Here is a 119,604-nt window from a genome sequence, read left to right as displayed (position 1 = left end):
CAGTCAGGCCATGAAACATTAGGGGCCCACTGGCTCAGAGGGTAAAGCGTCTGCCTGCAATGCTGGAGACCCAGGCTCGATCCCTGGGTTGGGAAGATGCCCTGGAGAAGGAAATGGCAACCCCCTCCTGTACTCTTGCCAGGAAAATCCCGTGGACGGAGAAGCCTGGTAGGCTACAGTCCATGGGGTCGCAAAGAGTCGGACACGACTGAGCAACTTGACTTTCACTTTCTGTTCAACTATTCCCCTGGGCAGCTCTGAGGTTGGCAGGAAAATAGGCCCTTACTGGGAACAGGAAAGACTTAAGAAAGTTGTTTCCCTTGGGGCCTTTAAGGATCTGCTTTGTGGTGATAAAAGGCATTCTTGGGCTTGAGCTGACTTGACCTGCGTGTGTGCTCAATTGTATACGACTCTGCGACCCCCATGGACTGTGGCCCCCCCGGCTCTCTCCATGGAATTTTCCAGGCAAGAATCCTGGAGTGCGTTGCCATTTCCTTCTCCAGGGGAACTTCCCAACCCAGGGATTGAACCCACATCTCTTGCACTGCAGGTAGATTCTTTGCTGCGGCACCACCTGGGAACCTCTGGCCTGATCTGCCAGGTCCCTAAATAACCCAGATCTCATCCTTACAATGCCACCGCTCTTGCTTTTGGCAGCTGGAAGACCCCACCTCATGACAGGCCAGAGAGGGAAGATGGCTTCCTACAAGGGAACCCGAGCTGGTGGCTTTTCTAGTTTGAACTGAGTTTCCTCCAAATGAGGGGACCCTTTGTGGGGTGTTGGGTCCACAAGCCCCACTTGCTTCCTGTGCTTACTGGAAGCAGAGGCAGGGCTGTGTTGGCAGTTGCTTCCTGCACCCAGCGCCCGCCCGCCCGCCCGCCCTGGGGAGGGGCCAAGCCCGCCCTGCTGGTGATAAGCCAGGGAGGGTTGCCCTCTGAAGGAAACTCCAAAGAGAAAGCGGAGGGGGAGGAAGCACGCAGCGGTCTGCAGGTGTGTGGGCCGTGGCCAGGAGTGGCTGACGCGCCGACCCCCCCAACACACCTGCAGCCCCAGCCCCTCGCAGGCAAGGTAAGCCGGTGGGCAGCTGGAGGCCCAAGGACCCTCCTCGCCCTCGCCCTCTGGCAGCCCTCTCTGCCCAGAACGCCTCTCTCCGTGCGGCAACCTAGACTTTCCACGGCCCTTGAGAGGCGTCAGCAGCTTTGGGGTGGTGGTTCTGAGCTTTGGGCCTGATGGGGACTGTTTTCTGACCTGGGTTCACCATTTCTAGGGTGGGCAGCTGCCAGGGCAGGCTTGGGCTGGGCTGTCGGCTGGGCAAGCAGGTGGACGTTGGGCCCAGCTCTGGCACTGAGCTGGGGGGTGTAGGGGGAGCCCCTTCCTACTCTTAGGGGCCTCGTCTTCCCGTCTGCACAAAGGGAGAGGGCTGGGCAATGTGGTCTCGAGGGGCCCTTGCGAAGCTCAACCATTGTGATGGAGAGAGGGGTCCGAGTTTCTCACCTGGGACAACCCACCTCCCCGGGTCTTGCTGCTGCCGCGGCACTCTGGCCTGCGGGCTTGCCCTCTGGCCCCTTGCCTGTCCCGGGCACCACAGGCCACCTCCCAGCTGCCCACTCTCCTCCTTCCCACCCTCTCCTCAGCGCCGCCACAGCCATGGCGGGCATGAAGACAGCCACTGGGGACTACATCGACTCGTCCTGGGAGCTGCGGGTGTTTATAGGAGAGGAGGACCCGGAGGCCGAGTCGCTCACCCTCCGCGTCACGGGGGAGTCACACATCGGTGGGGTGCTCCTGAAGATTGTGGAGGAGATCAGTGAGTGCCCACGACCCCCGCCGCCCACCGGGTCCCCCAGGGCTTCCGGGCCGGCCCTGCTGCACGGCCCTCGATAATGGAGTCACAGTGACTCAGGCACCAGCTTAATCATTTTGTTCCAAAAAAGACATTTCCCCAACTCAACTTCCCCTCCCTCCCACTGTCGTCCGCCCTTCCTCCATGCTAGCTGGTTCTGCTAAGACCCCCAAGGACCAGACCCGGCCACGGGCCTCTGCGTCAGGAGAGGCCTTGCCTGGGCTGAGGTTGAGGTCCCATTCTGGGGGTCAAGGGGAGGCCAGAGGGGGCTCCTGGTGACTTGGGGACCTGGTCCAACGCCCTGTCCCTGGGCGGAAGCCCTCAGCATGCTGGTGACAGGCCCCAGCCTGGGTGGGACGGCCCTGCCCCCACAGGAAGTTACAGCAGAGCCTCCTGTGGTGTCAACCCTGGAGGGGAGCAGGGCCAGCGACAGGGGGCTTCTCATCGCCTCTCCCCGCTGGGGTGGGGGCTGCCCCTTCCTGGGAGGGTGGCGGGCTGGCTCTGATAGCCAGAGCCGGAAGGCAGGCCCACGATAGGCCCATCCAGCCCACAATCTGGGCCCCTGCGGGTGTGGGGCGGGGGCGGGCTGTCTCAGGCCCATCCAGCCCCCGCCCTGCCACGTGCGGCCCAGAAGGAGGTCAGTGGCTTGTGGAGAGCGTGGGGCCCCCCCAGACAGCCCGGCCACAAGGCTGAGGTAGTGAGGGGAGCCTCCAGAAGGCAGGGCCCCAGGAGGTTGTGAAAGCAGAAGTGGGGAGCAGAGGGTCCCTCAGGAGACTGGGTGACAAGACTCAGGCAGGCCTGGCCAAGCAAGGCAGAGAGGGTGAAGACCAGGTGCCCCAAGAGAAGGCCCAGCTGGCCCCGGGGGACGGTCCACAGCAAAGCAAGAGGCCTCAACAAGGAGCCTGCGTGCTCCTTGTTGGGTCCAGAGTCAGGTCTGCGTGCGTGCTAAGTCGTGTCCAATTATTTGCAACCCCATGGACTGTAGCCTGCCAGGTTCCTCTGTCCAAGGGATTCTCCGGGCAAGAATACTGGAGTGGTTGCCACTCCTCCCCAGGCTGCTGGGCCCCCAGGGTCAAGTCCCTCCAGCTTCTCCTGTCCCCCACCCAGCAAATACTGTCCCCACTCCACCAACTCCCACTCTTTCCTTAGGGCATCAGAGTCACTGATGCCCAGCCAATCCAGCAGTGCCAACCTGGGGCCTGGAGCACAGCTGGGCAGGTGAGACCCAACATTTAGGGGCCGGCTCAGGGCCAGGGTGGGCTGCTACACAGGGGAAGCCAGCATGGAGGTCGCACCCAGCCCAGGACAATATGAATCCCGAGTGAAGTGAAGTGAAAGTCTCTTAGTTGTGTCCGACTCTGCGACCCCATGGACTATACAGTCCATGGAATTCTCCAGGCCAGAATACTGGAGTGGGAAGCCTTTCCTTTCTCCAGGGGATCTTCCCAACCCAGGGATCAAACCCAGGTCTCCCACATTGCAGGCGGATTCTTACCAGCTGAGCCACAAGGGAAGCCCATGAATCCCGAGAGGGGGGCCGCAAACAGGGAGGAGCTAGGCGAGACACTGGGGCACGGGGCGAGTTCTGAACAGGGTGAAGTCTGGGGGCTCTAGGCCAGGGAGGACTCCGGAGTGTGACAAGGAACAAGGCTGGGGGCCTGCTCTTCTGTCCGGTGTTTGGGACTCCATCGTGGAGGTGGAGAGCCACAGGAAGGGTTCCCAGCGGAGGCTATCGGGCTAAGGCAGGCCCCTCCCAACAGGGCGGGCTGCAGGCAGTAAGGACGGACGGGAGGTGGAGCGTGGAGGCGGGACTGCCTGGATGAAATGCGGCTGAAGGCAAAGGGAAGCAGCCTAGCCGTTGTCACCCCGTCCCCAGGATCTGCGGGGAGCTGATGAGGGGAGGGGGGGCCTCTGTCCACTAAGTCGTGTCCAACTCTTTGCAACCCCATGGACTGTAGCCTGCCAGGTTCCATTGTCCAAGGGATTCTCCAGGCAAGAATACTGGAGTGGTTGCCGTTTCCTCTTCCAGGGGCAGACCCAGGGATTGAACCTGTGTCTCTTTATGTCTCCTGAACTACAGGTGGATTCTTTACCACTAGCGCCACCTGGGAAGCCCCCACAGAGTCAGGCAGAGCAAGGTTAAGAGGAGCCCCTGGGGGGCTGGGACTCAGGATTGTTGCATTCATAGTCCCAGAGCCGGGCACATAGGCAGGCGAACAAAGGTTTCTGGAATGATCGAAGCCAATGGATGTGCCCCTTAGCCAGTTGGTTTCTGGCCTGGGGCTCACAGCAGAAAGGTGAAGACATAGACTAGATGAGACTGGCTCCCCCTCACCCTGGGAAAAGGCATGACCAAGGAGGGAGAAGAGGGTCCTCTTCCTGAACCAATGGGGATAGGCAGGGGCTGGCCTGGAGAGGGGCCAGTGAGAGAGAACAAGGGCAGAGGGCCACGAGGAGACGGGAGTGTGTGCCACAAAACCAAGAACCGTGAAGGCACAGCGGGGGGGCTTCTGGGCAGGAGAAGGCTCGAAGGAGGTGGAATTGGGGCAGGGGACAGGACCACTCCCCAGGAAGGGCTCTGACACTAGGGGACACAGCGCTTCCTCTGTCTCACCTGGCACCGGTTCAGGCTCCTGGGGGGAGGATTAAGAGGGGCGTGCACGTCTTCTGACACTGGCCACGTGAGACCTCGAGGCGCTCCCATCTCTATCCGAAAGCCCACGCTCTATACTGGCGCAGCGACGTGCCTGTGTCACAGACACATTCCACTCGCCGCAGGGCAGCAGGCCCTGCTCGGTGTCCATGGCTGCTCACATCTCAGGAACTAGAAAACTGAGGCCCAGGGAGGCTCAGGTCTTGGCCAAGGTCACAGAACTAGAAACCACTAGCTCTTTACGGGGCGCCTGCTGCTGTGTGCTCGGCATAATCCCCAGGCCCTGCTGTCGCCTCTGCCTCCCGAGCTCCCAGAAAGGCCGGAGAGAAGCCATGAAGTTGGGACTTGCAAGAGGACACAGGAGGTGCTGCATGGGGAAGCCCAGTGCCCTGGAGTGTGAGAGGCGGGGGCACTGGGTTCTGGGTTGGGGGCTCCCCCGGGAAGTGACTCCGCTCCGTGGCAGCTGAGCCCAGGGGACAAGCAGGTTAGCCAGCAAACAGCCGTCATGCCACGACCTCAGTCCTGGGCCCCCAGCCTGGCCCTGCTCCTGGCCTGGGCCGGGGATTGGGTGTTCAGCACCTCTGGATCCCAGGCTCGTGCTCAGCACTCAGGGCAGGGCCCACCTAGGCTGACATGGTCGCCCTTGCCTGTGGCCCCGCAGAACGCAAGCAGGACTGGTCAGACCACGCCATTTGGTGGGAACAGAAAAGGCAGTGGCTGCTGCAGACCCACTGGACGCTGGACAAATACGGGATCCTGGCCGACGCCCGCCTCTTCTTCGGGCCCCAGCACCGGCCCGTCATCCTGCGGCTGCCCAACCGCCGTGCCCTGCGCCTCCGCGCCAGCTTCTCCCAGCCCCTCTTCCAGGCCATGGTGGCCATCTGCCGGCTCCTCAGTGAGTCCCCGGGTGGCCCCCATGCTGCCCCTGCCAGGGTCCAGCCAGGGGGAAGGTCCTCTCCCTTGCCAGGCCCAGCCACTGTCACCTCGTCCTTGCCGAGCTGTTGTTCCCCCTCCAGCTTGGGGGGCTGGGACCTGCCCCAAACTGCCCATGGGTGGGGCAGGAGGTCACAGGGCAGGACCCTGGCCTCCCCTTGAGGCCTCGGCTCCCCTCAGGTATCCGGCACCCTGAGGAGATGTCTCTGCTCCGGGCTCCTGAGAAGGAGAAGAAGAAGAAGAAAGAAAAGGAGCCGGAGGAGGAGGTGTATGACCTGACCAAGGTCGTCCTGGTCGGGGGTGAGTGCAGGCTGCGGCAGCCCAGAGATGCCGCCGGGGGGCGCCTGGGAGAGGCCTGGGTGGGTGAGGGGTACCGGGCCTGGCTGACCCCCACCCGCACTCCAGGCGTGGCCCCCGCGTCGTTCCGGGGGATGCCAGCCCACTTCTCAGACAGTGCCCAGACGGAGGCCTGCTACCACATGCTGAGCCGGCCGCAGCCCCCGCCGGACCCCCTCCTGCTGCAGCGCCTGCCTCGGCCCAGCTCCCTCTTGGACAAGACCCAGCTCCACAGCAGGTGCGCAGCCCGTCGGGTCTGCAGGCGCCCTGGCGCCCCATGCCATGTGCCCTGCTCCCAGAGCCCACCCCCTCCCCCGTGGCCTGCTCGGTCTCGTCCCCAGGCCCCCTTTCCTGTATGTGTGTGCTTGCCCCCGAGCCAGCCCGGCCCCCTCCACCGCCCCGCTGCCCCTGGCTCGGCCCTGACCCCCAGCCTGTGCTCTGCTCCAGGTGGCTGGATTCATCGCGGTGCCTCATGCAGCAGGGCATCAAGGCTGGGGACACGCTCTGGCTGCGCTTCAAGTACTACAGCTTCTTCGACCTGGATCCCAAGGTGGGCAGGGTCAGGGAGAAGGGAGGCTGGGTTGTGGGACACGGGGGATCTCGTGTCGAAGGTCTGGGCTCCGCGAAGGTTAGACACTTGTGGGAGTCTGCCCAGCTGTCCGTTTGTGGGTCCACACCCCCGTTGGGTAGCTCCACCAACATGGTGCTGGGCCCCCGTGGATGCCAAGGCCTGTTCCTCAAGGGTTGTCAGGGAGAGGCAGCTCAGTGTAGACCGTGGTAGGTGCTGGGAAGCCTGCTCAGGTGAAAGACGCCTGGGACACCTGGGCTCAGGGAAGGCTTTCTGGAGGCAGCGGCACTGGGACCGGCAGGAACCAGGGCAGGTGAGGGGTGAAGCTTTGCAGGCGGACGCCTGTGTGTACAGCTCCCTCCCTGCCTGCCGTCCGCATGGCAACAAACAGGCTCCATGCATCCGGGCTCAAAAGCCCCGCTTCTCTGTCCCCACTTCCTTGCCAAGCTTGTAAGCATCGTTGTCCACAGAACCCGGGTGCAGTGTCTTTGCTCCCCAGAAGCCTTTCCAGTGGGTACTCCTTGATGCCCTCTCTCTCCTCAGCCAACTCCATCCTGGAGTCTTCCTTCCCCATCCTGTTGAGGTGACCAAGCCCTCCATGCTGTTTTGTTTTGGGCTGTACCGCGCGGAGGGCATGAGGGATCTTAGTTCCCCGATGGAGCTTGTGGCCCCTGCAGTGGAAGCATGGCGTCTTAACCACTGGACCGCCAGGGAAGTGCCCCAGTCCACTTCTTACTTGACTGCTTAGGATCCCCACACACTGCTCGGGGGTCTGCAGCTGCCCTGCCCCTCTCTGCCCTTCCTTCTGTCTCTACAGCCTCTGGGAATTGCGAGCTCCAGGGCTCCCTCTCCAGCCTCCTCTCTCCACCCTCTCTCCCAGGAAGCTCCAGCCTCCTGGGTTTAAGGATCATCTCTGTGCTCTTGAAGCTCTCAGTTTTACCACCTCCAGCCCAGACCTTCCTCCTTGAGCTCTAGACTCTCATGTCCAAGCCCTAGACTCTCATGTCCAACTGGCCATCTCTGCTCTGGCACCTAACAGGCATCTCAACTTCTGTTTGAAACAAAACTCTTGATTCCCTGTCTGCCCAGCGCTTCCTCCTACCACGGACTCCTGGCAAAGACCCTGCACTTACACTCCTCTTGCGGCTCCCAGGCTCAGTAGTTGCGGTGCTCAAGCTTAGTTGCACCATGTAGAATCTTTCTGGACCAGGGAGCAAACCCGTGTCTCTAGCATCAACAAGCAGATTCTTATCCACTGTGCCACGAGGGAAGTCCCATTGTAATTATTTAAACTTTAATAACCAGTCCATTATTTTTTATTAAACTTTTGGTTTTGAGGTAACTGTAGACTCACGGACAATTATAAGAACTAATACATGATGGAGAAGGAAACGGCAACCCACTCCAGTTATCTTGCCTGGGAAATCCCATGGACAGAGGAACCTGGTGGGCAAAGAGTCAGACACTGAGGGAGAGGCAGGCGCTTGCTAGAGGCCCCAGAGCTTTTGATGGCAGAGCTAGCACTGTGGCTGAGGACTCCCGGCTCCCAGGCCTCTCTCACCAGATAGGAGCGTGGAAAACTAGTCTAAAATACGCCTGAGGGCTTTCCTGGTGGCTCAGTGGTAAAGAATCGCCCCCCTGCCAAAGCAGGGGACGCGAGTTCCACCCCTGGTCTGGGAAGACCACACGTGGCAGAGCAGCTGAACCCATGCATCACAGCCACTGGGCCGGGGCTCTCGAGCCCGGGATCCGCAGAAATGAGGTCTGTGGGTACCAGAGCCCATGCTCTGCAACAAGAGGAGCCACAGCTAGAGAAAAGCCCACGCAGCATGAAGACTGTGCACAACCATAAATAAAATCATTAAAAAACAAAAAAACAAACAAAAAAAAGAACTAATACATGAGATCCCAGGCCCCTGGAACTGGGTACCCCAACCACCATCACGATCAGGACCTTGACCTGATACAGTCAAGACACAAGGCAGCAATCAGTTGTCCAGCAGATCCATTTTTAAATATAAAAAGCAGTCTTTTCTCTCTGCCTGCACACACACCATTTCCTACGCTCTTTATCCCAGTGTGTAGATTCGGATTTCCAGCTGGTATCATTTTCTGTCTACCTGAAGGACTTCCTTTCACATTTCTTTTCAAGCTGATCTACTGGTGATGGATTCTTTCAGTTTTTGTTCGTCTCTGTAAGTCATTATTTTGCCTTTGATTTTGAAAAATACTATTCTTTGATGTAGCGTTCTCGGTCAATGTGTTTTTTTCCCTTAAAAATACTGCCCCACAGTCTTGTGGCTTGCTCCTTTGTAGGTAATGTGTCTTTTTCTGACTGCTTTTATGGTTTTCTCTTTACCACTGGCTTTAAACAATTTGACGATCATGCGCCTTGGTTTGCTTCAGGTTTCTCATGCTTGGGGTCCACTGAGCCTCTGGAATCCGAGTTCATAGGTTTCATCAAATTTGGAAAATCTTTGACCTTTGTTTCTTCATGTATCTTTTCTGCTCCTCCATTTTATGGGAGTCTGATGACGTGACTATTAGACACAGAAAATCGTCCCACAGTTCACAGATGCTCTGTTCAGTTTTTTATTTCCCCCAGTCTTATTTTCCTATGTTTCATTTTGGATAGTTCTATTGCTCTATCTTCAAGTTTACGAATCTTTTCTTCTCCCTTGTCTAATCTGTCATTAATACCCTGCCTAGAAGTTCAGTTTTGACCTTTTTAACATTTTCCATCTCTCCTTAACATGCTCATGCTTTCCTCTATCTTCTTGAATATACAAGATATATTTAAAATAACATTTTAGGAACTTCCCTAGCAGTCCAGTGGTTAAGACTAAACCATCCCTGGGTGGGGAAGTAAGATTGTGCATGCAGCAAGGCCAAAAAAATTAAAACTTTTTAGTGTTTTTGTCTACTAATTCTATTATCTATGTCATTTCTGGATCTACTTCTATTGACTATCTCCTAATTATGAGTTGTGTTTTTCTGCTTTTCATGCCTGATAATTTTTAATTTGATACCAGACACTACAAATCTTATACTCTTACATGCTGGATTTTTAAAATACTTTAAAATCTTATTTGGGGATAAAGTTAAGACACTTGGAAACAGTTTGATCCTTCTAAGGTTTGCTTTGAACATTAATAATTGTAATTTGTGATAATTAATTGGGACTTCCCAGGTGGCCAATTGGTAAAGAATCTGCCTCCCAATGTAGGAGACGCGAGAGATGTAGGTTCCAACCCTGGGTCAGGAAGATCCCCTGGAGTAGGAAATGGCAACCCACTCTAGTATTCTTGCCTGGAAAATTCCATGGACAGGGGAACCTGGTGGACTGTAGTCCATGGGGTCACAAAGAGTCGGACACAACTGCGCATGCACAAAGGCAAAGGCAGTTATTAATTAGACCGGACAAAAGTTTACCCTATTACTGAGGCAAGAGCCTCCTGAGTCTTCTGATGTTATATACATATGATGAGGTTTCTCTAATCTCTGTTGGGAATACGAACTCTTCCCACCCTGGTGTGAGCTCTGGCAAATGTCCACGTGTGTCTTTCAGTGTTTTCTTCCATCAGCCTTGGCTTGTTTCCTTACACACACATGCACACTCATTAATCAGCTAAAGACTCGAAAGGGGCCCTCTGCTGATTCCATGTAGAACTTTCTCTCTGTGCAGTTCTCTGCTCTGCAGCACTCTGCCCTGTGAACTCTAGCTGCCTTGGACTCGCCAAATTCTCAGCTGCACCTGCTCACCTCTCACCTTGGGGAATATGCTGGGCTCCATCTGGGGTCCTCCTCTTGCCTGCAGCATTCACACTTGCTCCAGGCAGCAAGCTGGGGAAATCTCACCATTCATTCACTTGTTTCATAGCGATTAGTGGTTGCTGTTCAAGGTCATGTTATCCACTATCTAAAATTCATTTGGTTTTCCTGTTTTCTTTGTTTTGTAAATTAAGTGTTTGTTTTTGCCGCACCTGTGGTATGGGGGCTCTTCGTTCCCTGAGCAGGGATCAAATCCGTGCCCCATGCAATACTGCACCACCAGGAAAATCCCTGAAATTTTATTTTTAATCAAAGTAACAGCTTAAGGAGTTGAATAGTCCCAATAGTAATAACAACAACAGAAAAACACTTCCTTTCTACCTCTCCTTATCCCAGATTTCTGATCCCTAGAGACTGTAGGTTTTAAGTCTTTGGCTTTTTATTCTAGTGTTTACCTCTATATGACAAGCTTAGATATGTCTATTCCCTTGATTTTTTCTTCACTCCATGCATTATCTATTCACTTCGTATGAAAGATGAAAATTTAGCTGTCTTATTTCCTCCCTCCTTCCCCTACAACATACACCTCTTTTGCATCTTCCCAACTGAGCTGTGTTGTAGTTTTTGGTTAAAACAACATGCGCGCGGTTGTAAATGGTAACACATATAAATAGTGTTCTGAGCTAAGCCACAGAGTGACTATACTTCCTTTCTTGGTTTATTTATTTTCTGTTAATTGTCTGTGCTGTGCTTAGTTGCTCAGTCGTGTCCGACTTTTTGCAGCCCCATAGACTGTCACCAGGATCCTCTGTGTGTGGAGGTTCTCCAGGCAAGAATGCTGGAGTGGGTTTCCATGCCCTCCTCCAGGGGATCTTCCCAACCCAGGTTTCCCGCGTTGCAGGCAGATTCTTTACCATCTGTTAATTGCCTATCTGTGCACAATTAGAAGTGAGACGCCAAAAGGCTCTCTGGACACTCTCCGTGAATCTGTGGCCTGCCGTGGGAGCTCTTCAGAGTGATGAGGTGGGATGTTGCATAACCCAGTCCCCCCAACACTGCAGCTGGAGCACAACGCCCCTTTCAAAATGATTGGTTACTTTAGGATATCAATCAGTGTTATATCTTGGTGAGAACCGTGGAATGGTGGCAATCTAGACCCACTGGTTGACTGTTGTCCTGGAACTTCCCTTCAGTATTTCCTGGTAATTCCTATAGTTGACTTCTTGATTCCTGACTCCCTCATTTCAATGGAGCATATATTTCAATGACTTCCCCTAAAATGGCAACATGGTAATAGCTTTCCCTAAGTGGTTTGAAATCCTGTGTGTTTGAAAAGGTCACTGGTCTGCCCTCACATGAAAGTTTGCATAATTCTTGGTTTGAAACATTTTCCTGCCAAATTTTGAAGCAACCTCCCATTGTCCTCGAGTTTCTAGTGTTTCTGTTGAAGAATCTAACTCCATTTCATTTTCAACCCTTCCATATGTGACCCTTGCAATTTTTCCTGGAGGAGTAGGAGAGGCCCCAGAAACTTAAGAATATTCTTGGGAGTTGCCTGGTGGTCTAGTGGTTGGGATTCAGCAATTTCACTGCCATAACCTGGGTTCAATTCCACATCAGGAAACTGAGATCTTGCAAGCCACACAGCGCAGCCAAAACAAGACACAAAAGAATCTTTTCCTTATTTCTTGATGTTTAAAAAAATCTCTCAATAGTATGTCCTCATATGAATCTTTCTTCTTTGATTGTCCCACATACTTGCTGAGCCCTTTCAGACCAGAAGCCTGGGTCCTTGAGTTCTGGAAATATGGTCTATACAATCTCTTTAATAATTCACTGCCTTCCACTTTTCTGTTTTTTTTTTTCCTCCTGGAACTTGGTAGATATTACACCTCCTGGATTTATTTTTACAAGAAAAAATTGGGTATTTATCTTTTTTTTTCCTTTTTCATGTTTTTTGTCTTTTTGTTCTACTTTCTGGAAAGTTCCTTGACTGATCTTCCAAATAATCTATTGACTTTATAATTTCTGCAACTGTCTTTTTAAATTGTAAGAGCTCTTATTTTCTGACTGTCCCTTTTTAGTGTTTTTTTATTTTATTTTTTAGTGTAATATACATTTAGAAATACTCACAAATGTCACCAACACATCAAGCAATAGAACTCTACCAGCATTCAGAAGCCAAGCAGTATCTCCCGCAGGGGGAACCATTACTGTTACTGCTAACACCATAGATTAGTTTTGCCCATATTTGAAATTTACATAAAGGAAGTCACACATTCTATATACTCTTTTTGTGTATTTTTTTTCACTCAGCATTATGCTTGTATGATTCATCCATGTTGCATATAGGGTAGCATATTTCTTCTTGGTGTGTACTATTTCAGGCTGTCAGTATACCACAATTGATTTTAATTCTCCATTCTATTGTTTTGTTATTACTAATTTTTGGCTGCACCAGCTCTTCACGGCTGTGTGCAGGCTTGCGGGCTCTAGAGCGTGGGCTCGGTAGTTGCGGTGCATGAGTTTAGTTGCTCCATGACATATGAAATCTTCCCAGACCGGGGATTGAATTCGTGTCCCCTGCATTGGCAGGAGGTCTCTTATCCAGTACACCAGGCAAGTCCTCCATTCTACTGTTGATGGGCATTGTACAATGTTTAGATTGGGCTATTATGAATAGAAACACTATGAACATTCCAGCATATGTCTTTTGGTGAACATATACCATATTATCTGTAAGGTATACACCAAGAGGTGGAATTGCTGGGTTGTAGGGCACGCACTAGTTTGAAAAATGAAAGTGTGTCCTATTCTTTGTGAAGCCATGAAGTGTAGCCCACCAGGCTCCTATGTCCATGGGATTCTCCAGGCAAGAATACTGGAGAGGGTAGCCATTTCCTTCTCCAGGGGATCTTCCCAACCCAGGGAGTGAACCTGGGTCCCTTGCATTGCAGGCCGATTCTTTACCATCTGAGCCACAGGGGTTATGGGGCAGACACTGGTTTAGCTGTAGTAGATAACTACACCCCCGTACACCCCTACCAGCAGTGATGAGAGTTTCAACTGTTTCACACATTCACCAGTACCTGATATTTCCTGCCTTTCCCATCTTAGCTATTCAGGTGGGTGTGTAATAGTATCTCATATGGTATTTTGTTTGTTTATTCAAGCAGTTTTACTGAGATATAACTTCTATACCACACAAACCACCCACTGTAAGCAGTTTATTTTTAGTAAGATACAGCTATGCCACCATCACCACGATCCAATTTTAGAACATTTCCATCACCCCAGAAAGCTCTCTAGTGCCCATTTGCAGTCATTCCTTCTTCCACACCCAGGCAACCACTGATTTGCGTTTCTGTGTGGCTTTAATGTACGTTTCCCTGATGACTAGTCAAGTTGAGAACTTTTTCACATGACTGTTAGCCCTTTGGATATCCTCTTTTGTGAAGTTTCTGTCCAATGTTTTACCAGTTTCTACACTGAGGTACTTATCTTTTTCGTACAGCTTTGTAGGAGTTCTTCATATATTCTGTGCAGAGTACTTTGACAGATAAATATATTGTGAATATATTTTCACAAAGCACAGAATACTTTGCCTTTTCATTCTCTTAGTAGTTTATTTTGAGGAACACGAGCTCCTAATTTTAATATAATCTGAGTCATAGTTTTGTTTTATGATTAATATATTTTACATCCTGTTTAAGAAATCTTTTATTCTAAAATTGCACAGATGTAGTCCTATTTTTCTCTAAAGGTTTTACTGTTTTCACTTTGATATTCAGATCTGCAACTCAACTGGAACTGATATTTGTATGTGGTAAGAGGCAGAGATACAAATACTTTACTTTTTTTTTCATTAAAAAATTTTTTTTTTTTTTACCATATGGGTATCCAATTGACCCAGGTCCATTTATTGAAAAGAACATCCTTTCCCCAGTGATGGCAAGATTTCCCTTGTCCCAAGGTGAACATACATGAGTCTCTCTCTGACTCTCTTTTTAAATATTTTTTAAAAATTATTTGGGAGTGCCGGGTCTTAGTTTGCAGCATGCAGGACCTTTGATCTTCACTGCATCATGCGAGATCTTTATTTGCAGCATGTTAACTCTTAGTTGCAGCATGTGGGATCTAGCTCCCGACCAGGGATGGAACCTGGGCCCCCGGCACTGGGAGCACAGGGTTTCAGCCACTGGACCACCAGCAAAGTCCCTCTCTCTAACTCTCTTTGATTCCATTGATCAATTTGTCTCTGTCAATACCATGTTGTCTTAATTACTATAACTTTGTGATTACATTCCTTTTCAAAATGGCTTCCTGTTCTTGTTTTAGGAGTGCAGAATTTTGTCTCTGTAAGGATTTCAACTAGTGTTTGAAGTGTTTTTCTGCTGTCTACATTGTCTTTATTTCCTCCGAGTTCTTTTTCCCCCTGACTGTACTTCATGCCAGCAGTTTTTGTTAAATGTGGATAATCCCTGCCTGCCCTTTCATACTTAGTAAGGCTCTAAGAAGCCAATTAGAAACCCGAGTGGATGAACAGGGCTTGGCATTTGGGAGGGTCTCCTGGCGAAAATGGGGCAGGAATGCCCCCTCATTGTGGGGGGTTTCTCTTTGGCTTCCCAGCAGTGAAAGCTCTGATCTCTTGACTGGGGAATAGAAGGCTCATTGCCAATGTCTTTGATGGCAAATGGAGAAGGGCTGAGGGTGTCTCATCTTTCAAAATGCCAACTTTCTCTTCATTCAGCTGTTTTCAGTACAACGTACTCCCACCCAGCTGTGCCATGAGTGCCAGATGCACTGGCTCAGCATCTTGAGAGAGTAAATCTCTGGTTTCTACCAGGTGCCAGCTGGGAGCAGGGAGTCACTCGGCTGCAGGGAGTAGGGAGGAACTGTTCCATTTACAGGCTTTCTATGGTCCTCATTTGAGCCCACCCTCGCCTCGCAGAAAGGCTTCCCTGGTGGCTCAGACAGTAAAGAATCCACCTGCAATGTAGGAGACGAGGGTTCAATCCTTGGGTTGGGAAGATCCCCTGGAGAAGAGCGTGGCAACCCACTCCAGTATGCTTGCCTGGAGAATTCCATGGACAGAGGCGTCTGGCGGGCTATAGTCCATGGGGTTGCAAAGAATAGGACACTGAGTGACTAACACCTTCACCTCCCAGACCTGAGCCTGTCTACGACATGAACTGGGATGCCTTTGTTCAGATCTTAGTTCTTTTTGCTGTTTGCTTTCTGATTTTTCCAAGCTCATTAGTGCCTTTGCCTTAGAACAAGAGAGGGAAAAGAGTGTGAGAACCCAGCTCTCCTTCTCTGCAACTCAGTCCTTGTCCACGTTTCTGCTTTTCATCTTCCAAAATTTTGTTAGTATCTCTCAACCTGCTTTAGTCCCCTCTCTCTTCTTAGTTCTTTTGGCTTTATCCCTGTTATGGCTTTGCTATTGATGCTGGTGGGTTTCAGAGGAAGTGTGGGCTTAGTCTTACTTCTATGGGTAACTGGAGTTGCCCCTTTGAGCTCCCTGCTCCTTCTCTCTGGAATGTTCTTCCTACCACTCTTCTCGTCAGTGGTTCCTTGTCATTCCCAGGTGTCAGCACAGCAAGCCCCCTCCCCAGGGAAGCCTTCCCGGAATGCTTCCCTCTGGGGAGTAGCAGCCCTCCCCACCCCCACACCCTAGTTCCATTCTTTCTCATCACCATCAAACTCGTGGGATTCTTGCCTGAGTCCACGAGTGAGCCCCTGTTTTGGAAGTTACTTCCTTTATCGCTTTGAATCACTTATTTTTTGAGAGATTTACTCAGCCCCTGCCTTGTCCCTTCATGCAGGGCACACAGTAGACAAATAGTCGATATCTGCACAGAAAGGTTTAGAGGGAAGAAACCACCGCCTGCCTGGGCAGATGGGGTTGGCAGGCTGCGGTTGGGGTCTGCTGCCCATGTGGAACCACTCCATGAGCTTGCACAGCACAGGTCGGGCTGAGGCCGGAGGCTTGCGGGGAGCTGGGTGCATGGGGTGCTCAGGACAGATGTCACCCAACCAACCCAGCCTCCCCCTCCCTCCAGACAGACCCAGTGCGGCTGACCCAGTTGTATGAGCAGGCTCGGTGGGACCTGCTGCTGGAAGAGATTGACTGCACCGAGGAGGAGATGATGGTGTTTGCAGCCCTACAGGTGCTGGGCAGGCCGGGGGCCCCCAGGGGCTGGGTGCAGGCCAGGCCTAGGGCAGGGTCTTCCAGGGGGAACCCTGTATCCGGGGAAGCCCTTTTGGGCAAATGGGCTGCCGGCTTAGCCATCCCTGGCCATGTGCCCCCTCCAGTACCACATCAACAAGCTGTCCCAGAGCGGGGAGGTGGACGAACCAGCGGGCACAGACTCAGGGCTGGACGACCTGGATTTAGCCCTGAGCAACCTGGAGGTGAAGCTGGAGGGGTCGGCGCCCACGGACATGCTGGTGAGGAGCGGCTCCAGTCAGGGGCTGGGGTCAGGGTTGAGCGCAGGGGCTGGGCGCCCCCTGACTCCTCTTCTCCCCAGGACAGCCTCACCACCATCCCAGAACTCAAGGACCATCTCCGGATCTTCCGGTGGGTCTGGATCCAGCCTTGGCAGCCCTGCTGGAGGGGGGCCCAGTGCGGAGAGAGGATGGGGGGGAGGGAGGTGGCCTGTCCTGAACCTCCTGCCACACCCTCAGGCCCCGGAAACTGACTCTGAAGGGGTACCGCCAGCACTGGGTGGTGTTCAAGGAGACCACCCTGTCCTACTACAAGAGCCAGGACGAGGCCCCCGGGGAACCCATCCAGCAGCTCAACCTCAAGGGTGAGTGATGGCGGTCTGCAGGACAAGGGCAGGGCCGGGCCAGGGGCGTGCAGGGGCCTCACCTGACCCACCTGGGACTGGCCAGGTGAATGCTCTCACCTGTCTCCAACTAAGGGCCGGAAGATGCCCTCTGACCCGAGGCTGCTGTGCAGGGCTGGCTTTCACCCAGGGCCCTCGCACCAGGGCTCCTCTCCCCAGCCCCCTAGCCCATCCCTTCTTCCTCCAGGCTGTGAAGTGGTCCCTGATGTCAACGTCTCAGGCCAGAAGTTCTGCATCAAACTCCTGGTGCCCTCCCCTGAGGGCATGAGTGAGATCTACCTGCGGTGCCAGGATGTGCGTGAAGGGCCGGGTCCAGGACCCCTGGAGGCTGGAGCTAAATGGGTGCTGGGCGGGGCCAGGCCAGGGGCACGGGGCGGGGCCAGGCCAGGGGCAAGGGGCGGGGCCAGACCAGGGCCCTCACCTCTCTCCCCGCCCCTCCCACCCCAGGAGCAGCAGTATGCCCGCTGGATGGCTGGCTGCCGACTGGCCTCCAAGGGCCGCACCATGGCGGACAGCAGCTACTCCAGCGAGGTCCAGGCCATCCTGGCCTTCCTCAGCCTACAGCGGACAGGCGGCGGCGGCGGGGGCTCCGGCAACCATCCCCAGGGTCCCGATGCCTCCGCCGAGGGCCTCAACCCTTATGGCCTTGTGGCCCCACGCTTCCAGAGAAAGTTCAAGGCCAAGCAGGTGCCAGGGAGAGTGGGTGGTGGGACTGACCAGAGGGTTTACCTGGCCAACCTCGGCCCCTGGATCTCCACAGAGCCTTCCCCTGGAAATGCACGCGCTCACTCGCTCATTCTCCCTCCCGGGTCCTGGGACTGGGTGTAACCCTCTGGGAGGGGTCACAGTCCAGCCGCCCCGTCCTCCACAGGGCCTGGCTCAGCTCACGCGGCTGAATGCAGACAGGGTGCACTCCAGTGGCCCCACGCTGGGCACTGTCCCCACCGCAGGCTCCACATCCTGTCTCCTTGATGGGGACAGGCTGGGGGTCTCAGGGACCTTGGCAGCCCCTCACCAGCTTGGTCCTGCAGCTCACTCCACGGATCCTGGAAGCCCACCAGAATGTGGCCCAACTCTCGCTGTCTGAGGCCCAGCTGCGTTTCATCCAGGCCTGGCAGTCCCTCCCCGACTTCGGCATCTCTTATGTTGTGGTCAGGTAGGAGCCCCACCCCAGCCTGCTCAATTAGGCACAGCCCTCCCCTGCTGCCTGGGGGCAGCGTGTGAAGCCTTCCTTCCTGTCCTCGGAGGGGAGACCTTACTGAGGGCAGCCCGTGTGCACTCCCTCCATCCTGCACCTGTGCAGCACACACTAGAGAGCAATCAGGCCGAGAGAGCCGGTGGCCCCCTGCACCCATCCCAGCCCTGCCACACACCGTTCTCCCTGGGCCTTGGGCAGCTGGTCTATAGGACAAGGTTGGGTGGCTGCTGTGAAGGGAGCACCCCCTTTGACTGCCCACTTTCCAAGCCTGTAGATAGGAACAAGCTGAGGATGATGCTAAAAAAAAAAAATGTTCCTATTGAAAGGCATGGACTATTTGGCTGACGCTGCTAAATGCTATCATAGGGATTACATCAGTGAAGCCCCATTTTCCACATGAGGAATTTGAGACCCAGAGAAACTAAGGGACTAACTTGCCAGCTTGCTCCTGAGTGCCACACCAAGCTCTCTGGGTGGGCTCCGGGGCCATGCAGAGTGGGGGTGGAGGTCCCCCCCTCACACTTTCCACTTGGGCACCAGGTTCAAGGGCAGCAGGAAAGACGAGATCCTGGGCATCGCCAACAACCGACTGATCCGCATCGACTTGTCTGTGGGTGACGTGGTTAAGACCTGGCGCTTCAGCAACATGCGCCAGTGGAACGTCAACTGGGACATCCGGCAGGTGGGCCTGGAGTGAAGGTGGGGGAGGGACCTGGGACTGGGCCGGACCCAGCCAGGGGCAAGGCACCAGCCCTCTGACCGCCCGCCCCACAGGTGGCCATCGAGTTTGACGAGCACATCAACGTGGCTTTTAGCTGCGTGTCCGCCAGCTGCCGCATTGTGCATGAGTACATCGGGGGCTACATCTTCCTGTCCACTCGGGAGAGGGCCCGGGGGGAGGAGCTGGACGAGGACCTCTTCCTGCAGCTCACCGGAGGCCACGAGGCCTTCTGAAGCCTGTCTCACTGCCCCCGCCCGCTCACCACCTGCCATGACCACTCCTAAGTCCACACCCGCTGGGACTCACCGTCCACACACTGTCCAGACATGCAACGACCGAGCTGGACCCATTCACTCACTGTCACTGGCTCTGTGTAGACCAGGGTCCTGGCTGGGTCAGACCCTGCCATCCTCCGGGAGGGTAGGCCCTCATTTGCACAGCACCCGCCCTTCCCTTGTCTGAGTGGCCAGGACCAACACCTCTGACCCAGCTGAAGTCCCTGAGCACACGAGGAAGACTGGCTGCAGCCACGGGATGATGACTCGTAGTTTCAAATCAGTTTCTTTTTTATCTTTTTACATTTTTTAAAAAATAAATATTTTATTGTTGGGTCATCCCTCTTCCTCTGGAGCTATGCTTGGAGTCTCTCTGATGCTCTTTCTCTTCATTGCCAGCCAAAGAGAGGGGCTTTCCTGAGATAGAGAGGAGAGTTTGTTAGAGAAAGGAGAACTAAGTCAGTCTGAGGTTGCAAGCTGGGAAAGAGGTGAGGGCAGAGGGCACAGGCTTCGGGCACAAAGAACAGGGCTGGCTGGGGTAGTGGTTCTTACGGGTAGGGCGCAGCTGCAGGGCCTCCTTGAAATACTTGGGAGGCAGGACGCCATCAGCATTCCCTGGAGTCAGGATCACCCCATTGGTAGAGCGAAAGAAGGGGATTCCATCTGCCGACAGAGCCAGACCTGTGATTCAAGCCCTCTCAGAAGGCCTGGGGTGGTCCCTCCTGTGTGCAGACTCACCTGCCAGGGCCAGGGGCCCATTGATGAACACAGCCACTTCACAATTTGGCCGCATGCCTGAGTGGACAATTGGAGCTGGGGCCTGGGGCGTCTGGACTGTAGTTATCAAACCTGGGCGGGCTGGGATCCTGGGCTCATTTCAAGGGGTGAGGAGGGGATTTGTTCCTGCATGCAAGTATGGGCTGGCCCTGAACAAGAGGCTATGACCCTCAGAGGGGGACCTGGAAGGACAGACTGCGTAGGAGTAGCTTGGGAGAGGGGCACTGACCACTGATGACACCAGGGTCCCCAGGCAGTCCTGGGGCCAGGTGGATGTGTGTCCTTCCTCGGCAGGATAGGCCCTTGAGCAGGATGGACGGCCAGTGCTGCCGGAACGTGCCATGGACGAGCATCAGGGGCAGGGCCTGCGGGGTCTCCAGGGGCTCCAGCTCCAACTCAGGCACCTGGGATGGATGCGGGGGGAAGGGCGGCAGTGACCCTCCCTGCACAGGCAGGGCTCTCACGTGGCTCTGCCACTTGTCCCCTTATGACCCACCTGCAGGGAGTGACCCTGATTGGCCCGGATGAGGGGGCCGGTGCTGGGGTCCCCTGGCTGCAGGGCAAAGCGCTGCTTCACATTGGTGTCCACCACGCGTTGAACATCTTCAGCTGAGAAGCTGCGGAACTGGGGCAGCTGCAGGAGGGCGTCCAGGGGCACGAAACCATCTGTGGGGAGGCAGGGTGGTAAGGAAATGACCTTGCTCTGGCCCGCGCCAGAGTTCACAGGGGGAGCCTCAGACCGCAAGACCAGAGCCTATGTGACCTTTAGACAGTCCCCCCTTTCTGGGCCTCAGTCCCTCACCTTACATGAAATAGGCTCTGTCTCATGAAGAGACAGGACCCCCAGTCTCATAGAGGGTCACTAAGATCAAGGGACCCTTTTGAGGACAGAACCCAGCCCAGAGTGGACACTTAATAAACATCAGTTGCCCCAACACCCCTAGTGCCCAATCTTGGCGTAAGTGTTTATTGGGCCACTGGGCTGGAGGTATCACCAGGCCTGGCCAGACACAGGCTCCTCTCCCAGTCCGCCCTGGACATGATCCTGGGCTCTGGGCCTCAGCCTTCCCTTACATGGCAGGGATGTACCTTCTGTGCTGTCCCCACAGGACTGTGGTAGGAGCCATGGGGGAAGGCGATTACCGACTGGCTCACTCTACTCCCTGGGCTCCAAGCACTCCTGGGCCCAGCCCCTAAGATGCTCACTTACCGGCCCCCATGGGAAGGCCCAGCTTCAGGGCCCCGTGGCGCAGGGCGTAGGACAGAGCCTTGGACAGCTGGACATCTTGGTCCTGAAAGAGCCCAGAGCTGACCCTTAGTCCCAGTGGTAACCCTGCCTGCCCAGCTGCTCACCCTGAAATCTGAGTGACCTGCCGCAGAAGGAGACCAGAGGGACAGCAGTCCCTGTGCTCCTGGGAACAGTATGACCCAGCAGCTCCTGCTCCCATGCCATCAGCATTTCCCAGGGAGCAGGGCTCAGAGCTGCCCTCCCCGCCCTCCCACATTGGGAGCAGGGGTGAGGGTGGAGAGGGGAGCACCTGGTCCCGGGGGGGTCTGTGAGCCCTTCTACCCTTGGGCCCAGCTGTTTCCCGCCTCCTTCCTCCAGAGGAGTTCATGGCCAAGACCTGTGGGGAGCAGTGACATGGGAGACTGTTAAGGACCCTCCCATCTCCCCATGCTGCCCGGTGTCACAGAGCCTCAGGATTTGAGAGCTGGGAGGGGGATATTCAGATCACTAAATTCACTTCCCACCCCCAACTCCCTGGAGCCGATAGGGAAACTGAGGCACAGCAGGCAAGACTTGCCCAAGGTCACACTATGTCAGCCACGGGTCCCAGGGAAGCTGAACCCCCCTGACCCAGGCTCGTTGGTCTGCTCCGCAAGGCGCGCCTCGGGAGGCGCGGCCGCCATCCAGGCTAAAGTGCGGAATTGTTTGGACCGGCCAGACAGACGGAACAGGGACAGACAGGAAGACTCACCGACTCCGGGTGCCGGGCAGCTGATCCGGCGGGGCCCTGAGCGCAGGGACCGGCCAATGAGAAGCCGAGAAAGAAGGGGGCAGGCATTTCCGCTCCGAGGAAAGGGGCGGAGCCTGCGGGAGAGTGGGCCTGTGAGTGCCTGCTGGAGGCCGGAGCTTCCGGATGGTGGGAGGGGTCCCGGCATGTCTAGGGTTGGAGCCAGGACCTTTGGTTTGCGGAGACAGGGGCACTCGGGGAGGCAAGACCTCTGGTTTGGGGAGACAGGGGCACTGGGGAGAGACAGGACCCAGGACCTCTGGGTTGTAGGGATGCCGGGGAGTCTAAGGGATATCTGGTAGCAGGAGCCTAGGAGCTCTTGCTGGGATGATAAGACATTTTACTGCCTAGGGAGTGGTCAGGGGGATGTAGAAGGGCTGCGGGGGGGTGGGTACCCTCAGGAAGTCTGTGACAGAGGGGGCCAGCTGCCGCGCCCAAGGGAGGCTGTGGGTCCCCCGAGGTGACAGGCTTGGCTGTGTCCTCCCCAGAACTGCCCTCTCCAGACCATGGACCCTGAGGTGTCCCTGCTGCTGCAGTGCCCCCCCGGGGGGCTGCCTGAGAAGCAGGTTCGGGCAGAGCTGAGCCCAGCCTATGATCGTCGCCCACTGCCAGGAGGAGACAAGGCCATCATCGCCATCTGGGAGGGCCGGCTTCAGGCCCAGCCCTGGCTCTTTAATGCCCCCAAGTTCCGCCTGCACTCTGCCACACTGGCACCCACTGGCTTGCCAGGGCCACAGCTGCTCCTGCGCCTGGGCCTTACTTCCTATCAAGACTTCCTGGGGACCAACTGGGCCAGCTCAGCTGCCTGGCTGCGACAGCAGGGGGCCACCGACTGGGGTGACAAGCAAGCCTATCTGGCGGACCCCCTGGGCGTGGGCGCTGCACTGGCCACTGCTGACGACTTCCTTGTCTTCCTGCGCCGCTCTGGCCAGGTGGCTGAGGCACCTGGGCTGGTGGACGTGCCCGGTGGGCATCCTGAGCCTCAGGTGAGATGCCAGGCTGGGCGCAGAGGCACAAAGACCCACAAAGCTCAGCTTTGTCTTCCTCATCTCTTAAAAGGGGAGTTGGCCTGGTGCTTCTCCAAAGTCTCTTCTTAGGGGTAGCCTCTCAGCCTCTCCGCTGAATCCTGTCCCAGACCCATGGGAAGCTAGGGAACTGGGGGTGGGGGTGGGGATGGAGAACCTAGCTGAACCAGTAGTTGCCCATCTGGAAAAAGAGGGCTGGGGTCAGAGGAAGTGGCCCTCAGGGCCAGTGCGTGTGGGGGGGAAGTAGGGCGGAAAGAGGGGAGCAGAGACTGAGCTTGACCTCTCACAGGCCCTGTGCCCAGGTGACAGCCCCCTGCACAAGGACCTCCCTGGGGAGCTGGTGGTACACGAGCTCTTCTCCAGTGTCCTCCAGGAGATCTGTGATGAGGTGAGTGAGGGGCAGGCAGAACAGAGTAGTGGGCAAGGAGGGAGGAGGTAGAACAAGCCAGAATTCCATAGGTCCAGACTGGCACACGGCTTGTGGGATCTTAGTTTCCTGACCAGGGATTGAACCCAGGGCTTTGACAGTGAGAGTACGGGACTCCTCCTAACTGCTGGACTGTCAGGGAAGTCCTAGGCATCCATCATTGAGCAAAGAGCTTGGCTTTGCAGCTAGGCACACTTGAAATGGAATTCTAACCCTTGCCTCTGTGTGCCTCAGGGTTTTCCTCCCTACAGTGGGGATAATGATAAATGTCTTGCCTACTTCCCCACCAGGTTTGTTGAAAAGAGGGGTAAATAGGAGTCCCAGTTACTAAATCAACTTCCCTTGGGTGACTCAGGGCAAACTGTTCCATCTCTCCAGTTCTAGTTTTCCCACATGAAATGAACGTGCCCAAGATCTGACTTTCTGTGACTCTCGGCACTTGAACTACAAACTGTAAAACGCTGTACTAGGGTAACATGCTATTCTTCATTGAGGGGGCGGGGACGTGGGAATTGGGCACTGACAGGTGGTATCCCTGGCCCCAGGTGAATGTGCCGCCACTCACCCTGAGTCAGCCGCTGCTGTTGGGCATCGCCTGCAATGAGACCAGTGCCGGCCGTGCCAGTGCTGAGTTCTACGTCCAGTGAGTGATCTCTGGGGGACAGAATCCTGGGTCCTGGAGTAGGTGGGTGGTTGAGGGGCATGGCTGAGGGAGATGGTGCTCTACAGGGCCCCTCCAGGGGCTAAGCACTCACCAGGCCACTCTCACATCCTGTCCAGGTGCAGCCTGACTTCTGAGCAAGTGAGGAGACACTACATGAGTGGGGGACCTGAGGCCCACGAATCCACAGGAATCATCTTTGTGGAGAAACAGGTTCGAGGTGGCAAAGTGTGTCATTTGGATAAGCATCTGGGTTGGGGCTTGCAGAGGCCTGGTCATGCACGTCTGTCTCCCAGGCCTGGGTCGGACGGGGCTCCCAGATCTCAGAGCTTCTCTCCAGAGCCACAAGTCCTCACGGGGTTGCCTTCAGCCCAGGGAGAGTGCCAGGGACCTGCTCAGCCCCCTTAACATGAGGTTCTGAGGCTCAGAACTGTGGGCACAGCTCCCACAGGAAACCTGACGCTGAGATGTCTGGGTCTCACTGTCTCTCCCCACAGAGTATGCAGAGGTTGCAGGAGACTGAGATGTGGGCTGAGCTCTGCCCCTCAGCCAAAGGCGCCATCTTCCTCTACAACCGGGTCCAGGGAAGTTCCACCTGAGTCTCCTGGAGTCCCCAGCCCTATCACCACAGCTCGGAAGACAATAAAGGACTTTATTCTTGGATTCCTTTGGCATCTGCTGTTTGCATGAGACAGAGGGGGCCACTGGGAGAGCCCAGGGAGGGTGAGAGAGACAGGACAAGTGACTTGGGTTAAAAAAAGGCCCAGGCTCAGTCTTGCCCTCTGCAAGCTGAGGGCCGTGCCCCTTTGCCAGGTTCCAGTGAGGCTCCAGGCTGACTATGGGGTGGAAGGGTTTCCCGAATCTGCCTGCAATGCAGGAGACCCGGGTTTGATCCCTGGGTCGGGAAGATCCCCTGGAGAAGGAAATGGCTACTGACTCCATTATTCTTGCCTGGAAAATCCTATGGACAGAGGAGCCTGCAGCGGGGCTATGCGCAGGGTCGCAAAGAGACACGATCGAGCGACTAATTTTCACACTTCACTTTACGGGGTGGAAACTGCTTTGTGAAATGCGTCTCGGTGCAGAGTGGAGTAACAGCTGTGTCCGAAGGAGTGAACAACAGAGGTTGAGCTGAAAGCCGCACTCAGAGCAGGACCAGTCCCGCCGGTTCCCGGGTGGGCACCGGCGCCTCTCTGCAAGCCCTCCGGCCTGGGCGAGGCGTCAAAGGCCAATGGGCGTTCGGGGGAGGGGCTTCGCCGCACTGACGCCCCTTCTGGCCTGTGGGCGTGTCTGGCTGTCTTAGCCAATAAGAGTGCGGAGGCGGGGCCTGGGTAAGAGCAGGAAACGGCAGCCGCGGCGGAGTCTGTGAGTGCAACGAGGGCGGGGCTTGGTGTGGCTCCTCCTGCACCCGCCCCCCCAATACTCCCAGGGTGGGGAGGGGGTCTCCGCGTCCAGGGCTAGTGGCCCAGACACCGAGACGAATGTGGAGGGGGGTCTTGGACGCACGGGGCAGAGGCGGGGACGGGGCCAGAACACAGGTCTGGTCTTCAGCAAAAAGGCTCCAAACGCCCCTGAGCCCCCGCGGGCCTGCTTCAGTTTCCCTTCGCATCTAAACAGGGCCAGCACCCCACCGCTCCCCATTTCCTCCAATTCAGGGGGTCCCATCCCACTCCTCTTTGTGGTCTCTTTTCACCAGCTGCCCGCCTGCCGCCATGCTGCCCCTGCGCCTATGCCGGCTGTGGCCCCTCAACCCTCCCCTTTGGTTCTTCGCAGCGGCCGCCCGGCAGCGGTGAGTCGGGCCCCCGGGATCCGGCCCGGTCGTTCAGTAGGTTCTTGTTGCTGGCCTGCCCAATTCTAGGCGCTGCGCTAGGTGCTGGGATAGCTCTGTGTCAGGCGCCTTACAGATTTGTCGGGTTACTCTCACCTTCACTGCTGAAGACACAGTATCAGAGATTAAGGAATAACCCCCAGGGTCATACAGATATAAAATTTGAACCCAAGTCAAACCCAGTGCCCTTCCTACAACTCAGGTGGTTGTTAAGCATCACTGTGCATAACACAGGAGGGCTGCGGGGGGCGGAGTGGTGGGGGGGGGTGCTTACAAAATTGCAGATTCCTGGGCCCTACTTGGAGATTCTGATTTGCAGGAATGAGGTGGGGCTCAATAATTTTCTTTTTTTTCTTTTGGGCGCACTGCAGGGCATGCGGGATCTTAGTTCCCCTGACCAGGGATGGAACACAGGCTCCTTGAGGTGGAAGCCCTGAGTCTTAGCTACTGGACCGCCAGGGAAGTCCCAAGAATTTATTTTAAAAAACATGATCAAAACCAAAACCAAACCAAAACCAAAATATAATTTTCAGGTGTTTCTGATGCAAGGAGTCTGAAAACTACACTTGGAGACATTTTGATCTGCCCCATACCTGAAACACTCAAAAAGGGAGGGATGATTTACAGAGATTATCCTTGGTACCTGGCTCAACCCTGAGCACCAGGATGCTGAGTCAAAGGGTGGCCCAAGTGGGTAGGGAAGGGGTATCCCTGTGTCTTCCTTAGCCCTGGCAGGATTGGGCCTCTCTCCACAGGTCTGGCCCCAGTAACTACTATGAACTCTTGGGGGTGCAGCCTGGTGCCAGCACTGAAGAAGTTAAACGAGCTTTCTTCTCCAAGTCCAAAGAGGTACCAGTGGTTTTAAGCGGAGAGGGGGAAGGGAAGTCTGAGCCAGATGGGGTATGCTTCAAATTCTCAGAAATGGAGCTGAGAAGCTCACTCTGGCTGGTGCACATTCCCTCAGCATTCACAGGTTGGGGGAGGTGCCCCATGGGGAGAGATCTGCCCATGTAGGAGGAAAGGCTAGGGGGCAGGAGCCAGGCCTGTCTGATGGGCTGGGCTTGGTTCTCTTGGCCTGCCTGCTCTTGAGAAAGCTGGATCCAGGATTTACAGTGAGAGCCAGGCAGCAGGTGGGAAGGACTTACACAAGGGGAGGAGGCAGAAGTCTGTGCTTCCTGACTCTGTGGTGGTTTACAGGGATGGGCAGGCCTGAGAGTGAGGGTCACTCCCCAGGAAGGGCCTCTGGGAATGACATGAGCCCTTGGCGATGGACATTATCAGGATGGGTCCCGGGAAGGGGCATGGAAAGGGAGATGAGGGGAGTCTTGCTCCACCCCAGCTGCACCCTGACCGGGACCCCGGGAACCCAGCCCTGCACAGTCGCTTTGTGGAGCTGAGTGAAGCATACCAAGTGCTGAGCCGTGAGCAGAGTCGCCGCAGCTATGACCACCAGCTCCGCTCGGCAGCTTCCCCAAAGTCTCCAGGAACCACAGCCCACCCCAGGTCTGCTCACCAGGCACACAGGTACAGTAGTCCAGCCCCCAGCTCATGGGTCCCGGGACGGGGCGTGAAAAGGGAGATGAGGGGAGTGGAGGGGTGAGACAAGGCTGGGGAGCAGGAGCCAGGAGGCCTGTCTGGATGGGCTCATCCTTACACTGTCCCTTCTTCTTCCTCCAAGCAGTTCTGGGGCACCCCCCAATGAAAAATACTGGGCCCAGTTTCATAAAGTGAGGCCTCAGGGGCCAGAGTCCAGGCAGCAGCAGCACAAACACAACCGGCGAGTGCTGGGGTACTGCCTCCTGATCATGCTGGCCGGCATGGGCCTGCACTACGTCGCCTTCAGGTGCGTGTCTCCCTAGGGCGATGGGCAGGGGGCAGGAGGGTGGGCGAAGCCCAGCGTCAGGCACCTAACCACGCCACCCCTGTGACCTGCACCCTTGTGTGTCCCAAGCTAAGAACTGCATGAAATTGGTCTCCTCCAGAGCCCCTTCTGACTTGGCAAAGGCAGCTGTGCACTAAGAGCTCATGTCATTTCAGTTTTTTATCATTTGAATTTAAATTTTTGGTGCTAATCACCAGAGTGCTGGAGCCAACCAGAAAGCCTGCACAAGAAGGAAATGGGTCAAGCTGGGCCTTACCAGCAACTGCCCTCATTCATTCCTGCCACCCTCTCGTGCATGCCATGCCACTGAGCTTCAACAGTAGAGACACCTAAAGGCTGGTGCCCACTGCTAGCAGTGTGCCTAGTTCAGTGATCGAGTTAGAACAAACCTTTCTAGTCTCTTTCAAGGATCTCTCTGACATTCAGAGCTGCTGTCATGACAGTCAGGGACCTGGGTCGCCATGAGACCCTGGACAAGTCCCGAGCACTCTATGTCTCCTCACCTAGCACTGGCAGTTCGGCTGCGGTCCCCACAGGTGTAAAGCTGTGAGACCCTGGAGTGGAGGGGAGGGAAGTGAGACTTGGGGGACAGCAGAGATTGGCGGTCCCAGTGTTCTTTGTAACCCCTTTGCAGGAAGCTGGAGCAGTTGCATCGTAGCTTCATGGATGAGAAGGATCGAATCATCACAGCCATTTACAACGACACTCGGGCCCGGGCCAGGTCTGTCCCAGCTCTTTCCTGCCCTCCCTTCCCTGTGCCGGCACCACCTCCCAGGATCCCAGTCCCGACCACCCAGGTGCTCTCCCTGCAGGGCCAACAGAGCCAGGCTCCTGCAGGAGCAGCGGCAGAGGCAGCAGCTGCAGTCACCACCCGGGCCGCCCCAAGGCCCAGGGATCGTGCGCCCAGGCCCCTGAGTGGCTCACCTTGGAGAGCTCTCCTTGGATGGGGCCTGCAAGGTGCCCCCTTCTGGGACGCCCCACGCCCCAAAATGCGTGCAATAAAGTGATTCTCAGAGCTCTCGTCTGGCTCCCTCCTACAGGCCCAGCGCCCCCCGCCCCGGCCCCGCCCTCCAGGCTTTGGTGGCGGCAACCCGGGAGTCCGGCCCCCTGGGCGGTGCGTCCCCTTTCCCCTGCAGCGGCGGGAGGGGGGGTGTGTGTGTGGGTGTGTGTATGTGTGTGTGTGTGGGTGGGTGTGTGTGTGTGTAGGGGGCGGGCCCCGCCGGCGGCCTCGCCCCCCCTCCCCCGCCCCGCCCCCGCCCCGGTGGGGAGCGCGTGTCTGGGTCACATGAGCCGCCCGCCCGCCAGCCCGGGCCCGGCCCCCCGCCGCCCCCGCCGTCCCCGCCGTCCGCCGCCACCACCGGCCGCCCGCCCGCTCGGCTCCTTCGGCCGCCGCCGCCGCCGCTGCGTTGCGTTGCGCTGCCTGCGCCCAGGGCTCGGGAGGGGGCCGCGGAGGAGCCGCCCCCCGCACCCGGTCCCCGCCCGCCGCGCCCGGGCCCGCGCCATGGGGCTCTGGCTGCCGCCGCCCCCCGCGCCGCCCGGCTAGGGCGATGCGGGCGCCCCCGGCGCGCGGCCCCCGCGGGCACCATGAGCCCCCTGCTCCGCCGCTTGCTGCTCGCCGTGCTCCTGCAGCTGGCCCCCGCCCAGGTACGTGCGTCCGAGACATCCCGCCCGCGCGCCGTGCCCTCTCTCAAGGTTGGCGGAAGTAGGAAGGCGCGGGTTCTTGGGGATCCACGGCGGCGTCTCGGGAGCCCAGCCCGGGCATCCCCCGGGAGGAGTCCCTCCTCGCCCGCCCGCCAGACTCCCGGGCCACTCCCCCGCCCCACCCCGTCCCCTGGGCGCAGCCGGGGGCGGGGCCGCCTCCGTGCCTGGCGGACGCGGTTCGGCGCCCACTGTGCCCCTTCCTGATCTGGGGCCTGGAGAACTAGCCCGGACTCCAGGCTTGGAGATTCGAGGCTGCTGCCAGAGCGGGCCTGGCGGGTAGTAGCCGGGGCAGGTCCCAGGTGGCGTGGAGAGGACAGGTAAAGCTAGAGTGACCCCAGGAACAGAGCAGTTTGGAAAACTGTCAGAGGGGAGTTGAAGCCTCCTGACTGCAAGGGCAGAGCCCTGGGGAGAAAGACATTGCCAAGCCCTTCCTGGAGTGCATCTTGGTCCAGATTTCTTCTCTCCTACAGGCCCCCGTCTCCCAGCCTGATGCCCCTGGTCACCAGAAGAAAGGTAATAGTAACAGAACTTTGCACCAGCCGGCGCTCAGAACATTTGCTTCCAGCCCTGATTGCAGACTCCATGTATTTCTCATCTTGTGTAATCACAACCTCTCTGTAAGATGCAAACTCTTTAATTCTGCCCATTTCACAGAAGAGCAGATTGAGGCAGTGGGATGCCTGGCATCTGGATGAACAGGGCAAGGAAGACAGATTGGGTGGGCAGAAGCGGGAGCTAGTGGAGGGTAGCTGTGACGGGGGAACTAAGAACAGCTTCTGGACGCAGGGACAGAGGAGCCAGGGGGCAGCTGCAGGAAACTCTGGGGGACTTAACCCTTACTCATCTGCCCCTAGTGGTGTCATGGATAGACGTGTATGCTCGTGCCACCTGCCAGCCGCGGGAGGTGGTGGTGCCCCTGAACATGGAGCTCATGGGCACTGTGGCCAAGCAACTGGTGCCCAGCTGCGTGACAGTGCAGCGCTGTGGCGGCTGCTGCCCTGACGATGGCCTGGAGTGCGTGCCCACTGGGCAGCACCAAGTCCGAATGCAGGTAGGGGGCAAGGGGAGTGTGCCTGGATGGATGCTGGCATTCTGGGGACTGAGGGGGTGGCGGCCAGAGCCCTGGGCAGTGGGCAAGGTGTTCTCATCCCTCCAGCCCTGGAGCGCCCCCTTCCCGTCTCTCTCACTGTGTCTCTCCCTGTTCTCCTGAGCCCAGATCCTCATGATCCAGTACCCAAGCAGTCAGCTGGGGGAGATGTCCCTGGAAGAACACAGCCAGTGTGAATGCAGGTGCCAGTGAGGCCCCACCTCGGAGTTCGCAGAGATCAGGCTTAGGGGGTGCTGGGTGGGCGGTACACCGCAGCGGGGACAAGGTTTCCAAGGGTAGAGCGGGGCAGGCCTGGGATCGAGGGCAAGAGAGTGGAGAATGCTTGGCTTCCTGATCCTCTCTGTCCTTGTCTCTGTCTGTCTCTCTTACTTTTCAGACCAAAAAAACGAGAGAGTGCTGTGAAGCCAGACAGGTGAGTCCTGGGCTCTTGCTGGGGTGGGGTTGGAGCCCAAGCTTAGTGCCCAGAAAGTCACATGTGGCTGGGGCAGGGGGTGTTAGGGTGTGTCAGGAAGCTGTGGTCCCCTCCCCTCCTTCTCCTCCCCGGCCTGTCCCCACCTTCCTCCTTTTTCTCTGCTCCCCAAGACTCTGTGCTCTTCCCTGACCCCAGCCCCTGGGAAGACTTCCTTCCCACCCGAGACATGTTGCTTCTCCTCCTAGGGCTTCCACTCCCCACCACCGTCCCCAGCCCCGCTCTGTTCCGGGCTGGGACCCTGCCCCTGGAGCACCCTCCCCAGCTGACATCACCCATCCCACTCCAGCCCCAGGCCCCTCTGCCCACGCTGCCCCCAGCGCCGCCAGCGCCCTGACCCCCGGACCTGCCACTGCCGCTGCCGACGCCGCAGCTTCCTCCGTTGTCAAGGGCGGGGCTTAGAGCTCAACCCAGACACCTGCAGGTGAGGAGTTGGGAGTGGTGTCCAGGCCCTTCCTGGAGCAGGTCCAGGTGAGCCAGCCGGTGGGAGAAGAGCCAGGGAAAGGGAAGCTTTGACCGGGTTGAACAAATATTGACCCAGCACCTAGTTGGCACTGTGGTCAGCAAAAACAAGGCTCCTGTTCTAATGTGGGAGTCAGACACATGATGCCAACAGAGGATGTCAAGGGCTGTGGTGAGCGGTACCTGACATCATCTTTGAGAGGCTAGAGACATCCTGGAAGAGGTGACATCACCAGGAGTGTCAATGGAAAGACAGCCTTCCTGCTCTGAACCGTCTCAGAAACGCCTATGGTAGACGTTGATGTTCTACCTTACAGGCTCCGGCAGGCCAGGAGATGTAGTGGAACCCTGGTCCACCCTCGTCCAAGGCGCTTCTCTCCACCCCTCCCTTCCACAGCGGGGTCATGGGGTGGCATTGTGTGGGCCGGGCCAGCTGGGGCTTCCCAGGAGTGTTAGGGGAGAATGGGGTTCACAGAAGGTAACAAGCGGGTGCGTCTAGAGAAACAGGGGCTGAGCTTTGGGGCCAGCGTGAACAGACCCCTTCTTCCCCTCTCAGGTGCCAGAAGCTGCGAAGGTGACAAACTGCTTTTCAGACTCAGTGGGGCCCCTAGCCTCACAGCCCTCCCCCCAGAGAGGGCAGGAGGGCAGCCTGGTGAGAACCGTCCAGTCGCCAAGACCTCAGCCTGGGCAGAAGCTCCTCCGGGACCTGGGCCTCTTGGAGGGCCTTCCAGCTGCCCCTTGTCTCTCCAAGGCTGCCATCCAACAACGTGGACAGAGTTGGATGAGGAGACCAAGAGGGGTCACATACCAACCTGGAAGAGAATGGGGTCCCGACTCAGATTTTAACCACCTTGTACAAGTGAGCATCTAACAGCTGGCTCCTCTGTCCCCTCACTGAGAAGACCCCAATCCTCTACAAAAATGTGGGAGTTGGGCTTCAGCGCAGGAACTGTGAACCCCAGTCCTGATAAAAGAGATGGAAGGAACTGTCCCTGCCTGTGTCACTGTCTGTCACTGTCCAGGCTGGCTGGTTTGGACATCAACGTCTGCATTGTACTGACACGGAGCTTGGAGGAGATGAGGTCCAAAGACCCCCCACAACCAGTCACAGTGCCAGAATCGTGCATTCTTCACTTTCATGTTGCGCTAACGGGTCCTGCTCCTGTGTCCATCACAAGGGTTCCTTTCTGGAAGGAGATGGCCAGTGAGCTTGAGGTGGGACTCACCTCTGCCAAGTGACACCTCAGCTGTCACTGCCCCTCTTCCTGAGCCTCACATGTGCACACAGAGGGAGCAGATGATCATTGTGGTCTGGGCCCTTGGGTGCCAAGAAAGTTAAGAGTCATGTAATAGAAAAGAACATTCATCTTCCCTGCCAGGCTACACTCTGTGTTTGCAACTTTTTGCTTCATGTAGCTTAACTCCATATTTTTTCAACTGCAGTCTTCACTCTCGCCTCCCTTGCACCTTGGGCTCCCCTCCCCATGCTCTACTTGGTACTCCCCTGACCTTTATGTGACCCAGCCCAAACTCAGTGGTCAGCTTTCCACCTGCACCCTCTAGTGCCCCTGGGGCTCAGTGGGAAGGGGGTGAGCTGAAAGGCAACCTTGGCCACCAGTACTTTGCCCCACCAAGGCAGAACATTCAGGGCAGGGTTTACCCCAAAGCAGTTACCTAATGGAGGCCTTCTCTGAAGTCATAGAGGAAGGGGTAGTGATCTTGTTAGGCCCAAACCAAGAGTGGCGTTAAACCAGAAGAGACTAAAGTTCAGTTAGAGTGAGACCTCCCAAACCCATTTAGCTTGTCCAATGAGCATGTGCTTTGTATGTGCCTTCTCACCAAGCCCTCAATTCTGAGGTCATTGTTGTGATCATCTTTTCTTCAACTGAGGAGATAAGCTCGGAAAGGCTGATTGACTTGAGGATTTGGCCTCAGATCATCCATCTCCCTAACATTAAACTTAGGTTTCGCTGCCTCTCAATTGCAGGCTCAGTCCGCCTGCAATGTGAGAGACCTGGGTTCAATCCCTGGGTTGGGAAGATCCCCTCGAGGAGGGCATGGCAACCCACTCCAGTGTTCTTGCCTGGAGAATCCCCATGGACAGAGGAGCCTGGCGGGCTGCAGTCCATGAGGTCAAAGAGTCGGACACGACTGAGCGTCTAAGCACAACTGCAGGTTCATTACTTTGGTGGAACCTCCCAGGTGTACCAGTGAAAACGAATCCACCTGCCAATGCAGGAGAGGCAGGTTTGATCCCTGAAGTAGGAAATGGCAACCCACTCCACTATTCTTGCCTGGGAAATTCCATGGACAGAGGAGCCTGGTGGGCTATAGTCCATGGAGTCACAAAGAGTCGGACGCGACTGAGCGACTAAGCACACACATGTTTCTTCCTGGGTGCTGAAGTGACTGGAAATAAGTCTGGATGGGGAATGGACCCAGCCGGACCGTTGCAGTCATGACTCAGGGTTATTGTGCCCCGGGCAGAAGCAGGCCTGGATCTGGAAGAGGAAAAAGCTAAGCGCATTTGCTGTGGGCCTAGCTGTGCACATTACTGGGGGACTCCAACAGGGACCCTGTGGGGTCGATGTTATCAAGCCCGAGTCACCAGGCCAAGAAACTTCTTCAAGGTCACACAGTCAATGAGTGGCAGACCCAGGATTCAAACCCAAGGCTCACTCTGAAGCTAGGCTCTTTCCACAGCAACTGAGGACTGTGGGTCAGAAGAGGCCCAAGGGCAATCAGGAGCGTCAAGCTGGGGGCGACATAAAATGGCGTCTCAAGACCCCCTCCGGGAACCCGCGCCCGCCTGACCTTAATTTCACCTTAAACGGAAGTGCCTTCGGCCCTTTCGGAAGTCACTTTCACCTTACCTTAAGGACTACAAAGCCACCGGAGGTGACGTATAGGTCACATGGTGCCTCGGGGGCGTGGCTAGGGAAGAAACCACCCCAGTGGGCGTCTGGCCGCGGGTTTTGCACGGTCCAATGAGGGCGGGCTGCGTGGCCAGGTCTGGTGGCGACGATGACGCGCCTGCGCAGAGACGGCGGCACGACTGGGGTTGACTCCGGGGGCGCGGCGAGGAGGTGAGCGGGGGCCACAGCCCGGGCTGGGGGGAGCCGGGGTACAAGAGGGAAGACTGGATCAGGCGGGGCAGGAGCGGGCTGGGGCTCCGAGTGTCAACGAGGGATAGGTCACGAGGAAATTGACTGTTGGGGGTTCCGAGCTGTCCTGGGATGCCGCAGGGGGAGGGTTCTCACGTCTCAAGGGGCGGGACTCCGGGAGTTGGGGCGGGAAGTCTAACGGCAACGGGTGGAACTTCTCAACTGGCGCCGGTGGGAGGCGGAGCTCGAGGCCTGGAGGCGGGGCTAGGACCGGTGCGGGGTGGAGACTGGCCCTTGGAGGAGGAGCTAGAAGAGGCGGAAGGAGGAGCCTCGGGTTTGGAGGCCGAGGAGGAAGGAACCCAGGCGCTGGGGGCGGGGCTTCAGCCGGTGAGTGGCGCGGCTACGGTCCAGGAAAAGGGGTCTAGTTCTGTCGGGGGCGGGGATACAGGGTCGGGGGCGGAACCACGCCCTCTAAAAGGTGGGGTTAAGGAGCCTAGCGAAGGGGTAGGCCCAGGTAATGGCCCGGGGCGTCCACGCGGGGGCGGTCTCCGCGGTGGCCGTGCCTGGGGACGCGGTAGGCCTAGAACTCCCCCGGGAGAGGTGGTGTGGGTGGAGCGGGCTCGGCGGCCACCCGACACGGGACCAGTCTGGGTGCCCCGCAGGCCCCCGAGGGCTCAGAGTTGGGGCGGCGCCTCGGGCGGAGGCACAGGCTCAGCCTGGGGGGTACCCCCGGAGGACAAGGGCTCCCCGGAGCCACCCAGTGGCGACGTGTGGGTGCCTCGGGGCCGACCCCCTGCGGCAGCCGCAGATGTGTGGGTGTGCTGGGCGGGAGGCAACTGGGTGTGGCGTGAATGGGGTCGCCCGGTCGGGGCAACCGCTCTGCAGCCAGATAGGGTCTGGACTTTGCGGAAGGGGACGGGTGGGAATTGAAGAGCAGAGCTGGGGACCGGGAGGGACGGAAGGGCAGGGGGTGAGCAAAGGGGCGGGACCCTGGCTGCTGTGGCCTCCCCTGACCCCCTCTCCCCGCTGCTGGGGTCCTCGGGCAAGCCCCCTTCTCACTGGACTGGTAAGTGTGGCCGTGGAGCCTGGGGGAGGGGGCGGTGATCCCGAACAAGGGGATCCCCAGGGGCAGGCAGTGTCCACGGTGGGGTGGAATCCTCCCGGTACCTGCCGGTATTCCATGCCCTCCCGTTCCTCTCCCCCGGTTGGTTGGTCGGGGTCTGTTCCCACAGAGAGATGAGGCTGAGCTGGGTCTTGACAGTACTGTCCATCTGCCTGAGCGCCCTGGTCACGGCCACAGGGACCGAGGGCAAACGGAAGCTGCAGATCGGAGTCAAGAAACGGGTAGACCACTGTCCCATCAAATCGAGGAAAGGGGACGTCCTGCACATGCACTATACGGTGGGTGAAGGGGTGGAGCTTTGGGGGCGGGGCTTTTGGGGACATGAAAGGAACCGGGAGCCAGGTTTCTCTGCCAAAAGGTGGATCTCTTGGGCAGGTCTTCTCATCTACTCTGCATGGTTCTGTCTTGCTCTTCACTGTCTACTCCCAGGTTGGCATCAGCAAGCAGTGACAGTGTACTGTGAGCTGCCCAACGTTCTGTCTCCTGCTGGGACTATGGCCACCAATGCTGTGGGGTGCCACCTTGATGGGAAGAGCACTGGGGGTGGGGGTGTCAGAGCAGACCCCCCTCCTCACTGGCCTTCCCATGGTGTCACAGGGGAAGCTAGAAGATGGAACAGAGTTTGACAGCAGCCTGCCCCAGAACCAGCCCTTTGTCTTCTCCTTGGGCACAGGCCAGGTCATCAAGGGCTGGGACCAGGGGCTGCTAGGGTGAGTCGTGGGGCCACGGCTGTGGTCCAGGAGGTAAACTGTGGGAGGCAAGCCCCAGGGATGGGGGGAGGGAGCAAGGAGCCTGGTTGTTGCCACATGCTGAACATGTGTTGTCCTGCAGGATGTGTGAGGGGGAAAAGCGGAAGCTGGTGATTCCATCAGAGCTGGGTAAGAGGCTCTTTCGGAGTGGGGACAGGGAGTTCAGGGTGTATTACCCATGTAGGGTGAAGGCCGATTTAGTCTCTGCATCCGTCTCCACTCAATTCATTCAGTCCACGCCACTTCCAAGTCCAGCCTTGTCCAGCAGTGAGGACAGGGCAAGACCATTGGGACACTTGGCTCTGGAGCCAACTCTCTGACCTTTAGCAAGCCCCCTCCCATTTCCCTGGTGGCTGAAATGGTAAAGAAGATGCCTGCAATCCAGGTTCAGTCCCTGGGTTGGGAAGGAATTGGCAGCCCTCTCCAGTATTCTTGCCTGGAGAATTCCATGGACAGAGGAGCCTGGCAGGGTACAGTTCATGGGATCACAAAGAGTCAGACGACTGAGCGACTAACTTCCCCTTGGTTTTTTTTTTCCCATTTCCATTTCTGGCCTAGTGCTAGGATGGGTAGAGGCTTAGCTTCAGCCTGGATGTCTGCGGAACACCTCACTCTGCCTGGCCACAGCTCATTCTGTTTCTTTGTGTTATCTTGGCAGGGTATGGAGAGCGGGGAGCTCCCCCAAAGATTCCAGGTAATAGACCTTTCTGCCCTCCTCCCCATCTGCTGCATCCATACCATCTCCGGGTGGCCCTAGTTCTCATTCTGCTCCCACCTCTCCCCTACAGGTGGTGCAACCTTGGTGTTTGAGGTGGAGCTGCTCAAAATCGAGCGACGTTCAGAACTGTAGCCAAACTGGAGAGGGGCGGTGGAGAGGCCCCCATCAGGGACCAGACTGTTTAAAGAAAAAAAAAAAACTTAAAACACATGAAGTGAGCCTGTGTTTCTTTGTGGGCCCTGAGAGACTTAGAAACCGCAGCTTCAGCCTCCTCTCTCCCTCGACCCCCTTCCATCCCTCCCTTTCCTTTCCGGGCTGTAGAACCTTGGGGTCTAGTAGGCTCAGTAGCATGGAGGTCACAATGGCCAAGCCCTGGGTGGTATGGTGGCCCTTGTCCAGAAGGGAAGAGTATTCCTGCCTGCTGGCAGCAGCATGGCTCCTCCCCAGCTCCCCAGCCACTTCCAGCTCCTAGTCTGGGAGCCAGCACTGGGCTATCGCCATGGCTACATGGCCCTCAGGAAGGCCTGCGGTCACCTGGGGAGAAGCTGAGCTGGCAGCAGTCGGAGAGCAGTGTGTCCCCCCTAAAAGAGACCAGACGAGCCTGTGAACTGCACCAAAGGCGTATCCTAGCTTTATTAAAGGGCCCGCGCCGCAGTCAATATAAAAACACAAAAAGTCCCATCAGTTTAATAATAATAAAAAACCCCAAAAATGGAAAACTGAGGGGGCAGGGAAGAGGCCCCTGGGCCAGGGGCACGGGGAGCCCTGCTCGTGGCACCAGGCCTGGCCGCAGGGCCCCCTGGTATTGCTGTTGCTATGAGGTCGGGGGGCAGCGATTGTCCTGTGGAGCCACCGCTCAGCTGGGTCGAGGACCCTTACTTCTTCTGGGGTGTGCTCAGCTTCTGCATGCCCCGGATCTTGTCCAGCAGGCCAGAGATGAAGGCCTGGAGGGAGGGAGGACATTAAGGAGACAAGACCCCAGGAGGACAGGACCCCAAGCTCCTCCACCCTCTGGGGAAACCACTTCCTTACCTCAGTGGGTTTGTAACAGTCAACCAGCAGCTCCTAGTGGGGCATGGGGAGAAAGGATAACTGTGAGTCTCCAAAACACGGACCTAGAGTTCACCCACACCCTGTTCCAAGGCACTGGAGATGCCATGGCTACTGAACAGCTCAGCAAGTACCACTGGCCCCATTTGGTGGAGGCCAAAGCTGAGTCCAAGAAGATCATAGAGCTGACTGCCGCAGATCAAGGAAGGCCTGCCTCCAGAGGCTTGCCGACCCAACAATGGGCAGACCGCCTCCCTGCAGCCCTTTAGCCCCTGCTCCCCTGACCTGGCCCTGCTGCCCTCCAGCCCCTCTTACCTTGACCCTGGCAGCCCGGGTATCATCGCTTTCCATGTCCAGGAGTTCATCCACGTCGATTTCCAGCTCTGGGATCTCCTCTTCCTGGGGTAGGGGTGGGGGAGGAAGGAGAGACAACGGCCTGAGTTGGGAGAGAGGGTGTGAGAGGGGCTCTGGCTGAGGCCCCTGCCCTACTGCAGATGGGAGCCAGCCCTCTTTGCCCAGCAGACAGCGGCAGCTGCTCCGAGGAAGAAAACAGATCAGGCCTGTGCCAAGGCAAACTGCCCAATGTGGGGGGGAGCTTCCTGTCCTTGCCAGTTGGGCACCCTGGGTGCCAGACGGCTAGGGCTGGGGATCCTAGGCTGGGAACCCTGCAGATGTGTCTCCCCAACTTCTATGTCCCCCATCTCAACCAGAGCACAGATAGGGCCAGCTGCCCCAACTCATCAGGCCCCCTTCCCCTCCCCCAAACACCTGTCATAGCTTCCCAGGAGTGGGGAGGAAGTGAAGGGTGAGGGGTCAGTGGGAAGGACCCAGGCCTGGTTAAAGGGGAAACAAAGAGCCCATGCTTTGCTGAGGGAGGGGGTGCCTGCCACCCTCCTCCCCCAGGAAGCATCTCTCCTGTCTGGAGCCAACTGCATTCCAGGGCTGGGCCAGGGTAGGCAGCACAGGGCAAGCCCACTCCTCCACCCTGGCCCCCGGGGCCTGAGTCACCACTTGAGCAAGGAAGGAGTCACAGGGTGGAGAACCAGAACCCAGAGAGTGGGCTAGCTTGCCCCCCATGCCAAGATGGACTCCAGATTAGCCCATTAGAAACAGGCAAGACACATAAACCCCAACAACTGGGTTGGCTAGTGCCTTAAACTGGTATAGGCTCGCAAGCCATAGGTAGCTCTCCTTCCCCAGCCAGCCTAGACTAGCCCCAGGTCTCTTGTCCAAGGCAGCGAATAAGAAAGAAGTGACTTAGGTCAGACAAGAAAGAGCATACATTGGGGGCGGGGAGTACAGAGAGCAAGGGAGCGCGCTTAAGCTGGATGCCCACTGACGCCGGGTGACAGGCGGGCTCAAGGTGGGGTTTCCAGGAGGCCCGAATCGGAACAGGTTTAGGGTGTCGGCGCAGGGTGGGGGACACACCTGGCAGTCGTAGAGGCGAGTGAGCTGCTCCAGGATCCACTCCTCCAGGTTGAGGCGCTTCCGTAGCTCCTTGCGGTCGTACTTGACCGTGACCTTCCCTTGGCGCCTCACTGGGCCCTCGTCGTCCGCGCCGCCCGGGCCCTCGCCTGCAGCCCCAGGGGGGCTCTGAAAGTAGACGCGGGGCCCTGGGCCGCCACTCCCCGGTCCGGGGGCCGGGGCCGCCAACGCCGCGCCCCCCGCGGGGCCGCTGTCCGCCATGGCGGCCGCCGGGGCCACGTGCGCGCGTCGGGCCCCTCCCTGCGCCGCCGCCTCCCGGACGCCCGCCGGCTGGCTCCGGGCCGCTGGATCGGGTTAGCTCGTGAGCTCGGCTCCGCGCGGCTCCGCGGCGAGGGCGGCGGCGGGGGTGCCCGGGGGCAGCTGCAGCATGCGGAGCCCCCGGGCCTGGCCTGGCCGCGCCCCGCCCCCTCCCCACTGATCCGCCCGCCCTTTGTCCCCCGCGGCCGCCGCCCGAGCCGCCGCAGCCGAAGCCGCTTTCTCTGTCTGGATCGCTTCCCCCGCCCCCCGACCACACCCCCTTAAAGGGCCAGTCCTGTAGCTTGCCCCTCACCCCTACCCCGCCCCCGGACAGGGGTTAGGGGAGGATCTAGTCCTCAGAGGTTTGGCCTAGCTGTCCCCTCTGCCTTTAACCTTCCTGCCCTACACTTAGGCGTTCTAAGCGCCCGGTGCGAGGATTTACTCTCCAATGGGGAACCTAGTATTCTGTCCTCATTGGAGCAAAAATAGGGGCCGCCTGAGAATGGAGGGGAATGGGCACTGTATACAGGACAGAGGTCCGAGGAGGAGACCTGGGAGCGCCACTCGCCTCCCTTCTGGGTCCTCCGGCCCTCGGCCAGAGGGGGGACAAGAGGCGTCTTCGCGCTGACAGACACGTGGACCGGGCTCCCGGGGGTGGAGGGATGGAGAAGACGGACAGGCGCTGCCCAGGTCACTGGACGCCCCCCTCCTTGGGGTTCCGCGCACCCCATGATGGAGGCCTAGGTTGTGGGTGAGCTGAGACGGCCGAGCGGCCTGAAGGGCCAGACCCCAGGCAGCCACCGCCCACCGGCCAAGATGGCGGTTGAGGATGGGATTGTGGGAAATGTAGTTCACAGAGTCCTGCCCCGCATGGCTGCCCCTCCCCCACAGCGGAGCCCGGGCGGGGAAAACTTGTCTGGAGCGCCCTCGTAGGGCTGGTCTCCCCAGGGCGCGGTCCTCCGCACTCCGCAATCTCGTGTGTGCAAACTGAGGCTTAAAGAACTGGTAAGTGGAGGAGCCAGTACTCAGAATAATAAAGATAATAATAACTGCTGACCCTAATACGAGTTCCACATAGTCGGTTCCAGCGTGAGGGAACCTCAAGCTCTCCGGTAGATTCCCAGCCCTACGGCTTCCTCTGTCCTTCAGATCTCACAAGGGCCTTACCGGGCCCACCTCTCTTAAGCAGACCCTGTGCCTTGTTCCCGCAGCCAGTTTGATTTTTTATATTTTTAAATAGTGTCTCTCAGTCACTGGTTCATTGTCCGTCTCGCACTTCTCAACTATGAGCGCTGTGAGGCTGAGACCTGTCTGGCCCTTGTTTACTGCTGATACCCATGATTGAGTGGACCCGCTCAGCTTCAAACCACATGGATCTGGCAAATTAACTGACTTGCTGAACTCTCAGCACCTAGGTCAGACTCATAGTCGGTGTTTAATTGGTTGAACAAATGACCGAATGAAAGGCTTCCTGTGTGCCTCCATTTCCTCCGAAGGTTGTGGCAAAGATTAAATAGGAAAGGACGTGGAAGTTTCAGTGATTGCACCACAGAGGTTAAGTCACACACCCAGATAGCAATGGAGCTCAGCTTGTCTACGCAGGCCCCCTGACACAAAGTCACTGCTCCTACTGCCACACAAGGTTGTGCAACTCCGTTTCAGATGCTTCCACAGACCACAGAGGACAGGCTCACCCTCTGCAGTCCCAAGCAGAGTCTCCAGGTCCTAGAGACACTAAGTCCCAGCCCCTCTGGATGCCAGAGACACCCTCTGCAGCAGATGGGGTTCAGACAGAGGTTGACACTGGCCCAGGTTCATACAGCTGGCGTGATGCTGCACACACAGTGAAACCCAGGACTTTAGGCTGACCTTGAGGTTGGAGAGTACAGACAAGGAGGAGGCAGTGGCTGAGAATGGTGTGTGTGGTGATGGTGGTGGTGGGATTCATGCCAGGTGGGCTTCTCCCTGAAAGGCCTGAGCAGGGGGCACATGACTCAGGTGGCTCAGCGATGGGCTGATATCTTCTCCCTCCCCAGCTCCCCTCGGGCCTTAGTCTCTCTTCAGCCAGCCTCAGGGGCCAGGGAAGGGCTGACCCTTCTGTGGTTTAGGCAGGACCCACCCTATCTAAGAGAGTCCCATCCCCAGCCTGGCTTCTGACTCTGAGCTTGGCCTGATGGGAGAAGCAATTTACCAAATCCAAATTCCCCACCATGCCCCACCTCACCCCACAGGGGTGGGTTTGCTCTTTTTAAACTGGAGCACTGATTCAGGCCTGGGGATGGTGGGGGCAGGGGAGGCTTGCAGTAAAGAGGGAGGCTATATTATAGTTCGCTGTGAGAATGAAACCTATAGGTGATGAAGGCTTGGGGACCAGTCCCAGCTCTGTCCCTCCAGATGCTATGACCCTGAGCAGTGATCTTCCTGTCTCTCTTTCCCTCAAGGCTGGTGGGAAGGCCTCCTGTCATTTCCAAATTTCATGGTGTCCCCTGAGGGGTCTCTAGGCTGAACAGGGAAGACAGAGCCAGGGACGCTCTTCCTGAATCCCTCTGTCTATCTTCTGTGCCACCTCCAGGACACTCCCAGATTCCTCAGGCTGACTCCCCTATCTGTCCAATCCCTCCCCATGGCCACCTACTCTATGTTAGCGTAGACAGCCATGATGGCCTGCAGCTGCCTTGGAGGCTTGACTGCCTAGCACAAAATCTTGGAGTGGAATAACTGGGTCCAAATCCTACTTCTGCCCTAGGCTGAGAGGCCCTGGGCCAGTCACGTACCTACCCTGAGCCTCTTCAAAGGGGCTGATTCCGCTGACTTCTGGTGATTTGCAGCTGAGGTCGGTGCTCCAAGACCATATCCCAGCCCTTAGTTTCCTGTCTGAACCTGTCCCTGTGCTGCTCTTCATCCTTCCAGCCCCAGGCTGTAGCCTTCCCAGCCCCACCTCTCCTGGGGTCCTGGCCCCTCTCCCCCAGAGAGCAGCTGAGGCTGCTTTCAGCACTTCCTAAAGCAGAGGCCCTAGGGAGGGTCCCGTGGCTGAGACCGCTCCCTTAATCAAGGGTAGAGGCCGGAAAGACTGCGTTCCTTCCACCATAACGGCTTGCTGAGAAACCCTATTACCATTACTAAGGCAGGAAGAAAGTGTGCAAGGAGGATGGAGCCCTCTAATGGGGGTTGCCCTGGCCTCCAGAGACGCGGTGGGTGGGGAGGGCCTCAGGCCCAGGAAACAGGCTCCCATCTTGTTTTTCAAGAAGCTGCCGCCTAGAGCTTCTACCCCTAAGCTCAGGCCACGGCGCCAGGCCCTGCTGGCCCTGGCACTGGCTGGCAGGCCTCCTGGCCCAGAGCTGACCCATGTCCTTTCCACCCTCCTCCCTGGCATCTCCACAACCTGCTGTCCTTTCCTTAGATATCCAACTGTCTTAGATATCCAGTACCCAGGGGTCATCTCATACCCATTTGCCTATTTCATCCTCTGACAACCTCCAACTTCTGGACAAAGTGACGGAAGTACAAAGACTGGGTTCGGCCGGTAGACCTGCACCCAAGCTAGGGGAAGCAGAGGCCCATCTCTACCCTGCATGGCTACCCAGCGAGACCTCGTGGTCCCTGAGTCTCTGAGGGGTATGGCTCTGTTGCTCTGATGAGAGAGGACAAGGATCTTCAGTCTCTTCAAGGGCAAGGAGTAAAGACAGGACAGAACAGAAGCTGGCCTTCAAGACAGAGGGCTGCAATCCTCCTACCAAGCTGCGTGACCTTGAAGGTGAAGTCGCTCAGTCGTGTCCGACTCTTTGTGACCCCGTGGACTGTAGCCTATCAGGCTTCTCCATCCATGGGATTCTCCAGGCAAGAATACTAGAGTGGGTTACCATTTCCTTCTCCAGGGGATCTTCCCGACCCAGGGATCGAACCCAGGTCTCCTGCATTGGAGGCAGATGCTTTAACCTCTGAGCCACCAGTGTCCTTGGGCGAGTCCTTTCCCCTCTCTGGGCCTCAAGTAGAGATAATAATCACACCCACAGGGCCTTGGCCAAAAGCTAGGAGATCTGTTAGGTTAGAGTTGGTGCCCAACATGGTGGGGATTTTGAGGATGGCCGGTGCCAGGCAGGGTTCCCCTTGGGGGTCTGAGAGCCTGGGGCAAAGGCAGCCTGTAGGGCTGCCTCCTCCTTGACTGACCCCTCCTCCCCCAGAAACAGCTCCGTCTCTTTCTGGGTTTCTAGGTGACTTGGCTGGCCCCTCTGGATGAGTTCTACTTTAAACCTGCTGCTGCTACTGCCTCTGTATTGGGGGGGCTCCCACAGGGGCCCCCAGGCAGGAGCCCCCCCAGCCAAGCCCTGCGGGAGGGGCTGCAGCCCCACCCTTCTCAGTGCCCATGCGCCTTCCAGCTCAGGTCCCTGGCACGCTGCAGATTTCAGGGCACCTGCTGTGGGCCAGGCGTGGCAGAGCCCCTCCTCAACCCTCCTAGTTCATGGACACCCAGGAGGCTTCTGACCCCTCCAAGCAAAACGACCAGCTGTCCCCTTCTCAGTTTGCAGTCGGGAGCCCCACAGGGACAGGTTCCAGGCTGAGCTGGGGCGGGGTGGGGGGAGTGGGTTCTGCGGAACAAGAAGGGCGCTGTTCCAGGGCTCGCTCTACAAAGCCAGGGTGCTTGGGTCCTCAAAGGAGGCGGCAGGCGCCGGGCCTCCCCGGGCTAGGGACGGGGGAGGGCGCCTGCGGCGGGAGACCCATTAGCTTGCTAATTGCTCTCAGGGAGGGGGGCCGAGCTGCTGCTGGAAGGGGTGAGGCGATGTGAGGGCAGAGGCGGGGGTGGGAGTGGCTTTTCCAGCACTCAGCTAAATGCTGCAGGAGTAGGGTGGAAGGCAGGTCTCTTCTCCCTCAGGCCCAAGTATTGCTCTCTGGTAATACCCCCGCCCCTGCTCCTCAGAAACAGTGGGCTAACCCCAGGGCCGGTCTTCAGCAGCGCCCTCTACACCCAGTCCACCTAGCTGCACCCCGATCCCTAAGCACCCTCCCTCCACCCCGAACCTGTTCAGCTGAGTTCCCCCAGCGAAGCGCCTCAGTCTAGGCGCGCCCCGGGTCCCATCCCTCCTCTGGCTGCAGTCGCCGCCCCGGCCGCCAGGGGGAGCCGACGCGAGGCGGGCCGGCCGGACGCTGTGGGAGGGGGCGGTCCCGCTGCGGCCCCGCCCCCGCCCCGCCCCGGCCGGGCCCCGCCGATTCTCTGGTCTGTCCGGGACAGACTGGCTGGCGGGCGGGCGCAGACGCCGCCGGGCCGGAGCGGGCCGTGCGGGAGCGCGCGGAGGGAACAGCGGCGCCGTCGGGTCCCCGTCGGGGCTCCGTGGGTCCCCGACCCGCCCCCGGCCCGGCTATGGCGGGCGCCAGGCCCGGCGTCCACGCGCTGCAGCTAGAGCCGCCCACCGTCGTGGAGACCCTGCGGCGCGGGAGTAAGTTCATCAAATGGGACGAGGTGAGTGCAGGGGCTCCCTGCTCCGCCCAGATCCGGGGACTCCGTCACTCCTGCTCCGCCAGACGCCGGGGACCCCCGGCCCAGACTGGCCTGATCACCGCGCCACCCCCATCCCAGCCTGGCTGCGCTCCGGAAACTTGAGTCCCCAATCGTCCCCGTAAGGAAGACTTTGTCCCCCACCCGCCAGTCCAGCCCCTCATCTGCGGAAAATTTGACATTTATTCCTTGGCTCGGAGATTTCGAACCCCAATAAATCCTAGCCCCTGCTTTTTTACTCGTCCTTCTCACTTCTCCCTGCCCGTCTAATTTTCGTTCCTCCAACCCTGGCCTGGTCACCAGACCCCTGCCCGGCACTGGACGGTCTGGCTCAAGAACCATGGCCCCCACTCTGGCTTAGCGTATCCCCATTCTGACTGGGTGCCTCTGGGACCCTGCTCTTCCTCGTACCCTATTTTGAACATTCTTCTCCATTCATCACTTTTTCACCCTGTTCTGGCTGGCACCCCTTTGCCTTGCTTCTAGATCCCAGCCCAGCTCCCCGCTCTGGTGGGAGTACCAAGTCACCCCACATGGAGACTTTGCCCCCCAAGTTCCTCCACGTCGGGGGAACTTTGCTCACCACTCCTTAGCACTGGGACTTTGAACCCCAATAAATCCTGGCCCCCTTTTATCTGACCTGCCCCTGCTGCATCCCCGAGGCCCCGCTCCCACCTGCGGCTCGGCGACGGGTCCTGCCCCTCACGCTCGTTTCCACAGCGCCCCTTCCCCTGCCCCCTGGGCCCCTCCTCGCCGGCCTGAGCTTCCTAGCTGCTCCTTCCCAGCCAGGCCGGAGGCCTGGAAGACTCCCGGCTCCTTTCCGGCTGGGTGGGGCGGGTAGGCGTGAGAGCTAGGGGAGGGGCTGGGGGCGTGGCCCGAGGTAACAGGTGTGCCCTAGAGGGTCTCCCGGCGCCCCTGGGACTAGGGCAGACCCCTCCCCCCAGGCCAGCTTGAAGGGAAAAGTTTCTCCTTTTCCTTCCAGTGTGATAAACCCAAATAAGGAAGTGGGAACAGGGAGAGGGCCCTGGGGGTGGGGTGGGGGTTGCTGACAAGGACTTGGGGCCTGAGAGGCTGGGGTTCCGGCTGCCTTTGAAGACCGGGCCCCTGAGGAGGGTTAGAGGGAGGCCCTGGAGGCAGTGCCCACAGAACTAGCCCCTCTTCACACTACTGGGGGCCCCTGAGCCCCAGGGCAGGGTTGGTAATCCCAGAGAAGGGCTGAGGGTAGGTGTCAGCCCAGTGAGGTGGGGAGGCCCAAGCACCCCAAAAGTTCCCAAGCTGCCGTCCCCTCTGCCTCCAGCTCAGTCTCCCATCTTTCCTAAGCAAAGCCTGAGATGGGCGGGGCTAGTGCAGTCCCCATCCTCCTGCAGATGGAAACTGAGTCTGGAGAACAGAGACTGATCCCAGGCCCCACGGTGGGGTGGCGGCTGAGGCCAGCAGCTGGGAGTCTGGCAGAGGTCCTGGTTCCCTGCTTCCCAAACGTTGGGACTCGAGAGCCATACTTGTTATTGTTGTTCAATTGCTCAGTTCAACAAGAACCCTCCATGGACTGAAGCCTGCCAGGCAAGGGATTTCCGAGGCAGGAATACTGGAGTGCATTGCTCTTTCCTCCTCCAGGGGATCTTCCCGATCCAGGGATTGAACCCGCATTCCCTGCATTAGCAGGTGGATTCTTTACCGCTGAGCCACCAGAAAAGCCTCTGGAACCACGCTAGTAGTGTTAGTCGCTCAGTCATGCCCGACTCTTTGTGAGCCCATGGACTGTAGCCCACCAGGCTCATCTGTCCATGGAATTCTCCAGGCAAGAATACTGGCGTGGGTTGCTGTTTCCTCCTCCAGGAGATCTTCCGGACCCAGGGATTGCACCTGGGTCTCCTGCATTTCAGGCAGATTCTTTACAGTCTGGTCTACCAGGGAAGCCCTGGAGCCATACTGCCTGCGTGCACATCTTGGCTCCTTTTCTTGACCTTAGGAAAGCTGCATAGTCTTTCTGTGGCTCAGTCTTCTCAAATGTAAAATGGGAAGAACAGTAGCGCAGACCTCATAGGATGTTTAGAGAACTAAGTGAGCTCCTAGATAGTGGGTGCTTAGACCTATACCTGGCAAGCAGAAGGGAGGGTGAGCTGTTGTACTGACCACCAGTGAGCAGTAACTTGGGAGTGGCACCAGGGTGAGGCAGGGTCTTCTGTTGGCCTGGGGGAAGAGAGTTCTGGGCTTCCCTTGCGGCTCAGTGGTAAAGAATCCACTTGCCAGTGCCTGCTAATGCAGGAGATGCGAGTTTGATCCCTGGGTCAGGAAGATCTCCTGGAGAAGGAAATGGCAACCCACTCCAGTATTCTGGGCTGGAAAATCCCACGGACAGAGGAGCCTGACAGGCTACAATTCAAGGGGTTGCAAAGACTTGGACACCACTGAGCAACTAAACAGCCACAGGAGAGTTCTGCCTGTGGCCACTTGGTCACTTGGGCCCTGGCTGAGTCTGAGCTGCTGATGACACCACCCCGTCCCCACCGCTGCTGGTCCTGAGTCACACAGGGTGGCTCTTCTCGGAAATGGAGCCAGTGCACCCTTTTGCTGCCCTTCCACCAGGCTGTTTGAGTGAGGGCTGAATTCACTGTCTGGGCCTGAGGGCAGGATGAGTACCTGTCCAAGGGGACTTAGTCTGTGCTGTAAGATGGGTGGGGTGAGCCTCGAAGCTGTGGGACTCCAGTGGGGTGCAGAGCGGGGGGGTAACAGACTTTGAGGCCGATGTAAGGGGTGGCTGGCTGTCCTGGGGACCTGAATGAGGGACACAGAGGACCGTGAGGGTCAGTTCCAAACCCTCTTCTTTCATTCCATAAATATTCCCAAGGGGGCTGTGGGGGCTTCAGCCACCAGGGACCTCTCAGACCTTATGAGGAAACAGCCCAGGGTTGGGGTCTGGGGAGGCCTCTCCAAGGAGGCAGATCAGATTTCATGGGTAGAGAAAGAAAGGAAGATATCCCTGCACGGGAACAATGATGCAAAACCTGGGGATGGGGAATAGATAGTGGTCCATGTGACAGAGTCTTAGAGCAAGAAGGAGGTGGGGCTGGGAGGGGCCTAGGAGCTCAGCTTTGTCCTGAGGACTGAAAGGAGCCACTAAGGACCTGTGGCCTGGCTGAGCCGTCATCTTCACTCACTAGCAGAAAGATTGGAGTGGATGGGCCCGGGGTTCCAGGGCCCAGACCTGGGCAGCAGCCCTCACTCCCTGACCCCTGCCATCCTTCTCGTCCCCAGGAGGCCTCCAGTCGGAACCTGGTAACCCTGCGAGTGGACTCCAATGGCTTCTTCCTGTACTGGACGGGACCCAACATGGTGAGGGTGGCGCTGGCACAGCTTTCTTGGGTCTAGGGCCCCCTACCCCATACCCCCCGAAACCATTCCCTGACCCTACCCTTGGGGGTGGGGCCCCACTGCTGCCTGACCTCTCCCACAATTCCCTGGACAGGAAGTGCTACGGGTGGGGGCTAAGACTGGGGCTACAGCAGGGGGTGAGCACTCCCTGGCCCCGGTGGGGAGCTTGGAGGCTTCCAGCTCTCACCCTGGAGCCTCTCAGACCCACCGTGGCATCTGGTTTCCCCAGGAGGTGGACACACTCGACATCAGTTCCATCAGGGACACCAGGACGGGCCGTTATGCCCGCCTGCCCAAGGTGAGTGATGGGGCCCCAGGTTATGGATGGGAGTGAGGTAATGGGGGAAGGGGACAGCCCTCTTCACCCTTGGCTCTCATCTACACAGGACCCCAAGATCCGGGAGGTGTTGGGCTTTGGGGGCCCTGATGCCCGGTTGGAGGAGAAGCTGATGACAGTGGTGGCCGGGCCAGACCCGGTGAATACAACATTCTTGAACTTCATGGCCGTGCAGGATGATACAGCCAAGGTGGGCTGGGATCGATGGCTGGGCCTGGGGGAGCTACTGCCTCACTTGCTGAGTCAGCCATCACTTAGTAGGCACCTGCTGTGTACTAGGCTGTTCTCTGCCCCTTTTTCTGATCATCCTCTGACAAAACGGTTTATAAGCATTTCCTGTGTATCAGACAGTGGCTGAGCCAGCCCCTCTGTCCCCCACTCACGCCCTGCCCCTGGATCCTGACCCCTCAGGTCTGGTCCGAGGAGCTCTTCAAGTTGGCTATGAACATCCTGGCTCAGAACGCCTCCCGGAACACCTTCTTGCGCAAAGCGTGAGCCTTGGGCCTGCCCTGGGGAAGCGCGGGGCAGGAGTGCGTGGTGGGGGGTTCAGGAGGCTGTTGTCCCAGGGCGTGACCCTGCCACCTGTCTCCCCAGATACACGAAGCTGAAGCTGCAGGTAAACCAGGATGGACGGATTCCAGTCAAGAAGTGAGCACCCCTTTCCCTCCTCAGCACCTCCTCTGCTGTTCTGACCTTGGTGACCTTTGCCCCACTGACCCTAACCCTTCCCATCTGCTCAGCATCCTGAAGATGTTCTCAGCAGACAAGAAGCGAGTAGAAACTGCACTGGAATCCTGTGGCCTCAATTTCAACCGAGTGAGGGGCCTGGGGACAGGGGTTGGGCGGGTATCACAATGGGTGCCTGCCCTTTCAGGGCCGGCTGACCCTGGGTTCTGACTCTCCACTCCTGGCCCCTAGAGCGAGTCCATCCGGCCTGACGAGTTTTCCTTGGAAATCTTTGAGCGGTTCCTGAACAAACTGTGTCTGCGGCCAGACATTGACAAGATCCTGCTGGAGATGTGAGCAAGGCCGACCTGCCCACCGGCCCCCGTGTACTGCGTCTGGCCTCTGCCGGCAGCGGCATTCCTTCCAGTCCCGGGAGGGGAGGCAGACCTCTTGGGGGTCTCTGTGTGCTGGGCTGTAGCTGTGCTCAGGGTTGCCTGGGGCTCTTATGTGGACAGTTCTGTGCTGACCCTTCTTGACCAAGGATGCTCCTGAGACAGCAGGAGGTCCCCCGCGCTGGGGACCAGAATGCATTGGCTCAGATGTGTTGTGGATGACGCTGGACCTGAGGTTGGACTCAGGAGCTGCAGGCAGGCATGGTGTGGTGGGCCAAGCCCTTGGTGGCTTCCAAAGCCCTTACTGATACCAGCATCGGCACCAAGTGGTTAGGAGAGTGGATGGGGAAACTGAGGCCCAGGGGGGCTGAGACTGGCCCCCGTCCCCATCAGAAGGTTCTGGAACTAGGCACCGACCTTCTGACTCCTCCCCCAGGGAGGGTTTGAAGCAGGGGCTGGTGAGGCTGCAGCCTAAGCCAGCATCTCACCCCCTCCAGAGGTGCCAAGGGCAAACCTTATCTGACGCTGGAGCAGCTCATGGATTTCATTAACCAGAAGCAGCGGGACCCGCGGCTCAACGAAGTGCTGTACCCACCTCTGCGGCCCTCCCAGGCCCGACTGCTCATCGAGAAGTACGAACCCAACAAGCAGTTCCTGGAGCGAGGTGAGCCAGCGTGGGAACTGGGGGCAAGGCGGGAGGGCCCCCACTGACCCTGCTGACCCTACCCTGTCCCCCAGACCAGATGTCCATGGAGGGCTTCAGCCGCTACCTGGGAGGTGAGGAGAATGGCATTCTGCCGCTTGAGGCCTTGGATCTGAGCACAGACATGACCCAGCCGCTCAGCGCCTACTTCATCAATTCCTCGCACAACACCTATCTCACGGGTGAGCGTGCCCATCCTAGCATGACCTCTGCCCTCTGGTCCTCAGACTGCCTCCCTCCCTTTGGGGTGGCCCATGCTGGGGAAGCAAGCCAGAAATAGCAAGCCTGTCCTGGGGAGCGGCTTCTGTGCATGGGTTTCCCCGGAGGTCCAGGAGGCTTCCCCAGGGGAAGGGCTGAGGCCTGCACCTGCCCTGTGAAGGACAGCCTGTGTATATTGGAGGGGTGGCGGGGCTGGAGCTGGGGCCACCTGGTGCTCTTAAGCTGAAAGGAGGCCAGGAGGCGGGGTGGGGCGGGTGGGGCGTGGTGGGGCAGGTATCCAGAGAGGGACCCTGGAGGCGCAGAAAGAATGGAAGGAATTTGTACTGATCCTGAGTGAATGGGAAGGCTTCTTGCAAGGTGTTGAGCAGGGAGAGGTGATGTGACCTGGTATGTTTTTAGAAGGATGACGCCCGGTGCTCCACAGAGATTGGATGGGAGGCGGGGAGGAGCCTGCTGTCCCCAGGAGGAGGTGACAGAGGCTGTTCCAGGGCAGCCACCGTGGAGGGAAGAAAGGGAAGCGGGGGGCCGTGGGGGTGCTGGGGACAACCCCCAGTTCAGGCCGGTGGGATGGGGGCTGATGGGAGTTCATCTGAGAGAGGGTGAGACCTGGAGGTAGAGGGCCCGCCTGTCCGCCAGTGCCGACGGATGCTGACTCTGCCTGGCTTTGGGGCTTTGGGGAGAGGTGATGCTGGTTCCACAGTGAATCAAGGAGTGATCAGCAGCTGCCCAGACAAAGAGAGCCCAGGCTAGGCCACCACCGGGGCTCTGTGTCCCCGGCACGGCCCCACCCAGCTCAGCGCAGGCCTGGGGAGGAGGATGAGGAGCCAGGCTGGCTGGGCACTGGTGGTGATGGAGCCTGGCCCCCAGCGGGGCAGCTGGCCGGAACCTCGTCGGTGGAGATGTACCGGCAGGCGCTGTTGTGGGGCTGCCGCTGTGTGGAGCTGGACGTGTGGAAGGGGCGGCCGCCCGAGGAGGAGCCGTTCATCACGCACGGCTTCACCATGACCACGGAGGTGCCGCTGAGAGACGTGCTTGAGGCCATCGCGGAGACCGCCTTCAAGACTTCGCCCTACCCCGTCATCCTCTCCTTTGAGAACCACGTGGACTCGTGAGTGGGGCCCCAATCCCAGCCGGGGGGAGTCCCTGTTGACCCAGGGACAGCCACTCACCATGACACTGTTGGATTGCTCCTATGACCTTTGACCCTGGGAGAGAGTGACCCTTTTGGTCATCTTGCCAGCCTCTGATCCACTCTGGGGATTTCAGCTTCACCCCAGGAACCTCTGACCTCTGACCTTGGCCCCACAGGGCGAAACAGCAGGCCAAGATGGCTGAGTACTGCCGCTCCATCTTTGGGGACGCTCTGCTCATCGACCCCCTGGACAAGTACCCGGTATGGGGCTCAGAGCTGGGGCAGGGCGTGGGGGTTAGGGCACCCAGCAGACGCTGACCTGTCCATGCCCACCAGCTGGCCCCAGGCGTCCCCCTGCCCAGCCCCCAGGACCTGATGGGCCGCATCCTGGTGAAGAACAAGAAGCGGCACCGACTCGGCAGCGGCGTCCCCGACAGCTCCGTGCGCAAGCGGCCACTGGAGCAGAGCAACTCGGCCCTGAGCGAGAGCTCCGCCACCACCGAGCCCTCCTCGCCCCAGCTTGGTGAGATCCTGGCCTGACCTCCTACCCCAGTCCCGACTCTAAGCCCCCACTTCTCTGAGCCCAGCCCTCCCTGGAGATGCGCCTTCTGGGCCCAACCTGACCTCCCCCCTCTCTGAGCCACTCGCCGCCTGGGATGTGGTTCCATCCACCTCCTGACCCTTCAGTCTCAGCCTCCAGCTAGCACCTCACAGAGGTGTTCCCCCTCGACCAGGTTGTGACTCAGACCTCTGACCTCAGTGAACCATCTCTCTCCTGAGACCCCTTCTGAGTGTACCCTCCCAGTGGGTCCTATTTCAGCTCACCCTGACCTCGCACTTTATTGAGGCCCCTCTTCCATCTGACCCCTGACTGCTCACCTCCCTAAGCCCCTTCATGGGGTGTAGCCCTAACTGACCCTTGACTTGGAACCCCTCCTTGTCATCCTTCCCCCTAACTGTCAGGACTGTTGTATCCCAGTTCTCAGCCTTCTGAGCCACCCTACCTATCTTCCTGAGTTACATCTCCCCAGAGTTATATTTGCACCCTGACCTTTGACCTTTGACTCCTCTACACTACCACTGGGTTTGATCCCATTCAATTCCTGACCTCCCCCTCTCCTCAGCGACACTGCGCTGAGAGTACCCCTGGACTCCATGAGGCAGCTCTGCACCCCCCGGGCCCAACCCTTCCTGGCTCCTGAGCAATTGTGTGCCCTGACCCCTGACCCCATGGCCTTGTCCTCTGCAGGGTCCCCCAGCTCTGACAGCTGCCCAGGCCTGAGCAATGGGGAGGAGGTGGGCCTCGAGAAGCCCAGCCTGGAGCCTCGGAAGTCTCTGGGGGAGGAGGGTTTGCAGCGGGGCCCTGATGTTCTTGGACCTGCCTACCGGGAGGATGAGGAAGAGGACGAGGAAGAGGAGGAACAAACGGACCCCAAAAAGCCGACCACGGATGAGGTCAGGCCTGCGAGCGGGATGAGGGGGCAGTGGCATGCCTTCACTTCCCAAGTGGGCTGAGCCCTGACTGTGCCAGGCACAGCCCTGAGCGCTGGGTCCACCTGCCCTCCCAGAGTTCACACAGAGGGGGTGTGTGTGGAGTTGGGGAGGGTCTTAGGTAAACAGGTATGGAAACAAGTGTGAAATTGTGTTTGGGATATGGGCTGGGAGGGGTGAGTTAGGGTGTAGAACCGGGGTGAGGAGTGGGGAGTCGGACCTCGGCGAGGACGTTGGGTGAGCAGACTGAGGAAGGGGGGCTGTGCACAGGCCTTGTGGCAGGGCCAGAGAGTGTGGAGGAGGGAGGGGCACTGAGTTCTGGGGAAGGGAGGTGACAGGAAAGGTCAGCGCTGAGACTGGGTTTGGGAGGGGCCTGGAGTGGGGACGGATGTGGGCAGAGGTGAGTGAGCTCAGGACACAAGGCTTGGAGAATCTTGTGAGTACCCAGGAAGAGGTGGCAAGGCGGTGGCTGGAAATGAGAGTGGGGGTGGGAATTTGGGGGCTCACCCTCATGTGAATAATTGAACCCCTGAGGTTGGCTGAGGAGTTCCAGCTTCCAAGGATCAGGGGGCAGGAGGCAGACTGGGAAGGTGGGGTCCAGGGCCCGGTCAGCAAGGCCCAGAGAGAAGGTTGTGGGGCGCATGGGACCATGACGGACAGGCTGTGGCCGGGCTGGGAAGAGGGTCAGCGCCTCCTCTGTGGTGCGGGGGCAGGTGAGGGAGCTTCCAACTCCCGGCTGGGGGGCACGGAACCGCTGACCCTGCGATTGGGGGCCCCAGGGCACCGCCAGCAGTGAGGTCAACGCCACTGAGGAAATGTCCACACTCGTCAACTATATCGAGCCTGTCAAGTTCAAGTCCTTCGAGGCTGCTCGAAGTGAGTGGGGTGAGAGGTGGGGGAAGGGGAGGCAGTCGGGCTCTGCCAGGCCTGATCCCCTCCCACCTCCACCCCCCAGAGAGGAACAAGTGCTTCGAGATGTCGTCCTTCGTGGAGACCAAGGCCATGGAGCAACTGACCAAGAGCCCCATGGAGTTTGTGGAGTATCCTTCCGCACTGGCAGTCTGGCAGGCCAGGGTGGGGCTGCTCACTGGGAGGCAGGCTCGGGTGGTTCTACCACTCCTGACTCTCAAGCACCCCTGTCTAGGTTGGGAGTGGGCCTGGGAGACTGCCCAGGGCCTAGGCTGAGAAGTGGGGGACTGCGGGACAGCTTGAGCTAAGGCCGGGAGATGGGTTCACAGGAGCCGAGGATGGGCCTGGAGCACTGGGCTCGAGGCAGAACGCGGGGCCAGTACCTGCCTGTGGTCCCTGACTGTCAACCTCAGATACAACAAGCAGCAGCTCAGCCGCATCTACCCCAAGGGCACCCGCGTGGACTCGTCCAACTACATGCCCCAGCTCTTCTGGAACGTGGGCTGCCAGCTCGTTGCACTCAACTTTCAGACCCTGGGTGAGCGCTGCCCTGCCTTGACCTTTGACCTCTGGCCCCCAGCCTCACTAACTTCTGCCCCCTGATCCTGTGAATCTTGACTTCAGGGACCTCTGACTCTATCTAATACCAGATCCCCAAATCCAACCAAGACCTCAGCTGACCCTAACCCCTGACCTTGGCTGATGCTAGACCTGGCCCCTTGTCCAGTATTCTTGGAATCTGGATCCTGGATGCCATCTGATCTGACCTGAATGACCCCTGGTTTCCCCACTGCACTGCATGGCAGTGTCCTTCCTGACCCCTGACCCTGTTCCACCTGCTGACCCTCGCCCTCCCCATGTTGCGCACCGCCCCCCCCAGATGTGCCAATGCAGCTCAACGCCGGCGTGTTTGAGTACAACGGGCGTAGCGGCTACCTACTCAAGCCTGAGTTCATGCGGCGGCCGGACAAGTCCTTTGACCCCTTCACCGAAGTCATAGTGGACGGCATCGTGGCCAATGCCGTGCGGGTCAAGGTGGGGCCGGGAAGGGCGCGAGCCAGGGTGTCCCGGGGGTGGGACTTTTGAGCAGCCTCCTCACCCTCCTGGCCCCCCAGGTGATCTCGGGGCAGTTCCTGTCCGACAGGAAGGTGGGCATCTACGTGGAGGTAGACATGTTCGGGCTTCCTGTTGACACGCGGCGCAAGTACCGCACACGGACCTCACAGGGGAACTCGTTCAACCCTGTGTGGGATGAGGAGCCATTCGACTTCCCCAAGGTGAGCCCCAGACCTGCTAGACTCCCTTGGGGGAACAGGAGCGCCATGTGGTCGGGGTCAGAGGCAGGGGTGCCGAGGCTAGGGGTGTCACCCCAGACCTGCCGGGCTCTCTTGGTGGGGGAACAGGAGTGCCACATGGTCGGGGGTCAGAGGCAGCGGTGCCGAGGCTAGGCCTGTCACCCCAGGTCCTGCCTGTCCCCGCGTCAGGCTGGAGCTCCCTGCCCTCTGTGGGGTCAGGGTGGGGGGACAGGAAGCTGAAACGGCAGGAGGTCCCGTAGCCCCCTGGGGGCACAGCCCACCCCCTCTCCCAGGCAGGAGGGACTTGCTGCAAGCTCACCCCAGCTGCTCCCTGCCTCCCAGATGGATGGGCCTGCCGAGGATGCGGCCTCAGTCTCAGATGCATGGCTTGGTCTAGTTGCTAAGCCGGCAGTGACCAGACCCGTCCTGCCATAATGATGCCTGGAGGGGTCTGTCTGCCTGTGTTCTGGACTCAGGGCTCTGGGGAACACTGGCCACCTCTGGCCCGGCTGCGGAGGTGCGGGTCCACCATTGGCTCAGTGGCGATGGTGACTGATGGTCTGTGGTTGGGTCATGTGGTCCAGGGGCCCACTCTGGGTGGCGGCCTTGCTGGCCATGGTCATCTGCGGCTCAGACCAGACTGGGCCCTCAGGTGGTGCTGCCCACACTGGCTTCGCTGCGCATCGCGGCCTTTGAGGAGGGGGGCAAGTTCGTGGGGCACCGGATCCTGCCTGTCTCTGCTATCCGCTCAGGTGAGACCATCTGGGCTCTGGGCAGTTAGGGGGGGCACAGTGTGTGGGGACCTGTGCTCAGCCCCTTGCCCTCCCACCCTCCCAGGGTACCATTACATCTGCCTGCGGAATGAGGCCAACCAGCCGCTGTGCCTGCCAGCCCTGCTCATCTACACCGAGGCCTCCGACTACATCCCCGACGACCACCAGGGTGAGCCGCATGGGGCTGGGGCAGGGCAGGCCAGGCAGGGTGGGGACAAGGACACCACCAGGGCCTGGGACTGGCTGGGACTGGTGGCACCAGGTGGGTGGTAAACAGATCTGAGGGTGGTTTTGTGGTCCCTGTGTGAGACCAGAGCTGGGGAGTGTGTGGGCCCTGGGGGTTCTGTCTGAGACCCTTGCCCTCTGCCCCTCCACCCCCAGACTATGCAGAGGCCCTGATCAACCCCATCAAGCATGTCAGCCTGATGGACCAGAGGGCCAAGCAGCTGGCTGCCCTCATTGGGGAGAGCGAGGTGAGCCAGGGCAGGTCAGGGGCAGGCACAGTGATGCCTGGAGGGGTCTGTCTGCCTGTGCTCTTGACAGGCAGGAGGGCAGCAAGGCTCAGGCTCACCTGGACCCTGGGGGTCAGGGTGGGGGAGTGGTCAGAGCTGACCCCTGGGCCCAGCCCTGGTGGAGAAGCATCCTGCAGCCTTCTCCGCTCTCCTCTGTCTATACCGCCCATGCCAGTCCCAGCTGGTGGTAGGACTCTTTTCCCTGAGGAGCCTGTTCCCTGCTTGCTGCTGCTGTCAGCTTCATGGGTTCACCCACACTGTCCCTCCAGCCCTGGGCTCTGCCTCCAGCGCCCTTCCACCACGCTGCACGGCTAGGGCTTCTGGGCTCTCGTTCAGGAGGCTCAGCTGCCTGGGGTTACTCGCCACATTTTAAGGAGGTGGAAATCCCTTCTGCTTAAGAAAGGCCTTCAGGACTGTCCAGGGCTAGAATCCTGGCTGCCGGCAGGCTCAAAGCCAGGGTGAGGAGTTCAGCCGCTTCACCAGGGCAGTTGGAAGCCCTAAAAGCTTTTCAAGCATGGTCCTGGGAGCCATGAGACGGGCCGTGGCTTCTGCGGGGAGGGGTCAGGAGCAGAGGCTGGCCACACATCTAGGCCCGGTCCCCTGGGGGCCTGCGGCAGCAGGGAAGAAAGCTGGCTGTCTGGAGTTATTAGCGGGAGAGACTAGTGCCCCCTCTGCGGTCACTTCCTTCGTTGATTTAATCAGGAGCTAAGCATCGAGGAAGATGAGCAGCTGTGGGCAAGGGTGGAGGGGGGACTCAGAGACAGGAGGGAACTTGGGGCTGGGCCAGGGCTTTCCAGAACAATCTAGAAGTTCCTAACCATATGCAGTGAGGCCTCACATCCTAGAGACATGACCTCACGTTCTCTTCCCCAGACCCCACGTGCCAAAGGGGGTTAGAAATGCATGTCTTGTTCTCATAGAGTTATTCTCACAGCCCCCACGTGACAGACGAGAGGAGTCCAGGGCCACAGGCTGAAGGAGGTTGTGAAGGATGGAAGGGTCTAGAGAGGGGGAGTTCCCTGGTGGTCCAGTGGTTAGGACTCTGCACTTGCACTGCCAAGGGCCTGGGTTCGATCCCTGGTTGGAGAACTAAGGTCCTCCACAAGCCTCACGGTGTGGCTCCCTCCCCCCAAAATATTTAAAAAAAAATAAAAGAAGGGTCTGGAGAGAGTAGCATTTCTGGAAGGAGCATAGAGCATTCTACTTCCTCCACCTCACCCTTGCAGGCTCAGTCTGGCCCGGAGACGAGCCAGGAGACCCAGACTCAGCAGCTGGGGTGCCAGCTGAACCCACACCCGACGCCCAGCCCGCTGGACGCTTCCCCGCGCCGGCCCCCAGGCCCCGCCACCTCCCCGACCAGCTCCTCCATCAGCTCCTCCATCAGCAGCCCAGGTAAGGGGCGGCCTGGGGGTAGGTGGAGAGACGGGGATAGCTCTGCCCTTCTCCAGCTTCTCACAGCCAGCCCTGCCTGTGCTTTCCAGGTCAGCGCGATGATCTTATCGCCAGCATCCTCTCAGGTAGGGGGCGGGCCTGTCCTGGGGCAGGGCTACTTCTGCAGGGAACCGGTGCTCCGGCAGGGGTGGTCTGCCCCAGCCCAGCCCAGCCCAGCCTGCCTTTGCTGTCCACAGAGGTGGCCCCGGCCCCGCTGGACGAGCTCCGAGGCCACAAGGCCCTAGTGAAGCTCCGGAGCCGGCAAGAGCGAGACTTCCGGGAGCTGTACAAGAAACATCAGCGGAAGGCCGTTGCCCTCACGCGCCGGTTGCTCGACAACCTGGCCCAGGCCCGTGCGGGGAGCAGGTGCCGACAGCGGCCTGGCGTCCTGTGAGTATCCTGCCTGCCCATGTGCTTTGTGCGTGGATGTGAATGTGAATATGAATATGAGGGTTTCTGCACCAGGTGGACATAGACAGATGGCCCAGGGCTGCCCTTTTGACCCCCAGGAAGGAGGTTTGCTGCAAGGAAGACAGAGGACTCTGGGTCCCACCCTCTTTGCAACCCCGTGGACTATGCAGTCCATGGAATTCTCCAGGCCAGAATACTGGAGTGGGTAGCCTTTCCCTTCTTCAGGGGATCTTCCCAACCCAGGGATCAAACCCAGGTCTCCCACATTGCAGGCGGATTCTTTACCAGCTGAGCCACAAAGGAAGTCCCTTTCCACCAGGAGGGATACCTTTTTTGAAGTCCTCATAAGAGTGTGTTTCCGGGGACTGTTGCCCAGATAGGCTCCTAACATTTGTGTGGAGCTGACAGGCCTCCTCCTTGGCATAACCAATCCCACCTCTCCGGGCTGGTATCTGTCACTGCCTGTGGGCATCTGCCCTGTCCCCCTGCCCTCCTGGCCCAGGTCCATGTGACAACCTGAGTATTACCCAGAGGGGTTCTCCCCACAGAAGCGGGGAGGACGAGAGGGCAGAAGAGGAAGAGGTTAGCAGGTATCAAGAGTTCCAGAAGAAACAGGTGCAGTGTCTGCTGGAGCTGAGGGAGGCCCAGGTGGACACAGAGGCGGATCGGAGGCTGGAGCACCTGCAGCAGGTGGGGGGGGTGGTGGCATGTGGTGGGGGGTGGGGGGAGCCTGCCTCTGGGACAGGCCTGTCACAGCCCGGGTCACCTGTCGGCCACCTGTGTCTGTAGGCTCAGCTGAAGCTCAGGGAGGTTGTCCTGGACGCTCACATGACTCAGTTGAAGAAACTGAAGGAGATAAACGAGAGGTGAAGGCCGGGGATCTCGTGGGCGGCGGGGTCAGGGGGTACTCCCTGGTGCCACGAGGTGGGCAGAGACACATGGACACACACAGATACACACACGCATGCGTGCACGGAGAGGGGCGTACTCCCTGGTGCCACGAGGTGGGCAAATGCGCACACGCACGCGCACACACACACACACACACGCACACCCCTGTCCTGCCATTGACCCTGCCTGTTCTCCCACTGGCTCCTCCAGGGAGAAGAAGGAGCTGCAGAAGATCCTGGACAGGAAACGCCACAACAGCATCTCAGAGGCCAAGACCAGGGAGAAACATAAGAAAGAGGCGTAAGGGCATCGGGGCTGGGAGCCAGTGGTGTGCTGGGCAGGCCGGGTGGGTACCTGGGCGCTGAGCCCATCCTCCTTGCCTCCCGTGCAGGGAACTGACAGAGATTAACCGTCGGCACATCACTGAGTCAGTCAACTCCATCCGTCGGGTGAGTGGAGCTCAGATGCCACCCTAGCCCACCCCTGTTCCTTCAGTCATCCCAAACCAGAATCTTGGGTGTCAACCTGGTGTTCCGTCACCCTAGAGGGACTTCTAGATCCTTTCTCTATGGGTCTGCTGTTAAGAGTCATCTCAGGACCCTGGTCACACAGCCCCGGGAACCTTCGCCTTCTTGTTCAGAAAGAGAGTCTGCCTAACTTCTCTGCCGCCAGAGCCCCGGGGCCCAGGCCCCTCCCTTAGAGACCCTTGTGTGAGCCCTTGTCCCCCACACACAGCTGGAGGAGGCCCAGAAGCAGCGGCAGGAACGCCTTGTGGCCGGACAGCAGCAGATCCTCCAACAGCTGGCGGAAGAGGAGCCCAAGGTGAGGCCGTGGGTGAGAGGCAGGCGGGCGGCAGGTGGGCAGAGCACTGCGTGGCCTATCTGACGCTGCTCCTCCTGCAGCTGCTGGCCCAGCTGGTCCAGGACTGTCAGGAGCAGCGGGAGAGGCTGCCCCAGGAGATCCGCTGGAGCCTGCTGGGCGAGACACAGGAGGGACTGGGGGACGGGCATCTGGTCGCCTGTGCCAGCAACGGTCACGCGCCTGGGAGCAGCGGGCACCTGCCCGGCGCTGACTCAGAGAGCCAGGAGGAGACTACAAAGCTCTGAACTGGCTGAGCAAGAGGTGGCCACCAGGCCAAGGTGGGCGCTGGGAGGAGGGCAGGAAGCTAAGACACTAAATATGCTCTTTTTTTTTTTTTTTTTTTAAACTTTTTATCTTTAGAAATTTTATTTTTTTAAACCAGGGCAAGCACCCCACACTAACTCCCTCCTTTTACCCCCCTGGGGTCCCATTAGTTTCCAGCCCCTCCTTCCTGCCCTCAGTCCTAGGGAAGGTGCTGGGTGGGTCACACTGGGCCAGAAGGGCCTCACCCCCATGACACCCACACCCTAGAGTGGGAGTTGTCTCCCTCACTTCCCCAGGGAACAGTGGGTGGAGCCTTTGAGCTCCGGGAAGTCACATTCTTTCTCTTTCCTTTGGGGATTTTTTTTTTTATGTGAATAAACGTGGATTTCAGGGACCCTGTGTGCAGCGTGGTTTGGGGCAGTACTGGAGAGGATTCTGGGCCCTAGATCTGGTTCTTCTTTTTCTGGAGCCTCAGTTTTCTCATCTATAAAATGGGCTTGTGGGCATTGTGGGTCAGGCCCCCAAAAAAGGGGTTTTGAGACCTCCTTGCCCAGGAACTGCCTGGAGGTCTTGCCAGTGACCTGACATCAGAGGCCCTCCGGCCTCCCCCAGGCTCTCTCTCCTCTCTGCGCTCTGTCCTGGGTTCTCACTCTGCTTCCCCCGCCCCTTACTCTGGTTACTTTTCTCTCTCCTAGGCTCTTCTTGTCTTCCCTTCATAGAGGCTCAGGCCTCTGCTTCAGGAAGCCTCCCCTGCCCCCTCTTCCTGTAGCCTGATATGACCCAGGCACCCAGCATCTTCCGCCGAGGCTGCTCTTTGCCACACAGGCAGTTGGTTCCGTTATCAGGGGATAGACCTGCTGGGGTGCAGGTGGGCAGCTCAAACCCTGCCCAACCTCAGGGCACCTGGGCTCTCAGCGATGGGCAGGGAGCAGATGGGCCTGGAAGTGACCCTTGGGAAAAGGGGTGCTGACGGTCACAGCGTGTGCAGGGGAGACGCAGCATCCCCCTCCTCCCTGTGAGGGAGATGTTATGCCTGTTTTGCAGATGAGGAAACTGAGGTCACATCTAAGTCAAGACATCCAGGCAGGGGGGGCATGGACCCTCTAGGGCAGACTGTCTTCGGCCAGCCTGGAGGACCTACTCCACGCCTCCCCCTCCTGCCCTGGGACAGTGTGGAGTGGCAGAGACCCCGCAGTGAGGGTGCGGCTGGGTTCTACAGCAGGGTCAGGCTGGCACTTCTTCAAGGCCTCTCCCAGCTTCCTGGCGCTTCCCGGGCTGACTGCCTGCCTCCTCCGGAGGAAGGCAGCCTCTTATCTGGGCTTATCTCCTGCCAATTGAGTGTTTTCTTTCTTTGTTTTTGCTGCAGCCTCAGGCAAACAGATAGGGTGGGGAGGCCAGAGAACAGGGCTTCCAAAGCAAGGCCTTCCCAGAGCCGGGGACTTCTGCCTTGGGCCCCACTCCCAGTGCCCAGGTCTTCCCTGTTTCTGCAGTCAGGCCTTGTCCTAGCTCCACATCTGCCCCATCTAGGCCCTTCAGCAGGCAACTCCCATCTTCCTGACTTCACACGTAAAACACTCAAAGACCAGGCTAAACTCCAAACTCCTGGGTATGACATTCCAACTCTTGAAAAGCCGGCCTCTGCCGCTCCGCCATCCTTCCATGGGTCTGCTATTTCTTCTACTGGAAATGACAGCACTCTCCCTCATGTCTTCAAGTCCCAGGTCTAGCTTACCTCCTCCCTGAAGCCCTCCCTGACTTTCCTCTGCTGGAGGGAGCCGCCTTCACCCTGGTTCCAGGCCCCTGTTAGAGCACTGGGCTGGCGTTCACTCCTCACTGAGAGGCTGCCTCTCCTTCGCCCGGAAGCTAGGAATAACAGGGGCTGTGGCGCAATCCAGGTCTGTGTACCTAGTATAAAGCGCAGGCTAGTCTGTAGGGGGCGCCAATAAACCTTTCTGGAATTGAGCTCTCAGCTCGGCTCCCAGGGCCTGGTGAAGCTTCTCTGGTTCCCTAGCGATCCCTCTACTCACAGCCCTGGGCCGAGCCTTCCGTCCCCTCCCCCGCTCAATGTGTCCTGCCAGTTCCCTGAGGAGCGCTGGCCCTAGGCCGGCCACACAGTAGCTGCTCAAAAGGACTGACCCAAATAGGAGCAAATGACCCTCCCTGGGGGACGGCGGCACGGTTTGCAGTGCGCGGAATTCCAGCGGCCAGCCGGCTGCAGTTCTCAATTACCATATTAGAGATAAGGACCTGGATGTCCCCGAAGCCCGATCGCGCTCCGTCTCCCGGAGTCCAGGCGGCCGTATCTCCGCTCGCCGCCTCAACGCCTCCCTGATGTCGGCCCCAAGTGCCTCAGTTTCCCTCATATGTAAAGCGGGGACATCTTTTGAAATTCTTGTCAGTGCTAGCGCTCTCTCCGCCCGGGAAGCCCCAGGCGACAGACAGAGACTCCGCGGCACAGACGTGGGCTTTATTAGCATTTTAGTATCGGGCGTAGGTCCGCAGCGTTACCACGGAGGAAAGGGTTCCGGCGAAGTTAGGGTTAATCTCGGCTCGCAACTGGCGCAGGCGCGTGGGGTGGGGTCACGGGGCCGCTTCCAGCAGGTAAGGGCGGAAAAACTTCCAACTTCCGATGGGGGCCGAGCCCCTCCGTGGTCCTCGCACACACCGGAAGGGGACCGAACTTTGGGTCAGACCTCAGTCTTCCGAAAGGAACGAATCCGAGCCTCGTTTTGCATAAGGCCTGCAGAAAAGACTTCCGCCCGCTCCCAAGATGGCCACCAGCAGCGGTTGGGAGCTTCGGTTGCGGGGTGGAAGGTCACTGGGAGGGGGCGGAGCCTCCTCTCCCCAAGTTCCGGCTCAACCAGGACTGGAGGAAGCGCGTCCAGCTGGGGCTTTGTCGCATTTGCGTTGCCGTGCCCGCGCTCTTCGGGCGAGGAAGCCCCTTCAGGGTGGGAAGAAGAAAAGGTAGAATGAATTAGCTTATCCTGGCAGCCCGAAGCAAGGCCCCTCCGCTTACGGAATCCCACCACCAAGTGAGATCTGGGAGGAGATAAAAGAGCGTAGATCCTAACAGGCCTTGTATGGAGAGGTTTCCTGACTACTAAGCATGGTCCCTCCATGTTGCGAGCAGAAAGAAAGGACGCCTACGGTCCTGTAAGCGCCAGAGCCGGAGACTTAGCACCTGGAAGATGGGACCATAATTTGAAAATCAAAGAAGTGGTTCGGAAATTGAGGCCAAGAACCCGGCTATCCGAAGTGGGTCGGCCAGGAGCACAAATGCCTCGTGCTCCGGGGATTTGGGGAGCCCAGGAGCCTTGGCCTGCTGGAGCAGGGTCAGGTCCCCGAATACCCTGGGACTCGGGAAGGGTCTGGCTGCAGGCGAGGAGTCCCAAAACTGCAAATCCCGACGTGCACTGGGACAGCCCAGTGGGAGGAGGCCCGGGAGCACAGGTCCCGGCGTGGTCCGGGACTGCGGGGCACCTCAGCCAGCCCTCACCTTGAAGGAGACGTGAAACTCGTCGCTCATCCTCCGGAGCTCGCGGCCATATCGCTGTGCAGCCCAGAGGTTGGGGGGCGCCGAACGCGAGCGGCCCCTAAAGGGGCCGAGATCCTCCTCCTCCGTCTCTTCATTATCCTCTGGCCCCGCGGGGTAGGAGCTGTGACGACTCCGGGTCTCCACAGCCCCAGTGCCTGCAGAGAAGATCAGACGGTGGGGATGACTTGAATTTCAACTCCTCTCGCGTCCCCAGCCCTGCAGCAGTGTTAGTGTAGTTTCGAACTAATTTCTCATTAATCCCACAAATCTTAATTGAGCCCCAATATGGGCCAGACCCTGTGGCTCAGATGGTAAAGAATCTGCCTGCAATGCGGGAGATCTGGGTTCGATCCGTGGGTGGGGAAGATCCACTGGAGAAGGGAAAGGCTACCCACTCCAGTATTCTTGCCTGGAGAATCCCACGGACAGAAGAGCCTGGCGGGCTACAGTCCTGTGAGGTTGCAGAGTCCGACACAATTGAGCGAGTAACACTTTCAACGGGCCAGACCTTTCGGTTTATAGAATGACTTTACCTCTGTGCTTGGTACAGAATAAGGGCATAAATAGTGGTTACAGCTGTGAGTGTAAGATCCAGGGACTTCCCAGCAACTCCCTGGGAGGTTAACTCTTTCATCAGCTCCAGTCCCCTGCGGAGGAAATCAGTCTCCTGGTTGAGGAGGTACCCCAACCAAGCCAGACAGGGTTGAACCCCACCTCCGCAGGTGACCTGCTGGGGCCCATTTGTTTCACTGGTGTGACCTACAGGAGACCTAGAAGCCCTTTGAGAAAAAGAACCTGTCAGCATATCTGTACCTCTCACAGCACCCACTTTGAACAAACTGTCCAGAAAGTTCTGTTGATTTTTTATGGTAACACTTAAGGAGCACGCACTAGGTCCTGGGCATTACCTCATTATCCTAAGCATGCCAGGAGATAAGTACTAATATTGCTTCTACGGTATAGATGAAAAGACAAGCTTGGAGAGGTTTAGACTTGCCCTGAGTGACACAGTTGGGAAGTTCTGAGGTTTGAAGTCCCTACAGGTTTGTTGGAATCCAGAGTCCAGTGATAATCCATTGAGCTATACGTCATCCTTTATCCAACCACCCTTCAACTCCCTGAGCCTGTGTCTTCACCTCTTTATGGGGATAAACCTAGTTCTTAATGCCAGTGACTTGCCTCACATAAACAGCGTGAAAGTCCTTTATAAGCTGAAAGTGTGTGATGGATCATTGTTCAAAGAGGTGTGTCCTGAGTTTGTCTGGCTTTTGCGTGTGTTCCATCCCCCTAATTCCTGTCAACCCCACCCCCATACCCAGACCAACAACCTAGAACACTCCCAGGAGCATAAATCCAGAGCCGGATTGAAAGACAAGCATGGAACAAGTACAGGGAACAGCATCCACAGCAAGGTATGTCTGTCAGGGAGGCATCCTGAAGAAAGTATGATCTAGGCCAGGTCTTGAAGCCAGGGGTAACTGTCTCATCCTCTCCCAAAGGCCTGTGGGCCAGCTCCAGGGCTGGGGCCTCCAAGGGTCCCAGCTCCAAACACAGGGCTGGGAAAGCCAAGAAAAGAAGAGGGGGCTGGATCCAGAAAGGCCTAGGCTAAGAGGGTGGCTGGAATTCCTAAACTTCACCAAAGCCTGGGCTCAGGTAGGCAGGGACACCATAAAGCCTTTGAGGAACGAGGTGGCGTTCCTCAGCGGGGAACAGGCAGCTAAATCAGCAGTCCAGATTGGGGCTGGGGCTACGGAGCTGAGAGCAGCAAGAGCCCTGATGAGAACAGGCCCGTCTACAGAGGACTGTCCGGTTCCATGGGGCATGGGCATCAGGGCAGAAGTCCCCCCCTCCCCCGCATTCCTGCTTTGTGACCTTGGGCCCTTTCTTTTTAATCCCTTGGGGTCTCGGTGTTGTCCTCTGTGAAATGGGGGCAGCCCCCAGTACCCCCATGAGGACAAACGACACAGAGAAAGAACCCTGTTCTGCCCTTTTCATGTCCTGAAGCCTCGCATTTTCCCGGTGAGAGGCCAAGTTCTCCCTATTTTACACATGAGGAAATAGAAGCACAGAGAGGTTAGGAACCTGCCCAGGGTCACACAGCTGGCACACCCTGCTTGGTCACTTAAATGCTCAGGAACTATCAGCTATTTTTCTGCTTTACTAGCACTAAGAACCCACAGCCTCCACACTTGACAGATGCAGGGCCCAGTGGTCAGAAGGCAAGTGACGTAGGCAGGCACTTGGCTTGGGCCTTGCCCTCCTGCCTGGGAATCAGAACCAGCAGAACAGCAGCACTCCCTGTGTCAGCTTGGCAGCGTGCTTCATGTCCATGAATTCCTTATGTCCTTGCCACATCCTGGGAGGGAAGGTTACTCACTGTCCCCATTTTACAGAAAAGAAAACTAAGGCATAGAGAGGGTAAGTAACTTGCCCAAAGTCACACAGCTAGTAGGTGACAGATGCCAACCCAACCAGTCTGGCTCCTGGGTCTGTGTATTTAACTCTCATGCCCCAGGCTCCTTTCAGCAGCACCATGAGCTCCCGTGGGGGCTCAGGTCTGGAAAGGCAACCCTAGGCCTAATGTGACTGCCAGCTCTGCCAGGAGCCTACCCATGGAGTGGGGATTTTTACCGAAGCCATGAATTAAGCAGTGCCAAGCCAGCCATTGTCAAAATGACACTCAAATGTGTAAACTGAACATTTAAGTGTCCTATTTACTAGGAAAAAAATTTGAGTATTTTTCTGTGAACTCCCTGGGGGAGCAGACATGCCTACCCACTCCATCCATCCAACCTTCAATCAGCGGTCACTCCTTCATGCCCCTAGATAGTGCAAGGCGTCCTCTCCCAGTCTTGGGAAGGAAAGGAGGCGGGAGGAGGCGTGGCTTCTGGTTGTGAGCATGCTCTCTCGCCATCCTTCCAGAGTGCAGGCCTGGGGCTGGGTGGGAAAGTGGGAGGGACCTATGGCTGGAGGTGTCAGGAGCCCCAAACTTAAAGTTCTTTACTCACTGGCTTTCTGGGTAAGTGGGTGGGGCTGAACACATCCACATTCCCGCTCCTGTGAGCATCCTTGCACACTTCACTAGAACAGTGCTGTTCCAGACAGCTGGAGGCAGTGAGGTTGTGCCATCAGGTGGGGTTGGGTTTGGATCCTGCTCTACCACCTGGGGGGTTCACATGTTGCTCGACTTCAGCAGGAGAGCAGCTCGGCGCTCCCCCCTGGAGCAGGCATGTGGCCTGACCTGTCTCAGCCCAGGCTTCCTGTGTCCCCTAAAGCCATTTGGAGTATGAAAGCCCCTTACTGGCCTGTAGAGAACATACCTCCACCTTGCTCAGAGCTGAGAAAATCAGAAAACACGATAAAGCAGAGGCTGGCAAGTGTTTTCTGTAAAGGGTCAGAGAGGAAATGTTTGGGGCATCGCAGGCCACATAGCCTGTCACAACTACTCAACATTGTGGCCAGGGCTTGAAAGCAGCCGTAAACAATATACACGTGCTTGTGCACTGCTGCGTTCCACTAAAATTGTATTTGGAACACTGAAATAAAATACTGTTCTTTGGAGTTCTGTCAACTGTTTAAAAGTGTCAAAAAAAAAAGTGTCAAAATCATTCTTAGCTCATGGGCTACACAACAAAGAGGAGTTTAGCCTTTGGATGTGGTTTGCCAACCTCTGCTCTAAACCCAACTATGTCTGTCCTCTGCCTAAAACTTTCAATGGCTCCCTGTTGCCTATGAGATAAACTCCAAACTCCTGGGCATGGCCTTCAGGGCCCTTACATTCTTACGTTCCAGCCTGCACTCCCTTGTCTGCCATCAGGGTGGCATTGGTTATTCATGTCTCTCTATTCCCTCTAAATGAATGGCAATCCCCAGGTCTGCTCAGGGCCTGGGCCAACTCACTGCAACAACAACTGCAGTAATAGTAAGAATAGCAGACCCTCCTCTCTGCTAGGCACTGTTTCTAAGCATTTTTCCTGTATTCATGCATCAGATTCTCTTGACAACGCAATGAGGTGGGACTACTTCTAGTCCCATTTTACTGGGATAAAAAATCTGAGGCACTCAGTATTTATGGCAGCACTACTTACAATAGCCAAGATATGGAAGCAACCTAAATGTCCAACAGAAAGATAAAGAAAGTTTCCTTGGTGGCTCAGCTGGTAAAGAATCTGCCTGGCAACACAGGAGACCTGGGTTTGATCTCTGGGTCAGGAAGATTCCTTGGAGAAGGAAATGGCAACCCACTCCAGTATTCTTGTCTGGAGAATTCCATGGACAAAGAAGATGTATATATAAACAATGAAATACTACTCCGCCACTAAAAAAAAAAAGTGAAATAATGCCATTTGCAGCACCAAGGATGGACCTAGAGATAATCACACTAAGCGAAGTGAGTCAGACAAAAATACGGAATCCAAAACTGATACAGGAGACTCCCCTGGTGGTCCAGTGGTTAAAATCCCATGCATTCAATGCAGCGGGCATATGTTTGATCCTTAGTGGGGGAACTAAGATCCCATAGGCCTCCTGGTGTGGCCAAAAACAAGACAAACAAAAAATGATACAAATCAACATATTTACAAAATAGAAATAGACTCACAGACATAGAAAACAAACTGCCTCCTGGTGCTGCCGAAAACAAAACAGGACAAACAAAGAATGATACAAATGAGTTTACTTACAAAACAGAAACAGACATGGAAAACAAATTTATGATTACCACAGGGGGAAAAAGGGGAGTGGGGGTAGGGAGGATTAACTAGGCCTTTGGGATTTCTTTTTTTTTTTCTTTGGCAGCACTGCATGGCTTATGCGATCTCAGTTCCCCAACCAGGAATCGAACCTAGGCCATGTCAGTGAAAGCGCTGTGTCCTAACCACTGGACCACCAGGGAATTCTGGACTTTGGGATTCATAGGCACATGCAGATGACACCACCCTTATGGCAGAAAGTGAAGAAGAACTAAAGAGCCTCTTGATGAAAGTGAAAGAGGAGAGTGAGAAAGCTGGCTTAAAGCTCAACATTCAGAAAACTAAGATCATTGCATCCGGTCCCATCACTTCATGGCAAATAGATGGGGAAACAGTGGAAACTGGCTGACTTTATTTTTCTGGGCTCCAAAATCACTGCAAATGGTGACTGCAGCCATGAAATTAAAAGATGCTTACTCCTTGGAAGGAAAGTTATGACCAACCTAGACAGCATATTGAAAAGCAGAGACATTACTTTGTCAACAAAGGTCTGTCTAGTCAAGGCTATGGTTTTTCCAGTGGTCATGTATGGATGTGAGAGTTGGACTATAAAGAAGGCTGAGTGCCAAAGAATTGATGCTTTTGAACTGTGGTATTAGAGAAGACTCTTGACAGTCCGAGATCCAACCAGTCCATCCTAAAGGACATCAGTCCTGGGTGTTCATTGGTAGGACTGATGTTGAAGCTGAAGCTCCAATACTTTGGCCACCTGATGCGAAGACTGACTCATTGGAAAAGACCCTGATGCTGGGAAAGATTGAGGGCAGGACGAGAGGGGAATGACAGAGGATGAGATGGTTGGATGGCATCACCGACTCAATGGACATGGGTTTGGGTGGACTCCGGGAGATGGTGATGGACAGGGAGGTCTGGTGTTCTGCGGTTCATGGGGTCGCAGAGTCGGACACGACTGAGTGAGTGAACTGAACTATATATAAAGTAGATAAACAACAAGGATTTACTGTGTAGCACTGGGAACTATGTTGAATATCTTGTAATAACCTACGGAAAAGAATCTGAAAAAGACTATATATATGCATATATATATATATAACTGACTCACTTTGCTGTACACCTGAAACTAACATATCATTATAAATCAACCTGGAGAAGGTCATGGCAACCCCCTCTAGTATTCTTGCCTGGAGAATCCCATGGACAGAGGATTCTGGTAGGCTACAGTCCATAGGGTCATAAAGAGTCAGACACGACTGAGCGACTGACATTTTCACTTTCACAAATCAACTATGGGCTTCCCGTAGTTACCACTGGGCACTAGTGGTAAAGAATCTGCCTGCAATGCAAGAGACATGGGTTCAATCCCTGGGTCGGGAAGATCCCCTGGAGAAGGGAATGGCAACCGGCTCCAGTATTCCCGCCTGGAAAATTCCATGAGCAGAGGAGCCTGGCGGACTATAGTCCATGGGGCCACAAAGAGTCAGACACGACTGAGCACATAAATCAGCTATACTTCAATTAAAAAAAAAAAGCCAGGGTGAAGCCTGCAGTCTGGCCCGGGGCCTGGCACTGGGCTGCTTTTCTCACCGTGTGTCGCCCTTCCCCTCTCTACCATTCACACACCAGCTGCTCCAGGCACCCAGCTACACACGGGAGCTGGCACAGCACACAAGGTGGCCACAGGCCCGCCCTGGAGACACGCACAGTTCACCGAGCAGGGGCTTGGAGGCAGGGAATGTGAAGAGTGGCAGCACCCTGCCCATGCGGAGGGGGACAGTGGCCCGGTGGCTCTGGCAGGTTATCAGCACCTGCGGGTCTTTCATGGAAAACCACTTGAAACTAAGTCAAAAGGAATCCAGGGCAGGTCTCTTACATCCCTTGCAGGCCTTGTCATGGCTGGGCCTGGAGCTGGGCCACCTTTCCCCCTTGGGGCCTCAGGTGCCCCCACCCGCGGGATGGGCCCCTAGTGAGTGCAAGAGGTTTTGCCACTCCTATTTCATTCACTCATAGCACAGAAATGGTCCTTTCCAGCTCCCTGCCTTGGCACTCCAGCTCTGATGATGCCGGGCTCCTCACACTTGGCCAGCTTACACTGCATACGAGCCAAGCCCCGCACCGCCTCCCTCACTGGGCTGATACCAACACAGCTCTGGTTAAGGCCAACTCCCTGCCAGTTCCCACAGGCACCTGGGCGGCCAGCATGGCTGGAGAAAAGCACAGCCGTGCCACCTCTGTTCAAATTCACAGCCATAAGACCCAGTGGCCCCCCGAGTTGCCCAGCACACCTTCCAACTCCATACTCTGGGCCAGACAACTACTTCAAACCTGTTCTTCCCTCTCTCGACCTCAACCTCCACCTCTCTCCCCACCTTCACTCCTGGTTCAAGACCTGGCTTCCTTTCACCAAGAAATTGGAAGCATCCACGAGAGAAACATCTACTAGTTCCTGTGAGGTGTCTCCTTGCCCTCCTCCACCCCTCCACTGCACTCAGCTGAGCTGCCCCTCCCCTGAACACCAGACCACTCTCTCCTACTCAAGTAAGCTTCCTTTCTCCCCTGCATCCCCCAGTATTTTCCTAACTGGATTACTCCATCAACTTATAAACATGCTCTTTCGGGAGTTCCTTGATGGTTAAGACTCCACACTTCCATTGCAGGGAGCATGGGTTTGAGTCCTGGTCAGGGAATTAAGACCGCACAAGCCACATGGTACAGCCAAAAAAAAAGAACCTCTTTTTTCTTTTTATCTTAAGTAATAAAACAATCCTTCCTTGACTCTCCTTGGGCCTTCAGGTGCCGCTGGCTCCTCTGTTCCTCTTTGCCAGAGCTCAGCTGCCAAGAGCGGGCTCTCCTTTCTACCCCCAATTCTCTTCCCATCATCCCTCCCCACTCTCCACCCAAGCTTCCCCAGCCCTAGGTCCAGTCCAGCACTCCACTCCCAGCAGCGCTCAAAGGAGCATCGCCCAGTTCAACACTCCCCTCCCTACCACATGGCTCCCTCCTTCTCAGACCCCAGTGCGGGCTCCTCTGCTTCTGCTGCCCTCTGCAGCCTGGAGCTCCAGACACAGCCCAAGCCCTACCCTGTCTACACTGTCTCCCAGGGCCCACCAAACACTTCATCAGCAATGGCCAACTCCCACATGTATCTATCCCTACTAGAAATCTCCAACTGGATGCCCAAAAGGTACCTCTAACCTGACCTGGCCCAAGCAGGGCTCCTGATCTCGCCCCACACCATCTCAGTTCCACCTCAGTTGAGAGCAACTCCATCCTTCCAGGCACCCAAGCCATCCTCTTTGGGCCTCACACATCTGTCTATCAGCAAATCCCACCAGCTCGACCTTCAAAAGAAACCCAGAGCCTAGCTCTAATACTTACCACTTCCACCACCACCACCACGCTCGCACCAGCTACCATCCTCCCCCGTGGCACCACCCCTACCTTTGCCCATTGGAGACCTGTCTCCACCCAGGGGCCCTGGTGATTCTCTTGAGGTCCAAATCAGATCAGAGTCCTCCAGGTTTTCACTCAACCTGAAAGCCAGAGCCTTGACCTGGGCCTTCAAGGCTCTGCCCTTCAGCCCCTCCCCTTCCCTGATCTCTGGAGGAGTCTCTAAGGCCCTCCTCTCACTGCCCTCAGGGTCTTTGCATTTGCCCTGCCCTCCACCTAGGTGAAGGAAATGGCAACCCACTCCAGTATTCTTGCCTGGAAAATTCCATGGACAGAGGACCCTGGTGGGCTACAGTCCATGGGGTCACAAAGAGCTGGACTTGACTGAGTGACTAACACTGCCCTCTGTCTGCGGGCATCCCTGCCAGCATCTGTCTTCCCACAGATCTCTGGCTCACTCCTCATCAGATTCTAGCCTTGGCTCAAATGTTGCTTCTTACCAAGGCCCTAGTAGCTCAGTTGGTAAAGAATCACCTGCAGTGCAGGAGACCTGAGTTTGATCCCTGGGTCAGGAAGATCCCCTGGAGAAGGAAATGGCAACCCACTCCAGCATTCTTGCCTGGGAAATCCATGGACAGAGGAGCCTGGAGGGCTACAGTCCATGGGGTCCCAAGAGTCAGACATGACTTAGCAACTAAACCACTACCACCAAGGCCCACCCTGACCACCTCAGTTTAAATCACTCCCTCGAGCCCCCAGCACTCCGGATTCCAAAGAGAAAGTCAAGGGTATGTCACCTAAGGCATCACCTGCTACGGCACCATATCACTGACTGGTTTGTTTGTTTCTTGGTTTATGACTTGTCTCCCCCTATCTTCTAGAATGTAGGCAACCACAAGGGTAAGAGCTTCTCTTCTAGTCCCTGATGAACCCCTGGCAGCTGGTACACACATTCAGCACTTGACACAGAAGATGGGGACAGCCAGATACAGGATGGGAAGCAGTTTCAAGCAGAAAAACTCTAAGTGCAAAAATCTCAAAGTTAAAGAAAGCCTGTGGAGTTCAGTGTGACATACAGCAGGCTGGCTGGTGGGGGTGGGGTCTTTTTTTCTTTTTATTTTTTTTTTTTTTTTTAGAGATTGTATCCCTAATAACTGAATATCAACCTTTCTTCTTTCTTTCTTTTTTGACTGTAATCCTAGTTCCCTGACCAGGCATTGAACCCCGGGGTCCTTGGCAGTGAAAGCCCTGAGCGTTAACCACTGGACCACCAGGGAACTCCCTGGGGTGGGGGCATTAATAAGCCTTCCTGCTCCTGAAAATGGAAGGGTGTCACATCGGCAGCAGTTAAGGGACATGAGTTTTGTTTTCAGAAGATGTCTGTGGTTGTTCCAGGTGCCAAGGCTTGGGCTGGGCACCCTGGTGGTAGGGACTACTAAGACATGGCTGCTGCCCTCCAGGGCCCATCCTTCCATCTCAGCTGGGTCTCCCTCAGTAGATATAGAGGACAGCTGATGCTTTCCCAGTCCCACACAGACCCGCTGCCTGGTAGGGCTGTCTGCCTCTTGGGATTACCTGGCCCTGGCGATGTTAAGGACAGCACCGTGTGGGTGTGAGCCACAGGGTGGGAAAGAACAGAGCTGGGGACTGGATCCAGGATCTCAAGGAAAGCACTAGCCTGGGGCAAGGCACCACAGAGTCTTTTAGCCCAAAGGAAATGCTGAGTATGACCTTAGGCAAGTCATTTCCCCTTTCTGGCCTCTCAGTGATTCTGTCCTGGTCCTGTGCTAAGAGCTACATACTTGGAGCATTTACTAAACACCAGCTCTATAATTAAGTGCTTCTAAGGTATGCCTGTTAATCTTCCCCACAGCATTACCAGGGTGGTGATGAATTGCTGTTTTACAGAAGAGGAAACTGAGGTGCAGAGTGGTGAGGACTTACTCAGAGCCCTCCAGAGTGTGGATGTGGCTGGGGTGAAGAGAGCTACTGGGCTGGAGGCAAGCTGGACAGGCAGGTGGTTGTTGGGTGGGGGGCGGGGGTTGCCTACCTCCATGGTGGCTGCTGCCGGCCGGCTGCCCCTGCTGGTGACCAGCTTCCCCCAGGAGGCCTGGGGCTGTTAGCCAGTGCTTGCTGAGACCTGGGGGCCTGTCCCCTGTGGGGCTGGGGCCCAGGCCCCTATCTGCAGGGCTGGAGTCTTCCTGCTCACTCTGCTCAAACTCTGGGATCTGGAACATGCTCTGGGCTGCAGGGGGGCAAGATGACAAGTAATTAGAGAACAGCGGGAACTAAGGCTGGCTGGCAGGGTTGGGGGCGCAGGTGTCCCTGGCTCCCTCTCCCACCTCAGCACCCCAGGTCCACCCTGCTTCCCTGGCGCACATCTGTCCGTTGAGTCTGGGCCGGCAGGAAGCTCGACTTATCCGCCCAGGATCTAAAACTCTCAGAGCCCTAGGGCTGGAGAGAAGCCTCAGGCCCCTGCCCAGGCTTCAGTCAGACCCGCCCGCGGTAACGGCACACAGATCTCACCCCAAGCCCGATAATGAGGCCCCTGACCCGGGCCCGCCGCGTCCCTTTAGCAAAAAGAGAGCCCGGCCCTAGTTGCCTGGGTAACGGAAACTGTCACGGGCCCGGCCCAATCAGCTCTTGAAATGTCAGCTGGCCAGCAGGCGGGCCCCACTCCTTGGGGCCCCGCCCACTGCCTTCCTCCTGATTCTCTTCTACGTCTCCGGATGCTCAGCTCTCGACTTCCTTATGCCTTGGGCGTTGTTGGAGCCGCTGAGGGATTCTCCGGGGTCCCCATTTGGAAGCCAGCTCCTGCTGACAAGTCCTTCAGCCCCTCTGGGACTTAATTCCCACTCCTGTAAAATGGAGATAATGACACCTCTTTCAGGAGTCAGTGATCCTTGTAAACTGGGCGGTGATTACTGTGGGTGAAAGCACTTTGCAAAGCAGTAATCGAAGCTCAGCCGTCGGAGGCAACTGTTGTTGCTGTTGTCACTGCTCCATCCGAACCGGGTGACCGGCTCGGGAAGCGCCCCTCCCTTCTCCTCGCGGTGGAAACCTCGCACCGCCCGCGTCAGGGGCGCCACTCCTCGCGCCAGCTCGGGGGCACTAGAGATAAGCGAGGGAGCCTCCACCAGGGGCAGGATGACTGTCCCGGCGCAGAAGGGAAAGGGGCCCCTAGGAGAGTGACATAGGACTTGCGGAGGCCTCGCGCCTGGCAGACGGCAGGCCAGGTGAGCGGGAAACGCCGCCCCCTAGGGAATGGGCGGGCGGGCTCGCGCGGGACGCGGGGGCCCCGCGGATTAAGGCCCGGGGGCGGGGCCCGGAGGCCATCTTGGCTGAGGGCGGAAGTTTCCCTCTGAGGCCGAGTGAAGGGAAGTCGTTACCGCCCCGGATCGGGCGGCACAATCTTGATTTGGGGATGGGGAAGAGAAGCATGGGAATCGCCAGCTTTCTATGGAAGCGAGGGCCGGTAGCTCCAGGCAATGCCCACCCGGGCGCAGGCCGGATGCGGCGCAGCCGGAACGTCAAGGCCGCTCGCCGCCTCTAGTAACCCCTGGCGCCCGGCGGTGGCTCAAGTTGCGCCAATTCTCGAACAGCTCCGCGCCGGGTGCGGCGCGGGCCTGCGTAGCCAGGACCAGACCCTGAGCAATTTGCGTAGCGAACGGCGGCCGCGCAGGCGCAGGAGGGGGCGGAGCAGCGGGAGCCAGGGAGCTGGAGCCCCGGGTCCCAGCGACCGGAGCCGGCTCCCGCAGCCGCGGCCTGAGGACCGGGCGTCGGCCTCCTCCCGCCCCCCCGCGGCTGGAGAGTGGACGCAGTGGGGGGTGGGGTGGGCCAGCGTCCGGAATCCTGAGGACGGAAGGCAGAGGCCCTCCCCATCCGGATTGTTGGAGGGGAGAGAGCCCTCCAGTTTGGGGAGGGGGAGAGCCAGACGTTGAGCGTCCCCAGCAGCGGCCGCTGCTCTGAACAGACTGGCGTTGGCCGGCTCTCCCCCTCCTGCCGGGACGACTCCAGCGACCGAGGCCAGGGACCCCCTTTCCTTCGGCTTCTGCACCCCCTTCCCCCCATCCCCGGCTTTGAGCCTGGCCTGGAGAGGAGTACTCCCCACTCTGCCCTGGAGAGGAAGGGCTGTCTTTCCACACCCCGTAGTGAGGGACCCAGGTTGCCTGTGCCCCGCGAAGGCAAGGGCCCCTCTGTCGAGGGCGGGAGGGCCCGGCCAACCACCACTGCTTTCCGCCTGAGCACCCTACAACTCCCACCCCTCCGTATTTATTTCCCTGGCCCCCTGCCGGCCCCTCCATCTCTGTCTTCAGGGTTCAGGCCTCCCTCCCTGACATGGAGAGTAACCTGTCTGGCTTGGTGCCTGCTGCTGGGCTGGTACCTGCGCTGCCGCCCGCCGTGACCCTGGGGCTGACTGCGGCCTACACCACCCTGTACGCCCTGCTCTTCTTCTCGGTCTATGCCCAGCTCTGGCTGGTACTCCTGTATGGGCACAAGCGTCTCAGCTATCAGACGGTGTTCCTGGCGCTCTGTCTGCTCTGGGCTGCCCTGCGTACCACCCTGTTCTCTTTCTACTTTCGAGACACACCCCGAGCCAACCACCTGGGGCCCCTGCCCTTTTGGCTTCTCTACTGCTGTCCTGTCTGCCTGCAGTTCTTCACACTGACGCTCATGAACCTCTACTTTGCTCAGGTAACCATGGTGATGGGTGGGGGTAGGCCTGTGGGGTAGCAAGCCCCAGGGCCCCAAAGAATAATGGGCCTCTCTGCCCCCAGGTGGTGTTCAAAGCCAAGGCAAAGCGTCGGCCAGAGATGAGCCGAGGCTTGTAAGTACTGGTGGGTTCAGTCCCCAGGTCAGGGCCAGGGAGAAGCCCAGTGTCCATTCCTTCCCCCTGGTAGGGCTGAGGGGAGTACAGCCCAGGATGCTTGGGGAAGGCTCGGGAACATTAGGCACCTGGTGCAGATGGTCTGCAGAGGTACTACATATGTGAAGCTCAACTGTAATAAAAACCAGTGAAATATGGTGAAGGGAGAGGGTGCCAGTGTCATCCATGATGGAGGAAGAGCTGGAGGCTCCGGCCCTCGGAAGCTCCAAAGGGCACTTCTGGGTGACCTTGGGCAGTGGTAACTCCTGTCCTTTATACAACATCTCACAGTTTATTAAGAGCTTTCACAGACATCTTTAATATTTACAACTTACCTTCGAAGCTGATGTATCCCCATTTGAGAGATGAAGACACTGAGGCCCAGCAAGGCTAAGCAACATGTTCAAGGTCGCACACCTGGCAGGAGGTAGAGCCAGGGCTTAAACTCAGATTTCTGACTCCCAATCCAGTGCTCTTTCTGCTGTACCACAGCTGTCAGTCATATTCTGACCTCTTTAGCCTCAGTTTCCTCATCTGTAAAACTGGAGGAGTGGGGTTCAGACTGCGTGGCCTGAGGTTCTGACTGACACCCGGGTCTCCTGGGAAGGGTTGGGTGGTTGGGGAGTGGCAAGGGTGGTCGCCTGGGGCTGACTGTGCTGTGGGCCGCAGGCTGGCTGTCCGAGGGGCCTTCGTGGGGGCCTCGCTGCTCTTTCTGCTGGTGAATGTGCTGTGCGCCATGCTGTCCCGCCGGCGCCGGGCACAGCCCTGGGCCCTCCTGCTGGTGCGTGTCCTGGTGAGCGACTCCCTGTTTGTTATCTGCGCACTCTCTCTTGCCGCCTGCCTCTGCCTTGTGGCCCGGCGGGCCCCCTCCACCAGCATCTACCTGGAGGCCAAGGTAGGGCCACAAGCGCTGATGCCTGGGTGTCTTTGGGGCGTTTTTTGGGGTCTTCAGAGTAGAGAGAAAGCTGAAACCTCCCCTCCCTAAGGGTCCCCTGTTGTCATCTTTGCCAGGGGACCAGTGTGTGCCAGGCAGCTGCAATGGGTGGCGCCATGGTCCTGCTCTATGCCAGCCGGGCCTGCTACAACCTGGCGGCCCTGGCCTTGGCCCCCCGGAGCCGGCTGGACGCCTTCGATTACGACTGGTACAACGTCTCTGATCAGGTGGGCATTCGACACATCTGCCGCCTCCCCAGTAGCTGTGGCTCCTGGCCCCCAGCTGGCCTGGGTCCTGTCTGGGGGCCCCATTGGCACGACTGCAGATCGGCACAGCCCCTGCCTCCCCACAGGCGGACCTGGTGAACGACCTGGGGAACAAAGGCTACCTGGTGTTTGGCCTCATCCTCTTTGTGTGGGAGCTGCTGCCCACCACCCTGCTGGTGGGCTTCTTCCGGGTACATCGGCCCCCGCAGGACCTGGTGAGGGCCAGTGGAGAGGGGCGGCACTGGCGGTCCCTGGGCTGGGTTCTGGGGGTGTGGGAGGCCAGTGGGGGGCAGAAGGAAGCATCAATGGTGGCTCCCTTCCCTAGAGCACCAGCCGCATCCTCAACGGGCAGGTCTTTGGCTCCCGTTCCTACTTCTTCGACCGGGCACACTGCGAGGATGAGGGCTGCTCTTGGGAGCATAGCCGGGGTGAGAGCACCAGGTAGGAGTCCCGGCCCCACCCGAGGACCCCTGGGCTCTCAGGTTGCTCCACCAAGCCATGGGGTCCTAGAGCAGGTCTTGCCACCCACCTCTGCCCATGCCATGGTCTATACTAGGTGAAGTCCCCTCTGGTTTGCTCTTGCTAAAGTCCCTACCTCACCCCCCAAGATGCAGTTTGCCATAGTCAGAGAAGTCTGGGTCACTGAGCTCTGTTCTCGGTCAGTCTCTCTCCTCCCCCAACTCTGGTGACTGTGGTCCTAGTGACTGCTGGGGGACTGACCCTGTTTCTCTGCCTGCAGCATGTCAGGCAGCCTAGGCTCCAGCAGCTGGTATGGCACCATCGGGCGGGAACCAGGCTGGTGTGGAGGCAGCCAGACTCGGACCACGCCCCTGCTCTTCTCCCAGGTTCTGGGACCAGGCGGCCACCACCACAGTCTCTACTCCACCCCACAGACGTGATCCCCCTTCATCTCCCCGCAGAACACCCAGACCCCAGCCCCTCCCACCCCAGACCCTTGTGCCAAGTTCATCTGCTGCTTCTTGCCCAGGATCCCCGGGGGCTGTGGCTGCCTCTTCCCCAGGCCGGCTCCTTGCTACTCCTGATGCAGTGGGCTTGTGCTGTCCCCTAGGATGGGGGGGCATGGCCCTGGCTGCCAGATGCTCACGGCGCCCTGGCATGACCCACCCCACCACCTCCGCTTCCACTCCGGAGCCAGCTACCTCTCCTGCGTCTGCCACTCAATAAACAGTGTCTGTGCCCCAAGTCCATTTGCTGTCCATCAGTTGTCTGCTTGTGTTTCTCACACCATCATCTGTTCGGTCTAAGGCTGATTGGACACTGGCCCTCGAAGGGGGCTACTGGGCTGGGCTGGGGCCATTTACCTCCCCAAGGCTGGTGGGTAAGGAGAGGGACAAACCTGGAGTCCAAAGAAAAAAAAGAGACCAGAAGAATCCAGCCCCCACTCCAGTCCCTTCCCTGCTTGAACAATTTCTACTCTTTCTTCGGGAACTGCTTCAAATGTCACCTCTATGAACCCTGCCATTTCCAGGTCAGGGAACTATGTCCCTCCCCACCCCACCCCAGGTCCCTTGGCACTGTGACTGCATGGCTGCCATGCCTCTTACCCTCAGTGGATCGGGATTTCTAGGGACCCTGTTTCCCTGTCATTATGCCCAACCTGGCCTTCAGGTCCATGAGTTAGTCCAGGACTGGTGGAGGAAAAGCAGCCCCCATCACCCTAGCCTGTGCCAATTTGGCCAGGCTGCCCCCACAGAGTCTGCCTGGGGAGCCCCTTCCCTGACTGTCCCTGATAGTGCAGTCGCTGCCCTCTGTAATCACAGGCCTTACAGATATATCCTCTGTCCCATGGCTGGGAGTCATTTATCAGAGAGTCATTTATCTCGCCCATGTATCTGGCCATTTGGTCCAGCTCGTTGGAGCTCCTGGGGCCTAGCACTGAGCCTGCCTTGAAACCCTTCACCTGGGACTGTCCTGAGCCCCAAGCCTCAGTACCTCCAGAGATGGGCCTCTGAGACTCAAGAGAAGCAGCTCAAAGCTGAACAATCACTTTCAGTTGAAAGGGAAATTGCTGACATTTGTAGGGCACTCAATTGTGAGTGCCAGGCTGTGTTTCGAGCATTTACAAATACCGATCTCATTAATGCTCAGCACAGCATCCTGAGGTGATAATTAGTCATCCCTTTTCTGTAAGTGGGGACTGGGAGGCCTGGAGAGTCTGGTCACCAGTCTAGGCCCCCTACTGTTATGGGGTGGTCAGCCCTAGAGCCCATAGTTAAAACCACCCAAGTGAAGGCTGAGGACCCCAGAGGAGGGAAGGGTCTTTGGCAAGATGAGAGTTGCTAAGCAGCAAGCAAGAGAAGAGGGGAGATAAGTTCAGAGCCCTGCTGTTCAGACAGTGGGAGAGGGAGTGCCGCTACCCCTTCCAGGCTGGGATGGACATGGAACTAAGGAGTGAGGGATGGGGATACAGGAGTAGAGGCAGGCGGTGCCCAGCTTGATTTCTCAGAGCTTGGTCCTAACCCTACCTCGGCCAATTCCAGGTTTCCTCCGTGGATCCCCCACCCCTTTGTCCCCTGGGGTCTCTCCCTCAGGAGTGCAGACCCCAAGGGCCGGACTGTCCCTTGGGGAGGGGAGTTGAGGGCCCTTCTGATCTGGTAGTGGGCCTGGAAGATGCTGGGAAATTAGCGTGGCGCCGGCCCGGAGAACTGAGCCGGCTGATGTCCAAGTTGGGGCCGTGCCGCTGGCCACACTGGCTAGCCCACAGGGCAGTACCAGGGCCCCAGTCTGAGATTCCAGGCCTGACCCAGCGGCGACCCCTCTCGGGCTCCTGTGCCACTCACCTCCCGGGACGGGCTGGGTTTGGGGGGCTGGGCAACCTCAGGTAAGGGGCTGCGGAGAGCCGAGCCGGAGGCGAGGGCGAGGCACCGAGGGAAGAGCGGTGCTGGAGGGGTTAAACACGGGAGGAGGGGGGCTTCTGGCGGCAGAAGGGGGGTCTCAGCACCAGCGCCCGCCCGCTCCGCCCCTGCCGCCGCCTCCGCGGCCCCGCCGGCACCGGCGAGGCCGCACGGGAGCCCGGGCCGCAGCCGCAGCCGCAGCGGGGCCAACAGTGAGTGCGGGGCGGAGCGGGCGGGCGCGCGGGCGCGGGGAGGGCGTGCGGGACGGCGGGGGCCGCAGGCCGGGCTCCCGGGCTGGGTCGCGCAGGGGGAGACCGGCTGGGAGGGGGCCCACCTCCGGGAGTCCTGCGGCCGTGCGTCCCGCCCGCCGCCCGTCACGCTCCGAGGCGTCGGCGTGAAGACGTGGGGAGGTGGTGGGAGCGAGTGGCGGGTGTGCGGTGTCTGGGCGGCGGGCGCTGCGCGGTGGCCCCGCGATCTGGGTGTGCGTGGAAGTGAGTCTGTGCACACATGTGTGTGGGCCTCTGGGGGCCTTGGCCCGGCGCGCACGGCCCTGAAGGTCCGGTGTGCCCGGGAGTCCGGGGTGTGTGCAGGTGGACGGTGTGCATGCAACGCGGGCAGCGAGGCCGCCTGGAGCCGCAGGGCGGAGCGTGGGCGCGCGGGTCTTTGTGCCCGCGTGTGTGCGCGTGGGCGTCGCCGCGCTCTGTCCCGGGGGAGCCGGCAGCTGTCCTGGGGGATGCCGCGCTGGTCCGGCCCTGGTCGCTCCCATCCCGCTCCTTCCCGGAACCCGGTACCCTCCCTTCCCCTCCACCCAGCCTCGCCTCTGCGCAGCGACTGGGACCCGCCCCTGGGTTCCTCGAAAGCCCAGCGGGGCGCTGGGGACCCTGGGGGCTCCCAGCCTGGCCTATCGCCTCTAGAAGCCGGGCAAGGAGAGGCAGGAGGGGAGGGAGAAGCCGCGAAGATGCTGCTGCAACCTCGGCGGACAAGCCGGACCGCCATCCACGTCCCTGCCCGGCGTGGTCCTCTGCTCCCCCTCAGCCCCCAGCTGGAAGGCGGGGTCCCTCTCCAGGCCCCCAGCATCTCCTCTCTGGCCCCGCCTCTCCCTGGGCAGGCTGTCTCTGTTTCCACCTTCCACTCTCCGTCCTTTCCTTTCCCTGTGCCCTCTTCTCACACCCTGGAGTCCCGGACTGGGGCTGAGGGCCGGGCAGTGGAGGTAAGGGGGAGGACTGAGGTGGGGGTGGGGTGGGCACTGGGTGTGTCCTGGTACCAGGAGCGGGTTGATCAGAGGGGTGTGAGGAGAGACCCTCTGCAGGTAGTAGGGCCGGGGGCTCCCAGGACCTTTGCGTGTGTAGGGTTGGAGAAGGAGGGTGTAGGGGTGTCAGGCCAGATGATTGACCCCGGCATCCCTGGTTCTGCCCGCAGTGACTGCAGCTCCCCAGGAACCCCCTGCCCAGCCTCCCCAGGCGGGCAGTGGAGTTGGCCGGGCCCCTGGGCGCGCCATGCGCAGCACCACACTACTGGCACTGCTGGCTCTGGTCCTGCTCTACCTGGTGTCCGGTGCCCTGGTGTTCCAGGCCTTGGAGCAGCCCCATGAGCAGCAGGCCCAAAGGGAGCTGGGGGAGGTGCGAGAGAAGTTCCTGAGGGCCCATCCATGTGTGAGCGACCAGGACCTGGGGCTCTTCATCAAGGTGCGTGGGTGGGGGAGAGACCTGCAGCAGTCACCTGTGACCCCCTAATACTAGCTGCATGCGGCTGGGGCCCTGTTCTGGAGTGCTGCTTCCTGACCCACACCCCTGAAGGCAGGGTGCAGCTGGAGGGGTGCGGGGCAGAGGCCAGGATCCAGGTCTCTTGTGTTTTCAATATGGCGGCCATGGGCTGCATTTGTTTTCCTTGCTGTGCCCAGCATTGGGTTGCCTGGCGTGTGATAGTGATTGCGTGAAGGAACCCGTGAAGGAAGAAATGAATAAACAGCTGTAGCATATGAGATATGTTACGTCTTCCCAGGTCTAACTCACAGGTTTAGGGTTACCAGATGAAGGCTGGAATACCCAGTTAAATGTAAATTTCAGCTCAAGGATGAATACTTTTAAAACACAAATTTGTCCCATGCAGTATTTTTATTTGCTAAATCTGGCATCTCTACACTAGTTCCTGTGCTTCTTTAGAGTCACAGATGCCTCAGAGAAACCCAAGAACACTGTGAACACTTCCCCACCCCCTACCTCCAAAAAAGTGCACATATAAATACGTACCCTTGATTTCGGAGGGTTCCAGGTTCCCCTAAGCCAATCCATGCCATCATGGATGCCAGCTTGAGCACACCTTCCTGCCACGACACATGCTTGTGAAGTGAAAGCTAGAGGGAGTGCAAATCAGGGATGGGGTGGGCTTTGGTTCAGTGACTAAAGGAAGGGTGGGCCGCAGCCTTTCATGCTACTGTCAGGCAAGCACCTCTGCTCTCGCTCTGATTTCTGAGCCACTGTCATACTAAAAAAAATAAATAAAAACACCTAACATTTAACTTGATTACATTAATGTGTATTATGTTATTGAAAAGCTAACCTCCCCCCACCTTTCCTTTCCTGCCTGTTCTTATGGAAGGAGGAGGCATCAGCATGGGGACTCAGTGTTCCAGCTGATTCCCAAGGTGGCAGGACCTGGAGCAGAGTTGAGGGTGGGGTGGGGCCAGGACACAGGCAACTTGACATTGTCTCTGACCCAGAGAATGCCCAGAAAGGCTCTCTGACACTCTGGGTAGGAGAGTGTCTGACCACACCACAGGGCAGGAGGAGAGAGGGAACCTGACCTATTTTATCTTCACAAAGGAATAGCTTTTCTCCTGGATATGAAAAAAGAAGAAAAGGAAGGGCAGAAACATGCAAGGCGGACAACAGCTGCTTTATTTCTCTTCTATAATTAGCCAGTCATGCAGCAATTGTGCACCTACTGTGTGCTAGGTGCCATGCTGTCCAGGATAGGGTGAGCAGGGAAATTGATATTGGGGTGGACATATGCAGGCTGTAGCCTAGAGGATGTCACATCTAGGCGAAGGCACCGATTCCAGGGAAAGTTCACTGTAGGATTTAGTAGAAGGGGAGTTTTCCTTACTTCCTTCTTTGTTAACTGCCAGCTGTATGCTGAGCCCTGGCCTAGGTGCAGGGTGAGGGTGATGGCAAGGAGGGAAATGCCCCAGGGTCTTTGGGAAGAGCCAGTAACTGATGAAGCAGATGAGATGGGTAGAATTTAGAGATGTGTGATTGGGTTGCAAGAGACTCTCAGGCAGAGGAACAGCATGGAAAAAGGCGTGGAAACTGGAAAGCTCAGAGTGTTTTGCAGTTCTTGGATTTAGCAGATGCCTAGTCATTTGAAGCAAAAATTAGAACACCCAGAATGACAAAGGATTTTTTCCCAAGTTGTGAATTTATTGGAAAAGTGTTGCAAAATAAAATGAAATAACTTTTAATCATACACTTCACTTCTTGGCTTCATGAAGAGATTATTACAGGAAATGGAATCGTCTCAAAATCTGGGGATAAGGTCACTGTAACTTGGGCTCCAAAATGGAAGTCCCAGGAGAGAAGACTCGGGAAAGGGAGGTTGGGACCACATGGAGAAGGGGCTTACAGGCTGGGCTGGGGAACTCAGACTCTATTCTGCAGATAGCAGAGAGGGATGGAAGATTTGGGGCTGTCACTTTAGGAAGATTAATTTGGAATGTGTCTTGCTAATGAGGACTGCAGTCAGAGAGAAAGAAGGTGGTTTATGACCTCCTTCACACTGCCGCCTGTGTGTCCTGGCTCAGTGCTGCTTGGGGAAGGGCCCCCTGTGCTCTCTCCTCACTGTGCTCTGACCTCCATCACTTAGGGCAGGCACTCTCAAAACACAGACTCTGTCTTGGGAGGGAGGCCAACTGGCTGGCAAGATGGGCAGACACATGGCCATTTCATGAATGTAATCATATTTAATAAGCATCTGGGCTTCCCTTGTGGCTCATCTGGTAAAGAATCTGCCTGCAATACAGGAGACCTGGGTTCGATCCCTGGGTTGTGAAGATCCCCTGGAGAAGGAAAAGGCTATCCACTCCAGTATTCTGGCCTGGAGAATTCCATGGACTGTATAGTCCATGGGGTCACAAAGAGTCGGACAAGACTGAGTGATTTTCACTTTCACCTTCAGTGAGCATCTACTGTGTAGCACAGGGTTTGGTTTGGACTTCAGCAGGGTGGGGAAGGGTTTGTCTGTCCATGACCCTCCCCAAACTGGATGCAAAATTTGTTGGTATGTGAACCTTCCTGGAGGGAGGGTCCCTAACTTTAATCAGATTTTTGAAGGCAAGAGACTGACTCAAAGTCAGCTTCCTATGGGGAAGTAGAGGTGGTGGGGTCCCTGGAAAGCTGAACTCATTGAGCATGCTGTCTACATGGGTAATCATTTAACAACTACACAATGCTTGCTTTGTTGTGAATGCTTTAACTCTTCACAATAACTCTTTGAGGAAGGTACTATTATCACCATCCCCAACTGACAGATGCAGAAATGGAAGTGCAGTTCAGCTTCACTTAGCACCAAGATGTGAACCCAGGCAGGCTGGTCCCAGAGTCTGTGCTCCTGACCACTGTAAAACTGGAAATCTGTTATGTGAAATTAAGGGGCTGATAACTCAAACGTTTCTACAACAATGTGTTGGTCAAACAACAAAATTGGGCTGCCCAATCTGCAATGTCTGCCCTAAGGGACTGCCTTCAAGACCAGAGGGCAGGGGAGAGCTGGGAGGGGTAAGGAGGGAAGCACTCAGAGACTGGAGGGCCAGGGGTTGGCCAGGATAGGAGGCAAGGACTGAGGTTCCTCCTTCTGCGCCTTGTCCTGCAGGATGTGGCTGATGCCCTGGGAGGGGGCGCGAACCCTGACACCAACTCAACCAGTAACAGCAACCATTCAGCCTGGGACCTGGGCAGTGCCTTCTTTTTCTCAGGCACCATCATCACAACCATCGGTGGGGGAAGGGATTGGGCATGGAGAGGGGGCAAGGGGTGGCTGGGCTTTCTCATGGGGGAAGGTGCAGGGGGAGCTAGGGGGGTGCCAGGTAGCCCCTAGACCTGCTGCACGGCCCCTCTGCCCAGGCTATGGCAACGCAGCCCTGCGCACAGATGCTGGGCGCCTCTTCTGCATCTTTTATGCGCTGGTGGGGATCCCGCTGTTTGGGATACTGCTGGCCGGGGTCGGGGACCGGCTAGGCTCTTCCCTGCGCCGTGGCATCGGTCACATCGAAGCCATCTTCCTGGTGAGCTGCTCCAAGCCCTGTGCGCCCTGGCGTTGGGTTCGCGATACCCTTACCCAAGTCTGTCCCAGCCCGGGGCATGTGAGTGGGGCGGGGCGCCTGAATCCCGCGAACCTCTAACACTGGTGGTTCTGAGAAGAGGGGGTGTGGGGTGTGAGCCTGGAGGTTTTGGTGACTCCTCGGCCCCTCCCTGCAGAAGTGGCACGTGCCACCGGGGCTGGTGCGAATTCTATCCGCGGTGCTCTTCCTGCTGATCGGCTGCCTGCTCTTTGTCCTTACGCCCACGTTCGTGTTCTGCTACATGGAGGGCTGGAGCAAGCTGGAGGCCATCTACTTCGTGGTGGTGACACTCACCACGGTGGGCTTCGGGGACTATGTGGCCGGTGAGGCCACCTTTCTTGGGTTGCTCTTCCCTTCCCACGGGCTCTGCCATCTGGCTTCTCTCTCGAAATTCCACAGGGCGCTTGTGAGCTCACACGCGCTTGCTCCACGCCCTACATCCGCTCACTGAATGCACCCTCACGTTTTGGCGGGGCTGCGACACCTCCTGCCTGCTTACGGTCTTCCATGCCTGCACGCCCATGCATGCTCACACGTATATTAAGTGACCCCTTCACACATGCCACATTCTTGTACACATGCACCCCTCACACATGCTCACATTCTTGCGCATGAGCACCTCCACTTACTCTTCTCTTGCACACCTTCAAGTCACTCCCAGTCTGTCTCCTTGCGTCTATTCACGCACTCTAGCTCAGACCCTTGGCCCTGGGGAGGGCGGATCCTCTCCAGGAGTTGGGAAGGACAGTGAACCGAGACTCATGGGCTCAAGGCGTGTCTCACAATCAACTTCTTTCTGCCCTCCCCGGCGGTGTCTCAGGGGCCAGTCCCAACCAGAACTTTGCAGCCTACCAGCCGCTGGTGTGGTTCTGGATCCTGCTCGGCCTGGCCTACTTCGCTTCAGTGCTCACCACCATCGGGAACTGGCTGCGAGTCGTGTCCCGCCGCACTCGCGCAGAGGTAGGCGCCCCTTGCTTCGACGCCGCGCCTGCGCCTGCGCTGTGGTGCTGACGCGCTGTTCCCCAGCAGCCGGTGGACCACCCCGCCTTCCCTTCCAGAGTGTGGGCTCCCCAAGACAGGGATTGAGGGAGCCACGGTGTGCACCGGTTGAGATAAAAGGGATAGGCTCGGACAGGTTTGCAGTTGACTCCAGTCTCTACTCTCATGGTTAAAGGTTACCAGATTTAGCCAATAAAGATGAAGGAATCCTAGTTGGATATGAATATCGGGTAAATTGCAAATGTTATCTGAGTACAAGTATGTCTCAAATATTGCATGGGACATACTTATACTAAAATTTTATTTGTTGCTGCGTTTTGTCGTTGTAGTTTTATTTATTGTTGTATTTTGTAACCCCCTCTACTGGCCGTGGAGTAGGTGGAGGCACAAAGGTCTCTGGGGACAAGGGAGAGCTGATACAAAACCTCGGGTCTTTTCTTCTGGAGAAGGGAGCATTTCAGTGCAGGCGGAGGAAAGGAGAGGATGTGGCTGGTGATGAGCTTTGCCCTCCCTCCTCCGGGCTTTTCCCACTCATGAGGCAGGAGGACCAGGCGGAAAAGAGGGGCCATGCCTGACGGGTGACGGCGCAGGCTCCCGGGGTTGCGGAGAGACGGTCGAGGATCCCTAGTCGAGGACTGCCTTTCCTCCCCGCGCAGATGGGTGGCCTCACGGCGCAGGCCGCCAGCTGGACGGGCACGGTGACCGCGCGGGTGACCCAGCGAGTTGGGCCCACGGCACCACCGCCGTTGGAGAAGGAGCGGCCACCCCTGCCTCCACCGCCTTGCACGGCGCAGCCTGCCAGCAGGCCCCTATCCCCTGCGGCCCCGGAGAAGACCGAGCCGTCCTCCCCGCCCTCCCCGCCCACGCCGCCCACGCCGCCCACGGCCTCCGCGCTGGACTACCCCAGCGAGAATCTGGCCTTTATCGACGAGTCCTCGGACACGCAGAGCGAGCGCGGCTGCGCGCTGCCCCGCGCGCCACGGGGTCGCCGCCGCCCCCTCAATCCCCCCAGGAAACCGTCGCGGCCCCGCGGCCCGGGGCGCCCCCGGGACAAAGGCGTGCCCGCGTAGAGGGAGGACACCGGCCCCGGCCTCTCAAAGGGCTTCGTTCTGGCCCTCTCACCCCGGCATGCTCTGCTTGTCTGACCAAAGAGCCCTCTCTCGACCGACCGGACCGAAACCTGGGGAGGAGGCCATGGGCTGCTTGTCTGCCACCCCCTGCTCCTGGCCCTGTCACTTCATCCATTTCCAGACTCCCACGGCTTTCTGTCTCGCTGTCCCGGCCGGGCCTGTCCCTCACAACACCTCACGACTGTGCCTCAAAGCCCGCATCAATAAACGGAAACAGTCTGCACGGCTGCGGGCGTGGAGCTGCGGGAACGCGAGAAGGGTGTGCGAGTGCTTGCGTCGTCGGCCACCTCCCGGGCAAGTCAGGCCCCGCTCCCTCCTTCTCCTCCCGCCAGGGTCCCCAGGCCGAACCCATGCCCCTCCCGTCGGTCAAGGGACCGCACTCTCAGGGGTACTTGGACCGGTGTTTCTGCCTGAAGTTGCCGGTAGGGTCTGGAGTGAGAATCAGCCAGGATGCGCGGGGAGTCCATGCCCCGTGCGGCTATGCGGCCAGGGATGGGGAGACAGAAGGGCATCTAGTGTGGAGGCTTGTAGCTTGAACTCTCCGCGCGCGAGACTCCCATGGGCCGTTCCGACGGGACCCTGCCCCTCCCCGTTCAAGGAGCGTGAAACCCCTCCCCCACCCTCCTCGCCCGGAGGCCTGTGGCAACTGGGTCCGTTGGGGCAGAAGCATGGAGGGAAAGCCTTTAAAAGTAAGAACTCTTCCTGGTCCTCCTCACCCTGCCAGCTCGCAGGCTCACCCTGGGCCCCTGACTGTCCTTTCATTCAGCCCTGGCTCAGGGCAGCTCCCAACAATCACCCCCCACGCCCCCCATCTCCCCCCGCCCCCAGCAGGGGAGTGTCAGCCCTGGTTGGGTTCAGGATCCCTGGTCCCAGCCTGCTCTCCCTCCCCTCCCGATTCCCCACGACCCTCGGCTTCCCTCGTTGTGTGTGGCCCACAGGCGTCGGCCAAGTCTTCGAGCCACCATGGCTCGGGCAGGTCGAGCCTGCAGGACATCCGGAACATGTGGACCACGGCTACTCTGTCTCAGCCGAAGCTGAATGTGCAGCTGCCCACGGTCCGCGAGGACTCGGAACTGGAGGACGTTAGCGTAAGCGGTAAGACTCTCTGGTCCTACGACCAGAAGGCTGGCCACGACGCAGAGGGTGGCTGGGAAGCATCCGACGGCGGAGAGGACAAGGACAGCTTCAAGCCAGAAGAGCCAGAGGAGCTGGAGCTTGGCGGCGATAGCTCCCAAGGAAGCCGTTTAGAGGAGGACGATTCCAAGACCGACAACGGTGTGTGGCCTCACCGGGCTGTGGGCGCCCGAGCTGGGGGGCTGGCCAGAGCCTCAATTTCTATTGCCGTAAAATGGGGGAAAACAGTAGAACCTAAGTTTCTAGGATTCCCTGAAAGGGGCGCCCCACGCTAACCTTTCTCGCTTTAAAGCAACCAGACATTCTAGGAACGCCCCCTACCGGGCAGGCGTCGCACAAGGTCCTGGGGCCATAGAGACGGGCAGGAAAATACGCAAAGGCGTGGAGTGTTTTCCATGGAATCACCGAATAGTTGAAAGGAGGGAGTTAATGCCTTTTCTGTGGATTTGAGCTATTTGAGGGAGTGCCTACCTTTTATTCATTGTCACTGGTTACAGTTGTTATACTGTTTACTTCCAGTGAAAGTGAAAGTGAAGTCGCTCAACCGTGTCCGACTCTGCCACCCCATGGATTGTAGCCTACCAGGCTCCTCTGTCCATGGGATTTTCCAGGCAATAGTACTGGAGTAGATTGCCATTTCCTTCTCCAGGAATTTGCCATTTCCTTTACTTCCAGTAGTAAATACTATTTACCAGGCTGTTTGGGGCATGCCCTTCTCCCTGCCACCTCTGCTCTCCAGGCCTTCGTCAGGGAATTGGAGCAGACAACAATATACTATTTATTGAGCACTTGCTGTTGTGCCAAGCACTCAGCTTCCCTTGCATGATCGCCTTTAAATTTCACAACCTCTATAAGGGGGCCAGTCTTATTATCCCATTGTACAGATGAAGAAATTGAGGGTCAGAAAGTCAGTCACTGGCCTTAAGTCTCACAAAGCGGGGTAGTCCGAACTGTCATCTCGGAGGGTGGGACAACAAAGCCCAGGTTTGTAAACCACTGTCCCATACTGTTTCCCACTCAAGTAGTATCTGGAGCTGGTCTCTGGAGCCCCCCTAACCCTCAACCTACCCCTACATCTTCTCTGCTCCAGGGGAAGCCCGAGCAGTCTACAAATGACAAATCCCTCTTTTCTCTTCTCCCAGAAAAGCCTTCCTCAGTGTCATCGCTCAATATCTCGAGGCACACACCCCATCGAGCCTACTGGGTGGAACAGCAGAGCAGGGTTGGAGGCACCAAGGAGACTGGGAGTATAGTGGGGGGTGGAGGGTGAGCAAGTTGGGGGTGGGAGGGTGGGGGTGCTTTGTAGGGTGGAGGGGCAGGCAGGTCAATTGGGGGTCTTGGAACTGGAGGGCAAAGTTGGGGCATTTCAGCTGTGGGTAGAGCTGGGGTCCTTTGTTCATCTGAGTCTCTTGCTGCCTCTCCAGCTGCCCCTGCCCCTGACTGAACTGATGGAGAATGAAGCTCTGGAAATACTCACCGAAGCCCTCCGGAGTGAGCCTCCCCACCCCCTACTCCCTGCACGCCACCCCCCACCCTTGCCCCCAACTTCCACAAGAGACCCTGGGGGATTTTGCAGGCCTTGGTCCTATAGGAGTGGGGTTTCAGGATGTGTTTGCCTTGTCAGATTCCCTTACCACCCACAAATATTCCAGAAGCTTTAGGAAAAGTAAAAAGTTAGGAGACTGGGCACAGGGAGACCCAAAGGACAGAGTACGGAGTGACTGTCACAGGACTGGGCTGTAGCCTCAGTGCAGCCCCTCTTAACCTGCTGTGGCTTTTCTAAGGCCATTTCTCCACTTGCCTATTGGGAATTACAGCCTTTGTGTGGCCTTGGCCCCTTCCTAGAGCCTTTGGACAGTGGATTATTGGAGTAAATTTCCTTGGGTTGCCCTGCTTACTTTTTGAAAGTCAGGGTTGGGTGGGGAGGGCTAAGAGCTAATGGCTTAGAGGGGGTGGTCCAAGAGGTGTTCCCAAAGCTTCCTGCTCTCAGTGCCCTAATTCAGGCCGGCAACATCTTCTCTAAATTTGCCTTCCTCATCCATCCTCCACCTCAGCACCCCATCCCACTCTGAATCTCCCATCTGTTTGGAGCACAGGTCTCTGACTTGACCATTTGAAACAAAACCACCAGGTTCCAGTACCCTGAAGATCCAGTTTCCCGAACTAACATAGACTGGCTGATGGGGAGGCCATGCCCCTGCTCACTGCCCTGAATACAGCTCTGCCCTCCAGGTTACCAATCAGAGATCGGCCGGGACCATTCCCTGACCAAACAGCTGCAGCGATACATCGAGGGGCTCAAAAGGCGCCGGAACAGGAGGCTGCAAGTCTTGGCAGTCTGAGAGGACCGCCTCGGGCTCCAGCGAGTGCCCGACTCCAGCCCTGGTCCCTGTCCAGTACCCAGATCCAAGCCCGACCCTGCCCACGTGGAATTTGAGCCCTTAGAGAAATAAAAGAATCTGTACATGGTCCGTGAGTCAATGCGTGGCTGCCCGCTAGAGGCGGACGCACGTGGCCCCGCCTTTCCCTATGACCTTCACTCGGTCACCGCAGTGACCTTGAGCGTTCTCTGTTCGGGCCCTACGGGCTCTGCTTTCCCAGGACTCGAAATCCAGGACTTATTTCATGTCTTAGGTCAGCTTCTCCCACTCCGGGTTCAGCAGCTTTGCGGGAATATGGGGTGTGCGGTGCCAGTGCCCGTTTGTGTTATCTTGGGGGAAGGGGGGAAAAAGGAAAGGGGCAGCACCTCCCTTCTAACTTAGGCGCTCTAGACCCCGCCTTTCATGCATATGCAGATACACCAGTCTGGGCGCTCGCCCCGCCCCCTATTTACATATGTATGAAGTCTCCCCCTTCAACGACCTCTCGCGAACAGCGCGCCCCGCCTCTCCCTTTACGTAAGAAGGCTCCTGGCCCCACCCTCTCCCCGGAGCCTCTCCCCGTCTCCTCTGGACACGCCCCCTCGGCCACCTCCTACGCAAGCAAGTGCGCCGCCGGAGCTCGGCGGCGGCGCAGCCCGGACTTGCACGAAGGCCAGCCCGCCGGCTTCGCTGGCCCCGCCCCGGCACGTCCCGGCGCGCAGGCGCTGCCCGCCCCACTTGCCTGATTAGCATAGGGCGCTGGGCCACGCCCCCTGCTTTGCATGCGCACGGCCAGCCCCGCCCCCGCTGTCAGCTGGAGGAAGCGGAGTAGGAAGCGGCCGCGATGTCCTTTTGTGTCCTACAAGCCGCCGGCGGCGCCGCCGAGTGAGGGGACGCGGCGCGGCGGGGCGGCGCGGCCCGAGGAGGCGGCGGAGGAGGGGCCGCGCGCGGCCCCCGGCTCACCCGGCGCTCCGGGCCGCTCGGCCCCCATGCCTGCCCGCCCGCCCTGCCGGAGCCCCAGGTCCGGGGGCGGAGGGGAGCGCCGCTGGGGGGTGGGCGGGCGGGCGGGGCGCGGGGGCCATGTGCGAGCGCGGCTGGGAGGCGGGCGGGGGGCGGGTTCCAGGCGGGGTCCGACTCTGGGTCCGGCCCAGGTCACGGTCGGCACCCGGTCGAAAGCCAGACGGGGTCAGGGTGCGGGCGGGATCTGGCGTCCAGGGCTTAAGGCACCGGCCCGAGACCCGGGGCCAGTTCTGACTCGGGCTGCGGGTTCTGGCCAGGGTCGGGCTTGGGCTTCGGATCCAATCCCAGGGCAGGGTTCAGTCCGGCACCTGGAGCATGCCGGAGTCCCGGGGCGGGCCAGGGTGGAAGATGGGAAGGGTTCCCGGTCGGGGAAGGGGCTTTGAAGACCACGTGGGGGCGCTCGAAGGGGCCTCGGGCCACCCTTCTCTCTGGGTCAAAGGTCATCGCACTGGCTGGGGAGAGCTTCCTCCTCCTTGGCGCTCCCCCATTACTTCCTGATAACCTGATAGAGGGCCCCCGCGGGCGGAGGGGGAGGGGAGACGCAGTAACTTTAGGCAACTTCCCGTAGGTGTGCGCAGGTTGGGGGGGCGGGCTGGGTGCCCCGTGGTGTAGGATTCTGCGGCAGCAGGAGTGTAAGAGCGAATGTGCGGAAGAGTGTGCAAGGAGGTGGAGCCGCGCCAGCGGGTGTGCCTGGGGCCAGAGGGGAAGATGTGTCAGGTGTGAGAGGTTCCGAATGTCTTTCCATAAGGGTCTATGCCTGTGTGTGGGGGGGGGGGGGGCGTGGGGGGGGCGGGAATCATGGTGAGAGTGTAAGTGTATTTGTGAGCGAGAGTGTGATTATGAGCCTAGAGTGTGAGTTTGTTATGTAGTATGCACTTTAGGAGTGTGTGAAGGCAAATGGGAGCATGAGTAAGAGCTGGGGTTTGAGAAGGCCGTGTGAGTGTGAACTTGCTCAGTAGAGTGTGACCGTGTGTGAGCACATGAGGGTGTGTGTGCAGGTGAGGACATCTGAAGACCCAAGTGAGTGGTAGGGTGAGGGTATACGCACACCTGTGTGAGCACATGGACTGCCCTTTGGTGTGTATGTCTCTGTTTTGGCTCTTGAGTGGAGGATCCCCAGGTGTGGGGGAGACTGCTGAGATCACCAGCATCTGGAGAAAACTGAGAGATATCCCACTCTTGGCTGAGGATTCCAGATAGGGTTGAAGGGTGCTTGGGGGTAAGGTTTCCCTATTGCCTGGCCTGGGTGGGGTAGGGGTTTTCCAAACCTCCTGTAGGTTCCCAGGTGGGAGACCTGCTGTCAGTTACTGGCCCTAGAGGCTCTGGAGACTCTGTTCCTATGGCAACAGCTGGGGGGGGCCCTCTTCATGGGCAGCCTTCCTTGGACTCTGTCCCCCCTCCACCCTCTGGTTAGGCCTGGAAGCCTGCCTAGGCCTGGGGTTGGGCAACCAGGGTGACAGGGTGTCTCCATCCCCCATCCCAGCTCCTCCCTGTGACCTGACGGGTCTCTTCCCGCAGGTGACCAGCGCCATGTCCAGCCAGGTGGTGGGCATTGAGCCTCTCTACATCAAGGCAGAGCCAGCCAGCCCTGACAGCCCAAAGGGTTCCTCGGAGACTGAGACTGAGCCCCCCGTGGCTCTGGCTCCTGGCCCAGCCCCCACCCGCTGCCTCCCAGGCCACAAGGAAGAGGAGGATGGGGATGGGGCTGGGCCTGGCGAGCAGGGTGGTGGGAAGCTGGTGCTCAGCTCCCTGCCCAAACGCCTCTGCCTGGTCTGTGGGGATGTGGCCTCCGGCTACCACTATGGTGTGGCATCCTGTGAGGCCTGCAAAGCCTTCTTCAAGAGGACCATCCAGGGTGAGCCCCCACCCCATTCCTGTGCCCTTTGCCCTCTGGGCTTGGGGCTGCCTAACTGCTGCACTGCTGAGTGCCGTGGTACCACTTGGGGTTGGCAGCCTGGAGTTCCCAGGTCCTCCTATGTCCCAGGAATGCCCTTTCCCTTAAGAGTTAAATAAAGCCGCCAGGACGTGTTGATGGATCGTATGTGGGATGTGAGAGCGGGACTCAGGATGCCTCCTAGTTTTCTGGTACCCAGGCCCAGCACCTTCCACAGCAGCCCCTGCCTGCTTCTAAGCTTGAGTCTTCTGGCCGCTGCTATCCTCTCCCCAGCAAAGAACATGCCCTTTTTTGTGTTGATTTCCTGAAGCAGCCCCAGCACAAGGCAGGTTTTTATGGTTAACTGAGAGGGGGCTACATCATATTTCAGCATCTACCTTTAAAAAAACTTAGGGAATTCCCTGGCAGTCCAGTGGTTAGGACTTCTTGCTCTTACTGCCAAGAGCCCAGGTTCAAACCCTGATCAGGGAACTAAGATCCCAGAACCCACATGGTGTGGTCAGGGAAAAAAAAAAACACGATTATTAGGCATCCCTGCCAATAGTACTCAGTGAATTTTTCCACTCGGCATATCAAAATATGAGTGAGCAAGATGGTGATGTAAGAAGCATTATTTGGGATGTACCTGTTACTTATATTTTTATATAAACCATTGGTTACTTTGGGGCTATAATACATAGGCTTTTTCAGAGTGTTTCTTGACTGTCAGGCACCGTGCCCTGTTACATTTAAGCTCTGTTACCCCCCACAGCAGTCTCTAAGGTACTAGCACGATTATAACTGAGGCCCAGAGAGGTTTTCAAAACTTGGTTCAGGTCCCACGGGTAGAAAATGGCAGCAACAAGATTTGAACTTGGGTCGATTGAGGTCCAGAGCTAAGCTCGTAAAGGCCAGACTGTTGCCTCTGCTTATTACAAATAACTCCGGGCAGATGCCTCATGGCCGGTTGTGACATTCTAGCAAGTTTTGACTTGGCTGAGACCCGCTGGCCTAAAAGCTCCGTTCCCTTCTGGCCCTGCAGACCTGAGCCAGCAGGTCTGGGTTCAGATGTCTCGTACCCACCCTGGAACACTTGGTTCTCTATTGACAAGTATTTGTCGCGCATTAGCCATACACAGTGATCATTGTGGAGTATCTAGGTGCTGGAGCCTGCTAAATGTCTTACCTTGATTATCCCATTTTGTTCTCACAACCCACCTTTGTAGGAAGTAGTTTTTAATCATCCCAGTGTTACAGATGGGAAAACTTGAGGGTTGAGGGCGTAGCTGTGGGGCTTGCCCAAGGTCACCCACTTGGTAAGTGGCAGCCTCCAGGATCCTCACTCTTCATGAACTTGTGCTCTGCTGCCCTGGCCACTGTTCCAGGTGTGGGGACACAGCTGGGACTAAGGATCGCTCCTGTCCTCAGTTTACATCCCAGCAGAGGAGGAGAGAAAACAGTGAACTGAACACAGTTGTTATTAACAGCTGTGGTAAGTGCTGGGGGGTCAGGAGCAGGATGAGCCAGGGAACATGGCTGGGCCTGAGATGCTGGAGGGCCTCCCTGAGGAGGCGTCTTAAGCTGAAGAAGCCCAGGTAGGGTGGAGGAGAGAGCAGATTGTGAGGAGAAATTCACTTCGGGTATGTTGGCAGTTTGAGCCATTCAGTCCTGTGGTAGCCCAGGAGCTGGGAGGGCCACCGTGCATTCATTCAGCCAGACCCTGTTCCTAGCACTGGGCACAGTCCTGGCCCTCATGGAACTGGCACTAAAATGGGTAGACAGAACAAAGAAGATAAATATGTACAGATGTTGCATATTAAACGGTGCTAAGAGCTTACGAGAAACCATAAAGCAAGGGCAGGAAATATACAGCAGGGACAAGTGACCAGAGGTGTCTGTGGAGGGACTCTTGGCATTCTTACCCAGTGGCTGGGAAGGCCTCCCCAGGAAGGAGAGATCCGAAGGAGGTAAGGGAGCCATGCACCCTGAGGCAGGGCCTGTTTGAGGAACACTGAGTTGGCCAACAGAGCCGGGCAGAGGGCAAAGGGGATGAGGTCAGAAAGGTGGCGAGGAGCTGGGATGCAGGTCTCATAGCCCATGGGATTTACCTGGAGGGCTTTTTAAATTTATTTTTAATTGGAAGATAATTGCTTTACAGTGTTGTGTTGGTTTCTGCTGTACAACAATGGGAATCTGCCATAACCATACATATATCTCCTCCTTCTTGAGCCTCCCTCCCCCACACCTGGAGGGTTTTAAGTAGGGAAGGGACATGATCTGTCTTAGAGGGTTTGTTTGGCTTTAGTTCCTTGACCAGGGATGGAGCCCAGTCCCTCAGCAGTGAAAGTGTGGAGTCCTAACCACTGGACCACCAGGGAATTCCCTGTCTTAGGTTTAAGAGGATGCCTCTGTGTTGATAGTAACTGAAGGAGGCAAAGCAGCAGGAAGGGAGGTGAGAGTGACTCCGGTCAAGGGTAGAAACAGTTGCCAGGGGAGGAAGGGGTGGGCTTCTGAACGGATTAGGAGGTAAAGCCCACCAGGACCTGTCAGTGGCTTAGATTTGGGGTGGGAGAGGAATTATAAATGTCTCTTAGGTTTCTGCTTGAGCAGCTGGACAAATGAGATTGCAGGTTTTGGAGGGGTAGGTCGGGGGCTCCGTCTAGGACAAGATAAGTCTGTAGTGCCTTCTAGACATGCAGAATGCCGAGGAGGCAGTGGGATGTGTCTAGAGTTCACACAGGTCTAGGCTAGAGGTACAGATTTGAAAGCCTGGGTGAGATCACCATGGGAATGAGTCAGAGGAGACAGGTTGGAGGGCCCCCAGGGGGTCTTCAATGGAAGGAGTGTGGGCAGATGCACAGAAGCCCCAAAATAGCAGTGACGTAGGAGGAAAACCCAGAGTGTGGTGTCCTAGAAGCAAAAGAAGAAAAGTGTTTGTTTCTAGGAGGGATCAGCAGTGTTAGATGTTAGTAATAGAAGGACGAGAACTGACCACTGGATGTAGCAGTGTGGAGACCACTGCGGCCCTTGATGAGAACAGATCAGAGGTGTGACTTGACCAGAGGCTGGGGCCGGATGCCACCTGACTCTCCCTTGGTCCCAGCCCCTCCCTTGCCCAGGCTGGGATTCCCAGCCCAGCCGCCTTTCCCCTCAGTGCCCCGGCTTCCCTGCCCCATTCATAGCACTCCCGCTCTCCCCAGACCTGTGCTTGCCTGGAATGGCAGGGCTCTCCCCACTGGCTAGGCCCCCTCTGGGCCCCAGGAGGCTGCCACTGGAGCCCTGCCTCTTCCTTGGCAGGGAGCATCGAGTACAGCTGTCCGGCCTCCAACGAGTGCGAGATCACCAAGCGGAGACGCAAGGCCTGCCAGGCCTGTCGCTTCACCAAGTGCCTGCGGGTGGGCATGCTCAAGGAGGGTGAGCGCTGGCGGGGGCCTGGGTGAGGCTGGGGAGCTGGGTGCATGGGGTCGGGCCGGGTGAGGCCTGGGAAGTCCTGGATGACTGGGCTGGGCAGGTGGGCTCTGGAGAGCAGGCCAGCCCCAGCCCCGTGGACACAGCACTGTCCTGCAATTCTCAAGGGGTACGTCTGGACCGCGTCCGTGGTGGGCGACAGAAGTACAAGCGGCGGCCAGAGGTGGACCCACTGCCCTTCCCAGGCCCCTTCCCTGCTGGACCTCTGGCAGTAGCTGGAGGCCCTCGGAAGACAGGTGAGAACGCGGTGGGGTCCTTGGGGCTCTGGGGTCAGGGTGGGCAATGTCTGTCTGATGTCATTCATACGGGATTGTAGTTATCTTGGGCACTGGGACCCACGTCTTCATCTGTTCGTTCACTCATTTCCCTTGAGAAGTATTTACAAAGATACCCTTTTCTGTGTCAGACCTCGAGCAGTACAGCTGGGAACAGGGAAGGTTTTCTAATGCTCAGAACCTGTCCACAGACAGACGCTTTCCCTAGGAGATAGTGCGGCGTTTCCCGGAGAGAGGTGTCCGAGCCAGGCTGGCCAGTGGCTATTGAGGAAGGCCACAGGGGGACTGACTCTGGGAAGATGTTTGACCCTGAAGGGCTGGCAGAGGGATGAATGCCTGCCTCTTCCAACTGTCACTACAGCCCCGGTGAACGCACTCGTGTCCCACCTGCTGGTGGTTGAACCTGAGAAGCTGTATGCCATGCCCGACCCAGCGGGCCCTGATGGACACCTCCCAGCTGTGGCCACCCTCTGTGACCTCTTTGACCGAGAGATCGTGGTCACCATCAGCTGGGCCAAGAGCATCCCAGGTAGAGGGCCCAGGCAATGTGGGGCTTCCCTGGGTAGGCTGGGCCCTGCCCGGCTCTGGTGCAGTTGCTTAGCCAGCTCTGGTCCCCCTGCCCTCCAGGCTTCTCGTCGCTGTCACTGTCTGACCAGATGTCAGTACTGCAGAGTGTGTGGATGGAGGTCCTGGTGTTGGGTGTGGCCCAGCGCTCCCTGCCACTGCAGGATGAGCTGGCCTTCGCCGAGGACCTGGTCCTGGATGAAGAGGGGGCACGAGCCGCTGGCCTGGGGGAACTGGGGGCTGCCCTGCTGCAGCTGGTGCGGCGACTGCAGGCCCTGCGGCTGGAGCGCGAGGAGTACGTTCTGCTGAAGGCCCTGGCCCTCGCCAATTCAGGTGAGTCTGGGGCTTGTACTGATGGGTTTCTCCATCAGGCGCTTTCGTTTTTTACCTGTGATGGTGGCACACTCCCACTTTGCAGACAGGGAAAACAGGCTTAGGCAAGAACAGTGACTTGCTGAAAGTCACTAAGCCAGGCGAGGACAGGTCCAGGAAATGCATGCTGAATGCCCGTGGTTTTGTAGACAGGTGAACCACTTAGTGGGAGGGAAGGGGAAGGGGACCGGAGGTGGCCGTAGCTGAGGAAAGAGGAGTGGGCCCTGGCTCATGAGCAGGAGCAGCGAGTAGTGCTTCAGCAAATCTTGGTGTGGCTCCTCCTTGGGCCCCCACCTGGCAGTGCCCAGGTCGATGTGGCTCTGTCCTTCTGGAGATGGCCCACGTCAACAGTTCTGTCATCTTGCCCTGCAGACTCTGTGCACATTGAAGATGCTGAAGCAGTGGAGCAGCTGCGAGAAGCTCTACACGAGGCCCTGCTGGAGTACGAAGCTGGCCGGGCAGGCCCCGGAGGGGGCGCTGAGCGGAGGCGGGCAGGCAGGCTGCTGCTCACACTACCGCTCCTTCGCCAGACAGCGGGCAAAGTGCTGGCCCATTTCTATGGGGTGAAGCTGGAGGGCAAGGTGCCCATGCACAAGCTGTTTTTGGAAATGCTCGAGGCCATGATGGACTGAGGCAAGGGGTGGGCATGGGTGGGGGTGCTGGCAGGACCCGCCCAGCATGGGGTCGGCCCCAAGAGGGCAGAGCTGGGGTCTGGGCAGTGCCACAGCCTGCTGGCAGGGCCAGGGCAACACCATCAGCCCCTGGGAGCAGGCCCTACACCCTCCCCTCCCCCCTCCTTGGGGGTGTTAGAAGCTGGGAACATGTGCGCCCAGGCTCTGGGCACAGTGCTGCCCCTCGCAAGCCATAACGTGCCCCCAGGGTGTAGGGGGCCTTGCGGAAGCCATAGGGGGCTGCAGGGGACATATGTGTGTTGGGGGGGTTGGTGGGCAGAAGCCTGATCTCAGGGAGGGAAGGGAGTGGAGGCCACAGTCTCCCAGTGGGTGATGCTTTTGCTGCTGCTTAATCCGACTTCCTCTCCAGAACAGAGAGGGATTTGGAGAGCAAAGGCTCCTGCTCCCTTTGCTCCTTTCTCATCATTTGCATTGGGCATTACTGCCCCCCCCCCACCTTGAAGCAATAACTCCAAGCAGGCTCCAGCCCCTGGACCCCTGGGGTGGCCAGGGCCCCCCATCAGCTCCCACCCAGTCTCCTCAGGGGGGCAGGGAGAGCACTGCCTCTATGCCCTGCAGAGCAATAACACTATATTTATTTTTGGGTTTGGCCAGGGAGGCGCAGGGACATGGGGCAAGCCAGGGCCCAGAGCCCTTGGCTGTACAGAGACTCTATTTTAATGTATATTTGCTGCAAAGAGAAACCGCTTTTGGTTTTGAACCTTTAATGAGAAAAAAAAATATATACTATCGAGCTCAAAAACACTGTGTGGTGTGTCACTGGGTAAGGGGTTAGGGATACATAGGATAGGACTAACAAACAAGATAACGTAAACAAAGCTTCACACAACCAGAGTGAAAAACCGGCGCCTGGCACAGTTTAAGTCTCCGTTTCCTCATCACTCAGCAGCATATTGGGGATGCCACGGCTGATGGGGAACACACGTCCCGACTCTGGGCATTGCAGGGTGCCCTCCAAGACCTCCACCTGCGGGAAGAGGGGACCAGAACTGAGCACTGGCAGTTGTCAAGTGTGGGTGTACAGCCAGGAGGCAAGCGATGGGCCGGTTCTCACCTCCAGCAGCACGTGGTGCATCTTTCTCAGAAATTCCTCGTTATGCTCATACCCCTGAATCGGCTCTTTAGGCACCTGGATGAGATGCAGCTGTGGGCAAGAGGCTTAAATCATCTCGGCTCCCCAGACGCTCGCCCTGAGGCCTGGTGTAAAGGACTGCAGTTAAGACTATCCCCGCCCCCCGCCCCAACCAGCCCCCCCGCCACCCATGGTGTGCACTGGGCTGGGGAGGTGGGGAGGAGGGTCCTCACGTGGTCCGCAGCCTCCAGAAGCGCCGCCCACTCCACTTTGGGTATCATACGCACTATGAAGTCGGGGTTGAACTCCACAGGGTTGATACGGACCTCCGTGGCCTGAGGGGCGCAGAGATTTAGTTATGCAAGGACCGGATCCCCGTTCTCCTACCCCCGCCCCCGGGAGAGGTGCCCGAGACGGCCGGTACCTGGAGACGCAGGGGGAAGCCTCGGGGCCCCACCCCCCGCACGTGGGAGCTCAGCAAGTTGTGGGTGAGCAGCCTCATGTCTACGCTGCCCACTCCCGCAAAGCCAGAACCGGAAGGAGAGTGGTCTCTCTCTACATCATTTCCGGGGCTGTCCCGCTCGATCCTATTGGACACCTGGGAGGAACGGAAACGGCGAAACTTCTGGACTTCCGGTGCTCGCTGGAGCCGAGGTCGGTTGGTATCACGCGCTGCTCCTGGAAGCATCTGGCAGGAGATTGCTATGGCGCAGATCCAGTGGTTTTGGCTGAGCTAAACCTCAGGTTGCTACAAATCATGTACAATGTAAATCATACTTAAGACTGCTCTAATGCAAAGGCCTTCGTGGAATGCAAAATAAATACGCTTTACTCCTACACAGGCGCCTGACACCACCGTCTCCTGACACTTGCTTGCGGTTAAGAAATGGAAATACTGTCCCAATCCGTAAATTACACAATCGAAACAGCGGCAACTCGGACTTGTATGCAAATAAGCTCCGCCCGCTCGCACGCGCGCCGGAGATCCACCCCTAATACGGAGCTGGTCGGAAGCCCTGCCCATTCGTGCGCCGTCCACGCCTGCGCGTTGGCGGCGCCTCGCGGGTGGCCAGGTAACCTACGGCCCCCTGTTCCACTTTTTGCCGTCTTCCGCAGGATTGCGTCGTAGCGCTCCGGTTCCGCCCAGCCTTCTACCTCAGCCTCGAGGCGTGGGCGGGGCTGTTCTGACTTTATGACTCGGCATGCGTCTGGGGTGGTTACGCGTCCTGGGCTGCAGACCGGGCTCGGTGGTGTCCCGGGCGACCATCGTTGAGGGTGCGTCAACGACAGCGGCGGGAACCCGAGGGTGCCTGGAAGGAATCCTCGAGTGGACGTTTGGCGGGGTCCGAGGTTTCAGAAGCGCTGCTGTAGCCATGGCCCCGATTAAGGTGACCGCGGGCCCAGCCAGGCCTGACTTCTTTGCCTACCCGACTCCACTCATTTCTGCACGCCTCTTCGTCCCGCTTGTCTGGGGGAGAGTCACCGTCTTTATTACCTTCCCGCTGCCATAGAGGCTCCTCCCGCCGTCCGTTCCCCTTGTTTCCTTCAACAAGAGCCCGGTGGCTGCAACGATGTCGCCAGTTTTAGGGGTCTCGTGCCCCATCTCCTCTAACAGTTCTCAAGGCTTTTGGGCCTTCCCCTCGTCTCCCTGCCACACCCACTCTGGGACACCTGTGATGAGTCTCCACCGTTTTCAGGTGGCGTGCCATGGCTTCCCCCACCTATGGAACCATCTCCTTTACCCTTTTTAACCCCTATGCGTGTTCTTCTCCATGCCCTTCCGCTGCTTTTGTCACGTTATTGGGTATTACTCTCACTCCATCCTTTGAAACAGGTGATGTCTCTTAGAACCCTGTTTTGTCTCTCCCACCGCACCCTTCTGCTGAGTTTTTCAGCCCTCTTATCTTCTGGAACCATCCCCAGCTCCTTGGGGCTCCCCCTTGCTTCACAGTCTTCTGAGATCCCCTCCTTCTACTTCATCCTACAACCCACTGCTGGGTTTCTCCAGGCTCTACCCTCACCCCTGACTTTGCTCCCTTTGTCTACTTTTTCTGGCCTGTGAAGCCCGCACACACTCCCAGGAACACTGATCCCTCCCCCTTGAAGGGAGTCCTTCTGTACTCATATCTGCTGGATGTAGGGACCTGCCCTCTGCCCCCTGCCCCCTAGTCCTTCTGTACTCATATCTGCTGGATGTAGGGACCTGCACCCTGCCCCCCAGCCATCCCACCTTCTGCTGCCCTCCCATTTTTTTCTCGTCTTGATCAGCCGTGCCCGGTGTCCTCTCCCTCCGTGTTGTCAGGGCCCCCTCCTGCCCCTCTGTCTCATCTCTTTCCTGTAACTCACTTTGTGTACTCAACCTCTTGTGACACCCAGAGAGGCCGTTCCCTTTTTTCTGTGGTCACCGACTGGCCCTTAAGAGGAATAGGGCCACCCTGAAACTTGGAGGATGTGGGGTAACCAGGTGGTCGCAGGAAAGGGACCTCTGGAAGCTCCGACAGCGGTGGACTTCCCTGCCGGGTGTCAACCCGGGCTCCACGGGACCAGGCAGGGCTCCTCAGCCCTCTCTGGGCACCCCCACCCCGCCCTTGCGGCCCTGCCCTTGCCCTTACTTTGGAGTCCTTCTTTCTAGGTTGGAGATGCCATTCCGTCGGTGGAGGTATTTGAAAAGGAGCCAGGCAACAAGGTGAACCTGGCAGAGCTGTTCAAAGGCAAGAAGGGAGTGCTGTTTGGCCTCCCTGGGGCCTTTACCCCTGGTTGTTCCAAGGTGAGGCCTGCGCTTCTGGGCTCAGCAGTTGGGATCTTGTGTGTGTGTTTGTATTGTTCACGAGTCCCGCAGAGTCCTGCTTAGTCCCGCGACAGCTTGTACCAATGGGATGTAGGTGATATGACAGTTAAAGAAGCATATCAGGTTTTTAAGAAATAAGTTGTGACTGTGCGTGTAGGGATGTAGGAGAAAAGGTGGTGCAACGCCTCTCATTGATCCTGCTGGGTGACTAGACAGGGCTGTGGAAGGGACTTGGGACTCAGGTAGATGAGGCGGTCCTGCTCGTGGGACGTTCACGGTCTTGAGCGAGGAACACTTGAACTTGGATCCGAGCTTCTTAGTTGTTGCTGTTTAGTCGCTAAGTCGTGCCAACTCTCTGCAACCCCATGGACTGTAGCGCGCCAGGCTTCTCTGTCCAGGAGATTTCCCAGACAAGAATACTGGAGCGGGTTGCCATTTCCTTCTCCAGGGGATCTTCCTGATGCAAGGATCGAACCCACGTTTCCTGCATTGGCAGGCGAATTCTTTACTGTTGAGCCACCAGGGAAACAAAAAGGAACTGTGGCTTACCCAGTTCTCATTGTCTGATGAAAGGGGTCGGTGTCGGGAAATGAAGAGGGCTTGGAGACAAAGCGTGGGCTGAGGAGCAGAGGCTGTTACCCACTTGCTGACTCTGGTTCTCCTCCCCAGACCCACCTGCCAGGGTTCGTGGAGCAGGCTGACGCTCTGAAGGCCAAGGGGATCCAGGTGGTGGCATGTCTGACCGTTAATGATGTCTTTGTAACTGAAGAGTGGGCACGCGCCCACAAGGCAGAGGGCAAGGTGAGCTGTGGATCCTGTAGGGGATCTGGGGCCAAGGTGGAGATTTTTTTGTGACTTTTGCTTTCTCCTTAGGTTCGGCTCCTGGCAGACCCCAATGGGACTTTTGGGAAGGTGAGTGCACTCCCAGCCTCCATCCTGAAAGCAGGGACTTGAAGGGAGACGGCCAGTGTGGGGAGCGGCTAGGGGACTGGCCTGTTCTGGGCGTTCCTGACCTTTCCTCTGCTTCTCCTTTCAGGAGACAGATTTGTTACTTGATGATTCACTGCTCTTTCTCTTTGGGAATCACCGACTGAAGAGGTAAAAGTGGGAGGGTCCCCCTTGGGGGGTTCGCCTGCTACCCCACCTGTCTCCATTGTCAGCCTCCAGGCCCAGGCTGTTTGACGTGGCCCGGCCCTTCTTTCTGGCAGGTTCTCCATGGTGATAGAGGATGGCATCGTCAAATCCCTGAACGTGGAGCCAGATGGCACAGGCCTCACCTGCAGCCTGGCTCCCAACATCCTCTCACAGCTCTGAGGCTTGGAGCCCAGATATCCTCCTCCGGCCCTTTCCTGTTTTACCGGGCCAGTCGTGGGCAGAGGGCCCCAGCCTAGCCTGTGATCACTCAGCTGAAATCTTGGCCAAATTTCTGCAATAAACACTTCTGGTTTATGTCTGTCTCCTTGGTTTTGAATTGCTGCTTTGCCCAAGGCCAGGCCTCACTGACCGTCCAGCTGTGAGGGTAGTGGGCAGAGGCTGAAGTGGGGACTCATAAAGGACTCTGACTTAACTTAGGCAAGTCAGAGAAGGCCTCTTTAGGGAGGTGTCATGAAGCATCCATCTATAAGCTGAGAAAGGGCCAGTGGTCCTGCCGAGGGAGCTCCTCCGGAAGGCTCTGGACTTTCCGAGTTTGGCTAGGGCCCGTAACCGTTTGCATTTGATACCTGCATGATGGCCAATCTCATTTTGACTGCAGACCTCAGGGTAGAAACTGGCCCAAGGCACCCCCCCCCCACCCCCTCACCTGGGCATACCCTCAAATTCTGCTGAACCCCTTTTGGGAGCACCCACATCCCAAGAAGGGCCCCTGGCACCTTGGGACCATCTGATGGGCAAAAAGGGCTCCATCGGCAGAGCTAGTGCTGGTTCAGCCCCAGGGGTGGGAGGTGATGGGTGGTGCAGGGTCCCCGTGGCAGAGTCTAGGTGAGCTGTGGAAGAGAGGAGACGCTGGTAAGGCTGGCCCTGCGGTCAGTGTGTTGTATGTTGTTAGGGGCCAGGAGTCAGGGAGGCTGGCAGGGCTTGAGGCCTAGGAGCATTCTGTCTGCAGGCCTTGCCCTTGGGCCTCTGCCTCTTGGCCTCGGGAAGCCCTGTGCTTGGAAGCAGGCTGATTATTAGGCACCAGCTGTGTTTAAGAGCTCACAGTCTAAGGAGGGGGCAGATGCTTGAGGTATGCTAAAAATCCTCACAGGATCCTGGGCATTGAGAACTGTTATACCACAGAGAGGTTAAACAAGTGGACCTGGCTCCTCCAGCCACGTAAGAGGAGTTTGGATTTGAGCCAGTCAGTTGGCCTCGGCGAGCTTTATAGCCCCGCCCTAGGTCCCTTCAGCACCAGGCTCTAAGGGGTTCTCCCTGCCCTTCAGGCCATCTGGGGAGCCTCAGGGCAGCTCAGAGCTGGCTAAGGCAGGCTAAGAGATCTTAGGAAAGATCAAGGAAAGGCATTTTGGAGGACACAGTCCTTGAGGCAGTGGGGCTGGTGTGCCTGGTGGTGGCAACAATGTAGCCATAGTTACAGAGGGCGGAATAGCCCCAAGGTGGTGGAGCACCTGAGTGAGGGGATGCTAGGAGGGCAGAGGGGCCTTTGAAGCGCTGTAAGCTCCTTACATTTTACCCTGCGGGCCCTCCAGACCAGCGAAGGATGTCTGTAGGGCAGTGACCCGTCAGATTCATACCTGGACTCCTCTGTGCAGGTGGAGCTGGACAGGGGCAGGCGGGAGACCTAGAAGAGGTCAGCGTGGGGCAGGATTGATGACTGAGTGTCCAGGAGGTGGGGGCTGGGACAGGGGACCTGTGGGTGTTGGAAGGGTGAGTCCAGGGGCCCACTTGGCTGGAGGTCTAAGGGGTGGATGGTTTGGGGAGAGGAGGGCCCTCGAGAGGGGGCCAGCCTACCTGCAGGGGTCCCAGCTGCTCAGCCTGCCCACCCACTGACCTTTGTCTCCTCAGTTCTCTTCCACAACCTGTCACCCCTCAGGAGTCCTGGGCTGGGGCAGGACAGAGGGCTGACCACACCTCCAGCTTCCCATCCCCTTGTGAGCTGTCCCTGCCAAGCCCTAGGTCACAGTGCTGTCCTGGCCTGGATGGCAGGAAGGCCCTCTCTTTCTGGACACCATCTCTCAGTTCTCTTGTCGTACAGATGAGGACACAGAGGTGTATGTAGACGTCCCCCCACGGTCACTGTGTGCACCCTGGTGAGTGGTCTGGAGGCTCCGGGAGCCTGAGAGAGAAGTGAGCGTCGGAGCTGGCAGCTGGGCTCTCGGAGCCTGGAGTCTGCTGGCCAAGTGGGCCCCCCGCGGTCCAGCACCCTATTCCTCTTCCCAGCAGACCTCAGGCCACCCTGGCAGCTCCTCACCATCAGGGCAAGCCCAGTCTCCATCGATGCCACTCAGCTGCTTCTGTTCCTCCACTCCTGACCTCATGTCTGGACAGGCTGAGGTCCAGTGAGGCCTCTGAGAGGAAGCGTCCCCTCCAGGATCTCGTTGCCACTGGCTGGGCCTTTACGGCAGGGGAGGGCTCTTCTAGGCCCGAGGTGACCCCTTTGGACAGCATGATGGGAGTTGGGTGTGGGTGGAGGTGGGCCTTCGGTCTTAGTGGCCCTGGCTGCTGGCCGTGGGGCTGGGGGTGTCTTGTGAGCTGCTCCAGGTGCAGGAGTGCTTGAGATCAACCATCTCATGGTGTGCAAATCCACCTGCCAATGCAGGGGACATGGGTTTGATCCCTGGTCCAGGAGGATCCCACATGCTGCGGGACGACTAAGCCCCCATGCCACAACTACTCAAGCCCACCTAAGTGGATGTGACCCTCCTGGGCTGTTGGTGGTCAAAGAGCCAATGTTAAAATCAGTCAACAAGACCTCCAACATCTACCTGACATGGTGGTGGTGGTTTAGGCACTAAATTGTGTCTGATTCTGGTGACCCCATAGACTGTAGACTGCCAGGCCTGCCCTGTCCATGGGATTCTCCAGGCAAGAATACTACAGTGGGTTGCCATTTCCTTCTCCAGGGTATCTTCCCAACCCAGGAATCAAACCCGGGTCTCCTGCCTTGCAGGCAGATTCTTTACCAACTGACCTACAAGGGAAGCCTGTTTACCCTAATTATTCCTTTTAATTGTACAAGTAAAGAGGCAAGTTCAGCCATCCCTGGGTACCTGTGGAGGACTGGCATATCAGTAAGTAAAATCTAGATAGTCAAGAATATTGCTCAATATCAGTGATTCTGAGCCTTTTCTAGGCCAAAAATTCCTTTGAAGTATTGCTAAAAGCAATGCCTCTTTCCTTACAAAACACACATCTGAACATGTGTGTACACACATGGACACCTACATGCTCTTGAAAAGTTTCAAGGAACCCCTATGGTCCTACCAGAATTCCAGATGAGCCCCTCCCTGACCCGGGAAGCATCATAGCAGAGTGGGTCACCAGACTTCGGGCTCAGACCACCTGTGCATCCTGGCCTGCTACCGAGAAGCTGGGGACCTTTGGGAGGCTATTTAGTTTTCCTTGAGCCCCATTTCTCTCATCTTTTGTTAAAGTTCGTTTATTCTTGGCCGTGCCGGGTCTTCGTTGCTACTCGCAGGCTTTTCTCTAGTTGCGGCAAGGCAAGCCGGGGCTGCTTTCTGGTGCTGGTTCTCACTGTGGTGGCTTCTCTTGTTGCGGAGCATGGGCTCTAGGGCGTGCAGGCTTCAGGAGGTGCGGCTTCCAGGCTCTAGAGCACAGGCTCAGTAGTTGTGGCAGCATGCGGAATCTTCCCGGACCAGGGATCGAAACTGCGTGCCCTGCATTGGCAGGCGGATTCTTAACTGCAGGACCACCAAGGAAGTCCCGACCCTACTTCCCTTATCTTTAGAGTGGAAATAATCCAACTGACCTCATAGGGTCATCGTGGGGAACACATGAGACAATTTACGTAAAGCATTTGGTACAGTGTTTAGTACACAGTAAGTGATCAATAAATGATTGTAAAAAGAAAAAAAACCCCTGCTCTGCACCTTGCAGCCTGCATATTGGTAGGGAAAGAGCTGGGAGGCAGCAGAGAGGCCAAATCCCAGGCCTGTCCTTGGTGATTACTTTCTGTGGCTCCCTGGGCCTCAGTTTCCTCATCAGTATAATGGGGCTAGTGATGCTGTTAGGGCAAGGCCCCCAGTATTCTCCTTAGGTTGCCCAGCACTCGAAGGCTCACTTGAAGGAGCTGGGACGATATCTCGGGGGAATCTTTGTCATCTCTTAGAGAATCAAACCTGAGCTGATATCAAGAGAGGGTTGGAGGGGGTCCCAGCATCTCTAGCCTAGAGCAGGCTTGGGCTGCAGCTGTGCAGGCACCATGATTAGGAGCCCTGGAGGCTACTGGCCCCGGGGGAACACACCCTGCTGATCTGGGTTGGGGTTTAGCCGCACAGGCATCAAGGAGTGACAGAGAACAAGTACGTGTGTGTGTGTGTGTGTGTGTGTGTACTGCTGCTGCTGCTGCTAAGTCGATTCAGTCGTGTCCGACTCTGTGACCCCCATAGATGGCAGCTCACCAGGCTCTCCCACCCCTGGGATTCTCCAGGCAAGAACACTGGAGGGGGTTGCCATTTCCTTCTCCAAGGCATGAAAGTGAAAAGTGAAAGTGAAGTCGCTCAGTCCCCGTCCGACTCTTCCCAACCCCATGGACTGCAGCCCACCAGGCTCCTCCATCCATGGGATTCTCCAGGCAAGAGTCCTGGAGTGGGGTGCCATTGCCTTCTCCTGTGTGTATGTACATGTGTGTCTATAACTTCTAGACAAGTTTGAGTAATATCTGTGTAAGTGCACAGCTTTTTTGGTGTTCACAAACATGCATGTTGTCTGCTACGTTATTTTTTTCCGCTTATGTAGGATGCACTGCCTGACGTGCAGGATCTTAGTTCCCTGACCAAGGACTGAACCCCTGCCCCTTGCAGAGGAAGCAAATGAGCCTGAACTACTGGACTGCCACGGAATCCCCTGCTATGTTATTACTATTAGCACCAACTCTTCCCGTTTGAGCTTGGGATTTTTTTTTTTAATTTAACACAGATAAGGTAACCTGCTTAACATGTGTTTTGGGAAGAAGTAAAGAAGTACAGGGAGGGAGAGAGAAAGCTGTCTTCTCTTCAGCGTCTTGGATATTGGTCCCCACTGTTTCAGCATAAACTTGACTGTGTGCTGTGCTGTGCTTAGTCGTTCAGTTGTGTCTGACTCTGCAATGTCATGGACTTAGCCCACCAACCTCCTCTGTCCATGGGATTCTCCAGGCAAGAATACTGGAGTGAGTTGCCCTGCCTTCCTCCAGGGGGTCTTCCTAAACCAGGAATTGAACACAGGTCTCCGGCATTGCAGGCAGATTCTTTACCATCTGAGCCACCAGGGAAGCACGTTTGACTACTGTGGTTCTGAATTAGAACTAGACTTTTCTTGAGAGTGATGTAAATACCAGTGACTTAATATAGAGGCTTAGCTCACAGACATGCAGAGGGAAGGTGGATAACATAGGGCTAGTAGGGCAGCTCCATGATTATTCCCAACCTGTGCGCATTTTGTCTTGTTGCTCTGCCATGTTAAACAAGGGACTTCTACCTCACAATCCAAGGTGGCTGCTTGAGTTCCAGCTATCACAGTCAAAATCCAGCCAGCAGGATGGAGGAAATGGGGAACAGGAGATAAAAGTCCCCTACTAGCTGTCGACTTAAAAAAAAAAAAAAGACAAAATGTGAGAGTTGTGAGTTAAGTTTTATTTGGGGCAAAATGGGGACCGCGGCCCAGGAGACGGTACCTAGATAACTCTGAGAAACTGCTCCAAAGAGGTAGGAGGGAAGGACAGTATATATGTGATTCTGATGAAGGAAGAGTACATGCAATCAAACACATATTTTTTCTAGAAGGTTTCTGTCAGTCTGATGAAGCTTTCCCGCTAGTCACGATAAACAGTCATCACCATGAAGGATTTTAGTGCTTTTCTAGATATGAGGAGACAGGGGAATTGGGCTCATAAAATCAGCTCCTGAAAATATCTTAACCATCTGGAGACCTGTCCTGCCAGTATTTCCCCCCAAACACAGAGTGTCTCATTTCTGCTCTCCGCCCTAAACTCCTTTCAGGGGATGTTAAAGGTCAGCAGCTGCAGCAGCACAGGATCGAATCCTGGAAGAGGTAGATGGCAGGCACCCACGTCAAGTGCCAATTCGTAGCTGCCACAGCTGTCTTTTAAGAAATTCTTCTGGGGCTTCTCTGGTGGCTCATTGGTAAAGAATCTGCCTGCCAGTGCAGGAGACGTGGGTTCGATCCCTGATCCAGGAAGAGCCCACATGCCATGGAGCAACTAAGCCACGACGGTTGAGCCCATGTGCAGTAAAGTCTGTGCTCTGAAATAAGAGAAGCCACTGCGACGAGAAGCCCATGCACCACGAGTAGAGGAGGGCCCGTACAGCAGTGAAGACCCTGCATGGCCAAAAATAAATAAATTTTAAAAAGGAAAGTTTTTCTGGAAGCTGCCATGTATTATTTATGCTGAAATCTCATTGGCCAGAGCTTAGTCACATGGGAAACATTGATTTTATTCCACACTGTCTTGTGTCTAACTAAAAAGGCCATGATTCTGTTATTAAGAGAGAAAGGATTTGGAGTGGACAACAAATAGTGTGGGCCACATGGGGGGATTGCCTCTGAGCAGAGACTTTAGGGGCTTCATGGCCTCCCAACGGACAGAGTCACTTTCTGGCTGCTTCCATCGCCTTGGCAAGGGCACATACTAAGCTGTCCTAGGGACTGAACTCAAGCCCCTCTGCAGTAGAAGCTTGGAATCTTAACCATTGGACCAGCAGAGAAGTCGACAGATGAAGCTTTTTTTGACATATAATTCACACATCATAAAATTCACCCTTTAAAAATGAACAAGTCAGTGGTTTTCAATCTGTTCACCAAGTTGTTCAGCCATCACTGCTACTGAGATGGGTTTTTAATCTCAGTGACTTCACCCAAGATGAAGCTGATGCTTATCTCGCTGAGCATCGCAGTGCATGTGTGTCTCTGGGTACTTATGAAAGCAGGTCTGGACTTTCAGGGGTTCCACTTGCCCCGGTGAACCCTCAGCATCACCCCAGTACCGTGCATCTAGCCACTGTTTGTTGAGAGTCATCTCCGCACCGGGCATCGTGTGGGGCTCCGGGACACAGCAGTGAATATGCTGGGTATGAGCCCTGAGAGCACCACTACCAGACATGACTCCCAGCACAGGTCTCTTGGTCTGGGCAGCACCAGGGCAGCTCTGGTTCCCACCTCCGTGCGCTTACAGTCTTGGAGAGGGCACCAGTAAGCACTCCAGGTGAGTGCTTACTATCAGTGTGGTGAAGCTTCTAGGGAGCAGCACCAGTCGGGTCGTTGGGGTGTCACAGAAGGACCCTGCCCATTACCTGCCCTTCCCATGGGGGAGAGAAAGGGAGAGAAGGACTTCTAGCTGCAGCCAAGAAATGATTAGGCGGACTTCCTTGGTGGTACCATGGATAAAAATCCACCTGCTAATGCAGGAGACATGGGTTCGATCCCTGGTGTGAAAGATCCCACGTGCCACAAACCAGCTAAAGCACATGTACCACAGCTACTGAGCCTAAGCTCTAGGGCCCAAGAGCTGCCCAAGAAGCAGGCCCAAGAAGCCCACCTGCCTAGAGCCCGTATTCCACCACAAGAGAAGCCAGCGCAGTGAGAAGCCTGTGCACCGTAACGAAGAGTAGACCCTGCTCATCGCAACTAAAAAAAGCCAGAGTGCAGCACAGAAGACCCAGCGCAACCCAAAATAAAATAAAAAATGGAATTTTTCTTTTAAAGAAATGGTTAGGCGATAGCCAGGTGAGCAGAGGTGGAAGCCCATTCCACCTCTGAGGTGGGAACAGCCTGTGTAAAGGTTAAAGGTGAGGCAGGTGAGAGAGTCCCGGACTGAGCAGCCCAGGCGAGGGGATTCTGTCCACAAGCACGGCTGGGTGCTCTTGGTGGACATCTGCGCGTCTCCGGGATTTGGTTAGGAGCAACGTCAGACACATTCCTGATTTTGTTTCCTCCTGGGCTCCTTCCTGGGGGCATGTTCCCAGATGCCGAGAGTGCCTGGGTCAAAGGGCGCTGATGGTTTTACTGGTGTCTGGAAACCCCAAGGCCGTTTTAAAGAGCCAGTTACTTGTCTTGTGGGGACGTGTTCTTGTGTTCCTCTCCCCACAGTGCACCAACCCGTTTTACCTTCTGGATTTATTTTTTCCTTGCTTAATGAATATTTAATGGTACCTTGGCGCTGTCTTTGATGCGTGCGTCTTTAATTATGAGGCAACCTCGGGGCTTGGTGCTGGGCCTCTCTGTGCTCACTAACCGGGCTCTGGGCTCCAGCCTTGCCCTCCCACCAGGCAGCAATAAGGCAATGGGGATGGCAGTGTGGTGGTGGTGGTGGGGGAGAAGCAGCGGCTCCCAGAGGGAGGCCTTGTGTTTACCCTCAGTCACCCTGCCGACGCTCACACCCCTCTGAGCCTCACTTTCCACATCTCTGAAACAGGAGTTCATTTGTTCAAAACCACTTCCTGGCTGCGTGGCCTGAAGCAAGTGACTTAGCTTCTCGGTGTTTGGTTTCTTCATAAAAAGGGGATGGTAATAATAGGATCATACTTTATGGCTGTAGAGGGGCTTGAACACATCATATGTGTTCACACTGATGAACACGTATGAAGGACAGAGCTGGCGTGGGCAAGTTGTCAGCATACGCTGTCACCGCCCTGGACAACCCCACGGCGTCCCTGGCCTTGGGAGCTTCTGTTCTAGTGGGGAGCAGATGGAGCAAACAAGGACAGATGCAGTGGAGGAAGTCTACGAGGGGAGGACTTCCCGGCGGTCCAGTGGTTAAGAATCCGCCTGCCAATGCAGGTGACACGGGTTCAGTCCTTGGTCTGGGAAGGTTCCACAGGCTGCGGGGCAGCTAAGCCCGGGCACCACAACCACTGAAGCCTGTGCGTCTAGAGCCTGTGCTCTGCAACGAGAGACGCCACTGCGAAGAGAAGGCCTCGCAGAAAGACTGGAGTCTCCTTTAGAAAGGGAAGATCTCTTCTGAGAAAGAGGCCATTAAGGACGCCAGTAGGGTGAGAAGGGGCAAGACAGGGGAGGCAGAGGGTGTGCACACGTGTTGGGCAGACAGGGTTGTTCCAGGCTGAAAAGTGAGAGTGAAAGTCGCTCAGTCACGTCCAACTCTTTGCAACCCCAGGGACGGACGATACAGTCCATGGAATTCTCCAGGCCAGAATACTGGAGTGGGTAGCCTTTCCCTTCTCCGGGGGATCTTCCCAAGCCAGGGATCAATCTGGGTTGGGAACCAGCTGAGTCATAAGGGAAGCCCAAAGATACTGGAGTGGGTAGCCTATCCCTTCTCCAGTGGATCTTCCCAACCCAGGAATCGAACCAGTGTCTCTTGCATGGCAGGCAGATTCTTTAGGGGAACAGCAAACTCAAAGGTGCTGAGGGTGAGAGAGAGACTGAGGAAGCTGGAGCAGGTGTGCAGCTAAGGAGGTGGGTGGGGGAGCGGGTCGGGTGTCGAGCTGGGGCTGTTCTGCAGGGCCTCAGAGGTCATGGTGAAATTCTGGAAATGGACTCAAAGTCCAGTGGAAGGGTCATGAGCCGGTCGGTGTTTCCCAGCAGCTCCTTGGGCATGGGTGGCATCTACCAGGGGGTTTGATGTGGGAGCCAGGCGTGGTGAGAGGCTTGGGGCAAGGCAGGGCCCCCAGGAGTTGGGGGGGCACCCTGGGGAGAGGAGGGAGAACTGTCTGAGGGTCAGGTAGTGGGGGCTGGGCTGCACCAGGCCCTCTTCAGTGCTGGGGCCACACTCTGAGTCCCTGGGCACCTGACCCGTGCTTGGCAGGTGGCCCTGGACCTCACCTCCCTGGCTCTGGCTTCCCACTGCCTCCTCCCACCTGGGCAGCTCGTTTGGGCCACAGCCCTGAGCATTTCTGCTCTTGTCCAGCTCTGGCTATTTCCACCCCTAAATGCACAGTGGGAAAACCACCCCTTCCCAGACACTTCGGTGGGAAGGAGGGCATCCCTCAGACCCCACACCAGAGGGCTAGGTGCCCAGAAGTCCCTGGAGGCTGTTTTAGGATTTTAGTTCTTGAGCCTGGGGCCCTTACTATCTGGCCAGGGAGCTGGGCCCCAGCCAAGCCGCTGGGGTGCCAGGCAGGGCATTGGGCCTGCCACAGGCAGGGAGAAAAAGCTGCTCTCTGACTCAGCCCTGGTCGGTCCTGGGCTCTGGCTGAACCTGGTTACCAGCTGCCCTGGGCTCACTGGCCTCTACTTCCCAGAGGTCCAGAACGCTCCTGCCTCTGGCCTTTGGGGTCGGACCAGGGATACCCAGAGAATTCAAAGCCAGAGGGGAGTGGGGGTCCTCCTCTGTGCAGCTGGGGAAGCTGAGTCCCGAGGGAGGAGGTTGCAGGCAGTAGATGATGTTGCCCATTTGTGCATCTGTCTGTCTCTGCTTCTTGCCTGTCTCTTGGGTCCACATGTTGGCAGCAGTGAGCACCAACCCCCTTAAAAACCTCCAGAAAAAGATATTTGAGAAGAGCAGTCATTATGGCCCCAAAGATGCAAATGTTTAAAATCTTTGTCAATAAGAGACAGTTGACTAGAAAAATGATACAGATGAACTTATTTGCAAAGCAGAAATAGAGACCAAGGGGGAAAGTAGGGGATGGGAGGAATTGGGAGATTGGATTGACATATATGCACTACTATGTATAAAATAGATAACTAATGAGAATCTACTGTATAGCTCAGGGAACTCTACTCAGCGCTCTGTGGTGACCTAAACGGGAAGGAAATGCGAAAAGAGGGGATCTACGTATGCGTATGGTTGACTCACTTCGCTGTACAGCAGAAACTAACAACACTGTGAAGCTACTATGCTCCAATGCAAATTAATTTAAAAAGAGAGAGTTGAAATGATGATGGGATAACATCATGGAATACTATGCAGCCATTCAAAAGACCGAGGCCAACAGTTCTGAACAGAAGAGAAGCAGATTGGGAAATATATTTCAAAGCATGGAGGTGCTCACCCACGTGTGGTCGGGACCACAGCTGATAGACTTGGGCAGCTGCCTCTCCGAAAGAGCACAGAAAATGCTAACGGGGCCTTGGGGACTGGGGTTAGGCGTGATGAGGGGGAGAATGACTTAATTTTTTTTCTCCCTATACTAATGTATTCTTGAGATATATATATGTACACACATATATAGATATACACACAAATACACACGCATGCATTACACACATATACACACATATATACATATACATGTATACACACATATACAGACATATACGCATATATACCGCACATATACTCACAGACATGTATACAGAATATATACATATACACGTATATACACACATATTCACATATACACACATACATACATATAAACTCATATATACCACACATATACACACATGCACATATACACACATATATACATATACACATCTATATCTATATAGTGGGGGTTTCCCTGGTGGCTCAGACGGTAAAGAATCCTCCTGCAATATCGTATATATATATACATGGCTGCACCAGGCCTTGGTTGCACATGCAAGGATCTTCAGTCTTCATTGCCGCATGAAGGATCTTTATTTGCTGCATGTGAACTCTCAGTTGTGACATGTGGGATTCTAGTTCTCTGACCAGGGATTGAATGCCAGGTCCCCTGCATTGGGAGCATGGAGTCTTAGCCACTGGGCCACCAGGGAAATCCTTCTTTACATTTTGATCATGCACCTGAACACTGTTTTAAAAAACATTAAAAAAATATTATTTGCCTGCATCAATTCTTAGTTGTGGCGCATGGGCTTAGTTGCTCCAGGGCATGTGGGATCCTAGTTCCCCAAAAAAGGATTGAACCCATGTCCCCTGCATTGCAAGGCTGATCCTTAACCACTGGACCACCAGGGAAGTCCCTGAACAATTTTTTAAAGGAAGAAGCTAGCCTAAGGATGAGGATAGCCAGCCTCTGATGAGCATCCCTCAGTGGTTAATTAAGCCTTGAAATCCCAGGATCTTGCTGTCTGCTGATGAACTTTCTTCCTCCCCCGTGAACCTCCCTCTGGCTGACTCAGCTGAACCAAGTCATAGAGCCAGACTGAGAGATTGACGTGCAGCCGGGCATGTCCAGGGTGATGAATGTGAGAGCAATCAGCGAGAGCAATGGGGTGACACGGCCCAGGCCTCCAAGGAGGCTGGAAGAAGGGTGTGACTCAGTGTTGAGCAAGGCAGGGGCCCTTGGCTGCGGGCGCCCCGTTACCACAGTACCACGCTTGGCTAACCCAGAGCAGGCGCTTTGGAGAGATTCCTGGGCTGGAATCCCTGAGGGATGCATATAGGTGTAAGATTCACAGAGGGTCAAATCTGGACGGATACTTGATATTATTAACACTAAAGATAATAATCACACCAGGGACCGTTTAATGAATGCTTAGGCCGGGCACCAGCCCGTGGAATCCTTGTTAACAGCCCTCTGTGAGGATTATCTGCATTTCCAGATGCCTCTAGGGAGGCTTAAACAACTAGATGTTCTCTTAAGTTTCCCATTGCCCAGTCAGGCTACAGCCTGAGAGCTGTGTGACTTTGGGCATGTTATTAACCTCTCTGAGTCTCGCTTTCCTCCTCTGTGAATTGGAGATAATCCACAATCCTTGTTTCATAACCTAGTCCTACGCAAATAAGTCAGTAATTGTAAAATACTTGTAATCAGGACTGGCTCGTGATAAGCCCATGTTTTCACTATGACCCCGCAAATCCAGAATGTCAACAATTGTAAAAGCTGCCACTAAAGAACAGAGGAATGCTGCCAGTTAACTATGTCCCAAGGCTCTTTTATCATTAGACTCTTTATTTTATACCTCCCGAAGGAGCTCTTTTTGCCTTAGACATAGATTCTCATCATACATAATTCGAATGCACACATAAAAAGGAAAATAGAAGCAAAGTAGTTTATGGTGTTCAGGAAACTCCTTCACATTTGGAATCTGAGGCGGGATGTCTGGTGTTTCCCTGTCACCGCCTCTTGTGAGGTATCCAGAATCGAGAGAGCACTGTTCCCCACCATCCCCCCTCCCAATTCATAAGTCAAAGTGTGAAAGTGTTAGTCTCAGTCCTGTCCGACTCTCTGAGACACCATGGACTGTAGCCCACCAGGCTCCTCTGTCCACGGGATTCTCTAGGCAAGAATACTTGAGTGGGTTGCCATTCCTTCCCCAGGGGATCTTCCTGACCCAGGGACTGAACCCCCGTCTTCTGCATCGCAGGCAGAAACTCACAAGTAGCCATTGGAGTCCTAAGCCAGCCATGCAGGACAGCAGAGCAAGCTGACTCTGGATTCCTGCTTTGGGAGTGTTGCTGACAAGTCTGGTTCCCCTCCACTGGGAGCCGGCACCATTTGGAGCCTGGGGTTAAGAGTGCTCTGCTCTTGTCTCCAGGGTTTTCTTCCAGGCTGCTGACGCCCTTTCTGCAGGGTTGGATGCTTTTGGAGTGTAGACACGTGCAGGCAATGACAACAATGTCAGGACTGCCACCAGCTAGCCAGCGACTCTACCATGTAACCCGACTTTAGAGATTGAAATGTGAGAAATAAAGTGTCTGGAAATCAATGAAACATGAATAATTTCTGGACTTCACACTTCCAGCTGCCACAGAACCCTTGCACATTCTGCTTGGGCCTCTGGGAATGCCCTTCCTTCATCCCCACGTCACCTGCTTAACCCAGTCATCCCTGATCTCAGC

At 57.1% G+C, this 119,604-nt stretch overlaps 15 protein-coding genes across 31 annotated transcripts; 11 read left to right on the top strand and 4 right to left on the bottom strand.

Annotated features, from left to right (window-relative positions):
• The first annotated feature begins 908 nt into the window (after positions 1-908).
• Positions 909-19,489, top strand: FERMT3 (FERM domain containing kindlin 3). The gene is made up of 15 exons (XM_070360129.1): positions 909-1,069; positions 1,636-1,808; positions 5,159-5,392; positions 5,611-5,730; positions 5,836-6,004; positions 6,214-6,316; positions 16,168-16,275; positions 16,421-16,555; positions 16,636-16,685; positions 16,793-16,917; positions 17,144-17,250; positions 17,404-17,643; positions 17,988-18,112; positions 18,695-18,836; positions 18,929-19,489. The coding sequence occupies exons 2-15, from the start codon at positions 1,649-1,651 to the stop codon at positions 19,106-19,108; spliced, it is 1,998 nt and encodes a 665-aa protein (XP_070216230.1). The 5' UTR covers positions 909-1,069; positions 1,636-1,648; the 3' UTR covers positions 19,109-19,489.
• TRPT1 (tRNA phosphotransferase 1) lies at positions 19,389-22,030 on the bottom strand. Of its 4 annotated transcripts, none has more exons than XM_005894129.2 (8): positions 21,907-21,963; positions 21,466-21,552; positions 21,138-21,219; positions 20,424-20,593; positions 20,157-20,331; positions 19,889-19,945; positions 19,703-19,813; positions 19,389-19,567 (listed from the first exon to the last, which is right to left on the bottom strand). In XM_005894129.2, the coding sequence occupies exons 2-8, from the start codon at positions 21,541-21,543 to the stop codon at positions 19,476-19,478; spliced, it is 765 nt and encodes a 254-aa protein (XP_005894191.2). In that variant the 5' UTR covers positions 21,544-21,552; positions 21,907-21,963; the 3' UTR covers positions 19,389-19,475. The 4 variants fall into 4 exon arrangements, with proteins under 4 accessions (XP_005894191.2, XP_070216231.1, XP_005894192.2 ...); XM_070360130.1 differs by lacking the exon at positions 21,907-21,963 and adding an exon at positions 21,786-21,805; XM_005894130.2 differs by lacking the exon at positions 21,466-21,552 and having other exon boundaries at positions 21,907-22,030.
• Positions 21,906-24,718, top strand: NUDT22 (nudix hydrolase 22). 2 transcript variants are annotated; one of them, XM_014477701.2, is made up of 6 exons: positions 21,906-22,037; positions 22,431-22,928; positions 23,257-23,355; positions 23,940-24,037; positions 24,175-24,268; positions 24,553-24,718. In XM_014477701.2, the coding sequence occupies exons 1-6, from the start codon at positions 21,963-21,965 to the stop codon at positions 24,652-24,654; spliced, it is 966 nt and encodes a 321-aa protein (XP_014333187.2). In that variant the 5' UTR covers positions 21,906-21,962; the 3' UTR covers positions 24,655-24,718. The 2 variants fall into 2 exon arrangements, with proteins under 2 accessions (XP_014333187.2, XP_005894190.2); XM_005894128.3 differs by having other exon boundaries at positions 22,035-22,144.
• Positions 24,719-25,352: 634 nt separating this feature from the next.
• Positions 25,353-28,781, top strand: DNAJC4 (DnaJ heat shock protein family (Hsp40) member C4). Of its 3 annotated transcripts, none has more exons than XM_070360132.1 (7): positions 25,353-25,420; positions 25,752-25,844; positions 26,639-26,732; positions 27,223-27,407; positions 27,562-27,726; positions 28,400-28,486; positions 28,578-28,781. In XM_070360132.1, exons 2-7 carry the CDS (start codon positions 25,768-25,770, stop codon positions 28,678-28,680), a joined length of 711 nt encoding a protein of 236 aa, XP_070216233.1. In that variant the 5' UTR covers positions 25,353-25,420; positions 25,752-25,767; the 3' UTR covers positions 28,681-28,781. The 3 variants fall into 3 exon arrangements, with proteins under 3 accessions (XP_070216233.1, XP_005894214.1, XP_070216234.1); XM_005894152.3 differs by having other exon boundaries at positions 25,358-25,420; positions 27,565-27,726; XM_070360133.1 differs by lacking the exon at positions 25,353-25,420 and adding an exon at positions 25,463-25,593.
• Positions 28,782-29,065: 284 nt separating this feature from the next.
• VEGFB (vascular endothelial growth factor B) lies at positions 29,066-32,496 on the top strand. 2 transcript variants are annotated; one of them, XM_070360136.1, is made up of 7 exons: positions 29,066-29,409; positions 29,937-29,979; positions 30,321-30,517; positions 30,683-30,756; positions 30,951-30,986; positions 31,333-31,467; positions 32,062-32,496. In XM_070360136.1, the coding sequence occupies exons 1-7, from the start codon at positions 29,350-29,352 to the stop codon at positions 32,081-32,083; spliced, it is 567 nt and encodes a 188-aa protein (XP_070216237.1). In that variant the 5' UTR covers positions 29,066-29,349; the 3' UTR covers positions 32,084-32,496. The 2 variants fall into 2 exon arrangements, with proteins under 2 accessions (XP_070216237.1, XP_070216236.1); XM_070360135.1 differs by having other exon boundaries at positions 31,232-31,467.
• Positions 32,497-34,433: 1,937 nt separating this feature from the next.
• FKBP2 (FKBP prolyl isomerase 2) lies at positions 34,434-37,416 on the top strand. 6 transcript variants are annotated; one of them, XM_005894124.3, is made up of 6 exons: positions 34,434-34,591; positions 35,842-36,010; positions 36,330-36,442; positions 36,564-36,610; positions 37,140-37,175; positions 37,270-37,412. In XM_005894124.3, the coding sequence occupies exons 1-6, from the start codon at positions 34,530-34,532 to the stop codon at positions 37,329-37,331; spliced, it is 489 nt and encodes a 162-aa protein (XP_005894186.1). In that variant the 5' UTR covers positions 34,434-34,529; the 3' UTR covers positions 37,332-37,412. The 6 variants fall into 6 exon arrangements, with proteins under 6 accessions (XP_005894186.1, XP_005894188.1, XP_014333192.1 ...); XM_005894126.3 differs by lacking the exon at positions 34,434-34,591 and adding an exon at positions 34,877-34,996 and having other exon boundaries at positions 37,270-37,413; XM_014477706.2 differs by lacking the exon at positions 34,434-34,591 and adding an exon at positions 35,005-35,123 and having other exon boundaries at positions 37,270-37,413.
• Positions 37,417-37,803: 387 nt separating this feature from the next.
• PPP1R14B (protein phosphatase 1 regulatory inhibitor subunit 14B) lies at positions 37,804-40,103 on the bottom strand. The gene is given in 6 exon segments (XM_005894150.3): positions 37,804-38,143; positions 38,232-38,264; positions 38,565-38,648; positions 39,678-39,959; positions 39,961-40,067; positions 40,070-40,103. Coding segments are annotated over 6 exon segments (609 nt in total). The 3' UTR covers positions 37,804-38,074.
• Positions 40,104-45,168: 5,065 nt separating this feature from the next.
• PLCB3 (phospholipase C beta 3) lies at positions 45,169-61,515 on the top strand. 2 transcript variants are annotated; one of them, XM_070360172.1, is made up of 31 exons: positions 45,169-45,426; positions 48,718-48,795; positions 49,064-49,132; positions 49,221-49,361; positions 49,583-49,662; positions 49,766-49,819; positions 49,912-49,987; positions 50,090-50,190; positions 50,727-50,893; positions 50,968-51,114; positions 52,019-52,259; positions 52,460-52,544; positions 52,620-52,806; positions 53,533-53,738; positions 54,554-54,650; positions 54,730-54,814; positions 55,097-55,221; positions 55,564-55,718; positions 55,799-55,960; positions 56,631-56,730; positions 56,816-56,920; positions 57,133-57,224; positions 58,490-58,655; positions 58,745-58,780; positions 58,892-59,084; positions 59,657-59,795; positions 59,895-59,971; positions 60,207-60,296; positions 60,388-60,445; positions 60,732-60,818; positions 60,899-61,515. In XM_070360172.1, the coding sequence occupies exons 1-31, from the start codon at positions 45,328-45,330 to the stop codon at positions 61,100-61,102; spliced, it is 3,702 nt and encodes a 1,233-aa protein (XP_070216273.1). In that variant the 5' UTR covers positions 45,169-45,327; the 3' UTR covers positions 61,103-61,515. The 2 variants fall into 2 exon arrangements, with proteins under 2 accessions (XP_070216273.1, XP_005894184.1); XM_005894122.3 differs by having other exon boundaries at positions 59,654-59,795.
• A 2,058-nt stretch (positions 61,516-63,573) lies between these two features.
• Positions 63,574-75,421, bottom strand: BAD (BCL2 associated agonist of cell death). 3 transcript variants are annotated; one of them, XM_005894121.3, is made up of 4 exons: positions 75,282-75,421; positions 74,806-75,000; positions 64,618-64,811; positions 63,574-64,062 (listed from the first exon to the last, which is right to left on the bottom strand). In XM_005894121.3, exons 2-4 carry the CDS (start codon positions 74,990-74,992, stop codon positions 63,937-63,939), a joined length of 507 nt encoding a protein of 168 aa, XP_005894183.1. In that variant the 5' UTR covers positions 74,993-75,000; positions 75,282-75,421; the 3' UTR covers positions 63,574-63,936. The 3 variants fall into 3 exon arrangements, with proteins under 3 accessions (XP_005894183.1, XP_070216276.1, XP_014333191.1); XM_070360175.1 differs by lacking the exon at positions 75,282-75,421 and adding an exon at positions 75,135-75,275; XM_014477705.2 differs by lacking the exon at positions 75,282-75,421 and adding an exon at positions 75,098-75,257.
• A 107-nt stretch (positions 75,422-75,528) lies between these two features.
• Positions 75,529-79,777, top strand: GPR137 (G protein-coupled receptor 137). 2 transcript variants are annotated; one of them, XM_070360173.1, is made up of 8 exons: positions 75,529-75,991; positions 77,072-77,450; positions 77,534-77,583; positions 78,292-78,517; positions 78,634-78,783; positions 78,909-79,037; positions 79,148-79,263; positions 79,562-79,777. In XM_070360173.1, the coding sequence occupies exons 2-8, from the start codon at positions 77,094-77,096 to the stop codon at positions 79,719-79,721; spliced, it is 1,188 nt and encodes a 395-aa protein (XP_070216274.1). In that variant the 5' UTR covers positions 75,529-75,991; positions 77,072-77,093; the 3' UTR covers positions 79,722-79,777. The 2 variants fall into 2 exon arrangements, with proteins under 2 accessions (XP_070216274.1, XP_005894181.1); XM_005894119.2 differs by lacking the exon at positions 75,529-75,991 and having other exon boundaries at positions 76,047-77,450.
• A 3,215-nt stretch (positions 79,778-82,992) lies between these two features.
• Positions 82,993-89,417, top strand: KCNK4 (potassium two pore domain channel subfamily K member 4). The gene is made up of 6 exons (XM_070359777.1): positions 82,993-83,362; positions 86,544-86,667; positions 86,795-86,955; positions 87,149-87,335; positions 87,833-87,972; positions 88,668-89,417. The coding sequence occupies exons 1-6, from the start codon at positions 83,174-83,176 to the stop codon at positions 89,079-89,081; spliced, it is 1,215 nt and encodes a 404-aa protein (XP_070215878.1). The 5' UTR covers positions 82,993-83,173; the 3' UTR covers positions 89,082-89,417.
• Positions 89,418-90,087: 670 nt separating this feature from the next.
• Positions 90,088-92,686, top strand: CATSPERZ (catsper channel auxiliary subunit zeta). The gene is made up of 4 exons (XM_014477688.2): positions 90,088-90,416; positions 91,418-91,497; positions 91,700-91,766; positions 92,508-92,686. The coding sequence occupies exons 1-4, from the start codon at positions 90,143-90,145 to the stop codon at positions 92,615-92,617; spliced, it is 531 nt and encodes a 176-aa protein (XP_014333174.2). The 5' UTR covers positions 90,088-90,142; the 3' UTR covers positions 92,618-92,686.
• Positions 92,687-93,448: 762 nt separating this feature from the next.
• Positions 93,449-101,538, top strand: ESRRA (estrogen related receptor alpha). The gene is made up of 7 exons (XM_070360580.1): positions 93,449-93,656; positions 95,174-95,510; positions 98,826-98,942; positions 99,104-99,232; positions 99,633-99,800; positions 99,899-100,168; positions 100,580-101,538. Exons 2-7 carry the CDS (start codon positions 95,186-95,188, stop codon positions 100,837-100,839), a joined length of 1,269 nt encoding a protein of 422 aa, XP_070216681.1. The 5' UTR covers positions 93,449-93,656; positions 95,174-95,185; the 3' UTR covers positions 100,840-101,538.
• A 48-nt stretch (positions 101,539-101,586) lies between these two features.
• TRMT112 (tRNA methyltransferase activator subunit 11-2) lies at positions 101,587-102,846 on the bottom strand. The gene is made up of 4 exons (XM_005894090.3): positions 102,396-102,846; positions 102,205-102,306; positions 101,954-102,043; positions 101,587-101,866 (listed from the first exon to the last, which is right to left on the bottom strand). Exons 1-4 carry the CDS (start codon positions 102,657-102,659, stop codon positions 101,759-101,761), a joined length of 564 nt encoding a protein of 187 aa, XP_005894152.2. The 5' UTR covers positions 102,660-102,846; the 3' UTR covers positions 101,587-101,758.
• Positions 102,847-103,002: 156 nt separating this feature from the next.
• PRDX5 (peroxiredoxin 5) lies at positions 103,003-106,208 on the top strand. The gene is made up of 6 exons (XM_005894087.3): positions 103,003-103,359; positions 104,604-104,738; positions 105,429-105,560; positions 105,633-105,671; positions 105,796-105,857; positions 105,968-106,208. Exons 1-6 carry the CDS (start codon positions 103,174-103,176, stop codon positions 106,071-106,073), a joined length of 660 nt encoding a protein of 219 aa, XP_005894149.1. The 5' UTR covers positions 103,003-103,173; the 3' UTR covers positions 106,074-106,208.
• The last annotated feature ends 13,396 nt before the right edge of the window (positions 106,209-119,604 follow it).

Source organism: Bos mutus, chromosome 22, assembly GCF_027580195.1.
Source record: "Bos mutus isolate GX-2022 chromosome 22, NWIPB_WYAK_1.1, whole genome shotgun sequence".
Classification (NCBI taxonomy): domain Eukaryota; kingdom Metazoa; phylum Chordata; class Mammalia; order Artiodactyla; family Bovidae; genus Bos; species Bos mutus.
Note: the sequence above shows the minus strand (reverse complement) of the source record. Positions and strands in the feature narration are given on the sequence as shown.

What these genes read in the sequence shown, in the direction of transcription:
- FERMT3 (XM_070360129.1), top strand. Translation starts at nt 1,649, where the DNA reads ATGGCGGGCATGAAGACAGCCACTGGGGACTACATCGACTCGTCCTGG. An exon ending in GGCCATCTGCCGGCTCCTCA is followed by an intron (nt 5,393 to 5,610) that starts GTGAGTCCCCGG and finishes GGCTCCCCTCAG; the next exon opens with GTATCCGGCACCCTGAGGAG. An exon ending in TCTACCTGCGGTGCCAGGAT is followed by an intron (nt 17,251 to 17,403) that starts GTGCGTGAAGGG and finishes CTCCCACCCCAG; the next exon opens with GAGCAGCAGTATGCCCGCTG.
- KCNK4 (XM_070359777.1), top strand. Translation starts at nt 83,174, where the DNA reads ATGCGCAGCACCACACTACTGGCACTGCTGGCTCTGGTCCTGCTCTAC. An exon ending in CACCATCATCACAACCATCG is followed by an intron (nt 86,668 to 86,794) that starts GTGGGGGAAGGG and finishes CCCTCTGCCCAG; the next exon opens with GCTATGGCAACGCAGCCCTG. An exon ending in CTTCGGGGACTATGTGGCCG is followed by an intron (nt 87,336 to 87,832) that starts GTGAGGCCACCT and finishes GCGGTGTCTCAG; the next exon opens with GGGCCAGTCCCAACCAGAAC.
- ESRRA (XM_070360580.1), top strand. Translation starts at nt 95,186, where the DNA reads ATGTCCAGCCAGGTGGTGGGCATTGAGCCTCTCTACATCAAGGCAGAG. An exon ending in GGTGGGCATGCTCAAGGAGG is followed by an intron (nt 98,943 to 99,103) that starts GTGAGCGCTGGC and finishes GCAATTCTCAAG; the next exon opens with GGGTACGTCTGGACCGCGTC. An exon ending in CCTGGCCCTCGCCAATTCAG is followed by an intron (nt 100,169 to 100,579) that starts GTGAGTCTGGGG and finishes CTTGCCCTGCAG; the next exon opens with ACTCTGTGCACATTGAAGAT.
- TRPT1 (XM_005894130.2), bottom strand. Translation starts at nt 21,993, where the DNA reads ATGCCTGCCCCCTTCTTTCTCGGCTTCTCATTGGCCGGTCCCTGCGCT. An exon ending in CTGCCCGGCACCCGGAGTCG is followed by an intron (nt 21,220 to 21,906) that starts GTGAGTCTTCCT and finishes GGGCTCTTTCAG; the next exon opens with GACCAAGATGTCCAGCTGTC. An exon ending in GGACCCTGGTGTCATCAGTG is followed by an intron (nt 19,946 to 20,156) that starts GTCAGTGCCCCT and finishes TTGTCCACTCAG; the next exon opens with GCATGCGGCCAAATTGTGAA.
- PLCB3 (XM_005894122.3), top strand. Translation starts at nt 45,328, where the DNA reads ATGGCGGGCGCCAGGCCCGGCGTCCACGCGCTGCAGCTAGAGCCGCCC. An exon ending in GACAAGATCCTGCTGGAGAT is followed by an intron (nt 50,191 to 50,726) that starts GTGAGCAAGGCC and finishes CACCCCCTCCAG; the next exon opens with AGGTGCCAAGGGCAAACCTT. An exon ending in CCCTCATTGGGGAGAGCGAG is followed by an intron (nt 57,225 to 58,489) that starts GTGAGCCAGGGC and finishes TCACCCTTGCAG; the next exon opens with GCTCAGTCTGGCCCGGAGAC.
- GPR137 (XM_070360173.1), top strand. Translation starts at nt 77,094, where the DNA reads ATGGAGAGTAACCTGTCTGGCTTGGTGCCTGCTGCTGGGCTGGTACCT. An exon ending in CCAGAGATGAGCCGAGGCTT is followed by an intron (nt 77,584 to 78,291) that starts GTAAGTACTGGT and finishes TGTGGGCCGCAG; the next exon opens with GCTGGCTGTCCGAGGGGCCT. An exon ending in GGTACAACGTCTCTGATCAG is followed by an intron (nt 78,784 to 78,908) that starts GTGGGCATTCGA and finishes GCCTCCCCACAG; the next exon opens with GCGGACCTGGTGAACGACCT.
- CATSPERZ (XM_014477688.2), top strand. Translation starts at nt 90,143, where the DNA reads ATGTGGACCACGGCTACTCTGTCTCAGCCGAAGCTGAATGTGCAGCTG. An exon ending in CGATTCCAAGACCGACAACG is followed by an intron (nt 90,417 to 91,417) that starts GTGTGTGGCCTC and finishes CTCTTCTCCCAG; the next exon opens with AAAAGCCTTCCTCAGTGTCA. An exon ending in GGGTGGAACAGCAGAGCAGG is followed by an intron (nt 91,498 to 91,699) that starts GTTGGAGGCACC and finishes CTGCCTCTCCAG; the next exon opens with CTGCCCCTGCCCCTGACTGA.
- VEGFB (XM_070360135.1), top strand. Translation starts at nt 29,350, where the DNA reads ATGAGCCCCCTGCTCCGCCGCTTGCTGCTCGCCGTGCTCCTGCAGCTG. An exon ending in CCCTGGTCACCAGAAGAAAG is followed by an intron (nt 29,980 to 30,320) that starts GTAATAGTAACA and finishes ATCTGCCCCTAG; the next exon opens with TGGTGTCATGGATAGACGTG. An exon ending in AGTGCTGTGAAGCCAGACAG is followed by an intron (nt 30,987 to 31,231) that starts GTGAGTCCTGGG and finishes TTCTCCTCCTAG; the next exon opens with GGCTTCCACTCCCCACCACC.
- NUDT22 (XM_014477701.2), top strand. Translation starts at nt 21,963, where the DNA reads ATGAGAAGCCGAGAAAGAAGGGGGCAGGCATTTCCGCTCCGAGGAAAG. An exon ending in TCCAGGAGATCTGTGATGAG is followed by an intron (nt 23,356 to 23,939) that starts GTGAGTGAGGGG and finishes CCCTGGCCCCAG; the next exon opens with GTGAATGTGCCGCCACTCAC. An exon ending in AGTGCTGAGTTCTACGTCCA is followed by an intron (nt 24,038 to 24,174) that starts GTGAGTGATCTC and finishes CATCCTGTCCAG; the next exon opens with GTGCAGCCTGACTTCTGAGC.
- DNAJC4 (XM_070360132.1), top strand. Translation starts at nt 25,768, where the DNA reads ATGCTGCCCCTGCGCCTATGCCGGCTGTGGCCCCTCAACCCTCCCCTT. An exon ending in GCAGCGGCCGCCCGGCAGCG is followed by an intron (nt 25,845 to 26,638) that starts GTGAGTCGGGCC and finishes CTCTCTCCACAG; the next exon opens with GTCTGGCCCCAGTAACTACT. An exon ending in TCTGCTCACCAGGCACACAG is followed by an intron (nt 27,408 to 27,561) that starts GTACAGTAGTCC and finishes TCTTCCTCCAAG; the next exon opens with CAGTTCTGGGGCACCCCCCA.
- FKBP2 (XM_070360138.1), top strand. Translation starts at nt 35,127, where the DNA reads ATGGCCCGGGGCGTCCACGCGGGGGCGGTCTCCGCGGTGGCCGTGCCT. An exon ending in TCCTGCACATGCACTATACG is followed by an intron (nt 36,011 to 36,329) that starts GTGGGTGAAGGG and finishes ATGGTGTCACAG; the next exon opens with GGGAAGCTAGAAGATGGAAC. An exon ending in GGTGATTCCATCAGAGCTGG is followed by an intron (nt 36,611 to 37,139) that starts GTAAGAGGCTCT and finishes TTATCTTGGCAG; the next exon opens with GGTATGGAGAGCGGGGAGCT.
- TRMT112 (XM_005894090.3), bottom strand. Translation starts at nt 102,659, where the DNA reads ATGCTTCCAGGAGCAGCGCGTGATACCAACCGACCTCGGCTCCAGCGA. An exon ending in GCTTCCCCCTGCGTCTCCAG is followed by an intron (nt 102,307 to 102,395) that starts GTACCGGCCGTC and finishes TGCGCCCCTCAG; the next exon opens with GCCACGGAGGTCCGTATCAA. An exon ending in TGCACCACGTGCTGCTGGAG is followed by an intron (nt 101,867 to 101,953) that starts GTGAGAACCGGC and finishes CTCTTCCCGCAG; the next exon opens with GTGGAGGTCTTGGAGGGCAC.
- BAD (XM_005894121.3), bottom strand. Translation starts at nt 74,992, where the DNA reads ATGTTCCAGATCCCAGAGTTTGAGCAGAGTGAGCAGGAAGACTCCAGC. An exon ending in CGGCAGCAGCCACCATGGAG is followed by an intron (nt 64,812 to 74,805) that starts GTAGGCAACCCC and finishes TCTTCTCTGCAG; the next exon opens with GCACTGGGGCTGTGGAGACC. An exon ending in AGTTTCACGTCTCCTTCAAG is followed by an intron (nt 64,063 to 64,617) that starts GTGAGGGCTGGC and finishes CCCACCCTGAAG; the next exon opens with GGGCTTCCTCGCCCGAAGAG.
- PRDX5 (XM_005894087.3), top strand. Translation starts at nt 103,174, where the DNA reads ATGCGTCTGGGGTGGTTACGCGTCCTGGGCTGCAGACCGGGCTCGGTG. An exon ending in CCAATGGGACTTTTGGGAAG is followed by an intron (nt 105,672 to 105,795) that starts GTGAGTGCACTC and finishes TTCTCCTTTCAG; the next exon opens with GAGACAGATTTGTTACTTGA. An exon ending in GGGAATCACCGACTGAAGAG is followed by an intron (nt 105,858 to 105,967) that starts GTAAAAGTGGGA and finishes TCTTTCTGGCAG; the next exon opens with GTTCTCCATGGTGATAGAGG.